Below are 144,179 nucleotides of genomic sequence, written 5' to 3'. Positions count from 1 at the left end.
GGCCCGATTACAATCAGACCGAGTTTGAAGCGAATCCGAGACGATGGATCAGAGTTTATTCCAAACTCCTGTGACCTGGGATGACCCATGACTGTTGACCATCAAACCCAGCCATGGAGACGCCGCTTCTTCCCCTCACAGTGGAACTTGATGGGTGGAAGTATTTGTTTGACTTGTTGTTTCTGTAAATCCGGCCCGTCTCTAACGACCGGCCCGGTCCCGGCGTCCACAGCTGTGCGGCGCCTGCTCCGCGGCGCATTATCGCCGGCGCTCATATTCTGCAGCAGGTGCGGGGTGAGAAGGTCTGAGCGCGGATCTGCTCGCTCCTGGTTTTTTTTTTTCTTTTTTAGATGTGTGCGTGGACGCTCGTCATTGTGTTTGAGGTCCGGGAAAGACTCCAGAAACGCTCCAGTCCGAGAGAGGGAGAGCCCATCTGTGGGTCTGCAGACGCCAAACGGAGCGCCGAGAAATCTGGAGGAAATACAGCCGCGAGATGGGAGAGAGACGAGAGAGGAACACGCTCGGAACACGCTGGAAACAGGCACGAAACACGCTCGAAACAGGCTCGAAACACGCTCGAAACACATTTCCTTAAGTAAAGTAGGCGACACATTTAAGAGCAGTTATTAGGCCCGAGCGCCATCAGGGCTGGCGAAGGGCCTCTTGTAATCGTGTAGATCCCCCAAAGTGCGCGAAGCGCATAAAAGCGCTCGCCTCCTATCAAACATGCACTAACGCACTCCTCTCGTCGTGCACGTTCCGTGCACATGTATCAGAAAACAAACATTGTAATTGGCAGTGCGCGGAGCGCACTCACCCAAAGTGCGCGGAGCGCACAGAAAAAATTAGCGCGAAGCGCTCCCCTCCTCTCAAACACTCACTAATGCACTCTACTTGTCGTGCACGTCTCGTGCACATACATATATAATGCAAAAATCAACATTGTAATTGTAAAAGTAAGGACCTCTACCATGAGGTAGGAATGCGCGAGCACTTTCCGAAAATATATAGTTTATGGCGCCCGCGTGAGTGGAAACACTGTTTTCGTGTGAGAATATTATTCTTTCTTTCTTTCTTTCTTTCTTTCCCGCCGTCGCGATTTTCACCCAGTGAACATCGACGAAAAGTCCCAGATTTTGGCCCAAAATTCGACGAAACTTTTGACTATTTCTGTAACTTTTATAACCAACACAAGTCCCATAATGTAAACAGCAATGGAGCAGAGGGTGAGTCAGTCCAAGCGCGTGTTAGCATATTAGCTTGTGTGTGTTAGCCATTTATGAAGCTGTGTTGCAGATGTCAACTCTTTATAACTGCATTGTGAAGTATCTTCACTTATTGCTGTTTATTTATATTACGGTAAAGTATGTGCGGAGAGAGGGGGCGGAGTTAACTGAATCGAAGCGTTGTGTTTTCCGGGTTTGAAAAATACCTCCAGAAAACACTTATATTTATCACAAAAATGAGTGCTCCATAATGGTAGAGGTACAATATATCATATAAATGCCTATACTTAACTTTGGAATGGATAAAATAGCAGGATATAGCTCCTTTAAACTCCATAATTCAGCAACATGTGCTTTTTCTATCTCCTCTGAGGAAAACCTGGTGAAGAAGATCTAGAGAAGTGAGGAACCAAACGTTATCCAAAGTACTTGGACAAACTAAAAGTATTTTCAACCCTAAGTTAAATTTAAAAATATGCTTCACTTTGCAGATATAGTGTGATACAAATTCATACACCACGCTCCAAATTATTATGCAAATTGTATTTCAGTATCAAAAAGGTAAAAAAAAAAAAAAGTTTAAATGAAACTCATGGATGGTGTCGTGTCTTGGGGCTCTTTGAATCACTGACATTAATTTCAGAGACCTGGGATGATTAGTTTTCAGGTTAAGCCCAGTTAAGGGAAAAACTACTGAAAAAGGATGTTCCACTTTATTATGCAGATCATCATTTTCAAGCAATAAAGGAAAGAAAAAGGGTCTTTCTGCTGATGAAAAGCGTGAAATAGTTGAATGTCTTGGTCTAGGTATGAAAACCTTCGATATTTCATGAAAGATTAAGCGTAATCATCGTACTGATAAGAGAGTTGTTTCTGCCAGACAAACACATCAGATTAGAATAACAGATGCTACAAAGCAGCAGACAGGTATTTGAAGCTGCTGGTGCCTCTGGAGTCCCCCGAACATCAAGGTGTAGGACCCTCCAGAGGCTGCAGTTGTGCATAAACCTTCTATCCGGGCCTCCCCTAAACGGTTAATTGAATGCTGATGAACAGAAACGGCTGCAGTGGCTCAGAAATACATGAGGACTCATTTTCAAACAGTCTTGTTCACTGATGAGCGCCGTGTGACCCTGGATGGTCAAATCAATGGAGTAGTGGATAGTTGGTGAATGGCCACAATGTCCCAACAAGGCTGTGACGTCAGTAAGGAGGGGGCGGAGTCATGTTTTGGGCCAGAGTCATGGGGAGAGAGCTGGTCGGCCCCATTAGGCCCTTTTAGGCTCCCTGAAGGTGTGAAAATGACCTTTGAAAAATATGTGGAGTTTCTGACTGACCACTGTCTTCTATGCTACAAAAAGAAGAGCCGTGTTTTCCCGAACAAAATCCTCTTCATCATGACAACGCACCATGTCATGCTGTAAAGAATACCTCTGCATCACTGGCTGCTATGGGCATAAAAGGAGAGAAAGTCATGATGTGGACCCCCTCCTCCCCTGACCTCAGCCCTATTGAGAACCTTTGGAGCCTTAACAAAAAAAAACTTCTATGAGGGTGGGAGGCAGTTTTCATCCAAACAGCAGCTCTGGGAGGCTATTCTGACATCCTGCAAAGAAATCCAAACAGAAACTGTCCAAAAACTCACAAGTTTATTGGATTTAAGAATTTTGAAGCTGCTCAAAGAAGGTCCTATTGAGATGTTTTTGATTTCAGTAAATATGACCTTCTAATGCTGCAAATTCAACAAATGACCATTTTCAGTTAATTACAAGCTTTAAAATGTATTGAAACGACGAGTTGCATAATAATTTGGAACAGTGGATTGAGTTTTTTACTATATTAATTTTTGAAATAAATACTGTTTTCACTGGGAGATTTTTTCAACCACATTTAAATGATCCTCGACCAGTGAAAGACTCTCATTTGAGTTGACAATTTAGGAAATCAGAGAAAAATGTCATTTACATAATAATTTGGAACGCGGTGTTCACATTTTTCTCTGTATAATGTATAAATTAAGAGCAGAGTTCTCAGTATTGTCAAAAAAATGTCATAGGAAGGGGGAGAAATCTATCTCCTCATTGAGGCCAAAAAGTTTCCCTCTGTAGGAGCCTTTTGAGGAGTCCATCACCCCCCCTGCGGTCGTTGGGGACCACCTCCAGGACCATTTTGTGGATGTAGTTAATCCTTGTTGTTATCTTTCTGCTCACACGGCTGCGTAGCGCTGCCGTTGCTACATGCTAACAGGTGTCACGTCGTCACCTGTCCCCCTCTCCATTTCCTGCCCCTCACCCCTCGCTTTGTTTTTGTCGTACTTCCAACATGGCCGCCTCCTCTCTCCTCCATCCCCCTCTCTCTCTCTTCGTCCTCTCTGTTTTTTTTTTTCCTGCCGGTGCCACATTTTGCGTTAATGAGTTTGTGTGAGGGAGAGAAAGTTGTTGACAGCCAATCAACCTCGCACTTCGGAGGCGAGCAGCAGCCAAGGAACGCCGTCATTAGCGACTTCTTTCCCAAAGATGTTTTTTGGGGTGAGATATTAATATGACTTGTCATCTGCACTTTCGCAAACATATGATTCATGGTTTACTAATGAGCCACACACTCGGAGCATAAACACTGTCAATAGTGGATCTCGGCGCGCAGGCCTGGACCTGGCTCTGGATCCAGAGTCGGCACTTTTGGAACAGCTTTAGGAGGAGAGGATTCTCAGTCCTGCGGGTTCAACGTGTAGCACGTCTTTACAGTGATTCTGAAGTGTTCTTTATACAGTTTATTTAGAGCTGCTGTTAGTTTGTTTACACCGGTGGGATCAGGGCCGGACTGGGACTGAACGAGGGCCCTGGACTCTGACGGGCCTGGCCCAAATGAGTAAACGCAGCACTTCACAATCCCTTATCAATGATTAGTCCCGGTTTAGCCCTGGTTTAGTCCTACTTTAGCACTAGGCTAGTCCTGGTTTTGTCCCGGTTTAGTCCTAGTTTAATCCTAGTTTAGTGCTTGTTTAGTCCTAGTTTAGCACTAGGCTAGTCCTGGTTTAGTCCCGGTTTAGTCCTAGTTTAGCCATAGTTTAGTCCTAGTTTAGTCCTAGTTTAGCCCTAGTTTAGCCCTAGTTTAGCCCTAGTTTAGTCCTAGTTTAGCCCTAGTTTAGTCCTAGTTTAGTCCTAGTTTAGTCCTAGTTTAGTCCTAGTTTAGTCCTAGTTTAGTCCTAGTTTAGTCCTAGTTTAGTCCTAGTTTAACCCTAGTTTAGTCCTAGTTTAGCGTTTGTTTAGTCCTAGTTTAACCCTAGTTTAGTCCTAGTTTAGTCCTAGTTTAGCACTTGTTTAGTCCTAGTTTAGTCCTAGTTTAGCCCTAGTTTAGTCCTAGTTTGGTCCTAGTTTAGCCCTAGTTTAGTCCTAGTTTAGTCCTAGTTTAGTCCTAGTTTAGCCCTAGTTTAGTCCTAGTTTGGTCCTAGTTTAGTCCTAGTTTGGTCCTAGTTTAGTCCTAGTTTAGTCCTAGTTTGGTCCTAGTTTAGCCCTAGTTTAGTCCTAGTTTGGTCCTGGTTTGGTCCTAGTTTAGTCCTAGTTTAGTCCTAGTTTGGTCCTAGTTTAGTCCTAGTTTAGTCCTAGTTTGGTCCTAGTTTAGCCATAGTTTAGTCCTAGTTTGGTCCTGGTTTGGTCCTAGTTTAGTCCTAGTTTAGTCCTAGTTTGGTCCTAGTTTAGTCCTAGTTTAGTCCTAGTTTGGTCCTAGTTTAGTCCTAGTTCTACTTTGGTCCTAGTTTAGCCCTAGTTTAGTCCTAGTTTGGTCCTAGTTTAGTCCTAGTTTGGTCCTAGTTTAGTCCTAGTTTAGTCCTAGTTTGGTCCTAGTTTAGCCCTAGTTTAGTCCTAGTTTGGTCCTGGTTTGGTCCTAGTTTAGTCCTAGTTTAGTCCTAGCTTGGTCCTAGTTTAGTCCTAGTTTAGTCCTAGTTTGGTCCTAGTTTAGCCATAGTTTAGTCCTAGTTTGGTCCTGGTTTGGTCCTAGTTTAGCCATAGTTTAGTCCTAGTTTGGTCCTAGTTTGGTCCTAGTTTAGTCCTAGTTTAGTCCTAGCTTGGTCCTAGTTTAGTCCTAGTTTGGTCCTAGTTTAGTCCTAGTTTAGTCCTAGTTTGGTCCTAGTTTAGTCCTAGTTTAGTCCTAGTTTGGTCCTAGTTTAGTACTAGTTTGGTCCTAGTTTGGTCCTAGTTTGGTCCTAGTTTAGCCATAGTTTAGTCCTAGTTTGGTCCTAGTTTAGTCCTAGTTTAGTCCTAGTTTGGTCCTAGTTTAGTCCTAGTTTAGTCCTAGTTTGGTCCTAGTTTAGCCATAGTTTAGTCCTAGTTTGGTCCTGGTTTGGTCCTAGTTTAGCCATAGTTTAGTCCTAGTTTAGCCCTAGTTTGGTCCTAGTTTAGTCCTAGTTTAGTCCTAGTTTGGTCCTAGTTTAGCCATAGTTTAGTCCTAGTTTGGTCCTGGTTTGGTCCTAGTTTAGTCCTAGTTTGGTTCTAGTTTGGTCCTAGTTTAGCCATAGTTTAGTCCTAGTTTGGTCCTAGTTTGGTCCTAGTTTAGTCCTAGTTTAGTCCTAGCTTGGTCCTAGTTTAGTCCTAGTTTGGTCCTAGTTTGGTCCTAGTTTAGTCCTAGTTTAGTCCTAGTTTGGTCCTAGTTTAGTCCTAGTTTAGTCCTAGTTTGGTCCTAGTTTAGTACTAGTTTGGTCCTAGTTTGGTCCTAGTTTAGTCCTAGTTTAGTCCTAGTTTGGTCCTAGTTTAGCCATAGTTTAGTCCTAGTTTGGTCCTAGTTTGGTCCTAGTTTAGTCCTAGTTTAGTCCTAGTTTGGTCCTAGTTTAGTCCTAGTTTAGTCCTAGTTTGGTCCTAGTTTAGCCATAGTTTAGTCCTAGTTTGGTCCTGGTTTGGTCCTGGTTTAGTCCTAGTTTAGTCCTAGTTTAGTCCTAGTTTAACCCTAGTTTAGTCCTAGTTTAGTCCTAGTTTCCCCCTAGTTTAGTCCTAGTTTAGTCCTAGTTTCCCCCTAGTTTAGTCCTAGTTTAGCCCTAGTTTAGTCCTAGTTTAGTCCTAGTTTAACCCTAGTTTAGTCCTAGTTTAGTCCTAGTTTAGTCCTAGTTTAGTCCTAGTTTCCCCCTAGTTTAGTCCTAGTTTAGCCCTGGTTTAGTCCTAGTTTAGTCCTAGTTTAGTCCTAGTTTAGTCCTGGTTTAGTCCTGGTTTAACCCTAGTTTAGCCCTAGTTTAGCGCTTGTTTAGACCTAGTTTAGTCCTAGTTTAGTCCTGGTTTAGTCCTAGTTTAGTCCTAGTTTAGTCCTGGTTTAACCATAGTTTAGTCCTAGTTTAGCGCTTGTTTAGACCTAGTTTAGTCCTGGTTTAGCCCTAGTTTAGTCCTAGTTTAGTCCTAGTTTAGTCCTTTTTTAGCCCTAGTTTAGTCCTAGTTTAGTCCTGGTTTAGCCCTAGTTTAGTCCTAGTTTAGTCCTAGTTTAGTCCTTTTTTAGCCCTAGTTTAGTCCTAGTTTAGTCCTGGTTTAGCCCTAGTTTAGTCCTAGTTTAGTCCTAGTTTAGTCCTAGTTTAGTCCTGGTTTAGCCCTAGTTTAGTCCTAGTTTAGTCCTAGTTTAGTCCTGGTTTAGCCCTAGTTTAGTCCTAGTTTAGTCCTAGTTTAGTCCTGGTTTAGCCCTAGTTTAGTCCTAGTTTAGTCCTAGTTTAGTCCTAGTTTAGTCCTGGTTTAGTCCTAGTTTAGTCCTAGTTTAGTCCTGGTTTAGCCCTAGTTTAGTCCTAGTTTAGTCCTAGTTTAGTCCTGGTTTAGCCCTAGTTTAGTCCTAGTTTAGTCCTAGTTTAGCCCTAGTTTAGTCCTAGTTTAGTCCTAGTTTAGTCCTGGTTTAGCCCTAGTTTAGCCCTAGTTTAGTCCTAGTTTAGTCCTAGTTTAGTCCTGGTTTAGCCCTAGTTTAGTCCTAGTTTAGTCCTAGTTTAGTCGTAGCTTAGCGCTTGTTTAGACGCGGCTTGTTGACAGCTCCCTCCCCCTCTCGCCGCGCGCCTCTTGTTGGCGCCTCAGCTGTTTCCCTCCGAAGGTGTGGGGCGTGCACGTGTGAGTGGGGCGTGCACGTGTGAGCGGGGCGTGCACGTGCGAGCGGGGGCGTGCACGTGCGAGCGGGGCGTGCACGTGCGAGCGGGGCGTGCACGTGCGAGCGGGGCGTGCACGTGTGAGCGGGGCGTGCACGTGTGAGCGGGGCGTGCACGTGTGAGCCGGGCGTGCACGTGGAGCAGCCGCTAATGAAGGAGGCGTGTGTCTGTCAGCACAGATTGTCGCTCTGGGCCATTTGTGGAGCTCCGCCCCCAGGATACCCCCCCCCCCCCCCCAGGTCCCCCCCCCCTCAGTGAGCGGGGTAACAAAACGGACAAACAATCGCGGCCTACAGTTAAAAACACGGGCTGTTCTGAGCTCTATTTCAGTCTCGTCGCTGCATCACAAAACCGAGACTTTCTTCACCTTTAGGCCAGAATCTCGGAGCGTTTGGACACGTGAGACACGTGAGATCTGTGTCTGTGTGAAGTCAGGCATAAAAACACAGACTCACTGAAGCAGAGACTCGGAGTAAAACCTGAGCCCGACGTGTTCCTGGAGAAAAATGATGAATGTCTTTAACAGCTGTCGTCTCACAGGTCGGTCTGACATGAAGGCCGTACAGTCGCCATCACAAAATCAAGCAAAGTGGGGATCGAAACAGGTGAGATTTCCATCCAGAGAGGAGAGAGGAGAGAGGAGAGAGGAGGAGAGAGAGGAGAGAGGAGAGAGGAGAGAGGAGAGAGAGGAGAGGAGAGAGAGGAGAGGGAGAGAGGAGGAGAGAGAGGAGAGAGGAGAGAGGAGAGAGGAGAGAGAGGAGGAGAGAGGAGGAGAGAGGAGGAGAGAGGAGAGAGGAGAGAGGAGAGAGGAGAGAGGAGAGAGGAGAGAGAGGAGAGAGGAGAGAGAGGAGGAGGAGTTAATCAGAGTGTTTCATAAAACACTAATGATCTCTGTGATTTTGATTAGAACTAAACAGTTTCCACCTCTGGAGAGCTCAGAGCCACAGCTGGAACAGAACACACTGTGGTGCAACAAATATCATGAAAAACCGTTTGGATTGTTCACACACTTTTCATAGGTTTGCAGATCTGAGTGTCATATATATATATATATATATATATATATATATATATATATATATATATATATATATATATATATATATACATATATATGTACATATACAGTTGACTGCAGTAATCAGATCATGGTGATGAACGTGTGAACAGTTGTTTCCAGGTCGGATCAGTTGAGGAGAAGCTTCTTTTGCCGTAACGACTGAGTCAGTTTGTGGAGGTTCTGATTAACCTTTAACCTTTAACCTTTAACCTTTAACCACGTGTGTGTCTGTGTGTTTTATGAAACTACACTCTCCTCTTTCTAACAGGCTCTAATCTCACAGGTGCAGCTGAGATGTGGTGCTAAAAGGCACAAAGTCATTTACAAATCTCAGTTTATCCCCAGTTTAGTCCCGGTGTAGTCCCGGTTTAGTCCCGGTTTAGTCCCTGTTTAGTCCCGGTTTATCCCCAGTTTAGTCCCGGTGTAGTCCCGGTTTAGTCCCGGTTTAGTCCCCGTGCTGAAAGTGCTTGTGTTCCCTCAGAGGAAGAATGTCCCCGGGGCTGTTCCGGCTCAGATCCAGACTCTAAAGACCAGAGAGAGCTCTGCAGGTGCACGGCTGACAGGGGTGTGAATGAGCGAGCGTGCACGAGAGCAGGGGCGTGCACGAGAGCAGGGGTGTGCACGAGAGCAGGGGCGTGCACGAGAGCAGGGGCGTGCACGAGAGCAGGGGCGTGCACGAGAGCAGGGGTGTGCACGAGAGGGGATCACACTCCACCCGTCAGCACAGCTTCACAGCTCCAGGGTCTGTTTTTAAACCAGGGCCTTTCTCTTCAATCACAATCGTTTCATCTACACATTCCTGCAGGCTTAGGAGGATTCTCACCGGAGACTAACCAGAGACTAGCCGGAGACTAACCGGAGACTAACCGGAGACTAACCGGAGACTAGCCAGAGACTAACTGGAGACTAGCCGGAGAATAATTGGACACAGTGTTTCCGTTGCAAAAGGGGTGAAACAGCGCCCCCAACGTGACGCTAGTGGTCAAAACGTGTACTGCAGCCATATTTACCATTGGGAATGAATGGGAGAGAGTTGGCATTTACCAAAACAAATGCAGGTCACCCTCTGGCGGGCCAAATTTGACCCACGGGCCCCACTTTGGGCACCTCTGATATAGACAGTGTTGGACAAGTTACTTTAAATGTGTAGTATATTCTATAGTAGTTTGTTGAGTTTTAGTTGAATTTTAGTTGAATTTTTGTTGAATTTTTGTTGAATTTTTGTTGAATTTTTGTCATGTTTTTGTTATTTTTTGTGGAATTTTTGTCATTTTTTGTTGATTTTTTGTCATATTTTTGTTGAATTTTTGTCATATTTTTGTTGAATTTTTGTCATATTTTTTGTTGAATTTTTGTCATTTTTTGTTGAATTTTTGTCATTTTTTGTTGAATTTTTGTAATTTTTTGTTGAATTTTTGTCATTTTTTGTTGAATTTTTGTTGAATTTTTGTCATGTTTTTGTTGAATTTTTGTCATGTTTTTGTTGAATTTTTTGTCATATTTTTGTTGAATTTTTGTCATATTTTTATTGAATTTTTGTCATTTTTTGTTGAATTTTTGTTGAATTTTTGTTGAATTTTTGTTGAATTTTTGTTGAATTTTTGTCATTTTTTTGTTGAATTTTTGTCATTTTTTCTTGAATTTTTGTTGAATTTTTGTTGAATTTTTGTTGAATTTTTGTTGAATTTTTGTTGAATTTTTGTTGAATTTTTGTTGAATTTTTGTCATTTTTTTGTTGAATTTTTGTCATTTTTTGTTGATTTTTTGTTGAATTTTTGTTGAATTTTTGTCATTTTTTGTTGAATTTTTGTCACATTTTTGTCACATTTTTGTCATATTTTTGTTGAATTTTTGTCATTTTTTGTTGAATTTTTGTCATTTTTTGTTGATTTTTTGTCATATTTTTGTTGAATTTTTGTCATTTTTTGTTGAATTTTTGTCACGTTTACATCCTTGTTTTCTTCTCATTTTTTGTGGCTATTTTGTAGTAGTTACAGCTTTAAAAATGTAATACGTTTTTATTATATTTAAGTTACACACACAGTTACACTACTTTGAGTTACTTCTGAGTTACTTTTGAATCGTATTGTAATGACTAATATATGACTGTGTTTTGTAGTAACATGTTATATTCCTCAGTACTTTGAAAAAAGATATATATATATATTTAGTAATTCGTTCCCCCCACACTGAACACAGAGAGAGTAACACGTGAGACTAACGGAGACAAAGGGCCGATAATCGTCGTTCTGCGGCTCCGTTTGCGATGAATGACATTATAGTTGTTTGTTTACATTATTTCTCTTTTCTGCGTCTCCTGTTTCAGCCACGAAAAGAGCGTTTGCTGGTGTGAGCGTCGCTCGTCTTCTCACCCCACTCTCGCTCTCTCGCTCTGTCTGCTTCTCCTTCTTCCTCACTTTCTCTCTCTCCTTTCCCTTTTTCCTCCCTCTCTCTACACCTCTCCCTCCCTACCACCTCTTTTTTGTATCCCTATCGCTCTTCTTTCTTCCCTCTTCCTTCCCTCTCCTGTTTTCCCTTCTCTCCTCATCTCTCTCCCTCTCTCTCTCTCCCTCTCATTTTCTCCCCCCTCTCCTCATCTCTCTCTCTCTCTCCTCTCCCTCTCTCTCTATCCTCACCTCTCCCCGTCTCCCTCTATCTCCCTCTCCTCATCTCTCGCCCTCTCTCCTCTCTCTCCCTCCTCCTCTCCCTCTCTCTCTCTCCCTCTCTCTCTCTCCATCCTCACCTCTCCCCTCTCTCTCTTTCCCTCTCTCTCTCTCCCTCCTCTCTCTCCATCCTCATCTCTCCCCTCTCTCTCTCTCCCTCTCTCTCTCTCCCTCTCTCTCTCTCCATCCTCACCTCTCTCCCTCTCTCTCTCTCCCTCTCTCTCTCTCCATCCTCACCTCTCCCCTCTCTCTCTCTCCCTCTCTCTCTCTCCCTCTCTCTCTCTCTCCATCCTCATCTCTCCCCTCTCTCTCTCTCCCTCTCTCTCTCTCCATCCTCATCTCTCCCCTCTCTCTCCATCCTCACCTCTCCTCTCTCTCCCTCCTCTCTCTCTCTCCCTCTCCCCCTCCCCCTCTCTCTCTCTCTCTCTCTCTCTCTCCATCCTCACCTCTCCCCTCTCTCTCTCTCCCTCTCTCTCTCTCCCTCCTCTCTCTCCCTCTCTCTCTCTCCATCCTCATCTCTCCCCTCTCTCTCTCTCCATCCTCACCTCTCTCTCCCTCTCTCTCTCCATCCTCACCTCTCCCCCCTCCCTCCCCCCCTCCTCCCCCCCTCCCTGGCTCGCTCATCCCCCTCACAGCCCTGTTTATCTCCCCATTAGACGCCATATTAGCCACATTAGCCAAAAGGAGACGCCGTAATGAGCGCCAGCCGCGGCGACGACAGATGGCACGCTAACGGCACCCGCTAACGGCTGCCGCTAACGGCTACGCTAACGCGGGAGCTAGCGGCGGCGGCGGCGGGGCGGGAGTCGAGATCATTACGGCGGCGATGAGGAGAGGGTTAGGGCCGCGCCGCGAACCCGGATCCCCGTATTTGGAGAATTAGCGGAGGTTAGGTCTGAACACTCGCGCCTCTGAAAACGTCTCTCCCAGAATCGCGCCCGAGCCTCGGACTCTAACTGTTTCAGCGCTAAAGCTGCAGGGGAAATGTAGAGCGATCGAGGACAAAATGTATTACACGTTTTGTTTTATTCTTTTATTCAACATTAGAACGAAAGAAAAGCCAGGTTTAAATTTGTAGTTTTGTTTTGACCGGGGGGTTTGTTTTCCTGAGATGTGACGTCATAGTTTGTGTTCAAGAAAAGAAAAGAAAAGAAAAGAAAAGAAAAGAAAAGAAAAGAAAAGAAAAGAAAAGAAAAGAAAAGAAAAGAAAAGAAAAGAAAAGAAAAGAAAAGAAAAGAAAAGAAAAGAAAAGAAAAGAAAAGATATGATAATAAAAGAAAAGAAAGAAAAGACAGAAAAGAAAAGAAAGAAAAGAAAAAAAAAGAAAAGAAAAGAAAAGAAAAGAAAAGGAAAGGGAAGGAAAGAAAAGATTTGATATGAGAAAAGACAAGAAAAAGAAACAAAAGAAAGAAAAGACAGAAAAGAAAAGAAAGAAAAGATAAGAAAAAATAAGATAATATAAGAAAAGATAAGAAAAGAAAGAAATTAAAAGAAAGAAAAGACAGAAAAGACAGAAAAGATAAGAAATATAAGATAATATAAGAAAAGATAAGAAAAGAAAAGACAGAAAAGCAAAGAAAGAAAAGATAAGAAAAATAAGATAAGATAAGAAAAGATAAGAAAAGAAAAGACAGAAAAGAAAAGAAAAATAAACATACTATAATAAATAATGTCAGTGTTAGCAGTGCAGGTTTACATCATCGTGTAAGTGTTTGATTTAAGTGACGTTCAAGTGTTTTTTTTAATGTGGGAAAGTGGGGATTTTGACGTCATCAAATAAAAACGGTCTTTAAGCGTTAAACTGAGCTAATCATTGAAATGTGTTATTGCAGGGGCGGCTCTTGGCCAATCAGAGAGCGGCTCTTCACAAAAGTATTGGTTCATATTTCCCAGGTTTGAGCAAAATAATGCAAGAGTAAGAACTGTGTGAGTCTCAAATGTCTTTAATCTCTCACCACCCGCCTAAACCAAATGCATTCTGTCCTCTTTGGCTTTTATATAGGCCTGAGTAACACCTCATTTGAAAGCTAAGACCCACAAAACTGATCTCTTTCCTCGCGTTGTTGCTGTGTTGAGTCACCTTTTGTATGTTTTCTTTATTTTTTTTCTCATTTTTGTCACATTTTTGTTGAATTTTTGTCACATTTTTGTAAAATTTCTGTCACTTTTTGGTTGAGTTTTTTGTCACTTTTTGTAGAATTTTTGTCACATTTTTGTTGAATTTTTGTTGAATTTTTGTCATATTTTTGTTGAATTTTTGTCATATTTTTGTTGAATTTTTGTCACTTTTTTGTTGATTTTTTGTTGAATTTTTGTCATATTTTTGTTGAATTTTTGTCACTTTTTTGTTGAATTTTTGTCATATTTTTGTTGAATTTTTGTTGAATTTTTGTCACTTTTTGGTTGAGTTTTTTCACTTTTTGTTGAATTTTTGTTGAATTTTTGTTGAATTTGTGTCACATTTATGTCACACTTTTGTCACACTTTTGTTACGTTTACATCCTTGCTTCCTTTCTTTTTTTGTGGCTATTTTGTTGCTTTTTCCCCAATAATCTTTCTGATTCGTGTAAAGCCAAACTGGAGAAAATGTGATCCATTCAGGTGGGAGTTAAGAGGTTAAAACTATCCAGTAAAACAATGTGAAACAGGAACCACAGATACAGTTCACAGAAAAGGCAGAAAAACCCATCTGTACCACGAGAGAGGGCGGTTGCTGCTCGTTTACACGTCGACCTGGATGGAGACGGGACAGGACGGCGGCCACAGTCGGAGCTGAGTGCAGGAGCCGCCGCACCTGTTTGGCCCCGGGGCCCACTCTGTCCACAACATCAGGACAGATGTGTCGCTCCTCCAGCAAAACAAACAGTAAAAGTTCCACACCTGGGCCTGTAAGAACCGCCACGGAACACGTTTCACTGAACTCAGAGAAGGCTGTAAACGAGGGCTGTGGGGAGTGGTCTGAGTGGATCATTAACATCAGGAAATAATTATGACCATTGAGAAGTAATGATTAAACATGTCATGATTAGGAGCAATCAGGGAACAGTCGGACTCCACTCGGCCCGGCAGCAAAACACACTCGAGGGAACGAGCCTCACGAATACAGGAGTGAACCCGGAGATCCGACCAAACAGTGCAAAAAGTGGATTCTAAGCAAGTAAAAAATGTCCTACTTTAAATTCTCTAATACTGGCCTGTATTCCATTAGCGGCCGGGTCTATCAGAGGCCGGGTCTCCGACAGAGGCCGGGTCTCCGACAGGGGCCGGGTCTCCGACAGAGGCCGGGTCTCCGACAGAGGCCGGGTCTCCGACAGAGGCCGGGTCTCTGACAGGGGCCGGGTCTCCGACAGGGGCCGGGTCTCCGACAGAGGCCGGGTCTCTGACAGGGGCCGGGTCTCTGACAGAGGCCGGGTCTCTGACAGGGGCCGGGTCTCTGACAGAGGCCGGGTCTCCGACAGAGGCCGGGTCTCCGACAGGGGCCGGGTCTCCGACAGGGGCCGGGTCTCCGACAGAGGCCGGGTCTCCGACAGGGGCCGGGTCTCCGACAGGGGCCGGGTCTCCGACAGAGGCCGGGTCTCCGACAGGGGCCGGGTCTCCGACAGAGGCCGGGTCTCCGACAGAGGCCGGGTCTCCGACAGAGGCCGGGTCTCCGACAGGGGCCGGGTCTCTCCGACAGAGGCCGGGTCTCCGACAGGGGCCGGGTCTCCGACAGAGGCCGGGTCTCTGACAGGGGCCGGGTTCGCGGCTGGTGGAGGCAAATTAAAGCCGGTCTCTAAAACAGGCCGGGGCTTTTATTAGAAACTATAGCAGTAGAAATATTCCCCATGTTTGGAATTTGTCTCATACTGGTGTAAATGAAAACTCACGTGCAGGAAGTAACAAACTGAACCCGGGCCGAGGGGGACGCTGTGGAGGAGCTGATCCCAGCGTAACTTTGACACAGATTTAGCCACTTTTCAAACCTCCTGTGACGATATTTGGAAACAGGACAACAAATGTGTGAGCATCCAGGGTTTTAATAAAGTCTCCATCGCGTCTTCAAAGCACGTCCAGCTGCTCCGTGTGCAGGTCAGTCCCACGCCTCAAAATAACTCCTCCCATCAGCGCGAGCGTCTCGTCTTCTCTCGGGTCAGTCTCATGATCGATCACAAACACAAACGCTCCGTCTAAACTCGCCTTTTACACGAGATAACAACAAATAATCCGGTCCGGTAAAAACGAAACAGAAACCTGCAGTGACACTGACGTCAAAGCTCCGCTAACAGCAACGAAACACTTCCTGTTGTCCCGACAAAATAAAAGGCGTCAATGTTCCAGCCGCTGGGAGAGGGTTTGAAATGTTCATTAATAAATTAACCTCATATTTTAGGTGCAAATGGAACAAATCTCGTTTTTCTTCGTTTTCCTGGTCGTCCGTTTTGCTCAAATAGAAATAAAGGCCTGTCTCTAATTGTGGCCTGGTTCCAATAAAGGCCTGGTCCTGATGCCCTTGAGGAAATAAAGTATTTTTATCCCATACATCTGGGGTCGGCAAGTTTACTCGGTGGAGCCGGTTTTCTTCATCGTCAAAAGACCAAGGGCCGGACCCTCCAATTGAAGCCATTGAAGTAAAGCATCCCTTTCTACATTATGCCAGTGTTTTATATCACACACACTGGGAAAATGTCCATCTTAAATTAGATAAATGACTTAAAATCGCTGGAATAAATTTGAGTCGGTTGGAACTAATCTAAGATCAGATAAAAATGCCAATGGAACGAATAGAAATCCCACTGGAAACAGACACATTAACTTTTACTGTAAAAATGTATTTAAACTTTTATTTTTAAACTAAAAGTGAAAACATGGGCTGAAAGATACATCGTTATCGTATCGAGATATGAACGTTCAAAATATAAAAGTTGAAAAAGCAAGATATAAACGATTAGGATCCTCTTTTTTACTCTTTATTCTTCTGAAAAATGCTTAGTTTTCACCAAACGCATAGTTATACATGAAGTTTTGTCCATATGGTTCAGCCCTAATAACTCCCACAACAAGCGCACTGTTGACTTTTACCATTATGGCTTTACCCAAATCCAAAAGCTTCTTGAAAAAAGTGTCAAAAAAGTGACGACAACACAGAACCAACGTGAGGAAAAAGATGACTTTAGTTGTAGGTCTTAGCTTTCAAATGAGGCGTTTGGAGTTGGCATGTTCTCCCCGTGTCTGTGTAGGATTCCTCCGGTTTCCCCTACCACTAAAACATGCACAATAGGTGAACCTTCTGAGCCTTGCCCCTAAAATCTACTTATCTCCCCGACTATCTGCCCTGAATCAAAACGCCAAACCTTTCCTGTCTTCATGAAGGATGAGTAAAAATGTGATGCTCTTTTGAAAGCTAAGACCCACAAAACTGATCTTTTTCCTCGCGTTGTTGCTGTGTCGTGTCACCTTTTGTATGTTTTTTTTTCTGTCTTTTTTTTTTTTCATTTTTGTTGAATTTTTGTCATATTTTTGTTGAGTTTTTGTCACATTTTTGTTGAATTTTTGTCACATTTTTGTTGAATTTTTGTTGAGTTTTTGTCACATTTTTGTTGAGTTTTTGTTGAATTTTTGTTGAATTTTTGTCACATTTTTGTCACATTTTTGTTGAATTTTTGTCACATTTTTGTTGATTTTTTGTTGAATTTTTGTCACATTTTTGTTGAATTTTTGTTGAATTTTTGTCACATTTTTGTCACATTTTTGTTGAATTTTTGTCACATTTTTGCTGAATTTTTGTTGAATTTTTGTTGAATTTTTGTCACATTTTTGTTTAATTTTTGTCACATTTTTGTCACATTTTTGTCACATTTTTGTCGCGTTTACATCCTTGTTTTCTTCTCATTTTTTGCGGCTATTTTGTTGCTTTTTCCCCAATAATCTTTCTGATTAGGGTAAAGCCAAACTGGAGAAAATGTGATCCGTTCAGGTGGGAGTTAAGAGGTTAAAAGTATCCAGTAAACCAGTGTGAAACAGGAACCACAGATGCCTCCCCGTGTCTGTGTAGGATTCCTCCGGTTTCCCCTACCACTAAAACATGCACAATAGGTGAACCTTCTGAGCCTTGCCCCTAAAATCTACTTATCTCCCCGACTATCTGCCCTGAATCAAAACGCCAAATCTTTCCCGTCGTCATGAAGAAAGAGTCAAAATGTGATGCTCTTTTGAACAGAGGCGTGAATAAAGTCCGGACTGAGCCTGGTCTCGGTCCCTGAAGTGAGTCTGAGGAAGAGCAGTCCTGGACCAAAGGGACGGCAGAGACGTCTGGGGTCCGGGCCAGGTCTCGAGTCCAGAGACCGGACAGATGGACACCAGTGAGCCACCAGTTTATTCCATCGGAAACACAGCCCGAGCCCGATCACGATCAGAGCAAACTCACATTCATGGAAGTAAGTCATTGTATCTCACACATACCGGGTTTTAAAACATAAGATCACATCTAGCATTAGCAGGTAATCTGGTGCTCGCAGTAACGTCTGGATCTCTCCCTCAACAACACGAGGCTTTGGGCGGTATCGATCCTTCCAATGTAACTGTAACACACGTTAAAACTGAAATATATTAAATGTCCGACTGCTCGTCCAAACTGGCAAACTGGAGGCTGGTTTTGTGGTTGAGGAAAGCTGGACAATCTAAATCCAGTTGAGTGTGTTGTGTGTTTATTAGGGCCCGACCGATATCGATTTTCAGGGTCCGATACCGATATAAAGGGGGTTGGCCTGGCCGATATAAAAGCATAGTGCTAAATCTTTAATGTAACTGCACACTGTCCTTTCAATAAACTAAACTAAACTAAACTAAAGTAAACGATTATGGGGTGTTTTGATTGGCCGATGCCGGTTTGCACCACTGATACTTTAATCCTGTGTATGAAGCTTCTAAATGTGTCAGTGTTGAACTGTGACAGCAGGGGGCGCTGTATAATTATGCTATTAGTTAAACATGTTAGTAGTTACTTGTAACGGTTCTGAAATTATACACAAAAGTTTATAAACTAAAATATGTAAACAATTTCCCCCGCGATGCCTCTCCGCCCCGAGGCCGAGGCAGTGGTGGGACGGCTCATTTTAAAGCTCTGACTGAGCCCTTTCCGATGCCGTCTCTATCACTTTCGGTCCCGGAAATATCAGCCAATAGCTGATATTGAAAATATCGTAGTATCGCCCGGCCGATATATCGATCAGGCCCTAGTGTTTATTACCAACCACTTTGTAAAACGTAAGAGCTCCTTTACAAACGCTCTTTTTGTTTGACAAACCAAACTGTTTACATAAAGTGACCGAAGCTAAGCTTTTACACGTCGACTATATAATGTAATATATCTATATAATATATCTATATAATATAATATATCTATATAACATAATATATCTATATAATATAATATATCTATATAACATAATATACCTATATAACATAATATATCTATATAATATAATATATCTATATAACATAATATACCTATATAACATAATATATCTATATAATATAATATATCTATATAACATAATATATCTATATAATATAATATATCTATACAATATAATATATCTCTATAATATATATTATAATATAATATAATATAATATATCTATATAATAAGCCGGTAGTTCATGTTCAATATTGTGGACTTTAACTATAATAAAATAAAGCTCAGTAAAGTTACTTTATTTTGCTATTGAACACATACAGGTGTCGGGCTGTTTATGTGAGTATTATTCTGTTTATGTGAGTATTATTCTGTTTATGTGAGTATTATTCTGTTTATGTGAGTATTATTCTGTTTATGTGAGTATTATTCTGTTTATGTGAGTATTATTAGTAAAACATGAGTCTCTAACGCGTTACTTTCATAATAAAGTAGTAACAAACTACTTTTCGGGAGGAGAAACGAGCTAACTTAACCTTAACCTTCTGGTTCCTCTGGGGATAGTGAGTCCCAGCTGGTCTGGGGGGGTTTTGACCCGTCCCACTGATATCCACTAAACGATGTACTTTGATTTGAGAACCTTCCCCTCTTCCCCCTGATAATCCCCTCGTACTCATACACTGCGGTTCAAAGTACCGACGCAGTACTTTGTGTGTACTTCACGCCTTCGCCCATTCACCGCTTAATCCCGCGGACAAAGGGCCGTGGCGGGGGCTTTTCAGGGGCCGCACCCCACAGCTGGGAACCCTGTGATCCGCCTGTGACTGGCCCAGAGCCGCGCTCACAAAGAGCCAGCCGCTAATTAGGGCTAAGCTAACGCGATGACTTCCTCCATGAAGTGTCCCGGGCCGAGCGGCACAGAGGGACGTGGAGAGGGGGGCGGGGCCACACGGACGTGGAGAGGGGGCGGGGCCACATGGACGTGGGAAAAACTTCAACTACTACTGCTATTACTACTACTAATTCTACTACTACTACTGCTAATTCTACTACTACTACTGCTAATTCTACTACTACTACTACTGCTAATTCTACTACTGCTAATTCTACTACTATTACTGCTAATTCTACTACTATTACTACTGCTAATTCTACTACTACTACTGCTAATTCTACTACTACTACTGCTTCGGCTAATTCTACTACTATTACTGCTAATTCTACTACTATTACTACTGCTAATTCTACTACTATTGCTACTGCTAATTCTACTACTATTACTGCTAATTCTACTACTATTACTACTGCTAATTCTACTACTACTACTGCTAATTCTACTACTACTACTGCTTCGGCTAATTCTACTACTATTACTGCTAATTCTACTACTATTACTACTGCTAATTCTACTACTACTACTGCTAATTCTACTACTACTACTGCTTCGGCTAATTCTACTACTATTACTGCTAATTCTACTACTATTACTACTGCTAATTCTACTACTATTACTGCTAATTCTACTACTATTACTACTGCTAATTCTACTACTACTACTGCTAATTCTACTACTACTACTGCTACGGCTAATTCTACTACTACTACTGCTTCGGCTAATTCTACTACTATTACTGCTAATTCTACTACTATTACTACTGCTAATTCTACTACTATTACTACTGCTAATTCTACTACTATTACTGCTAATTCTACTACTACTACTGCTTCGGCTAATTCTACTACTACTACTGCTAATTCTACTACTACTACTGCTAATTCTACTACTACTACTGCTTCAGCTAATTCTACTACTACTACTGCTAATTCTACTACTACTACTGCTAATTCTACTACTACTACTGCTAATTCTACTACTATTACTACTGCTAATTCTACTACTATTACTACTGCTAATTCTACTACTATTACTGCTAATTCTACTACTATTGCTACTGCTAATTCTACTACTACTACTGCTAATTCTACTACTACTACTGCTACGGCTAATTCTACTACTACTACTGCTTCGGCTAATTCTACTACTATTACTGCTAATTCTACTACTATTACTACTGCTAATTCTACTACTATTACTGCTAATTCTACTACTATTACTACTGCTAATTCTACTACTACTACTGCTAATTCTACTACTACTACTGCTACGGCTAATTCTACTACTACTACTGCTTCGGCTAATTCTACTACTATTACTGCTAATTCTACTACTATTACTACTGCTAATTCTACTACTATTACTACTGCTAATTCTACTACTATTACTGCTAATTCTACTACTACTACTGCTTCGGCTAATTCTACTACTACTACTGCTAATTCTACTACTACTACTGCTAATTCTACTACTACTACTGCTTCAGCTAATTCTACTACTACTACTGCTAATTCTACTACTACTACTGCTAATTCTACTACTACTACTGCTTCGGCTAATTCTACTACTACTACTGCTAATTCTACTACTACCATTGCTGCTACTGCTAATTTCACTACCACTGCTGCTAATTCTACAGTAGTAGTAGTAGTCTAATTCTACTACTATTACTATTGCTACTGCTAATTCTACTGCTAATTCTACTGCTGCTACTAGTAGTAGTAGTAGTAGTATTATCAGTAGTAGTAGTAGTAGTAGTAGTATGAGTAGAATTAGCAGTAGCAGTAGTAGTCTACTACTACTGCTACTGCTATTACTGCTACTATTAATTCTACTACTATTACTATTGCTACTGCTATTTCTCCTACTACCACTGCTGCTAATTCTACTACTACTACTACTACTACTACTACTACTACTACTACTACTACTACTACTACTACTACTACTGCTACTACTAGTAGTAGTAGTAGAAGTAGTAGTAGAATTAGCAGTATTAGTCTACTGCTACTGCTATTACTGCTACTGCTAATTCTCCTACTATCACTGCTAATTCTACTAATACCACTGCTGCTAATTCTACTACTACTAGTAGTAGTAGAATTAGCAGTAGCAGTATTAGTCTACTACTACTGCTACTGCTATTACTGCTACTGCTAATTCTACTACTATTACTATTGCTACTGCTAATTCTACTACTACCACTACTACTACTGCAGAGCTTTTGGATGAGAATGAGCGCAGTAAAGTGTCTCTGAGCTAATGCTAATATTCAGTTTCTGTTTTTCGGGTCGGACACATCGGCCTCTAAACGTTTTATAATCACGTTAATGACGGATAAACCACAGAAATTATAATTAAACAAAACATCCAAACAGGTCCGGGACACGTCTTGTTCCTGCTCAGCTCTAGCGTCGGGTCGATTGTTTTATGAATAATAACATCTCTCTCACGGATAATCACACAGCGATACGGCGAGTTTACAAATGAAATCCGAACAAAAACAACGCGGTGAATGTCGGAAGTTGCCGCTTGTTTCGAAACACACCGTTCTCTCGTTAGTTTGATTCGTAATAAGTGTGATTGTGCCCCCGTCTGAGGGCAGCGCCATCACCTCAAGTGCGGGAATAATGAGACCCCGATAATTAACTATTCGTAATCGTTATTGTGATGAGGAGCAATCAGCGAACAGCCAACAACACGTCTGCATCCAAACAAAACTTCAACGACTCCTGAGGCAATCGGTGTAATCGTTCATTTATTAATTAAAGCTATAAGTAACTCGCTTACCTTAATAAAGCCTGGTGTCTCTGGCCACAAAACCACAACTTTCCTTTCTCCGACCCAGGAGTCACCAATGCACACTAATGGAATCACGAAGATGAAGCTAACAGGCTAACGGGCAAAGCTAACTGCGGGCTAGCTCCAAATAAAATGGCCTCCGTTGTGTAACTGGATGAACAATATCCCTCTGTCCCTTTGTCTTTTCTGTCAGCGTAGGATTTACTCTCACGGACAATTAATGAGGAAAAAACGTAACATGCAGTGGTGCTTATGGCCTCTAGGGGCACCAGTTACTTACTTCTGCTTTAAATTAAGGCGAGACGCAGCTGGTGAATAGGGGAAAATAAATCAATTAAGTTTTATGTCATTTTATGTTTTCATATTGAAATAAGGCGTTTTGTGCATGTAAATCGCAAAATTGCAGATATTTTCAATAGTGGAAAAACCCAGATTAAAAGCAGGACTAAGTAACTCTTGCCCCAGAGACACGCGGCCGGAGGTCAGACGACACAACTACAAAGTCGATCATCGACCTCCTGCCTAGGGTGTCCTGGTGCCACGTGCACTTATGGACACCCTTGTGCTCGAACATGGTGTTCGTTATGGACAAACTGTGACTAGCACAGAAGTCCAATAACAGAACACCACTCGGGTTCAGATCGGGGAGGCCGTTCCTCCCAATCACTCCCTCCCAGGTCTCACTGTCGTTACCCACGTGGGCGTTGAAGTCCCCCAGTAGAACAATGGAGTCCCCAGTCGAAGCACCATCAAGTACCCCTCCCAGGGACTCCAAGAAGGCCGGGTACTCTGCACCGATGTTGGGCCCGTAGGCCGAAACAACGGTGAGAGACCTGTCCCCGACCCGGAGGCGTAGGGACGCGACCCTCTCGTCCACCGGGGTGAACTCCAACACGTGGCGGCTGAGCTGGGGGGATATGAGCAAACCCACCCCAGCCCGCCGCCTCTCCCCGCGGGCAACTCCAGAAACATGGAGAGTCCAGCCTCTCTCCAGGAGTTGGGATCCGGAACCCAAGCTGTGCGTGGAGGTGAGCCCGACTATATCTAGCCGGTATCTCTCAACCTCCCGCACAAGCTCAGGCTTCGCCCCCCCAGCGAAGTGACGTTCCATGTCCCGAACGCCAGAAGCCGTGCATGTGGACCAGGTCGTCGAGGGTTCGGGCCCCAACCCCAGGCCTGGCTCCAGGGTGGGGCCCCGGCTGCGCCATGCCGGGCGACGTCTCGGTCCTTGTTTGTGTCACGTCCATAAGAGTCTTCTGAACTGCTCTTCGTCTGACCCGTCACCTCGGACCTGTTTGCCATGGGAGACCCTACCAGGGGCATAAAGCCCCAGACAACAGAGCTCCTCGGGTCATTCGGGCTCAAACAACCCCACCACGTTAAGGTGGCAGCTCACGGGGGTACAGTCCATGTTCCAAAACCACAAAAAGCTAAATATTTTTTAAATGTTAAATTTCTGCTCTAGCTGATGTGGCCTGATGTCTGTGAAATACGACCTGAAGGATTTGTTTCTAAGTTCAAATTTGTTGTTTGTGTGGAGCGGCCATTTTAGTAAACAACTCCCGCTGTGGGAGCTTCCACACAAAAATGGGTTTGTAAGCTATACATTTTCTAAGCTCACATTTTCTCCAGTTTTACCTAAAAACATCTAAAAAGCTGGACCTCAAAGACTACAGGCCAGACTAACGCCTCGTTTGAAAGCTAAGACCTACAAAACTCACCTTCGTTTGTTTTGGACGTATTTTTGTCACGTTTTTGTTCTGTTTTAGCCGTTTAGTTTGTTCTGTCACTGGTTAAGCCACAAAAACTTGTTGAAAACTAGTTGAAAGACAATATTATTGGGGATTTACTGGCTTCATCTTTGACTGTGTTTGAATTCCAAACGCTGCCGGGCGACTTGGGGCCTGAGGCGGGGTTTGGCAGGTGGTAGCTGGAGGTGTGATCTGTGCGGCGGCGGCGGCAGAAGTCGCACTTTTCCCTCCGTCGTTTGTGGAGCATATGTGAGCGCGAGGACAGACCGCGGAGAGGAACAATGGAGCCGTGTTAGGAACCAATATGTTTGTGTGAGCGCCACCTCCACACGGCACACGCTACGGCACACGCTACGGCACACGCTAAAGCACACGCTACAGACACGGAATGTTCACACTGGATATGCAGTGCTGGAACTTTCTGCTTCTACTCATGCTCCGAACCGCTGTGAGGAACCTCCAGAGGTCCCGACGCTGAAGGAGACATGAGAGGAAGCACAGGCTCACTGACGGAGTAAACCTGGACTGGACCTGGACTAAACCTGGAGTAAACCTGGAGTAAACCTGGAGTAAACCTGGACTAAACCTGGAGTAAACCTGGACTAAACCTGGAGTAAACCTGGACTAAACCTGGAGTAAACCTGGAGTAAACCTGGAGTAAACCTGGACTAAACCTGGAGTAAACCTGGACTAAACCTGGAGTAAACCTGGACTAAACCTGGAGTAAACCTGGACTAAACCTGGAGTAAACCTGGACTAAACCTGGACTGGAACTGGAGTAAACCTGGACTAAACCTGGACTAAACCTGGAGTAAACTTGGACTGGACCTGGAGTAAACCTGGACTAAACCTGGACTAAACCTGGACTGAACCTGGACTAAACCTGGAGTAAACTTGGACTAAACCTGGAGTAAACTTGGACTAAACCTGGAGTAAACCTGGACTAAACCTGGAGTAAACCTGGACTAAACCTGGAGTAAACCTGGACTAAACCTGGAGTAAACCTGGACTAAACCTGGACTGGAACTGGAGTAAACCTGGACTAAACCTGGACTAAACCTGGAGTAAACTTGGACTGGACCTGGAGTAAACCTGGACTAAACCTGGACTAAACCTGGACTAAACCTGGACTGGAACTGGAGTAAACCTGGACTAAACCTGGACTAAACCTGGAGTAAACTTGGACTAAACCTGGAATAAACCTGGACTAAACCTGGAGTAAACTTGGACTAAACCTGGACTAAACCTGGAGTAAACCTGGACTAAACCTGGACTAAACCTGGACTAAACCTGGAGTAAACCTGGACTAAACCTGGAGTAAACTTGGACTAAACCTGGACTAAACCTGGACTAAACCTGGAGTAAACCTGGACTAAACCTGGACTAAACCTGGAGTAAACCTGGAGTAAACCTGGACTAAACCTGGAGTAAACCTGGACTAAACCTGGAGTAAACTTGGACTAAACCTAAAGTAAATTTGGACTAAACCTGGACTAAACCTGGAGTAAACCTGGACTAAACCTGGACTAAACCTGGAGTAAACCTGGACTAAACCTGGACTAAACCTGGACTAAACCTGGACTAAACCTGGACTAAACCTGGACTAAACCTGGACTAAACCTGGAGTAAACTTGGACTAAACCTGGAGTAAGCTTGGACTAAACCTGGAGTAAGCTTGGACTAAACCTGGACTAAACCTGGAGTAAACCTGGACTAAACCTGGAGTAAACTTGGACTAAACCTGGAGTAAGCTTGGACTAAACCTGGACTAAACCTGGAGTAAACCTGGACTAAACCTGGAGTAAACCTGGACTAAACCTGGAGTAAACTTGGACTAAACCTGGAGTAAACTTGGACTAAACCTGGAGTAAACTTGGACTAAACCTGGACTAAACCTGGAGTAAACCTGGACTAAACCTGGAGTAAACTTGGACTAAACCTAAAGTAAATTTGGACTAAACCTGGACTAAACCTGGAGTAAACCTGGACTGAACCTGGACTAAACCTGGACTAAACCTGGACTAAACCTGGACTAAACCTGGAGTAAACCTGGACTAAACCTGGACTAAACCTGGACTAAACCTGGACTGAACCTGGACTAAACCTGGACTAAACCTGGACTGAACCTGGACTAAACCTGGACTAAACCTGGACTAAACCTGGACTAAACCTGGAGTAAACCTGGACTAAACCTGGAGTAAACCTGGAGTAAACTTGGACTAAACCTAAAGTAAATTTGGACTAAACCTGGACTAAACCTGGAGTAAACCTGGACTGAACCTGGACTAAACCTGGACTAAACCTGGACTAAACCTGGACTAAACCTGGAGTAAACCTGGACTAAACCTGGAGTAAACTTGGACTAAACCTAAAGTAAATTTGGACTAAACCTGGAGTAAATTTGGACTAAACCTGGAGTAAACCTGGAGTAAACCTGGACTAAACCTGGACTAAACCTGGAGTAAACCTGGAGTAAACCTGGACTAAACCTGGAGTAAACCTGGACTAAACCTGGACTAAACCTGGACTAAACCTGGAGTAAACCTGGACTGAACCTGGACTAAACCTGGAGTAAACCTGGACTGAACCTGGACTAAACCTGGAGTAAACCTGGACTAAACCTGAACTAAACCTGGAGTAAACTTGGACTAAACCTAAAGTAAACTTGGACTAAACCTGGAGTAAACCTGGACTAAACCTGGACTAAACCTGGAGTAAACTTGGGGTAAACCTGGAGTAAACTTGGACTAAACCTGGACTAAACCTGGAGTAAACCTGGAGTAAACCTGGACTAAACCTGGAGTAAACTTGGACTAAACCTGGACTGGAACTGGAGTAAACCTGGAGTAAACCTGGACTAAACCTGGACTAAACCTGGAGTAAACCTGGAGTAAACCTGGACTAAACCTGGAGTAAACCTGGAGTAAACCTGGACTAAACCTGAAGTAAACCTGGAGTAAACCTGGAGTAAACCTGGACTAAACCTGGACTGGACCTGGAGTAAACCTGGAGTAAACCTGGACTAAACCTGGACTAAACCTGGAGTAAACCTGGACTAAACCTGGACTGGACCTGGAGTAAACCTGGAGTAAACCTGGAGTAAACCTGGAGTAAACCTGGACTAAACCTGGAGTAAACCTGGACTAAACCTGGACTAAACCTGGAGTAAACCTGGAGTAAACCTGGACTAAACCTGGAGTAAACCTGGACTGGACCTGGAGTAAACCTGGAGTAAACCTGGAGTAAACCTGGACTAAACCTGGAGTAAACCTGGACTAAACCTGGACTAAACCTGGACTAAACCTGGAGTAAACCTGGAGTAAACCTGGAGTAAACCTGGACTAAACCTGGAGTAAACCTGGACTAAACCGGGAGTAAACCTGGACTAAACCTGGAGTAAACCTGGAGTAAACTTGGACTAAACCTGGACTAAACCTGGAGTGAACCTGGACTGGACCTGGAGTAAACCTGGAGTAAACCTGGAGTAAACCTGGACTAAACCGGGAGTAAACCTGGACTAAACCTGGAGTAAACTTGGACTAAACCTGGACTAAACCTGAAGTAAACCTGGAGTAAACCTGGAGTAAACCTGGACTAAACCTGGAGTAAACCTGGACTAAACCTGGAGTAAACCTGGAGTAAACCTGGACTAAACCTGGAGTAAACTTGGACTAAACCTGGACTAAACCTGGAGTAAACCTGGAGTAAACCTGGACTGGACCTGGAGTAAACCTGGAGTAAACCTGGAGTAAACCTGGACTAAACCTGGAGTAAACCTGGACTAAACCTGGACTGGACCTGGAGTAAACCTGGAGTAAACCTGGACTAAACCTGGACTAAACCTGGAGTAAACCTGGACTAAGCCTGGACTGGACCTGGAGTGAACCTGGACTGGACCTGGAGTAAACCTGGAGTAAACCTGGAGTAAACCTGGACTAAACCTGGAGTAAACCTGGACTAAACCTGGAGTAAACCTGGACTAAACCTGGAGTAAACCTGGAGTAAACCTGGAGTAAACCTGGACTAAACCTGGAGTAAACCTGGAGTAAACCTGGACTGGAACTGGAGTAATCCTGGAGTAAACCTGGAGTAAACCTGGAGTAAACCTGGACTGGAACTGGAGTAATCCTGGACTAAACCTGGAGTAAACCTGGACTAAACCTGGAGTAAACCTGGAGTAAACCTGGAGTAAACCTGGAGTAAACCTGGACTAAACCTGGACTAAACCTGGACTAAACCTGGACTAAACCTGGAGTAAACCTGGAGTAAACCTGGAGTAAACCTGGACTAAACCGGGAGTAAACCTGGACTAAACCTGGACTAAACCTGGACTAAACCTGGACTAAACCTGGACTGGACCTGGAGTAAACCTGGAGTAAACCTGGAGTAAACCTGGACTAAACCGGGAGTAAACCTGGACTAAACTTGGACTAAACCTGGACTAAACCTGGAGTAAACCTGGAGTAAACCTGGAGTAAACCTGGACTAAACCGGGAGTAAACCTGGACTGGACCTGGAGTAAACCTGGAGTAAACCTGGACTAAACCTGGAGTAAACCTGGACTAAACTTGGACTAAACCTGGACTAAACCTGGACTGGACCTGGAGTAAACCTGGACTGGACCTGGAGTAAACCTGGACTAAACCTGGAGTGAACCTGGACTAAACCTGGAGTGAACCTGGACTGGACCTGGAGTAAACCTGGACTAAACCTGGAGTAAACCTGGACTAAACCTGGACTAAACCTGGACTAAACCTGGAGTGAACCTGGACTGGACCTGGAGTAAACCTGGACTAAACCTGGAGTAAACCTGGACTAAACCTGGAGTAAACCTGGACTGGACCTGGAGTAAACCTGGAGTAAACCTGGACTAAACCTGGACTAAACCTGGAGTAAACCTGGACTAAACCTGGACTGAACCCGGAGTAAACCTGGACTAAACCTGGACTAAACCTGGAGTAAACCTGGAGTAAACCTGGAGTAAACCTGGAGTAAACCTGGACTGGACCTGGACTAAACCTGGACTGAACCTGGACTAAACCTGGACTAAACCTGGACTAAACCTGGACTGAACCTGGAGTAAACCTGGACTGAACCTGGAGTAAACCTGGACTAAACCTGGACTGAACCTGGAGTAAACCTGGACTAAACCTGGACTAAACCTGGACTAAACCTGGACTAAACTTGGACTAAACCTGGACTAAACCTGGACTGAACCCGGAGTAAACCTGGACTAAACCTGGACTAAACCTGGACTAAACCCGGAGTAAACCTGGACTAAACCTGGAGTAAACCTGGACTAAACTTGGACTAAACCTGGACTAAACCTGGACTGGACCTGGAGTAAACCTGGAGTAAACCTGGAGTAAACTTGGACTAAACCTGGACTAAACCTGGACTGAACCCGGAGTAAACCTGGACTAAACCTGGACTAAACCTGGACTAAACCCGGAGTAAACCTGGACTAAACCTGGAGTAAACCTGGAGCAAACCTGGAGTAAACCTGGACTAAACTTGGACTAAACCTGGACTAAACCTGGACTGGACCTGGAGTGAACCTGGAGTAAACCTGGACTAAACCTGGAGTAAACCTGGAGCAAACCTGGAGTAAACCTGGACTAAACTTGGACTAAACCTGGACTAAACCTGGACTGGACCTGGAGTAAACCTGGACTAAACCTGGACTAAACCTGGACTGGACCTGGAGTAAACCTGGAGTAAACCTGGAGTAAACTTGGACTAAACCTGGACTAAACCTGGACTGGACCTGGAGTAAACCTGGAGTAAACCTGGAGTAAACTTGGACTAAACCTGGACTAAACCTGGACTGAACCCGGAGTAAACCTGGACTAAACCTGGACTAAACCTGGACTAAACCCGGAGTAAACCTGGACTAAACCTGGAGTAAACCTGGAGCAAACCTGGAGTAAACCTGGACTAAACTTGGACTAAACCTGGACTAAACCTGGACTGGACCTGGAGTGAACCTGGAGTAAACCTGGACTAAACCTGGAGTAAACCTGGAGCAAACCTGGAGTAAACCTGGACTAAACTTGGACTAAACCTGGACTAAACCTGGACTGGACCTGGACTAAACCTGGACTAAACCTGGACTAAACCTGGAGTGAACCTGGACTGGACCTGGAGTAAACCTGGAGTAAACCTGGAGTAAACCTGGACTAAACCTGGAGTAAACCTGGACTAAACCTGGAGTAAACCTGGACTAAACCTGGAGTAAACCTGGAGTAAACCTGGAGTAAACCTGGAGTAAACCTGGACTGGAACTGGAGTAATCCTGGAGTAAACCTGGAGTAAACCTGGAGTAAACCTGGACTGGAACTGGAGTAATCCTGGACTAAACCTGGAGTAAACCTGGACTAAACCTGGAGTAAACCTGGACTAAACCTGGAGTAAACCTGGACTAAACCCGGACTAAACCTGGAGTAAACCTGGACTAAACCTGGAGTAAACCTGGACTGGAACTGGAGTAAACCTGGACTAAACCTGGAGTAAACCTGGACTAAACCTGGACTAAACCTGGACTGGAACTGGAGTAAACCTGGACTAAACCTGGACTGGAACTGGAGTAAACCTGGACTAAACCTGGACTAAACCTGGAGTAAACTTGGACTAAACCTGGACTAAACCTGGAGTAAACCTGGACTAAACCTGGAGTAAACCTGGACTAAACCTGGACTAAACCTGGACTGGAACTGGAGTAAACCTGGACTAAACCTGGACTGGAACTGGAGTAAACCTGGACTAAACCTGGACTGGAACTGGAGTAAACCTGGACTAAACCTGGACTGGAACTGGAGTAAACCTGGACTAAACCTGGACTGGAACTGGAGTAAACCTGGAGGATCTTTTTCCTCACGTCATCAGAATTTTTTTCATCGTTTTTTTGTTGGGTATTCAACTCACTTTTGTAACTTTTTTGTCTTTTTTTTTGTGTCATTTTTTGTCACTTTTTTGTCATTTTTTCATCAATTTTTTATCACATTTTTTATCAATTTTTTGTATTTTTTTGTAATTTTTTTAGTAATTTTTTGTCACATTTTTGTAATTTTTTTGTTACATTTTGGTCATTTTTTGGTCAAATTCTTGTGACATTTTTGCCACTTTTTCATCAATTTTTCGTCACTTTTTGCCAATGTTTTCCCACTTTTTTGTCACATTTTTGTCATTTTTTTTAAATCAAATTTTTGTCATTTTTTGTCACATTTTTTGTCACTTTTTTGTAAAATTTTTTATCACATTTTGTAAATTTCTTTGTCACATTTTTTCACATTTTTGTCATTTTTTGGCAAATTTGTATCACTTTTGTGTCTTTATTTTTGTTCATTTTTTCGTCATTTTTTTATCACATTTTTGTCATTTTTTTGTCATATTTTGGTCATTTTTTTGTCATTTTTTTGTCATTTTTTGTCACATTTCCATCATTGTTTTCGTCTCAGTTTTTTTTGCTATTTCTCACCTTTTTTTCAAGAAGCTTTTTGATTAGGGTAAAGCCAAACTGGAGAAAAAACCAGCGGAAAAACAAACCAAAAGGCAAATCATTTCCTCATTTATCTGATTTGAGCAGGAGCAGGAGAGTCGGGCGGGAGGTGAAAACGTAACGATCAATACCAGAATCAAAGACCCAGAGTCACATTCACTTTGTATGATTGTAAAGTAGTGACACGTCTCCGTCCTGGTGCTGCTCGCGGAGACAGACTCGACAGCAGAAGGCCGCTCTGAATTCATGAATAAATTAAACGTCACATGGTTTTTAAAGAACAGTTTGTGGAACAATTAGGGCTCATTAACGGAGGACGCGGCGCCAAAACGCTCCGCGAGCCGCCAACACCAGAAACACTGAGAGGGACGGCGGTTCTTCAGGACAATACTGAGGCTTCCACTGATGTACTCATACACTCGTATATCACAGGCAATTACAGATACATAATGTTGGAACTAATGAACTACATTTAGAAATATCCATCGATCTGACGCTTCATACTTCATCTTTATTCAAGGGAAAATGCATAGAAAATGAATTAACACGCACATGCGATAATAAACAGTAGAAGAATAATATGTAAACTCAGCATCAACCCCCAACAAAACTGAGACGAAAACAATGATGGAAATGTGTCAAAAAAGTGACGAAAAATTGGTGAAAAAGTGGCAAAAATGTCACAAAAATGTCAGAAGAAATTGACAAAAAATGGACGAAAAAATGACAAAAATGTGATAAAAAATGTGACAAAATGTGACAAAAAATGACAAAAATTGACTAAAAATGACAAAAATGTGACGAAAAAATGACAAAAATGTGACGAAAAAATGACAAAAATGTGACGAAAAAATGACAAAAATGTGACGAAAAAATGACAAAAATGTGATAAAAAATGGACGAAAAAATAACAAAAATTAATAACTTTTTTGTCATTTTTTTGTCAAATTCTTGTCATTTTTTCATCAATTTTTTTGTCAATTTCTTGTGACATTTTTACCACTTTTTCATAAATTTTTCGTCACTTTTTTGTCAATATTTTCAAAATGTTGTAATTTTTTTTGGCAAATTTTAATCCTATTTTTTTTTTTTTTTAATTGTCACATTTTTGTCACTTTTTCGGCCATTTTTTGTTAATTTCTTGTCAATTTCTTGTGACATTTTTGCCACTTTTTAATCAATTTTTCGTCACGTTTTTGTCACATTTCCATCATTGTTTTCGTCTCAGTTTTGTTGCTATTTTCTCACCTTTTTTCCAGAAGCTTTTGGATTGGGGTAAAGCCAAACTGGAGAAAATGTGCTCGGTTCAGGCGGGAGTTAAGGCGTCTGAGATTAATGTCAGTGATTCAAACTGAGACACAAAACCATCCCTGAGTTTCATTGAAAACGATCGGCCGGATCCTCCCTGGAGTCGACCTCACCGGGGAGGCTGAGGAGGGCGATCCCGACCCTCCGATCCCCCTCCTTAACCTCTTAACTCCCACCTGAACCGAGCACAGTTTCTCCAGTTTGGCTTTACCCCAATCCAAAAGCTTCTGGAAAAAAGCTGTGAAAATAGCAACAAAACTGAGACGGAAACAATGATGGAAATGTGACAAAAAAGTGAGAAAAATGGATGAAATGTGACAAAAAATAGAAGAAAAAATGACAAAAAAGTGACAAAAAATGACGAAAAAATGATAAAAAATTGACGAGAAAAATTGACGACAAAAATGACAAAAATGTGACAAAAAATGAGAAAAATTGGACAAAAAATTACAAAAAAAGACAAAAAATGTGACAAAAAAGTGATGAAAAATGGATGAAAAAGTGGCAAAAATGTGACAAAAAAAAAAAAAAAAGGTCAAAAATGTGATAAAAATTGACAAAAAATGACAAAAATGTGACAAAAAAGTGAGAAAACACTGATGAAAAAGTGGCAAAAATGTCACAAGAAATTGACAAAAATATGACAAACATTTGATTAAAATTGGACAAAAAAAATTAAAAAAAATTGACCCAAAAAAAAAGGTGAGGAAAAAACGACAGAAAAATGACAAAAAAGTTACAAAAACGAGTTGAATACCCAACAACAAAATGATGGAAAAAAAATCTGCTGACGTGAGGAAAAAGCTCCTCTCGGTTCAGGCGGGAGTTAAGAGGTTAAAGAGGGGGGGGGAAGGACCACCACCCCGGTCCAGCCCCCGACCTCCACGCGGAGAAAAACAAAAGTCAAATCACTTCCTGGTTTGGCTGATTTTGTGTGAAGCATTTCTCAGCCGCAGAGACACTTTCTGTCACACAGCTCCGAGCGGCTCCACACTGCCCCCTTCAGACGCCCCGCGGCCACTGCCCCGCTGCAGCCCCGGCTAATTAGCCCCTCATTAGTCCCAGTGCGCGCGGGCCCCGCCCCCCCCCCCCCGTTGTCCGCGGTACTTTGTGTGTTCTTCTTGTGTCCTGGATCCCGGATTAGTTCACGCCGGACTTTGCCTGGAGGCGAGTGGGGAGCGAGCCACACTTCCTCCGCCATTCTCTCCCCAAAAAGCCCCCTCTGTCCCGGGCACAAAGGGGGAGCGAGGCCCATCTGGCACAAAACTGCGCTCATTCAGATTGAAATGTGGGGAAAGCGTAAAGACAAGGACGCGGCGCCGTTACGCAACAGGTGAAATGTGATCTGATGAGGAGGAAGCGCTTTTCAGGGGCTTCTTTCACCGGGTTCAGACGCTTTCCTGTAGTTTTCTCCCTGAACATCTCACATAAATCAAACTTACCCTTTACGAGCCTGGTTTGGTGATCCCAGGTTTAACCTCTTAACTCCCGCCTGAACGTGTTTTCTGCTGTTCTCCAAAAGTAAAAGCTTCTTCAAAACAGAGGCAAAAAACGAGAAGAAAATGAGGATGTAAACGCGACAAAGAAAGCGAAAAAGTGAACAAAAAAAGCGAGAAAAATGATAAAAGGTCGACAAAAAAATGACAAAAATCTAGCAGAAAAAAGACTAAAATCCAGTAAAAAAAAGTGACAAAAATCCAGTAAAAAAAAGTGACAAAAATTCAGAAAAAAAGTGACAAAAATCCAGCAAAAAAAGTGACAAAAATTCAGAAAAAAAAGACAAAAATTCAGAAAAAAAAGACTAAAATCCAGCAAAAAAAAAGACAAAAATCCAGTAAAAAAAGTGACAAAAATTCAACAGAAAAAAGACAAAAATCCAGCAGAAAAAAGACAAAAATCCAGAAAAAAAAGACAAAAATCCAGTAAAAAAAGACAAAAATCCAGTAAAAAAAAAGACAAAAATCCAGTAAAAAAAGTGACAAAAATTCAGAAAAAAAGTGACAAAAATTCAGAAAAAAAGTGACAAAAATCCAGCAGAAAAAAAGTGACAAAAATTCAGAAAAAAAGTGACAAAAATTCAGAAAAAAAGTGACACAAAATCCAGCAGAAAAAAGATAAAAATCCAGAAAAAAAAGACAAAAATCCAGTAAAAAAAAAGACAAAAATCCAGTAAAAAAAAAGACAAAAATCCAGTAAAAAAAAAGACAAAAATCCAGCAGAAAAAAGATAAAAATCCAGTAAAAAAAGACAAAAATCCAGTAAAAAAAGACAAAAATCCAGTAAAAAAAAAGACAAAAATCCAGTAAAAAAAAAAGATACAAATTCAGCAGAAAAAATAAACCAAAATCCAGCAGAAAAGTGACAGAAGAGCAGCAAAAAAGCAATAAAAAAGTGACAAAAACACATAAGTGAAATAAAAGGTGACGACAAAGGCCTAGAGGAGAGAATGGCGGGTGGTCAGAGGTTTATGACTAAAGAGAGTCTCATGTGTGTTTCTAATGTCAGGTCAGATACGGCTGCTCTGTGATGGTCTCAGGTCTGTGATGGGTCTGTGATAAAATATAAATCTGGGTTAGGTTATAACACCACAGCTGTTACAGAGAAGCCTGCGACGACCCTGGATGAACTGCAGAGAGACACGGCTCAGGTGGGGTAAACTGTCCACAGAACAACCTTTAGTCGTACACAGTGGCCAGAGGAAGCCATTTTTGAAAGAAAACCAGTCCTGTTTTCTGTTTGCCAGAAGCCACGGAGGCCACACTCCTCATATAATGACAGTAAAGTACTTCATCAGCAGTATAGTGGCAGTAGTTGTAGTGGTAGTAGTGGTAAAAGTAGTGAGTACACAGTGATTACTGCAGTATCATGTGTCATCACTGTCAGCTCTGGCCTCGAGTCTGAGAGAGAAGAGAAAACAAACTTCACTCAGGAAGGATTAGTACTTTACACACACTACTGCGCAGAGTACACACTGACTACTGCACAGAGTACACACACTACTGCGCAGAGTACACACACTACTGCACAGAGTACACACACTACTGCACAGAGTACACACACTACTGCACAGAGTACACACACTACTGCACAATACAAACACAGACAGGAATAACTCGAGGCCATTAACTTTACCACTGACGATGACGAGAAGAACAGCCCAGAAAAGCCTGTGGGCGGCACGGCGGCCATGTTCTCCCCGTGTCTGTTTTAGTTTCCCTGAGAACTAAAAACATGTGCAATAGCTCTGGGGCAGGAGCACAGATTCACCTTACTCTGGGGCATTAAAAAGCTTTAAAGGGATATTTCGGGATGTTTGACACAGGGCCTCATTTAGTTATCCAGAGTGTTACGTTTTTGTCACATTTTATTTTCTGTCATTTTTTTGTCACATTTTTCATCACATTTTTTGTCACATTTTTGTCATTTTTTGTCATTTTTTGGTCACATTTTTTGTCTTTTTTTTTTAATTTTTTTTATTTTTTATCACATTTTTTGTCTTGTCTTTGTCTTCATTTTGTTTTTTCATTTTTTGTCAGATTTTTGTCATTTTTTTGTCTTTTTGTCTTTTTTTGGTCAAATTTTTTGTCACATTTTTTTGTCACATTTTTTGTCTTTTTTTTTAAATTTTTCGTTACATTTTTCATCACATTTTTTGTCACATTTTTCTCTCTGTGAAGCGGGTCACACTGTTTTTAATGCAGGCTAGCTGATACCATAGACATGCACTAGCCTAGCATTAGCCTAGCGCCACGAAACTCTTCAAATATAAGAACTGCATGAATTACATCTCCAGAAATCAGCAACACTCTGGATAACTATAATGAGGCCCTATGTCAAACATCCCGAAATATCCCTTTAACCCCTTAACTCCCTGAACCGAGCACATTTTCATCAGTTTGGCTTTACCCCAATCCAAAAGCTTTTGGAAAAAGGTGAGAAAATAGCAACAAAACTGAGACGAAAACAGTAATGAAGATGTGACAAAAAAGTGAGAAAACTTAGACAAAAAACTGCCAAAAACTTGACAAAAAATTGACCCAAAAAAAAATCAAACAAAAAACGACAAAAAATTGACAAAAATGTCACAAAAAATTGACAAACAAGGACAAAAAAAAAATACAAAAAATGACCAAAAAATGACCAAAAATTGACAAAAAAGTATGAAAAAAATATGAAAAAGTGGGAAAATGTGATAAAAATTGGACAAACATTTGACAAAAATTTGACAAGAGGACAAATGTGACAAAAAAATGACCAAAAAAACTAAAAATGATGAAAAAGTGGCAAAAATGTCACAAATAATTGACAAAAAATGACGATTTTTTTTTACAAAAAATTATGAAAAAAATATTTAAAAATTGCAAAAATGTGATAAAAATTGGACAAACATTTGACAACAAAAGAACAAATGTGCCAAAAATTGACAAAAAATTAACAAAAAAGTTACAAAAATGAGTTGAAAACCCCCCAAAAAATGCTGGAAAAAAAATCTAATGACGTGAGGAAAAAGATCCATTCAGATGAGTTTTGTAGATCTGAGCTTTCAAATGAGGCGTTGACACTGGCCTACAGGATTTGGGTAAAGCTGAAATGCGGGAGTGAAGAGGTTAAATTGGAGTCACATGGGCACTAAATCAGTCACATGACACTGAAGGACGTCTGCAGTTTTACAGTGAGTCTGGCTCCTCTGTCATTACGCACTTCCTCCTCCAGCGTTTACCGTCTGAAAACCAGGAATGTGCGGAGCAAGTCGGTCCAGACGACTGCGTTTCAGCGACGAGTGACTCCCCGGAGTGACGGAAACGCCGCGGCCCTTAAACGCCTCGCGCTGACAGACGCCGCGTTCAGGGACTGACGGTAATGACAGTTTAGAGACGTGACGAAGCGTTTGTTGAGCTGCTGTTTGTAGATGATGATGTTCTTTAGGCTTCATCAAACCCGGACCTTCTGCCCCCAAACCCGAGGCCCTGGTTTCTCCTCCCCCTCTGCAGGTCGGTGGGGGGGCCTCGTTCAACTATCTCGGGGTCTTGTTCTCAGTGAGGGACGGATGGAGCGTGAGATGGATGGACGGATCGGGGCGGTCGCTGTATCGGTCTGTCGTGGTGAAGAGGGAGCTGAGTCCATCTACGTACCCGCCCTCACCTATAGGGCTGTGCAATTAATCAAAATGTGACTACGATTTCGATTACAACAGTAAACGATTACAAAATTAGCATAATCGCAAAAAATCTATTATTTATCTAATTTTTTTTTTTTCAATTTTTTGTTTTATTTTTTTATTTTTTTTGTTTAATTTATTTCTTGGCAATTTTTTTTTTTTTTCAAATTTTTTTTCTTAAATTTTTTTTTTCTTAAATTTTTTTTCATTTTTACATTTCTTTTTTTTTTACATTTTTTTGTCTTAAATTGTTTTTTTTATTTTTTTTATTTCATTTTTCAATATTATTTTTTTTTCTTCAAATTTTTTTATTATTTTTTTTCTTCAAATTTTTCCTTTTTTTTCAATTTTTTATTTTTTTTGCAAAGCAGACTTGCGTTATTTCAGGCCGCTGGGATTATTTTCCCTTGACTGGGCCGGTAATTGCCCGGTAAATGTGCCGGTAAATGGGCAGGTGTGTGACAGGTAATGACCAGGTGTGCAGAGGGGGCGGGGCCTGCTGCACCTGAGCGTGGACGGCTTCAGGAAGTGGCCCCCGGGCTTAAAACAACAGCTCCCAGACAAACACAGGAGCACAATGTGAGAAAAATGCATTTAGAACTGACAATTCCCCTCAGGAGAAACGATGGATCCGTGAATATCCACTCCACTCCTTACTGTCCATAGAGTTTGGAATATAACTGACCTGCAAAAACGACAAAAATGACAAAAACTCAACAAAAAGGTGACAAAAGAGCAACAAAAAAGTGACAAAAATCCAGCAAAAAAATGACAAAAATCCAGCAGAAAAAAAGACAAAAATCCAGCAAAAAAAGACAAAAATCCAGCAAAAAAAAGACAAAAATCCAGCAAAAAAAAAGACAAAACTCCAGCAGAAAAATTACAAAAATCCAGCAAAAAGTGACAAAAATCCAGCAAAAAAAGACAAAAATCCAGCAAAAAAAAGACAAAAATCCAGCAAAAAAAAGACAAAAATCCAGCAAAAAAATGACAAAAAATGACAAAAATCCAGCAAAAAAAGACAAAAATCCAGCAAAAAAATGACAAAAAAATGACACAAATCCAGCAAAAAAAGACAAAAATCCAACAAAAAAATGACACAAATCCAACAAAAAAATGACAAAAATCCAGCAAAAAATGACAAAAATCCAGCAAAAAAAAACCAAAAATCCAGCAAAAAAATGACAAAAAAAAGACAAAAATCCAGCAAAAAAGACAAAAATCCAGCAAAAAAGACAAAAATCCAGCAAAAAAAAGACAAAAATCCAGCAAAAAAATGACAAAAATCCAGCAAAAAAATGACAAAAATCCAGCAAAAAAATGACAAAAATCCAGCAAAAAATGACAAAAAAATGACAAAAATCCAGCAAAAAAATGACAAAAATCCAGCAAAAAAATGACACAAATCCAGCAAAAAAAAATACAAAAATCCAGCAAAAAAATGTCAAAAAAAAGACAAAAATCCAGCAAAAAAGACAAAAATCCAGCAAAAAAAAGACAAAAATCCAACAAAAAAGTGACAAAAGAACAGCAAAAAAAAGACAATGGCAAAGAGGAGAGAATGCATTTGGTTTTGGCGGGTGGTAAGAGGTTAACGCAGGCTAGCTGATACCATAGACATGCACTAGCCTTGCACTAGCCTAGCGCCACAAATCTCTTCAAACATAAGAACTGCATGGATCACGTGGGGAAATATCCTCCAATGGTTAAATGTGGGCGGCGCCGTCTTCCCTCTGGTGAGATCCTCCCCCCCCCCCCCCCGCTCTCTCAGTAAACCAGAGTGAACCAGGTGAGGCCCTCGTCCGTCGTCGCCTGAAGCCCGCCCTGTTTGATGTGGTGAGGATTCTCTTCTTCTTCTCTCTGTAAATGTTGACAGAGCTCGCGGCGGCGACAGATTCAGTAAAACAGAACGACTTTGTGTTTTCTCAGGCGGCCGAGCGCTGACGGACGCTCAAGACCAAAACTATTTCAAACTCTCTCAAAAGACAAACACCGGCACCTTCTCCTTTTTAATGTCTTCATTCACAAATACTGACATGTTAGGGATCCACACACGGAGTCTCCCCGACAACACTCTGATCCAAATATGGTCATTTTCTTCAGAGGCTGCGTTCATGTTCTAGAATTGTATTTCGTCCAGATGTTTCCCTGATCTTTATTTACAGTGACTGGAAACAACATCTTCACTCAGGATCAAGAAGATAAGAGTAAAAACACAGAGACGCACGTTTATGTGAAGAAACCAGTTGTCCAGAGTCGGTGTTTAAGCTGCTCAAGACGCTAGCATTCTACCGGTTAACATTCTACCGGTTAACATTCTACTGGCTAGCATTCTACCGGTTAGCATTCTACCGGTTAACATTCTACCGGTTAACATTCTACTGGCTAGCATTCTACCGGTTAGCATTCTACCGGTTAACATTCTACCGGTTAACATTCTACTGGCTAGCATTCTACCGGTTAGCATTCTACCGGTTAACATGCTACCTGTTAGTATTCCACCTGTTAGTATTCTACCGGCTAGCATTCTACCGGTTAGCATTCTACTGGTTAGCATTCTATCGGTTAGCATGCTACCTGTTAGTATTCCACCTGTTAGTATTCTACCGGCTAGCATTCTACCGGTTAGCATTCTACCGGTTAGCATTCTACTGGTTAGCCTGCTACCTGTTAGTATTCCACCTGTTAGTATTTCACCGGCTAGCATTCTACCGGTTAGCATTCTACTGGTTAGCATTCTATCGTTTAGCATTCTACCGGCTAGCATTCTACCGGTTAGCATGCTACCTGCTAGTATTCTACCTGTTAGCATTCTACTGGTTAGCATGCTACCTGTTAGTATTCTACCGGTTAGCATGCTACCTGTTAGTATTCTACCTGTTAGCATTCTACTGGTTAGCATGCTACCTGTTAGTATTCTACCGGTTAGCATGCTACCTGTTAGTATTCTACCGGTTAGCATTCTACCGGTTAGTATGCTACCTGTTAGCATTCTACTGGCTAGCATTGTACCGGTTAGCATGCTACCTGTTAGCATTCTACCTGTTAATATTCTACCTGTTAGCATTCTACCTGTTAATATTCTACCTGTTAGCATTCTACTGGTTAGCATTCTACCAGTTAGCATTCTACCGGTTAGCATTCTACCGGTTAGCATTCTACTGGCTAGCATGCTACCTTTTAGCATTCTACCAGTTAGCATGCTACCTGTTAGTATTCTACCTGTTAGTATTCTACCTGTTAGAATTCTACTGGTCCTGCAGTCGGTCCCACTGTCGGCCCCACTGTCAGCTAGTTAGCATTAGCGCGTTGCTAACATGTAGCATGGTGTTAGCATTCTCCATTATGTATGTATTTATAGGCTGTTAAACCACTTTGCTCTGACAGTGAGAAAAAAATGCAAAAGTATTTATGAAGTGAATATAAACATTGAAAATGAAAACTACTCATTTCAAACTGACTTGATCTCGTCAGTAAAGTGAAAAAAGAACTCGTGTTGTGAGTGAAGCGTTGCCGTGGAAACGCAGACGTCCTTATTTGGGTGTTTTGGTCCCGGTTTGGCGGCAGCTGCTGAACGGGCGAGTGCGATGCGTTCACTGACTCCCGTCTCGTTAATGACCTCCCCGCGGTGCCTTCGAGGTCGTCTCCAGGGTCCGGGACCTGAAACCCCGGGTCCCGCCGGAGTCATTAAACCATCATTACCCACAATCCCCCGGGGCGGCGCACTAAAGAGACGGTCAGACAAAGTGTCGCTTTAAAACCAGCGTGTTCTTTCCTGTCAGTTTAACCTCTTACCCCCCGCCTGAACACATTCTGTCCTCTTTGGCTTTTATATAACACCTCATTTGAAAGCTAAGACCCACAACACTGATCTTTTTCCTCGCGTTGTTGCTGTGTTGTGTCACCTTTTTTATGTTTTTTTTGTCACATTTTTGTTGAATTTTTGTCATTTTTTTGATGAATTTTTGTCACATTTTTGTTGAATTTTTATCACATTTTTGATGAATTTTTGTCACATTTTGGATGAATTTTTGTCACATTTTTGTTGAATTTTTGTCACATTTTTGTTGAATTTTTTTTCACATTTTTGTTGAATTTTTGTCATTTTTTTGTAGAATTTTTGTCATTTTTTTGTTGAATTTTTGTCACATTTTTGTTGAATTTTTGTCACATTTTTGTTGAATTTTTGTCACATTTTTGTTGAATTTTTGTCACAGGGCCCTGAGATATTATCAATCATTATTGTTTGTGCAAAATTCTGTGTAGTAACCATTGTATTTCAGCCCGGTTTTGTTCAGTTCTTATAGGATCAATTATGAGGAAACTTAGAAAGTAAAATACAGAACACTTTCTGCAGTGTTTTTGAGGGCCCCACCCTGCTCTGGGCCCTGGGTACTCAGTACTCTTTACCCCCAAAGTCCGACGCCCCTGATAATAATATATACGTTTATAACTCAGGTAAAAGATCTTGGTGTTGGAGCCACAGGAGCCGCTCCTGGCTCATTATTTAGTAATAAAGTTGTTATAAATCTTGTCATTAAATATAATAACTGAGTGTGTGTGAACCGAGCGGCTCCTGCAGCAGAGACGTCACAAACCAAACACTAGACAAACTATACATTTACAAAGACGAGGACAAAGCCTCCCCCTCACGCCCCTTTTTAAAATACTGATTTTCAACATATTTCATGTATTTCTTTGGAAAAAGGATTTTCACTGTGACGTGTTTAGTTTCTCATTTATAATCAGACTTTTACTCTTAGCTCAGCTCATTCAAAAGCCAACGGCCCCCTCTAGTGTCCGCACTGGGAACTACAGTCCCGACACTTCATGTGAACAGTTCACACCCTGGGACACGTTTTCTTTATTGACTGTTTTTCACAGAATTTGATGTTAACTGTTTTTTTAAGCTAAGAATTGTATTTCTTTTTAATTCCTGCTTTTGATATTTTTTCCGTACCCGAAAAATCTAAACCTTTTTTTTTTACCAAACTGGCATCGTTTAACGTCCCCAGCTCTGTGACCTGTGTTTGATTAATGAATAGAACTAAACCTTTAAACTGTAATTATATTCATTAATCAAACAGAATGTGCACATGAATGTGAATATTCAAACATCGAGCAGGATTAAAAACATGGTTCAAATATAGTGATGGGATTGAGACAAACCGGCTTCAGGTTAAACTTCTGTTCCCTTTGATAAATAATCAGCAGGTTTGTTTTTATCGTGACAAAAGTAAAGTTTATAAATGAAACCCAGTCGTTCCAGTTCCCTCTTTATTAGAAACCACAGCGTTCGTCTCGGCTCAGTTCAAACACTTTTTTAAATAAAACCTAAAATAAAAGATTTTTGTCGTTTTTTGCTGGATTTTTGTCACTTTTTTGTTGGATTTTTGTCACTTTTTTGTTGGATTTTTGTCATTTTTTTTGCTGGATTTTTGTTATTTTTTTGCTGGATTTTTGTCGCTTTTTGCTGAATTTTTGTCATTTTTTTGCTGAATTTTTGTCGTTTTTTGATGGATTTTCGTCACTTTTTTGCTGGATTTTTGTCGTTTTTTGCTGGATTTTTGTCACTTTTTTGCTGAATTTTTGTTATTTTTTTGCTGGATTTTCGTCGCTTTTTTGCTGATTTTTTGTCGCTTTTTTGCTGGATTTTCGTCGCATTTTTGCTGAATTTTCGTCGCTTTTTTGCTGGATTTTCGTCACTTTTTTGCTGGATTTTTGTCATTTTTTTGGCTGGATTTTTGACACTTTTTTGCTGAATTTTTGTCGTTTTTTGCTGAATTTTTGTCGCTTTATTGCTGGATTTTTGTCACTTTTTTGCTGGATTTTTGTCACTTTTTTGCTGGATTTTTGTCACTTTTTTGCTGAATTTTTGTCACTTTTTTGCTGGATTTTAGTCTTTTTTTTGCTGGATTTTTGTCATTTTTGTCAATTTACATCCTCATTTTCTTCTCGTTTTGTATCGCTTTTAGATTTGGAGAATTTAGAGAAACCATGTTCACGTGGGAGTTAAGAGGTTAAACTTCTGTTCCCTTTGATAAATAATCACCAGGTTTATTTTTAATCTTGACAAAAGTAAAGTTTATAAATGAAACACAGTCGTTCCAGTTCCCTCTTTATTAGAAACCACAGCGTTCGTCTCGGCTCAGTTCAAACACTTTTTTAAATAAAACCTAAAATAAAAGATTTTTGTCGTTTTTTGCTGGATTTTTGTCACTTTTTTGCTGGATTTTTGTCATTTTTTTGCTGGATTTTTGTCATTTTTGTCAATTTACATCCTCATTTTCTTCTCGTTTTGTATCGCTTTTTTGAAGAAGCTTTTAGATTTGGAGAATTTGAAGAAAACATGTTCAGGTGGGAGTTAAGAGGTTAAACTTCTGTTCCCTTTGATAAATAATCAGCAGGTTTGTTTTTATCGTGACAAAAGTAAAGTTTATAAATGAAACACAGTCGTCCAGTTCCCTCTTTATTAGAAACCACAGCGTTCGTCTCGGCTCAGTTCAAACACTTTTTTAAATAAAACCTAAAATAATAAAAGACTTAAACCTTATTTAACATAATACAGATGTGAAAGTCCCGACAACAAGAACACACGAGTCCAGACGACAAGCACTCGCCACCGGAGGAACCACCTCTGGCCTGATGAAGAGGATGATGAAGATGATGATGATGATGAATATCGATCAGTTTCCGTCGACTTTAAAGTGCATATGACAGGTTTTCGAAGGGGAACATCTGTTATCAGTAATACCTTGATTTCAGTGAAGCAGCGACTTAACCCCTTAACTCCCGCCTGAACCGAGCACATTTTCACATCAGTTTGGCTTTACCCCAATCCAAAAGGAAAAAAGGTGTGAAAATAGCAACAAAACTGAGACCAAAACAAAGATGAAAATGTGACAAAAAAGTGAGAAAACCTTGACAAAAAAGTGACAAAAAATGACAAAAAAAGACGAAAAAATTACAAAAAAAGACAAAAAATTAAAAAAATAAATGACACAAAAAAAGACAAAAAAATGATAAAAAATAGACGAAAAAAGACGAAAAAATTACAAAAAAAGACCAAAAATTACAAAAAAAAAATGACACAAAAAAAGACAAAAAAATGATAAAAAATAGACAAAAAAAGACAAAAAAATGACGAAAAAATGACAAAGAAATGATTAAAAAAAAATAGACAAAAAGACAAAAAAAAGACAAAAAATGACAAAAAAACAACAAAAAAACGACAAAGAAAAGACAAAAAAATGACGAAAAAATGACACAAAAAAAAGTTACAAAAATGAGTTGAACCCCCCCAAAAAAGATGGAATAAAATGTGATGACGTGAGGAAAAAGATCCATTTAGATGAGTTTTGTAGGTCTTAGCTTTCAAATGAGGCGTTACACTGGCCTACAGGATTTGGGTAAAGCTGATCTGGAGAAAATGCTCTCGGTTCATGCGGGAGTTAAGAGGTTAATGAAGTTATTTTGTTTGACAAGTTTGATTAAGTTCCTAAACATAAACTGTTTTTCGGTTTTGTTTCCATACCACCTATATTCAGCCTCCGGATTCAACATGTCGGGACGGGCGACATCGATCGATACGATACCGATACTTTTGGGGTCATTTTCCTCGATATCGATACTGGTCATTTCATATGGTGAATGTATTTCAATCAATGTACATTAGTGCCTGGGAGGGAAATCGTCATCATTGGTCCTGAAAACACACAAGTGAGGCCGCGGGGACGTTGGTGGAGGTCGGTGGAGGTCGGTTGGTGGAAGTTGGTGGCGTAAAATGGAGGTTAGTGGAGGTCGGTTGGTGGAGGTCGGTGGCGTAAAATGGAGGTTAGTGGAGGTCGGTCGGTGGCGTAAAATGGAGGTCGGTGGAGGTCGGTCGGTGGCGTAAAATGGAGGTTAGTGGAGGTCGGTCGGTGGCGTAAAATGGAGGTTAGTGGAGGTCGGTCGGTGGAGGTCGGTCGGTGGCGTAAAATGGAGGTTAGTGGAGGTCAGTCGGTGGAGGTCGGTCGGTGGCGTAAAATGGAGGTTAGTGGAGGTCGGTCGGTGGCGTAAAATGGAGGTTAGTGGAGGTCAGTCGGTGGAGGTTGGTGGCGTAAAATGGAGGTTAGTGGAGGTCGGTCGGTGGCGTAAAATGGAGGTTAGTGGAGGTCAGTCGGTGGAGGTTGGTGGCGTAAAATGGAGGTTAGTGGAGGTCGGTCGGTGGAGGTCGGTCGGTGGAGGTCGGTCGGTGGCGTAAAATGGAGGTTAGTGGAGGTCGGTCGGTGGAGGTTGGTGGCGTAAAATGGAGGTTAGTGGAGGTCGGTCGGTGGCGTAAAATGGAGGTTAGTGGAGGTCGGTTGGTGGAGGTCGGTCGGTGGCGTAAAATGGAGGTTAGTGGAGGTCGGTGGCGTAAAATGGAGGTTAGTGGAGGTCGGTTGGTGGAGGTCGGTGGCGTAAAATGGAGGTTAGTGGAGGTCGGTGGCGTAAAATGGAGGTTAGTGGAGGTCGGTCGGTGGCGTAAAATGGAGGTTAGTGGAGGTCGGTTGGTGGAGGTCGGTGGCGTAAAATGGAGGTTAGTGGAGGTCGGTCGGTGGAGGTCGGTGGCGTAAAATGGAGGTTAGTGGAGGTCGGTGGCGTAAAATGGAGGTTAGTGGAGGTCGGTCGGTGGCGTAAAATGGAGGTTAGTGGAGGTCGGTCGGTGGAGGTCGGTGGCGTAAAATGGAGGTTAGTGGAGGTCGGTCGGTGGAGGTCGGTGGCGTAAAATGGAGGTTAGTGGAGGTCGGTGGCGTAAAATGGAGGTTAGTGGAGGTCGGTCGGTGGCGTAAAATGGAGGTTAGTGGAGGTCGGTTGGTGGAGGTCGGTCGGTGGCGTAAAATGGAGGTTAGTGGAGGTCGGTGGCGTAAAATGGAGGTTAGTGGAGGTCGGTTGGTGGAGGTCGGTGGCGTAAAATGGAGGTTAGTGGAGGTCGGTGGCGTAAAATGGAGGTTAGTGGAGGTCGGTGGCGTAAAATGGAGGTTAGTGGAGGTCGGTCGGTGGAGGTCGGTGGCGTAAAATGGAGGTTAGTGGAGGTCGGTGGCGTAAAATGGAGGTTAGTGGAGGTCGGTCGGTGGCGTAAAATGGAGGTTAGTGGAGGTCGGTCGGTGGAGGTCGGTGGCGTAAAATGGAGGTTAGTGGAGGTCGGTCGGTGGAGGTCGGTGGCGTAAAATGGAGGTTAGTGGAGGTCGGTGGCGTAAAATGGAGGTTAGTGGAGGTCGGTTGGTGGAGGTCGGTCGGTGGAGGTTGGTGGCGTAAAATGGAGGTTAGTGGAGGTCGGTTGGTGGAGGTCGGTCGGTGGAGGTTGGTGGCGTAAAATGGAGGTTAGTGGAGGTCGGTTGGTGGAGGTCGGTCGGTGGAGGTCGATCAGTGGAGGTCGGTCGGTGGAGGTCGATCGGTGGAGGTCGGTCGGTGGAGGTCGGTCGGTGGAGGTCGGTCAGTGGAGGTCGGTCGGTGGAGGTCGGTCGGTGGAGGTCGGTCAGTGGAGGTCGGTCGGTGGAGGTCGATCAGTGGAGGTCGGTCGGTGGAGGTCGATCGGTGGAGGTCGGTCGGTGGAGGTCGGTCAGTGGAGGTCGATCGGTGGAGGTCGGTCAGTGGAGGTCGATCGGTGGAGGTCGGTTGGTGGAGGTCGGTCGGTGGAGGTCGGTCGGTGGAGGTCGATCAGTGGAGGTCGATCGGTGGAGGTCGGTTGGTGGAGGTCGGTTGGTGGAGGTCGGTCGGTGGAGGTCGGTCGGTGGAGGTCGATCAGTGGAGGTCGATCGGTGGAGGTCGGTTGGTGGAGGTCGGTCGGTGGAGGTCGATCAGTGGAGGTCGGTCGGTGGAGGTCGATCGGTGGAGGTCGGTTGGTGGAGGTCGGTCGGTGGAGGTCGGTCGGTGGAGGTCGGTCGGTGGAAGTCGGTCGGTGGAGGTCGGTCGGTGGAGGTCGGTCGGTCGGTGGAGGTCGGTCGGTGGAGGTCGGTCGGTGGAGGTCGGTCGGTGGAGGTCGGTCGGTGGAGGTCGGTCGGTGGAGGTCGGTCGGTGGAGGTCGGTCGGTGGAAGTCGGTCGGTGGAGGTCGGTCGGTGGAGGTCGGTCATTGGAGGTCGGTCATTGGAGGTCGGTCGGTGGAGGTCGGTCGGTGGAGGTCGGTCGGTGGAGGTCGGTCAGTGGAGGTCGATCAATGGAGGTCGGTCAATGGAGGTCGGTTAGTGGAGGTCGGTCAGTGGAGGTCGGTCAGTGGAGGTCGGTCGGTGGAGGTCGGTCAGTGGAGGTCGATCAGTGGAGGTCGGTCAGTGGAGGTCGGTTAGTGGAGGTCGATTGGTGGAGGTCGGTCAGTGGAGGTCGGTCATTGGAGGTCGGTCATTGGAGGTCGGTCGGTGGAGGTCGGTCGGTGGAGGTCGGTCATTGGAGGTCGGTCATTGGAGGTCGGTCGGTGGAGGTCGGTCGGTGGAGGTCGGTCGGTGGAGGTCGGTCAGTGGAGGTCGATCAATGGAGGTCGGTCAATGGAGGTCGGTTAGTGGAGGTCGGTCAGTGGAGGTCGGTCAGTGGAGGTCGGTCGGTGGAGGTCGGTCAGTGGAGGTCGATCAGTGGAGGTCGGTCAGTGGAGGTCGGTTAGTGGAGGTCGATTGGTGGAGGTCGGTCAGTGGAGGTCGGTCAGTGGAGGTCGGTCAGTGGAGGTCGATGGCGGTAAATGGAGGTGGGTTTGTGGGTTATTTGTAGAACGTAACCCTCACAATAAACGAGGGATCGCTGTTAAAAGACAAACTTTTGGAAAAATGGCCGAGCACTTTAGCAACAACCATAAAAACTGCAGCTAAATCCTGGAGGAGCCGATAGTTCGGGCATCGGTAAAGTAAACTAACTATCGGTAAAGTACTAGTATCGGTTCAAACAGACGAATGAGGGAAACGTTGATATTCAGAAGAAAAATGGCCACAAAGGAAAACATCTGGATTTGAAGCCAGTTGGAATAAACCGATTTCTTTTAAAGGACTGTTCTGCGATGTGGCCCAGGCCGAGCTGAAACGTTTTCGTCCAGCTCCACCTCCGAGAATCCCCAAAATGGGGGGCCGAGCTGAGCGTCAGACAAAGTCCTCTCTTTGTTGGCCGTCTCTCGCAGCTCCCCCCCGCCCCCCCGTCCCCGAGGTTCTGGTCTATCCCAGCATGCACCAGGGCGTCTGCTCCTGGTCGCACTCCAGCCGGGCGTTGAGGACCGTGCACGGCGCTCCGTTTATGCTCATCTCCTGCCGGGACTCCACCGTGTAGCGGAGGTTGGACAGGCCGCCCTCCGGGTCCACCTTAAACTGCTCCTGCACACATTTAAGGCGGGAATGGAGAGTTTACAGTTTCAAGACAATGAAACAAAGCGACAGAGAAAAGCTAAACTGTGTGGTTTAGATGTAGTACGGTTTACCCGACCACTAAAACGTGTACAATAGGTTCCCTCTGGAGACAAAGATGTGAAAGAGATGCTTAAGTTCTTAACTCCCGCCTGAACCGAGCACATTTTCTACAGTTTGGCTTTACCCCAATCCAAAAGCTTCTGGAAAAAAGGTGTGAAAAAAGAGACAGAACTGAGACGAAAACAATGATGGAAATGTGAGAAAAAAGTGAGAAAACATTGATGAAAAAGTGGCAAAAATGTTACAAGAAATTGACAAAAATGTGACAAAAATATGTGATGAAAAATTGACAAAAAATTGACAAAAATTGACAAAAAATTGACAAAAATGTGACAAAAAAAATTACGAAAAAATGACGAAAAATGTGACAAAAATATGTGATAAAAAATTGACAAATGTGAAAAAATGGACGAAAATTGACAAAAAATTTACAAAAATGACAAAAATGTGACAAAATGTGACGAAATGAGACAAAAAAATGACCAAAAATGACAAAAAATTTGACAAAAAAATGACAAAAAATGGACAAAAAAATGACAAAAATGTGACAATAAATGACAAAAAATGTCACAAGAAAATTACAAAAAATGACAAAAAATTTACAAAAATGTGACAAAATGTGACAAAAAAATGACAAAAAATGACAAGAATTTGACAAAAAATGACAAAAATTTAATAAAAATCTGACAAAAAAATTACAAAAAATGTGACAAAAAAATGACACAAAAAATGTGATAAAAATAAGACAAAAAAATTGACAAAAAATGACAAAAAAGTTACAAAAATGACAAAAATGTGACAAAATGTGACGAAATGAGACAAAAAAATGACCAAAAATGACAAAAAATTTGACAAAAAAATGACAAAAAATGGACAAAAAAATGACAAAAATGTGACAATAAATGACAAAAAATGTCACAAGAAAATTACAAAAAATGACAAAAAATTTACAAAAATGTGACAAAATGTGACAAAAAAATGACAAAAAATGACAAGAATTTGACAAAAAATGACAAAAATTTAATAAAAATCTGACAAAAAAATTACAAAAAATGTGACAAAAAAATGACACAAAAAATGTGATAAAAATAAGACAAAAAAATTGACAAAAAATGACAAAAAAGTTACAAAAATGAGTTGAATCCCCAACAAAAAAATGATGAAAAAAAAATCTGATGACGTGAGGAAAAAGATCCTCTCGGTTCAGGCGGGAGTTAAGAGGTTAATCTCAGTGGGACTTTCCTGGTTAAATAAAGGTGAAATAAAAAGATCTAATCTACTAAATAAAGTAAATCATTAAGAGAGAACAGTAAACGCTCTCTAAATCAAACATTTTTGGTCAAATGTTTGTAATTTTTTAGTCACTTTTTGTCACATTTTTTGTCAATTTTTTTTAATTTTTTTGTCACATTTTTCTTGTAATTTTTTGTCTCATTTTGGTCATTTTTTTGTCATTTTTTTCTACATTTTTTTGTCACATTTTTGTAATTTTTTGACAATTTTTTTTAATTTTTCTGTCACATTTATTTGTCATTTTTTGTCACATTTTGTTACATTTTTGTCATTTTTTTGTCGATTTTTTTGTCATTTTTTTGTAATTTTTTGTCACATTTTTTAAATTTCTTCATCAATTTTTCATCCAATTTTTGTTATTTTTTTTTATCACATTTTTGTCCTTTTTTCGTCAATTTTTTGTCAATTTCTTGCGACATTTCTTCCACCTTTTCATCAATTTTTCGTCACTTTTTTGCCAATGTTTTCTCGCTTTTTTGTCACATTTTTGTCATTTTTTGTCACATTTTCATCATTGTTTTCGTCTCAGTTTTGTTGCTATTTTCCCACCTTTTTTCCAGAAGCTTTTGGATTGGGGTAAAGCCAAACTGGAGAAAATGTGCTCGGTTCAGGTGGGAGTTAAGGGGTTAAAAAGCTATAGTTCACTAGATTAATGGGATTTAAAGATGATATATTTATTTGTGATGTTAGAAACTGCATTGATAAGAGGGAGACACAGAAACAGACTCGTTCTGTACCTGCTTCTGCGAGGCCACTCTCTTCTGGTCCCTCTTCCTCCAGCCCGGGTCGTGGATGTGCATGAAGGTCTTGTATCCCGTGGTGATCCCCGTCGGCCGGAACAACTGCCCAGAACAAGTACGTCAGAGAGGATCTGAATACGTGAATGTGAAAGGAGCCGGTGCGGGTCATCACCTGCAGATCGGCTTTCCTCAGGCGTCTGTAGAACTCGTCGTCCTCGCGGCCCCAGCCCCAGAATCTGTTGGACATCCCGTTACACTGAGGAGAGAAGAGCAGGTCACTCTGAGGAGAGAAGAGCAGGTCACACTGAGGAGAGAAGAGCAGGTCACACTGAGGAGAGAAGAGCAGGTCATACTGAGGAGAGAAGAGCAGGTCACACTGAGGAGAGAAGAGCAGGTCACACTGAGGAGAGAAGAGCAGGTCATACTGAGGAGAGAAGAGCAGGTCACACTGAGGAGAAGAGCAGGTCACACTGAGGAGAGAAGAGCAGGTCATACTGAGGAGAAGAGCAGGTCATACTGAGGAGAGAAGAGCAGGTCATACTGAGGAGAAGAGCAGGTCACACTGAGGAGAGAAGAGCAGGTCACTCTGAGGAGAGAAGAGCAGGTCATACTGAGGAGAGAAGAGCAGGTCACTCTGAGGAGAGAAGAGCAGGTCACACTGAGGAGAGAAGAGCAGGTCACACTGAGGAGAAGAGCAGGTCATACTGAGGAGAGAAGAGCAGGTCATACTGAGGAGAGAAGAGCAGGTCACTCTGAGGAGAGAAGAGCAGGTCATACTGAGGAGAGAAGAGCAGGTCACTCTGAGGAGAGAAGAGCAGGTCACACTGAGGAGAGAAGAGCAGGTCACTCTGAGGAGAGAAGAGCAGGTCATACTGAGGAGAGAAGAGCAGGTCACACTGAGGAGAGAAGAGCAGGTCACTCTGAGGAGAGAAGAGCAGGTCACACTGAGGAGAGAAGAGCAGGTCACAGTGAGGAGAGAAGAGCAGGTCACACTGAGGAGAGAAGAGCAGGTCACTCTGAGGAGAGAAGAGCAGGTCACACTGAGGAGAGAAGAGCAGGTCACACTGAGGAGGAGAGAAGAGCAGGTCAAACTGAGGAGAGAAGAGCAGGTCACACTGAGGAGAGAAGAGCAGGTCACTCTGAGGAGAGAAGAGCAGGTCACACTGAGGAGGAGAGAAGAGCAGGTCAAACTGAGGAGAGAAGAGCAGGTCACTCTGAGGAGAGAAGAGCAGGTCACACTGAGGAGAGAAGAGCAGGTCACTCTGAGGAGAGAAGAGCAGGTCAAACTGAGGAGAGAAGAGCAGGTCACACTGAGGAGAGAAGAGCAGGTCACAGTGAGGAGAGAAGAGCAGGTCATACTGAGGAGAGAAGAGCAGGTCACACTGAGGAGAGAAGAGCAGGTCACACTGAGGAGAGAAGAGCAGGTCACACTGAGGAGAGAAGAGCAGGTTACACTGAGGAGAGAAGAGCAGGTCACACTGAGGAGAGAAGAGCAGGTCACACTGAGGAGGAGAGAAGAGCAGGTCACTCTGAGGAGGAGAGAAGAGCAGGTCACACTGAGGAGAGAAGAGCAGGTCACACTGAGGAGAGAAGAGCAGGTCACTCTGAGGAGAGAAGAGCAGGTCACACTGAGGAGAGAAGAGCAGGTCACTCTGAGGAGAGAAGAGCAGGTCACACTGAGGAGAGAAGAGCAGGTCACACTGAGGAGAGAAGAGCAGGTCACACTGAGGAGAGAAGAGCAGGTTACACTGAGGAGAGAAGAGCAGGTCATACTGAGGAGAGAAGAGCAGGTCACTCTGAGGAGAGAAGAGCAGGTCACACTGAGGAGAGAAGAGCAGGTCACTCTGAGGAGAGAAGAGCAGGTCACACTGAGGAGAGAAGAGCAGGTCACACTGAGGAGAGAAGAGCAGGTCATTCTGAGGAGAGAAGAGCAGGTCACACTGAGGAGAGAAGAGCAGGTCACTCTGAGGAGAGAAGAGCAGGTCAAACTGAGGAGAGAAGAGCAGGTCAAACTGAGGAGAGAAGAGCAGGTCATTCTGAGGAGAGAAGAGCAGGTCACACTGAGGAGAGAAGAGCAGGTCACTCTGAGGAGAGAAGAGCAGGTCACTCTGAGGAGAGAAGAGCAGGTCAAACTGAGGAGAGAAGAGCAGGTCACTCTGAGGAGAGAAGAGCAGGTCAAACTGAGGAGAGAGGAGCAGGTCACTCTGAGGAGAGAAGAGCAGGTCACTCTGAGGAGAGAAGAGCAGGTCACTCTGAGGAGAGAAGAGCAGGTCAAACTGAGGAGAGAAGAGCAGGTCACTCTGAGGAGAGAAGAGCAGGTCACTCTGAGGAGAGAAGAGCAGGTCAAACTGAGGAGAGAGGAGCAGGTCACTCTGAGGAGAGAAGAGCAGGTCACACTGAGGAGACACTCTGACTCGCTCTGATGTTTGGACTTTGGTCACTGCAGGCCGTCTCTGTGGCGTTTACTTCCCCAAATCCTCAAGTATTTACAGAGTATTGTTTAGAAGCCATGGTTCTGTGAAGGGAGGACTTTTGGACACAAACCTCCACAAACTTTGTTGGTTGGGTCAAAGCAGTAATATTAGTTATTAGTTATATATTATATATCAGTATCAGTAGAAGTAGTAAAAAATATTAGTACTAGTAGTAGTAGTAGCAGTAGTAGAAACAGTAGTCGTAGTCGTCGTAGTCGTAGTACCAGTAGTAGCAGTAGTAGCAGTAGTAGCAGTAGTAGTAGAAGGAGTAGTTGTAACAGTAGTAGTAGTAGTAGTAGTAGTAGTAGTAGAAGTAGCAGCAGTAGTAGCAATAGTAGTAGTAGTAAAAGTAAAAGTAGTAGCAGAAGTAGCAATAGCAGTAGTAGTAGTAGTAGTAGTAGTAGTAGTAGTAGTAGTAGTAGTAGTAGTAGTAGTAGTAGTAGTAGTAGTAGTAGTAGTAGTAGTAGTAGTAGTAGTAGTAGTAGTAGTAGTTGGAGCCATATATGTCTTTTTAAATCCGTTTTAGCCACTGTGTGGCGCTGTGTGTCACATTATGTGATTACCTGCCCTATATAAGGGGGAAGGGAAGGTGTTGCAGTGTAGAGGTGAACAGTTTCTCGACCGTGTCTATGAGTTTATTGTCTGTGGAGAAGCTGTGTATTTGTGGATGGCTGAAGGTAATGCCAATAAAACCTCTGTGGAACACAGTATTTTTATGGACTTTGTTGGAGAAGACACGCGTCCGAGACGCCTTAAAACACTGCAATCCGAGCGGACACTGCACTGGGCATTTCGGCCGCAACAGTAGTAGTAGTAGTAGTAGCAGTAGTAGTAGCAATAGTAGCAGTAGTAGTAGTACTATTGCAGAATTCAAGAGAAGCATAATCTTTTAAGTTTTGAACATTTTAAGAAGTACTTTTTTGTTAAATTTGTTTTTAAATGTGTCAACAACCTCGCTCCCGATATCGCTGCAGGAATGATTGAAACACGTGCAGCTCACAGGATCACCACCAGGGGCGCTGTCAGGGTGCGGTTCAAGGGCCACAGATCTGGAACACTTTACCTGCTGGTCTGAAAACTTTAACTTTACTTTTAAACTCGCTCAGGTCTGTTAAACAGTGGCTCAAACTCAATCAAACTTGTGGACACAACAGAAGTTTATAATATTTTATTGCAAACCTTTTCTAAATTGTATTATTTGTAATGATTTATGTAAATGTTACTATTTTATGTCTAAGGGACCAGGTCTGCGAACTAGCTTTTATCTATACGGCCTATGAGCATGGCGTCGGTTATTGTAACAATGCTTCTTGTTCTGTCCCTATCAAATAAACATATACATAAATAAATAGTAGTAGTGGTGGTAGTAGTAGCAGTAGTAGTAGCAGTAGTAGCAGTAGCAGTAGTAGCAGTAGCAGTAGTAGCAGTAGTAGTAGCAGTAGCCGTAGCAGTAGTAATAGTACTCACCATCTTGTAGTGCCTCTTGGTGAGCAGCAGGATCCCGCCCACGTACGTCTTGTAGTGGTAAAGCGGGTGCAGTTCGGGCGACGCCACGTGGAAGGGTCCGTCGCCGGGGAAACCGTAGTCGAGGGCGTCGTTAAGGGGCAGCAGGTCCACGTCGTGCATGGCCAGGTAGTCGGTGTCGTTCCCGCTCTCCAGGAAGCCCACGTTTATCAGGGAGGCGCGGTTAAACCTGAGGACGAGACCCGAGTCAGAGAGGCGCGGTTAAACCTGAGGACGAGACCCAGGGTTAAACCTGAGGACGAGACCCGGGGTTAAACCTGAGGACGAGACCCGGGGTTAAACCTGAGGACGAGACCCAGGGGTTAAACCTGAGGACGAGACCCGGGGTTAAACCTGAGGACGAGACCCGGGGTTAAACCTGAGGACGAGACCCAGGGGTTAAACCTGAGGACGAGACCCGGGGGTTAAACCTGAGGACGAGACCCGGGGTTAAACCTGAGGACGAGACCCGGGGTTAAACCTGAGGACGAGACCCAGGGGTTAAACCTGAGGACGAGACCCGGGGTTAAACCTGAGGACGAGACCCGGGGTTAAACCTGAGGACGAGACCCAGGGGTTAAACCTGAGGACGAGACCCGGGGTTAAACCTGAGGACGAGACCCGGGGTTAAACCTGAGGACGAGACCCGGGGTTAAACCTGAGGACGAGACCCCGGGGTTAAACCTGAGGACGAGACCCGGGGTTAAACCTGAGGACTAGACCCGGGGTTAAACCTGAGGACGAGACCCGGGGTTAAACCTGAGGACGAGACCCGGGGTTAAACCTGAGGACGAGACCCGGGGTTAAACATGAGGACGAGACCCAGGGTTAAACCTGAGGACGAGACCCGGGGTTAAACCTGAGGACGAGACCCGGTGGTTAAACCTGAGGACGAGACCCGGGGGTTAAACCTGAGGACGAGACCCGGGGTTAAACCTGAGGACGAGACCCAGGGGTTAAACCTGAGGACGAGACCCGGGGTTAAACCTGAGGACGAGACCCGGGGGTTAAACCTGAGGACGAGACCCGGGGTTAAACCTGAGGACGAGACCCGGGGTTAAACCTGAGGACGAGACCCGGGTCAGAGAGGCGGGGTTAAACCTGAGGACGAGACCCGGGTCAGAGAGGCGGGGTTAAACCTGAGGACGAGACCCGGGGTTAAACCTGAGGACGACACCCGGGGTTAAACCTGAGGACGAGACCTGGGGGTTAAACCTGAGGACGAGACCCAGGGGTTAAACCTGAGGACGAGACCCGGGGTTAAACCTGAGGACGAGACCCGGTGTTAAACCTGAGGACGAGACCCAGGGGTTAAACCTGAGGACGAGACCCGGGGTTAAACCTGAGGACGAGACCAGGGGTTAAACCTGAGGACGAGACCCGGGTCAGAGAGGCGCGGTTAAACCTGAGGACGACACCCGGGGGTTAAACCTGAGGACGAGACCCAGGGGTTAAACCTGAGGACGAGACCCAGGGGTTAAACCTGAGGACGAGACCCAGGGGTTAAACCTGAGGACGAGACCCGGGGTTAAACCTGAGGACGAGACCCGGGGTTAAACCTGAGGACGAGACCCGGGGTTAAACCTGAGGACGAGACCCAGGGGTTAAACCTGAGGACGAGACCCAGGGGTTAAACCTGAGGACGAGACCCGGGGTTAAACCTGAGGACGAGACCCGGGGGTTAAACCTGAGGACGAGACCCGGGGTTAAACCTGAGGACGAGACCCGGGGTTAAACCTGAGGACGAGACCCGGGGTTAAACCTGAGGACGAGACCCGGGGTTAAACCTGAGGACGAGACCCGGGGGTTAAACCTGAGGACGAGACCCGGGGTTAAACCTGAGGACGAGACCCGGGGTTAATCCTGAGGACGACACCCAGGGGTTAAACCTGAGGACGAGACCCAGGGTTAAACCTGAGGACGAGACCCGGGGTTAAACCTGAGGACGAGACCCAGGGTTAAACCTGAGGACGAGACCCGGGGTTAAACCTGAGGACGAGACCCAGGGGTTAAACCTGAGGACGAGACCCGGGGTTAAACCTGAGGACGAGACCCGGGGTTAAACCTGAGGACGAGACCCGGGGTTAAACCTGAGGACGAGACCCGGGGTTAAACCTGAGGACGAGACCCAGGGGTTAAACCTGAGGACGAGACCCGGGGTTAAACCTGAGGACGAGACCCGGGGTTAAACCTGAGGACGACACCCGGGGTTAAACCTGAGGACGAGACCCGGGGTTAAACCTGAGGACGAGACCCGGGGTTAAACCTGAGGACGAGACCCAGGGGTTAAACCTGAGGACGAGACCCGGGGTTAAACCTGAGGACGAGACCCGGGGTTAAACCTGAGGACGAGACCCGGGGTTAATCCTGAGGACGAGACCCGGGGGTTAAACCTGAGGACGAGACCCAGGGTTAAACCTGAGGACGAGACCCGGGTCAGAGAGGCGGGGTTAAACCTGAGGACGAGACCCGGGGTTAAACCTGAGGACGAGACCCGGGGTTAAACCTGAGGACGAGACCCGGGGTTAAACCTGAGGACGAGACCCAGGGGTTAAACCTGAGGACGAGACCCAGGGGTTAAACCTGAGGACGAGACCCAGGGGTTAAACCTGAGGACGAGACCCGGGTCAGAGAGACACACTCCCAGCTGTAGTGTCCCCTCACCAAATAAGCAGACAAAAATGTGATAAAAAAAAAGAGACAAAAAATGTGATAAAAAAGAAAAAAATGTGAAGAAAAAGAGACAAAAATGTGATAAAAGAAACAAAAAATGTACGAAAAAAAATATATATGTGAAGAAAAAGAGGCAAAAATGTGAAAAAAAATATTTAAAAAAATATGAAAAAAGAGGCAAAAATGTGAAAAAAGAGACAAAACATGTGATAAAAAGAGGCAAAAATGTACGAAAAAAAAAAAATATATGTCAAGAAAAAGAGACAAAAATGTGATAAAAAAGAGACAAAAATGTGATAAAAAAGAGACAAAAATGTGATAAAAAAGAGACAAAAATGTGATAAAAAAGAGACAAAAATGTGATAAAAAAAGAGAAAAAAATGTGATAAAAAAGAGGCAAAAATGTGATAAAAAAGAGAGAAAAATGTGATAAAAAATGTACAAAAAATGTACAAAAAATATATATATATGAAGAAAAAGAGGCAAAAATGTGATGAAAAATGTTTAAAAATATGAAAAAAGAGGCAAAAAATACGAGAAAAAAAAAAGACAAAAATGTGATCCTGTAGTGTCCCTTCACCTGTAAGGCCCCCCCTCACCTGTAGCCCCCCCCTCACCTGTAGTTTCCCCCCCCTCACCTGTAGCCCCCCCCCTCACCTGTAGCCCCCCCCTCACCTGTAGCCCCCCCCCTCACCTGTAGTCCCCCCCTCACCTGTAGTTTCCCCCCCCTCACCTGTAGCCCCCCCCTCACCTGTAGCCCCCCCCCTCACCTGTAGTTTCCCCCCCCTCACCTGTAGCCCCCCCCTCACCTGTAGCCCCCCCTCCCTCACCTGTAGCCCCCCCCTCACCTGTAGCCCCCCTCCTCCTCACCTGTAGCCCCCCTCCTCCTCACCTGTAGCCCCCCCCTCACCTGTAGTGTCCCCTCACCAAATAAGCATCAAAATAGCAACAAATTGAGAAAAAAATAAGGATAAAAAAGAGACAAAAATGTGATAAAAAAGAGACAAAAATATGATAAAAAAGAGACAAAAATGTGATAAAAAAGAGACAAAAATATGATAAAAAAGAGACAAAAATATGATAAAAAAGAGACAAAAATGTGATAAAAAAGAGACAAAAATATGATAAAAAAGAGACAAAAATATGATAAAAAAAGAAAAAAAATGTGATAAAAAAAGAGGCAAAAATGTGATAAAAAAAGACAAAAATGTGATAAAAAGAGACAAAAATGTGATAAAAAGAGAAAAAAATGTGATAAAAAAAAGAGACAATAATGTGATAAAAAAAGAGAAAAAAATGTATGAAAAAAATATATATATGTGAAGAAAAAGAGACAAAAATGTGATTAAAAAAAGACAAAAATGTGATAAAAAAAAGACAAAAATGTGATAAAAAAATATTTTTAAAAATATGAAAAAAGAGGCAAAAAATACGAAAAAAAAAAAAGACAAAAATGTGATCCTGTAGTGTCTCTCACCTATAGTGTTCCTCACCTGTAGCGTTCCTCACCTGTAGCCCCCCCCTCACCTGTAGCCCCCCCCCCTCACCTGTAGCCCCCCCCCCCCTCACCTGTAGCCCCTCCCCTCACCTGTAGCCCCCCCTCACCTGTAGCCCCCCCCCCCCCCCCCTCACCTGTAGCCCCCCCCTCACCTGTAGCCCCCCCCCCTCACCTGTAGCCCCTCCCCTCACCTGTAGCCCCCCCTCACCTGTAGCCCCCCCCCCCCCCCCGCCCCTCATCTGTAGCCCCCCCCTCACCTGTAGCCCCTCCCCTCACCTGTAGCCCCCCCCTCACCTGTAGCGGTCCACCTGGTTGACGATGACGATCCGGTGCCGTATCTTCTTCTTGTTGAGGAAGCTGTGCATGAAGGGCACGAACACCAGCAGCTCCTCGAACCTCTCCCTGAAGGGCACCAGCAGGGCCAGCTTGTGGGGCCCCCAGCCGGCCGGGTCCGGGTCCTGGGGCTCCGGGACGGGCGGGCAGGGCGGGGAGGACCTCTGCCCCGCGGCGGACATGTCCCCCGAGCAGGTGAGCTGCAGCCAGAGGAGCGACGCCAGCACCAGCACCACGCACAGACCGAAGAGCTGGAAGATGCTACAGCGAGAGCAGCGCCACAGGCTCCAGGGGAACCTGCGGGACACGGAGACCGTTACCGGGGAGACGGGGGGCACGGGGACACGGCAACCACCACCCAACCACGCCCCTCAACCCAGCACAATCCCTCCAGCTTGGCGTTACCCAAATCTAAACGCTTCTGGAAATAAGCATCAAAATAGCAACAAAATGAGAAAAAAACAGAGACAAAAATTAGACAAAAAAAATGATGAAAAAATATATATATGTGAAGAAAAAGAGGCAAAAATGTTATGAAAAAAGACAAAAAATTATAAAAATTACAAAAAATATGGTAAAAAAATTATGAAAGAGAAAAGAAATATGAAGAAAAGAAATATGAAGAAAAGAAATATGAAGAAAAAAAATATGAAGAAAAAAAATATATAGAAAGAGACAAAAATGTGATGAAAATTATTTTAAAAATAATATGCAAAAAGAGGCAAAAAAAGACAAAAATGTGATGAAAAATCAACACAAATTTAAGAAAAAGACAAAAAAACTGATGAAAAAGACAAAAATTTAAGAAAGAGACAACATTTTGATGAAAAAAGATTTTTAAAAAACTGATGAAAAAGAGATACAAATTTGATGAAAATTATTTTTAAAAAATTATGCAAAAAGAGGCAAAAAAAGACAAAAATGTGATGAAAAAGACAAAAAAAATCATGAAAAAGAGACAAAAAATGTACGAAAAAAATATATATGTGAAGAAAAAGAGGCAAGAATTTCAAAGACCAAAAATTATGAAAATTAAAAAAAAAGGTTAAAAAAAATTGATGAAAGATGCAAAAAAATATGAAGAAAAAAAGTATGAAAAAGAGACAAAAATGTGATAAAAAATATTTTAAAAAATATGAAAAAAGAGGCAAAAAATACAGAAAAATAAGAGACAAAAATGTGATAAATAAAAGACCAAAAATGTACGAAAAATATATATATATGTGAAGAAAAAGAGGCAAAAAATGTATGAAAAAAGACCAAAAAATATGAAAATTACAAAAAAATGTAAAAAAAAAAAAAAATGAAAGCGGAAAAAAATATGAAAAAAAAAAGACAAAAATGTGACGAAAAATCAACAAAAATTTAAGACAAAAAAAAATCATGAAAAATCAACAAAAATGGACAAATTTAAGAAAGAGACACAATTTTGATGAACAAAGATAAAAAAAAACTGATGTAAAGAGACAAAAATGTGATGGAAATGGAGACAAAAAACTGGCCCAAAAAAAGGTAACAAATGTAACAGAAAATCCATGGACTTTAAGCTGGACTGGCGAAAATGTGCTCGGTTGAGGCGGAGGTTAAGAGGTTAATGTCCAATAAATACATCTTCAAAAAAACGCAAAAAAAAAATCAGCGCACATTTCACTTGTGAAGATTCCAAACATTCCATTAAACAGAGGAAAGCGAGAAAATACTCTAATTTACTTTGGACACAACAAGCAACTCTGCAGCCAAAAAACAAAAAACACTTCTACTTTAAGGCTTTAACCTTAAGCACATTTCCCCCAGTTCAGTTTTGCCCAAATCTAAAATCGAACTGGAGAAAATGCACTCGGTTAAGGCGGGGGTTAAGAGGTTAAAAAAAAGACAAATATTTCCTTTCTTAGGATTTGCAAACATTTCATCAAAACAGGCAACTTGTGAGGAAAAACAATCAGATAAACTTTAGCCAAAACTGCAGCTGAACAAGTTTTAGACCAACATTTTATTTTTGCTGATTTGAAATGAACAATATTATTGAATCTAACGACACGGTCAGCTCTGAAGCTTGACGTGACAGTAAAGCTTTGTTCTAAAAGTGCATAATCACATCCTAAAACACCACACAGCTGCAATAAACATGAACCCGAGTTAAAAATCTAAAGTGAAAATATGAGGGAAGTCGATATAGTTATTATTGTGACAGTCCTGCACATTATCATTAGATTCATTCACCACAAAACCATTCCTTTAACCCCTTAACTCCCACCTGAACCGAGCACATTTTCTCCAGTTTGGCTTTACCCCAATCCAAAAGCTTCTGGAAAAAAGGTGTGAAAATAGCAACAAAAAATGACAAAAATTTGGAAAAAAAAAGTACAAAAATGTGACAAAACTTTGATAAAAATTTGACAAAAAAATGATAAAACTTTGATAAAAATTTGACAAAAAATGACAAAAATGTGATAAAACTTTGATAAAAAATTGACAAAAAAATGATAAAAATTTGATAAAAATTTGACAAAAAATGACAAAAATGTGATAAAAAATGACTAAAAAATGACAAAAATATGACAAAAAATGACAAAAAATGACAAAAATATGATAAAACTTTGATAAAAAATTGACAAAAAAATGATAAAAATTTGATAAAAATTTGACAAAAAATGACAAAAATGTGACAAAAAAATGACAAAAAATATGATAAAAAATGACAAAAATATGATAAAAAATGGACAAAAAAATGACAAAAATGTGACAAAAAAATGACAAAAAATATGATAAAAAATGACAAAAATATGATAAAAAATGACAAAAAATGACAAAAATATGATAAAAAATGGACAAAAAAATGACAAAAATGTGACCAAAAAAATGACAAAAAATGACAAAAATATGATAAAAAATTGACAAAAAAATGACAAAAATGTGACAAAAAAATGACTAGATGACTAGACAAAAATGAGTTGAATACCCAACAAAAAAATGATGGGAAAAAAATCTGATGAGGAAAAAGATGCTCTCGGTTCAGGCGGGAGTTAAGAGGTTAAATCAGCTGCAAAACAAACCAACAGCAACGTCTGTGTTTTCATGCAGTTTCCCACAACAAGCTCCATTAAAGTTTACTTTTAGACTCACTTCTTGTTCACTTTAGAAATGTCACTCCTTCAAAAAGACCAACAATGGAAAACATACAGTCAGTTTAGCAAAACTCCCCTGGCTCGTCCATATGGAGGACCAGGGCTGCCAAAACAGTAAATATATAAATATATCTATGTACCTATCCCTCACTTCGTATGCAGACCGTGGGCTGGGTCGGGACGTCCTGCTCTGAGGTCATTGGTTAATCTTTGTCCAGCACAGACACACAGCTCAGTCTTTTCCAACTACAGCCATGTCAGAACAGAACAGGAAACTCTCAAACACTCTTCCATCAACAGTATTATTAACACTTATACTCAGGGCGTTTTCACACAGGCTGTGGTTAAAGCAGGTAAACAAACCTTCTGTCTGAAAAAAAAGAACAATCTATGACGGTATAAACTAAGAACCACCTTCGTTTCCATCTCAGAAGCTGCAATGAAGGAATTATACCAACAACCTGAACATCTGATACCCAATACGAATGAAAAATGAATCTCAGAACCTGTAGAATTCAACGGCTGAGTTAGTTTTAACCTCCGGAAATGTTTTGTCGATCGCCGCGGTGATCAACGGTATGCTAATGCTAACGGCAGCTAATCAAAGCTGGGACAGAAACTATGATGGAATCACCTAAAGTGATCAAATAAAATCGTCCAGTGCTGGGGCGGCCAAGTATTTATGTTTTTCCAGGATTATAGAACAGACATTGGAAATATCGGCCTTAGAAAATCCCATATCGGTCGACCTCTGCATACAGCCTCCCGAAAATGCTTGTTGAGATAATTAACCTCTTAACTCCCGCCTGAACTGAGAGGATCTTTTTCCTTATGTCAGATTTTTTTTCCATCATTTTTTTTGTTGGATATTCAACTCATTTTTGTAACTTTTGTGTCACATTTTTGTCATTTTTTATCACATTTTTGTAACAACATTTTTTGTCAATTTCTTTTGTCAAATTTTTGTCAAATTTGTATCACATTTCAATGTCAATTTTTTTTCATTGTTTTGTAATTTTTTTTAATCCATTTTTTGTCATTTTTTTGCTATAATTTGGTCATTTTTTGTCACATTTTTGTTATTTTTTTCGTCAATTTCTTGTAACATTTTTGCCACTTTTTCATAAATTTTTCGTCACATTTTGTGTCTTTTTTTCATTTTTTTGTCAATTTTTTGTCAAACTTTTATCACATTTTTGTAATTTTTTTTGTCAAATTTTGTCAAATTTTTGTCATTTTTTGTCTATATTTTTGTCATGTTTTTGTCACATTTTTGTTATTTTTTTGTCAATTTTTTGTCAATTTCTTGTGACATTTTTGCCACTTTTTCATCAATTTTTCGTCACTTCGTCATTTTTTTATCATTTTTTTGTCACATTTCCATCATTGTTTTCGTCTCAGTTTTGTTGCTATTTTCACAGCTTTTTCCCAGAAGCTTTTGGATTGGGGTAAAGCCAAACTGGAGAAGATGTGCTCGGTTCAGGTGGGAGTTAAGGGGTTAAACCATTACTCGGACTCACTAAACAACACGGCAACATTTCCGACCCATTACAATAAAACCAGATCAATGTTCACATCACATGACGCAGCATCTCTGTTCACAAAAACACCGTCAAAGTCACACAACATTGCAGAAAATGGACTCAAACTGGACTAAAAACACACACAACCGATCACAGACCACACGGGAAACAGAAAATTCACCCACAAAGAGGAATCCGACAACTCCATCGCTTTCCTGGACCCAAAACCACATCACCGAGAGGACGGGAGCAAACGCATGGAGACACACAGGAGACCCGCACACACGGACCTGTGTCTGGCCTGGACTTCGGATCATCCAGCAGCTCAAACACACACGGGACAGGGAGGAGGAGGCTCACATGCAAGAGCCACTCACACACCGTCAGTATCCACGATGGGGGAGAGACGAGGGGACAAAACGCCTCATTTGAAAGCTAAGATCCTAGGGCCTCATTTCCTCGTTATCCAGAGCGTTGCTGATTTCTGGAGATATATTTTTTTGTAATTCATGCAGTTCTTATGTTTGAAGAGTTTCGTGGCGCTAGGCTAGTGCAACACCAGACTAACCATATACATGTCTGTGTCCATAGAGTTTGGAATATAACTGACTAGGGCTGAAACAACTAATCGATTAATCGACAACTAATCGATTATTGAAATAGTCGACAACTGTTTTAGTAATCGATTAATCGTTTTCTGGTTCACAAAGACTCAAATAGAGACAAAAATTACAAGAAAATGTAGTATTTTTGATGAAAACCTACGTTGTTTTTATAGTTAGGGTCTGTAGTGTTTTGTACACTGTAAATTTCTTGAATATCCGTCTGTGTCTCATCCAATCAGAAGCAGAATTAGCCTCCAACAAACACGCACTTTAAGTTTACTCCATTAATATGTCCTCAAGCTGTGCCACTTTAGCGTTATGTGATACATTTAAAAAAAAAAAAAAACATTTTCCTTTTTCACAGCCAATTCACAGCCAAGCGATTAATCGATTAATCGTAAAGATAGTCGTCAGATTAATCGATTACAAAATAATCGTTAGTTGCAGCCCTATAACTGACCTGCATCACATGAATGATCGCATTTTGAGGGACTATTTTCTAGCAGATCACTCCGCCGCCGCGTAGCTTATACAACCACGAAGCTGATGCTGCTCAGATATAAGTTATTTTAAATGCAAAATGGTTAAAATTACTCTATGGACACAGACGTTTATATGGTTAGTCTGGTGTTATAAGTGAATTTTAATGCAGGCTAGCTGATACCATAGAAATGCACTAGCGCCACAAAGCTCTTCAAATATAAGAACTGCATGAACTACAAAAAAAAATCCAGAAATCAGCAACACTCTGGAGAACTGGGAAATGAGGCCCTATGTCAAACATCCTGAAATATCCCTTTAAATCGCTCAATCCTGGCGATTTGGTTCACATTTCTGAACGAGAATGAGCTCAGTTTTGAGTTCGCTTTTTCAGACTCACTGCTGCAGTGCTTTTACACCACCAGATGGCGACGGTGAGCCGACCAACACAGTGTGATACAGTGTGTGTGACACACACTTTGAGGTTTCATTAACCCATCACTATCCGACCCACCCCATGGTTTGCAAAATGTGAGAAACATATAAACAAATACATACAGTGGGAACCATATGTTTACATACACTTTAGAAAAAGACACATTAGCATTTTTTCCCCCTCACTGTCAGAAATGAAACCAGAATTAACTTTTTTTTTTAGGTCAATTATATAGTAGTATTTTTAAAAAGATTTTTGATCGAGTTAACCTCTTACCACCCGCCTAAACCGAATGCATGCTGTCCTCTTTTGGCTGTGTAACACCTCATTTGAAAGCTAAGACCCACAAAAATGATCTTTTTCCTCGCGTTGTTGCTGTGTTGTGTCACCTTTTTATGTTTTTTTTGGTCACATTTTGGGAGTTGAGTTTGTCACTTTTTGGTTGAGTTTTTGTCACTTTTTTTTTGTCAAATTTTTGTTCTGTTTTTTTCAAATTTTTGTGGAATTTTTGTTCAGTTTTTGTCACTTTTTGTTCAGTTTTTGTCACTTTTTGTTCAGTTTTTGTCACTTTTTGTTCAGTTTTTGTCACATTTTTGTTCAGTTTTTGTCACTTTTTGTTGAATTTTTGTTCAGTTTTTGTCACATTTTTGTTCAGTTTTTGTCACATTTTTGTTCAGTTTTTGTCACATTTTTGTTCAGTTTGTGTCACTTTTTTGTTCAGTTTTTGTCACATTTTTGTTCAGTTTTTGTCACATTTTTGTTCAGTTTGTGTCACTTTTTTGTTGAATTTTTGTTCAGTTTTTGTCATACTTTGTTGCGTTTACATCCTTGTTTTCTTCTCATTTTTGTAGCTATTTTGGTGTTTTTTTTCCCCAAGAATCTTTCTGATTAGGGTAAAGCCAAACTGGAGAAAATGTGCTCAGTTCAGGTGGGAGTTAAGAGGTTAATTCTGGTTTCATTTCTGACAGTGAAAAAAATCTGTTTCCTGTAAGTACAGCTCCCACTGTACACACACACGTATACTATGTAAACATACAAACTTATTACATAAAATGCATCTTTCTCTCTTTGTTTTGGCAGCCCTGGTAATTCATATGTCCAAATAACTGTAACAACAATTAAGTACAAGTTCTGTATGAATCCTTACCGCTTCTCTTCTTTGAAATACAGCACCGGTTTTCTTCTGGACGAGTACATCATCTTTGTGAGAGTAGATCGGAGTGTAACAGTCTAGACCTGGCCTTTTTACGCTTCAAAGGCATTTAAATTGTCCTAATTGTCCATAATGAAACATATGTTTAACACAAATCTAGCCTCCGTGTGAACTAAATCCTCCGCAGGCAAAAGCGGCGCGTTTATAAGACATGTGTGTGTGGTAGAAGTTTAAAACAAAAAGCGAAAATCCATGTTTGTGGCGGTTTCTTGGTCCTTTCGTTCCTCGCGATGGCTACTGTACACGTAGCATGTAGCGGTTAGCAAAGCGCACGTCTGCCGCTACAAACACACCTTTAGAGGGTTAATTATGAGTCGTTTTAACGCGACATCCACCTCCGATGAACCCCCGCCCCCGTGGCCATTGTGTCGATGTCAGATTACGCCAGGGACAGAAGAATTCAACGAAAAAAAGACGCGTTTTGAAGGAAAATATCAGAACACAAGCCGATTGTATCGCGGTCCGACGAAGAAATACAACCGAGTGGAGCGACGCAAATGACGACAAAGGTTCCTACCGTCGTTTTTAAAATAAACATAACTTCGAATCACATAAATAAAATAATAATAATAATAATAATAATAATAATAATAATAATAATAATAATAATAATAATAATAATAATAATAATAATAATTATTATTATTATTATTATTTAGACAGGGTCACAAACACGTATTTTAAGGGTTTGCTCGCTGTTTCTCCAGGCTTTGTTTAAATGTGAACCGATCACATTTTCTCCAGTTTGGCTTATAGACCGGGAGCCAGACCCGCTCCTCAGGCACATTTTTGCTACCTTTTCCAAACTAGTATCTTTCAATAGAGTATATCCTGGGTCATTACCAGTGGGGACCCGCCCATTGCAACTCGGCCCCGTTCGGCTGTGGGACCCCAAAAAAACACTTTAACGGGACAGGCTTCAAACTGAACTTTGTGATTCTATCCAAAGTAGTGCTGTGGTCACATACAGAGTCACAGATGAATGAAATTTAGAACAAAGAAAGCTGACAGGATGAGGAACAAAGGAATATGACAGTGTTGGGATTTAGCTTTTTCTTTTTCCATATATTAAACTATATATCTGCAAAAATGAAAAATAAATGTCATATAGATAAGAAAAGCGCTTCACAAATGAGTGCATTATTGTCTTTTGTGTTTTTTTTTTACCTTTTCAAATGTAAATAGAAAACTGCCCCAACTCATTAGCTTCACATTAAGCCCAAGATGAGCTCAGTACCTCTAACGGATCAGCAGCTATAACAGAAAATGTGTCCATGTTCCCTCAGAGCTGTGGATCCTCATGCATTTGTCCATATAGGCCTGTGAGAACATTCCATGGTGAAGTTACAGCTTTTAGGACAACAGTTCAACTTCACCTTTTTGGATTTGCTTTAAACTTGGCACAGTTGATGTTGATATACTAAATATTCTGTGAATAAATTTTGAGCTGCATATCTTTTTTAATGTATGAGTTTTAGGGGTTTTCAAAGGGGGGTAGGGTTAAAATCAGGCCTTGATGCAATTAACAAGTTACACTAACTTTAGAGACTTTGGAAGTTTGTGACAAACTGTTGGGAATTGTATTACTTATTTCTACTTTTCAAAATATCTTTGACAATCAATACCGACTATGTTGCCAGTGTCATCTCTAAATAAGATACACAATGGTTTAACACAGGGTACTTTTTTTAAGGTGTAAAAGACTTATTTTTCTTGAATCAAATACAAATACAGTTGTTTCTGTTCATGTGACTTAATACGAGGTTACAACAAAACTATTTTGCTATATTATGGGGTCAATATCCTTTAAGTAAACAGTGTACGTTTAAGTCTTCAGGATTCGTTATTAACCGGTAACTCTCAAACAACTTAATGCTCTTGAAATCGCCCTCGGCTGATAAAAGGTTGGTATGGTTTAACGCTATAACAAAAATACATGTGATATCATTCATATTTGATAACACCTCAGTAACTGTGGACTGTTTCTAAACATTAATCCCATTTCTACCCTCGACAGTGGCTCAGATGAGTCGTGATTGTGAGGTTGGCGGTTAGAATCCAAGCTCCCGAGGGTGCAAACTGCCATTGTGACCTTGGGCAAGAAACTTAACCCACATTGTCCATGTATACATGTAGTGTGCAAGTGAGAAGTGCTGGTCGGATTGGTCAAAACACATACTGGCAGCCTTGCTTCCATAGCCACAGCTCCCAGGGCACCTGTGGCTACAACAGTAGCTTATCACCGCTAAGTACTGGAGACTCAAGCGTTGGTGGCATTGGTATTTTCCCGTCATTTCAATTTGAGCTTGTCCAATCCACTTTAAATCCAATCAAAGCCCATCTATACATCATGTCTAAGTGAGTGTGAGTTGGTGGTCTAGATGTATGCAGCCACGCTTCTGTCAGTCTGCCCCAGGACAAACTGGCTGCATTGCAGCTGGTATGACATGAACGAAAATCCCCATTCCTTTTGAGAAGTGACCACTTCTCAACCTTGTGACCTTATGGATTTGTGTAAAGCGGAACTGGAGAAAATGCACTCAGTTAAGGCAGAGTTTAACAACCTTTAAAGCAGCACTAAGTAACTTGTTTACCTTCATAAATCCTCGCCGTAGTCCCTCTGGGGGTAGTACAAGTGTTTATGGGATGATTGGAAGGTCTTTCATCTCCCCCTGGTGTCTCTGCCCAGAAAACTATGATTGCAACTTCCCTGCTTCCGAGTCAGGACTCACCAACACATAATGGAATCACGAAGAAGAAGCTAACAGGCTAACTGCGGGCTAGCGCCACTTAAACAGTATTTACAGCCAAGTTTGAGTGAAAATAACTATCTCTATTGTGTAACTGGATGAACAATATCCCTCTGTCTTTTCTGTCAGCGTAGGATTTACTCTCACGGACAATTAATGAGTAAAAAAAACACAACTTGCTACGACACCTGCAGTGATGCTTACGGCCTCTAAGGGCATGAGTTACTTAGATACAAATAGGGATCAGTCGTGTATGTTGTGAACAAGTTTGTCAAGCTTAAACTCTTAACTATCCTTCTGGGTGTGTTCAGTAAACAATACAAGTTTGCGTAGGCTGTGTAAATAATTTCTAAGAACTACCTTCAGAAAACAGTATAGAATTTCAACTTAATTAAAACACGTATTACACAAAAATAAGTTCCTATTTGTACTTAAACACATCTTGTTCCAACACCTATAAAAGAAAGCACCATTTCAGTTTTTTTTTTTTCTTTTCAACTTTAATTTAAAACAAACCTTGGCTTCAGTCACAGTTTGATAAAAAACCTGACGTTACAAACCGCTCACCTTCAAACGTATTATTTCCGAGTGCAAATTTTCACACAATCTCTACAAAAATAACCCCAGTTTTCTTTACATACGTCCCACAAACTAAAACAAAAAATCGCGCCCCACCAAAAAAAGACATTCCATAAAGTAAAACAATCAAAATGAGACAAACTTTGAGGACCGAGTGACGAGGATTTACTCGTAGATCAACATTTGAACGATAAGGAAACACAAAAACAGGCCGATGGAAGCGAAATGACGAGGATTGTGTAAGAACTTTATTTGTTAAGTAGAAAATGATAAAAACATCCACGTTCACGTCACCAGGTCCTGGAGGCGAGACGCTTGCGGGTGAAGCTACAACAGGGGTTTCTCAAATGCCAGGATCCGTCCGCCCGATTCCTCCTCCGTGTCCGAAGCGGAATCGCTGCCGTCGTTTCTGAGCGCAGCAGGAACAGCGTCTCAGGCTACGTTCAGACTGCAGGGCCTTCAACGCTCAGACTTCTGTGCCAGGTCGTTCGTGTAACTCGACCCGTGTGATCGGGACACGCCTCCAATGTGTCGCGCAGTAAACGGGGATTAAAACAGCGGATCTGGCAATGCTAAGGTAAGCTAACGGAAGCTAACGGAAGCTAACGGAGCTTTAAGGAGGAAGAGTTACGCCGGGCTCACGTTAAATCTGGTTACGGTCCGGTTCAGCCTCCGAAAGTCATTAAAACTTTCACTGCTCCGCGAAGTCCGGGTCTGGTTACTGAGGTCGCCCGGCAGTAGGGCTGTGCAATTAATCGAAATTCGATTACGATTTCGATTACAACAGTAAACGATTACAAAATTAGCATAATCGCAAAAAATCGCTTAGAATATTTTTTTTCAATATTTTTTTTTTTAAATGTTTTTATTTATTTATTTTTTAATGTATTTTTTTCAAATTTTTAATTTTGGGATTTTTGTCACTTTTTCTGCTGGATTTTTGTCTTTTTTTTGATGGATTTTTGTCATTTTTCTGCTGGATTTTTGTCTTTTTTTTTGATGGATTTTTGTCATTTTTTTGATGGATTTTTGTCACTTTTTTGATGTTTTTTTTTTTAAAGGCAACAAATAATCGTTTGAATAATCGTTATTTCAATTATGACAAAAATAATCGTGATTATTATTTTTCAATAATCGAGCAGCCCTACCCGGCAGCAACGGAAAGAATCCGCAAGAACTCCGTTTTTGCCGGAGCTCCAGCGGATCAAGCTGACGGAAAAACACGAGCCAAACAGGAAGTCGGGTCTCATGAGACAAGAAGATCCGGTGTATTTCAAAATAAAATCTGTCTGCTTACGACTTATCTGGACTCGTTTACCACCTGTACACGGGCGTAACATCGGAAATGTGAACATTTCTCCGTTACTGGTGACACAGGGGCACGAGTGTGTGAAAGCCTCCAGTGAGAGTCGTCGTTCTGGCAAACACGGCTTTTGAGTTTGCCTTGTGTATGAAATGCGCGGTATAAATAAAGTTTCCTTGCCTTTACAAAAACTACCAATACTCAGGGCTACTTATCACGTGAACCCTGGTGCACTTCTGTTCTCGCGAGTGCCGTTCCTGTGCCTGGTGTAGTGTCTGGCGCCAGAGCTGGTGGAGCCACAGTGTCAGCCGGACTCACTGTGAGTGGTAGTTTGGGGCAAACCCGGACTGGATCAGGACCGAACCCGGACCGTGGTTAATGTGAGCCGAGGGTTAGTGTTCTGGACTAAGGACTTCTGTGGAGCAGAGGCAGCGATGTCTTTAAAGGAATAGGCCACCGTTTTTACATACTAAAATATGTTCTTACCTCACTTTAGACGTGTTAATATATCCCCGTCTGGTCTTTGTCCGCGCGCTCTGTCACGCATACGCAGCCTCTCCCACATGTCACATAGCTCCAAAAAAGCTCACGATAGAAGCTACCAAGCTCTTCCACGTGTTCCCTATTTAAATAAAGTTACGTGAAGTGTTTTCATGCGAAGTATATTTACACAGAAATGTAGCATGTCGATTTTATAAGCAAATAAAAAGGGGGACTATATTGTGAGGCGTAATGATACGAGGAGTAAAACGTCCGTGTAGTAACTCCTAAAGGTTATTGACGGAAGTGAGCGGGGAAGTCTTTAGGAGTTACTACGCGGACGTTTTACTCCTCGTATCATTACGCCTCACAATATAGTCCCCCTTTTTATCTGCTTATAAAATTGACATGTTACATTTCTGTGTAAATATACTTCGCATGAAAACACTTCACGTAACTTTATTTAAATAGGGAACACGTGGAAGAGCTTGGTAGCTTCTATCGTGAGCTTTTTCGGAGCTATGTGACATGTGGGAGAGGCTGCGTATGTGTGAGCGCACGGACAAAGACCAGACGGGGATATATTAACTCGGCTAAAGTGAGGTAAGAACATATCTTACTATGTAAAAACGGTGGCCTATTCCTTTAAAGACCGTTCACACCATCGCGATCATCTCCGGTGGCAGGTTTTGGTCGATGTCAGGAGGCGCGTGTTGGAATCGGTGAAGGCGATCGGCCGAGTGTCACCGGCTGGATGTTAGAAGGAGCTTTTCTGCTGTGTTTTTGAGTTGTTAAACCCTCTAAATGTGGGTTAAACAACACATTCCTCTCACTAATTTGACAAAAACGTGCAGTGCACTGTTTTATCAACTCGGCAAAATCAAACTCTGAACGGAGTGACTTCAGCCTGCGGTCTGAGCGGAGCCTGAAGGAGCTTCTCAAGGCGTCTTCACAGAGGAAGGAAGTGAGGAAAGGAAGCAGGAAGCGGTTTTGGCAAAGGGCCCGAGTGAGCGGCCGCATGCAGCAGGTCATGTGATTAAAACATCCATACGTACGACAAGAGCCATTGGGCGTCGTCGAGCGGCGGAGGGAGCGAGCGGTTTGGGTGAAACGGACCACCACAAGGAGGCGCCGCCACGATGAAGATTCCTCCAGCGTGCTTCAGACGCCACAGATCCTGGCAATCGAGAAACACCTGTTTGATTTGATCATTTTTGGATCAGTCCTTTCCCGTTTCTCTTCACAGCGTCCAATCTTAATCAGGGGATTTATCTTATACTTAATAAGTCTTTTCAGTGGTTTCAACCACAACAAAAGTAGTTCTTGCAGATTTTGTTTCAGTAAAAACGACTTTATTCAAACGCAAACATGACCAAAATCCACTGATGGAATCGTTTTGTGTCCAACATGTCAAGAAAATAAAAACATGGCTCGATCCATTAATGCCAGTTTCAACCCTCGCCGCATCCACCGCTGCAATGTGGGAATGCAACCATCCCAGTCCGGCAAAATGGAGTCTCAGAGGGCGGCGTTAATGCCATTTCACCAAATACTAATATAGGCCAAAAATCTGTGGATTTATCACTTCTAAGACTTGAAGGTGTTTGATTTAACCGAGCAGTGAAACATGGAGGCTTCAAACTCGACAAATCGGGCAATTTTTTTAGAAGAAATTGTAAAATTTGACAGAAAATTTCCGCAATACCTGCAGTTAAAGATGCTTTGAACCATAAGTTTTGTATTTTTATTCATTTCATGGCATAAAAGATCAAGCAATGTTCTTATTTTCAAACATATTGAGACGATATTTCACCAAACGTGCCTAATTTCCTTTAATAAATACATACTTATGTCGTTTCACCCGCAGCGTCTCGCCGTAAACGCCGAACCCCAAAGCTCCCAAAGCTCCCGCCCCCGTGTCCAAACTGCATTCACGTGTTATGAATATATTAAAAATAGAAAAACAGACTCCAGCGGCCCAGTAACATTTACAGCGAACAGAAATCGGGGAATCTGCCGAGTGGACGAAGACTTCATTTCGAGCAGTTTCGTCTCGTGGTTTTTCGACGACTGCTGCTCCGGAACTGCGTCATTTCGAAGCGGAACTCAGTGACTTTCGAGGAGGGGGCGTGGTCTGAAACGTGCCGGCTGCTGCTGCTGCTGTCGTGTCCCTGGGCAAGACACTTCACCCCAAAAAAAACGCAAAGCGGAATCACGGGAGACGGAGGCGTCCGGAGATAAACTCGGTCCAGTCGACGATCTTTTGAAAACCTCTGCGACGGAAGTGGTTCAGCGCTTCATGAATTCTCAAATCCGCCATCTCTAGTCTTCCACGGTTTCTTCCACCACTAAAAACACGTACAATAGGATCCCCCTTTGTGTTTATGTGCGGTTTTAAATGTGTTTTAGTGAATGAAAAGAAGGATGATGGGAAAGGAGGGAGAAGTGTCGCGCCCAAAGGCACAGCGTCAGCCTGGGATCGGCGGCACGTACGAGTTCCTGAGTTCGGCTTCAAAATGAAAAAGGAAAAGGGAGAGAGAGAGACTGGGTCCGGTTCACACCAGTTTCTTGGCCTCGAAGAAGGACTTGAGGTGCCGCATTTGCCAGATGCCGATGGCGACGAGGATGAGCGTCTGGACGATGGACCACCACAGGACGCGCTGGTTGGTGCTCTCGCTCGTCTGACGGAAGCGCTCCTCGCGGTACTGCGGAGAGAACGAACGGGGAAGAGAGTCTTCAGTTCAGGAGCGACACGTTAAAACGGCATTAAACATCTAACCGGGCGCGTTCTCTCCAGTCGAGCAGCTTTACCCAGATCTAAAAGCTTGGAGACAACGTGTGACAGAGGTCAGAGCTGAGACTGTAGTATTTCCTGTTGACAGTCGCTAACCGGTAGCATGCTAACATCTTGGGAAGCTTAAAGAGGGGGTGTTCTGCTTTTGTCAGTCCCATAGCACCAGTCTATATCACACTACAATGATGACAAACCTTCTGTTGGTCTGTGAATGCAGTAAATTAGAATAACTGCCTTGTATAAAATGTCTCTCTCAAAATGGCTGTAGTGAATTTTTTTTTTCATTTTATTTTTATTTATTTATTTTATCTTTAGCCTCTTTGCTGGGCATATTTATTGTTGAATTTATTTTTATTTTTTTGTATAATTTTTTATCACTTTTTTGTCAATTTTTGTGCCATATTTGGCCAATTTTTTGTCACATTTTTATCTGTTTTTTTTGTCATTCTTCCGTAAATTTTTTGTCACTTTATTGTCATTTTTTGTAAATGTTTTGTCACTTTTTGTCATTTTGTCGTCATTTTTATGTCATTTGTTGGGTCATTTTTTGTAAATTTTTAGTGACATTTTTGGCACTTTTTCATATTTTTTTGTCATTTTTCGTCAATTTTTTGTCACATTTTCATCATTGTTTTCGTCTCAGCTTTGTTGCTATTTTCACAGCTTTTTTCCAGAAGCTTTTGGATTGGGGTAAAGCTGGAGAAAATGTGCTCGGTTCAGGCGGGAGTAAAGGGGTTAAAGGAGTCAAAGAAGTTAAAGTAGTTAAAGTAAAGTACCCTTACTTTATTAATTTTTTGTCACTTTATGGTCATTTTTTGTAAATGTTTTGTCACTTTTTGTCATAATTTTTTTTGTCATTTTTTATGTCATTTTTTGTAAAATTTTTATCACATTTTTGTCAATTTTTGTGCCATTTTTTGTCCATTTTTTAGTGACATTTTTGGCACTTTTTCGTCAAATTTTTGTACATTTTTTCGTCACATTTTTGTCAAAGTTTACTCACTTTTTTGTCACATTTTCATCCTTGTTTTCGTCTCAGTTTTGTTGCTATGTTCACAACTTTTATCCAGAAGCTTTTGGATTGGGGTAAAGCTGGAGAAAATGTGCTCGGTTCAGGTGGGAGTTAAGGGGTTAAAGGAGTCAAAGAAGTTAAAGTAGTTAAAGAAAAGCACCCTTACTTTATTAATTTTTTGTCGCTTTATGGTCATTTTTGTCATTTTTTGTATAATTTTTATCACATTTTTGTCAATTTTTGTACATTTTTCGTCACATTTTTGTCATTTTTCGTCAAAGAAGTTAAAGTAGATAAAGTAGTTAAAGTAGATAAAGTAGATGAAGTAGTTAAAGTAAAGTAGTTAAAGTAGATAAAGTAGTTAAAGTAGATAAAGTAGATGAAGTAGTTAAAGAAGTTAAAGTAGATAAAGTAGATATAGTTAAAGTAGTTAAAGTAGTTCAAGTAGATGAAGTAGTTAAAGTAAAGTAGTTAAAGTAGTTAAAGTAAAGTACCCTCTGGTAGTTCTGCTCCTTCTGGACCTGGTCCACCTGCTCCACCAGCTGTCGGACCCTGAGCTGCAGCTCCGTCAGTTTGTCTTTGGCTGCGATCTCGGCGTAGTTATTGGCGTGTTCTCCCACCTGGATGTCCAAATGCACTCTCTGAAGCACAAAAACACGAGTCACGTAACATCACGACACGGTTACAAAGACACAGACGGATCAGAGCGCAGCACGGACCAGCATTCCTCCGGCGAACAGCGCGAACTTGGAGGAGTTGGAGTGCAGGCAGATCTGGTGCTCCCCGGGCGTGTGGGACGTGAAAGTGAAGCGTCCCTCTGAGCCGTACTGACGAGACAGGATCACCTGCAAACACAAACACACGCCGTTCATGAGCGCGCGGCTAAAATGGGAGTCAGTCTTTTATTTCTGACTAAAACTGTGATATATACGACCCCCGAGCATCAAACCAGCTCAGTCTTCGAATGCTTTTAAATCTCTTTTAACCTCTTAACTCCCGCCTGAACCGAGAGGATCTTTTTCCTCACGTCAAATTTTTTTTCCATCATTTTTTTGTTGGGTATTCAACTCATTTTTGTAACTCATTTTTTTGTCAAATATTTATCACATTTTTGTAATTTTTTTGTCAATTTCTTGTGACATTTTTGCCACTCTTTCATCAATTTTTTGTCACTTTTTTGTCAATGTTTTCTCACTTTTTTGTCACATTTGTTAATTTTTTTGTCACATTTTTTTCATCAATTTTTCGTCACTTTTGTCAAATTTTTCATCAATTTTTTGTCAGTTTTTTGTCACTTTGTTTTTTGTTTTTTATCACATTTTACTCATTTTTCCATCAATTTTTTGTCAATGTTTTCTCACTATTTTGTTACTTTTGTTAATTTTTTTGTCACAATTTTTCCTCATTTTTTAATCACATTTTTGTCACTTTTTTGTTATTTTTTCATCCATTTTTTCTCACTTTTGTCAAATTTTTCATCCATTTTTTGTCACTTTGTCACTTTTTTTTTGTTTTTTTTTAAATCACATTTTTATCACACTTTTCCATCAATTTTTTGTCAATGTTTTCTCACTTTTTTGTCACATTTGTCATTTTTTTGTCACATTTTTGTCTGTTTTGTAAGTTTTTCGTCAATTTCTTTAGACATTTTTGCCACTTTTTCATCCATTTTTCGTCACTTTTTTCTCACTTTTTTGTCACATTTCCATCATTGTTTTCGTCTCAGTTTTTGGATTGGGGTAAAGCCAAACTGGAGAAAATGTGCTCGGTTCAGGTGGGAGTTAAGGGGTTAAAAGACCCACAACACAAGCAGGATTTTCTTTGGTGGCTCTTATTGTTTCCAATTTAATTATGTTTCAACCTCTTCATCCCCACCTGAACTGCAGCAAAAAATGTGACAAAAAAGTGACAGAAATCCAGCAAAAATATGACAAAAATCCAGCCAAAAAGTGACAAAAATCCAGCAAAAAAAAAGACAAAAATCCAGCAAAAAAAAAAGACAAAAATCCAGCAAAAAAAAGACAAAAATACAGCAAAAAAAGACAAAAATACAGCAAAAAAAGACAAAAATCCAGCCAAAAAAATGACAAAAATCCAGCAAAAAAAAGACAAAAATCCAGCAAAAAAATGGCAAAAATCCAGCAAAAAAAGACAAAAATCCAGCAAAAAAATGACAAAAATCCAGCAAAAAAAGACAAAAATCCAGCAAAAAAAGACAAAAATCCAGCAAAAAAAGACAAAAATCCAGCAAAAAAATGACAAAAATCCAGCAAAAAAATGACAAAAATCCAGCAAAAAAATGACAAAAATCCACCAAAAAAATGACAAAAATCCAGCAAAAAAAAAAGACCAAAAAAATGTGACAAAAATGCATAAAAAAAATAACAAAAAAAGCAACAAAAGTGCCATTAAAAAGTGACAAAAACACATAAGGGAAATAAAAAGTGACTCCAATAACAAAGAGGAGAGAATGCATTTGGTTTTGGCGGGTGGCAAGAGGTTAAATAACAAAAACGACATACCTTATCGTCGGGATCTTTAACCTCCACAAACATCCCCAGGCCCTGAGTGGCGGGCAGGTACTCCTCCTTCTGCCGGTCGTACAGCTGAGTGCGGTAGTTTCCTGCAGAACGAGCACAGTGTGAGGATGAACCTCCGTCTGTTTGCTTTCATCAAACAAACCAGCCGAGCGGGTTTGCAGCAAATATGACCACAGTGAAGAGAAAACATGGCCGTCTTCAGGAACTGTTTGTCATAACGGGATCTCGGAGATGTTCCACTAAACCGTTACAGTCAAGTTATTTAATCCTTCATCGAAATGTGTCACAACAAAGATATTAACTTAGAAAACCAGGACCAAAACAGGATGAAGAACAAAGTGAGAAAAGACACGACTCAACTAAACTCTTCTGTTTAGCTTTAGGCTGTGTTTGTTTAATTTCTTTTGCATTTGTGTCACTTTGCGAAACCACCAAGAAAATTTCTTCAACGACAAAGGGCAGAAAAAACACTTTCCCCATATTTAAATTCTTTTTATCCCATATTCTTTTCCCCTTAAAATTTTCCCAATTTTTTTATCTGTTTTTTCCAAAAAAATTTCCCCAATTTTGCCCAAAATATTCAATTTTCTCCCACATATTTTACCCAATTTCCCCCCAACAATTGAAAAAAAAAAAATAATAATCAAAATTTCATCCAAAATTTTTTATCTGTTTTTCCCAATTTTAATTGTATTATACTTTATTTATATATACATATTACTTTATTTGTTTCAACTTGTCTTTCACTGTCGTCTTATAAATGTTGAAGACCGACATCATCAAAACTTCAATATAAAAATGTAATATCTTTTCAGTTCCTGCTTTCGATACTTTTATTTTTTGGATACCAGTGGTACCTAACCCTTTTTATTCGATTCAATACTCGTATCGTTTAATATTAAAGCAGTACTAAGTAACTCTTCCCCCTAGAGGCCATTAGTGCAACTGCAGGTGTCGTAGCAAGTTACGATTTTTTAACTTATTAATTGTCTTGTAGAGTAAATACTACGCTGACAGGAAAGGTGAAGGGAGAGAGGGTTACTGTGCATCCAATTATACAACGGAAATATATTTTTTCACTCAAACGTGGCAGTAAATACTATTTAAAGGAATAGGCCACCGTTTTTACATACTAAGATATGTTCTTAGCTCACTTTAGTCGAGTTAATATATCCCCGTCTGGTCTTTGTCCGTGCGCTCTGCCAGGCAAACGGAGCACATACGCAGCCTCTCCCACATGTCACATAGCTCCGAAAAAGCTCACGATAGAAGCTACCAAGCTCTTCCACGTGTTCCCTATTTAAATAAAGTTACGTGAAGTGTTTTCATGCGAAGTATATTTACACAGAAATGTAACATGTCGATTTTATAAGCAGATAAAAAGGGGGACTATATTGTGAGGCGTAATGATACGAGGAGCAAAACGTCCGCGCAGTAACTCCTAAAGACTTCCCCGCTCACTTCCGTCAATAACCTTTAGGAGTTACTGCGCGGACGCTGTGCTCCTGTATCATTACGCCTCACAATATAGTCCCCCTTTTTATCTGCTTATAAAATCGACATGTTACATTTCTGTGTAAATATACTTCGCATGAAAACACTTCACGTAACTTTATTTAAATAGGGAACACGTGGAAGAGCTTGGTAGCTTCTATCGTGAGCTTTTTCGGAGCTATGTGACATGTGGGAGAGGCTGCGTATGTGTGAGCGCACGGACAAAGACCAGACGGGGATATATTAACACGTCTAAAGTGAGGTAAGAGCATATCTTAGTATGTAAAAACGGTGGCCTATTCCTTTAAAGTGACGTTAGCTCGCAGTTAGCTTTGCCCGTTAGCATGTTAGCTTCTTCTTCGTGATTCCATTAGTGTGTATTGGTGACTCCGGTCCGGTGACAGTCAAGTTGCAAACATGGTTTTCTGTCCAGAGACACAGGGGGCGATGAAAGACCCTCCGATCATCCCATAAACACTTGTATCACCCCCACAGGGACGACGGAGAGGATTTATTAAGGTAAACACGTTACTTAGTTCTGCTTTAAGTCGCCCACTACACTTATATTTAAATCAGTTTCCTCCGAAGAGAAAACGCATCTTTAAATGTGACTTGATCAGGCGGGGTTTCTACAGGCGGCAGGAAGTCACACTGAATGATGTCGCTTTAATGCAGACTTTACTTTTAACGCCACATTTGTAAACATGATCGAACTAAGTGGATGCAAAGGGAAACTGTTGTGAAACAAGTGTAAAATTCAGTGAAAACTGCAGCAGAATTTGTACAAATGTTTTGGACCAACGTCTCCAGTGAGAATAATTGAGTTCTGTTTCTAAGGAAAGATTTTTTTTTATTTTTTTTTTATTTAATGCTTTTAACCTCTTAACCCCAGTCTTAATCAAGAGCATTTTCAACAGTTCAGCTTTACCCAAATACACAAAACTCATCCATCCATCCATTTTCTTCCTCTTTATCCGGGGCCGGGTCGCGGGGGCAGCTTCTCAGCAGAGATGCCCAAACTTCCCGGTCCACACACACCTCCTCCAGCTGTTCTGACCCCGAGGCCACACCTCCTCCAGCTGTTCTGACCCCGAGGCCACACCTCCTCCAGCTGTTCTGACCCCGAGGCCACACCTCCTCCAGCTGTTCTGACCCCGAGGCGACACCAGGCCAGCTCGGAGACATAGTCCCACCACCGTGTCCTGGGTCCACGAGGCCTCTTCCCACTAGGACATGCCTGGAACACCTCCCGCGGGAGGCGACCAGGAGGTATCCGGAACAGATGCCCGAGCCACCTCAGCTGCTCCTTTCAACCTGAAGGAGCAGTGACTCTACTCCGAGCTCCTCAGCCCCAGCCACTTTGTGAAGGAAACTCATTTCGGCCGCTTGTATTCGCGATCTCGTCCTTTCGGTCATTACCCAAATCTCATGACCATAGGTGAGGGCGGGAACGTAGATCGACTCAGCTCCCTCTTCACCACGACAGACCGATACAGCGACTGCATCACTGCTGACGCCGCACCGATCCGTCTGTCCATCTCACGCTCCATCCGTCCCCCACTCCAGAACAAACTCATCTAAACAGATACATTTCCTCGTGCTGTTGCCACATTTTCACTGCTTTTCGTCACTATTCTCTTGAATTTGTCACTTTTTCCGTTGCCTTTTTGTTGCATTTTCATCCAAGTTTCCGTCTCATTTCTGTTGCCATTTCACACTTTTATCAATAAGTTTTTTAGATTTGGGTGAAGAAGCAAAACTAGACAAAATGTGCTCGGTTCCGGTGGGGGTTAAGAGGTTTATGAGCTTTAACTATGCCTTAATTTGGCATAATTCATTTAATGACTTTATATGCTTTTCAACCCTGTTTCACCGAGACAGAAATCACATTTGAGTCAAGCTTTGGGTGCGACTTGGACAGAGCTGGGGCGGCAACTAACGATTATTCTGTAATCGATTAATCTATCGACTATTTTTACGATTAATCGATCAGTCGCTTGGCTATGAATGGTGTAGGAAAATTGTATTTTTTCTGTTTTTTTATCACATAAAGCTAAAGTGGATCCGCTTGAGGACGTGTTGATGGAGTAAACGTAAAGCAGGGGTGTCCAAACTTTTTTCATGTGGGGCCACGTAGGGCTGTGCAATTAATCGAAATTCGATTACGATTTCGATTACAACAGTAAACAATTACAAAATTTGCATAATCGCAAAAAATCAATTATTATTTTTTTTTTTCAATGTTTTTTTTTTTTCAATTTTTTTTTCAAATGTTTAATTTTTGGATTTTTGTCACTTTTCTGCTGGATTTTTGTCTTTTTTTAAAATGGATTTTTGTCTTTTTTTGCTGGATTGTTGTCACTTTTTTTGCTGGATTTTTGTCTTTTTATGCTGGATTTTTGTCACGTTATTGATGGATTTTTGTCTTTTTTTGCTGGATTTTTGTCTTTTTTTGCTGGATTTTTGTCACGTTATTGATGGATTTTTGTCTTTTTTTTGCTGGATTTTTGTCATTTTTTTGCTGGATTTTTGTCTTTTTTTTGCTGGATTTTTGTCTTTTTTTTAAATGGATTTTTGTATTTTTTTGCTGGATTTTTGTCACTTTATTGATAGATTTTTGTCATTTTTTTGATGGATTTTTGTCACTTTTTTGCTGGATTTTTGTCTTTTTTTGCTGGATTTTTGTCTTTTTATGCTGGATTTTTGTCACGTTATTGATGGATTTTTGTCTTTTTTTGCTGGATTTTTGTCTTTTTTTTTGCTGGATTTTTGTCTTTTTTTTAAATGGATTTTTGTCTTTTTTTGCTGGATTTTTGTCTTTTTTTGCTGGATTTTTGTCTTTTTTTGCTGGATTTTTGTCTTTTTTTGCTGGATTTTTGTCTTTTTTTTAATGATTTTTTTGTCTTTTTTTTGCTGGATTTTTGTCTTTTTTTTTTAAAGGCAACAAATAATCGTTTGAATAATCGTGATTTCAATTATGACAAAAATAATCGTGATTATTATTTTTTCAATAATCGAGCAGCCCTAGGGCCACGTATAGAGTTCGGGAATGTGACGTCATATCGCTAAGCCTTATGGGATTAGCAGCCATTGTAAATTAATGGAGATTTTAAAAGTTAAAATACTGGAGTTATTGTTCACAGTAAAACACTTGGAGACCACAGTGTGTTTGATGTATTTACCAGCAGTATCTCAGCAGCTAACGGAGTCGTTCCACGGCTTTTTTCTCCACTTTTTATACTGTTTTTAGCTAATGTTAGTCTATGGAAATGCATGCTAACAGCTGCAAAGATGGCGGATCTCCATGGTAACTGTGGACATTCCCGAACTCTATAGGAGCGTACACGGGTTAAAGGGCCATGGGTTCGGTGGTTAGTTCCGCGAAACCTTCCACTAGCAGAGGTTTAAATTGTGCCTCATGCCTTAATTTATGCTTAAAACCTTAATGCCAGCTCTGTATTACAGTAAAATGCTAGTTGTTCGGTTAGAATTGTGTAGAATTATTACATATTAAATAAAAATGACCATCTCTGATAATGTGAACCGATTCAGCAAGAAGCCTGAGGGCCACCAAAAATTGGGCTGAGGGCCACATTTGGCCCGCGGGCCGCACTTTGGACACACCTGACGTAGAGTAAATGTTTGTTGGAGGCTCTTGGTGCTAATTCTGTTTCTGATCGGATGAGACACAAACAGGTATTCATGAAATTTACAATGTACAAAGTGAACTACAGACATTTGCTATAAAAACAAAGTAGGTTTTCATAGGGCTGTGCAATTAATCGAAATTCGATTACGATTTCGATTACAACAGTAAACGATTACAAAATTAGCATAATCGCAAAAAATCGATTATAATTTTTAATGTTTTTCTTTTTTAATGTTTTTTTTCAAATTTGTAATTTTTGGATTTTTGTCACTTTTTTGCTGGATTTTTGTCATTTTTTTTGATGGATTTTTGTCACTTTTTTTGATGGATTTTTGTCTTTTTTCTGCTGGATTTTTGTCTTTTTTCTGCTGGATTTTTGTCACTTTTATGCTAAATTTTTGTCTTTTTTTGCTGGATTTTTGTCACTTTTTCGCTGGATTTTTGTCTTTTTTTTTTTGATGGATTTTTGTCACTTTTTTGCTGGATTTTTGTCACTTTTATGCTGGATTTTTGTCACTTTTTTGCTGGATTTTTGTCTTTTTTTTAATGTTTTTTTTTAAAGGCAACAAATAATCGTTTGAATAATCGTGATTTCAATTATGACAAAAATAATCTTGATTATTATTTTTTCAATAATCGAGCAGCCCTAGGTTTTCATCAAAAATACTACATTTTAATGTAATGTTTGCTCTATTTGAGTCTGTGTGAACCAGAAAACGATTAATCGATTACTAAAATACTTGTTGACTATTTCAATAATCGATTAGTCGTTAGTTGTTTCAGCCCTAGTCAGAGCCACAGGAAGGTGACGTCCCATTTTACACAATCCCACGTCATTATTCCTAATTCAAGGGCAACAAAAGCTCCTCAATCTTTTACAAGTTTAATATTGTCTTAAGCGTCTACTACTCTAAGAATATTTGAAGTAATAGGGAGATTACTGTGGCAATAAAGTAGTAGAGCATTCAAATTAAAAGATGGCAGGTGTCTTTAACAATCTGGCCAACTGTAGAAACACGTACGTTTATAATCAAACCTCATCATTTCCGAGGATTAAAAGGTTTGTAAATTCATAAATCAGCCAGTTATCCCTAATAAGATTGAAGAGCAAGTTTAATTCACATCATGCGTGTCTAAAATGCGTCTTTTTAGTCACGTCCGGGTTTAACTTTTCAAGATTAGCCTGTCGCTGGAGCTAGCCACTTAGCATTAGCATTGCCCTCGCCGTCATTTTTCACGCCATCTTCACTCACCGATGATCATGGTCTCGTCGGGAATCTCTTCGATGAAGCACTTCTTCTCCGTCTCGCCGATGTGGAAGTACAGAGGCGACGCGAAGCCGTAGAAAAGGTTGAGGAGCAGCAGGGACACGGCGCAGGGCTTCATCCTGACGGCAGCCATCTTCCTCCTGCCGGGGGTGACGGGACACTGAGCATGCGCCGCGCCCGCAGTGCCACGTAAACCCTCCGGTGCGTGTCGGCCAATCAGAGCGCGGCTGAGGCATGGCGGGAAATGTAGTGTAATAAGAGACGTTACGACGAGAGCGTTCCGAAATAAAATTAAATAATACATATACATATATTTTTTTAATAATCTTACTACTACTACTACTACTACTACTACTACTACTACTACTACTACTAAAACAATAAATAAAAAATAAATAAATAAAAATAAAAATAAAAATAATAATGATAATACTACTACTACTACTACTACTACTACTACTACTACTACTACTACTACTACTACTACTAAAAAAATAAATAAAAAATAAATAAAAAATAAATAAAAAATAAAAAAATAAATAAAAATAAAAATAAAAATAAAAATAAAAATAAAAATAAAAATAAAAATAAAAATAATAATAATAACAATAATAATAATAATAAAAGAACTTTTAGCCCATTTCTCTTCAAACTATTAATAATTTAACAATTATTAAATTATTTTTTACACACTAAAAGAAGTCATTGAATTTACTGTCAGTAAATACTGTTGCGTCATACTATAATCACATGAATAATTAACTACAATCTAATTAAATATATCAAAATAATCAAACTTTAAAAAATGGTAAAAACTCATCGTGCGAGTTGTCTCAGCTGCTGTCTCGTCGAGTGTCACCAGAGGGCGCAGCGTGTCCCGTGCACGTATTGCCGCGCCCTGACAGCGGTAGAAGAAGAAAGCGAAGCGGTTTCCATGGCAATCCAACATGGCGCCGGGTGAGTCCGTAGGTCTCCGATTTTCACCAAAATGTCGCTCATAAATGCTTTTAATTATGTTTTTCTGTAGGTCTATCGTCTTTAACACTTACTGAAAGACTCGGTATGGTATTTAGAGCGGTTACATATAGTTAGTAAACTATTATATTATCGTAGTAGTCAATTATATAGTAAAGTCGGTTAAAATACACGATCTGCTAGCTTGAAATCAATGAGGAATGAGTAAAGAGAGGACATGTTTTTTATTCATATGTTTCATGATCGCTGTTTTATGGTCTGATTTTTGCAAAGAAAAGATACACAATATGTTCACATTTTACAACAGAAAAGTGGCAAAGCTATTATATATTAGCGGTTTAAAGTTTAGTTTAAGCAACATTAAAACACAAGCTTACTAAATATTTACACTGGTGACCTAACGTGCATGAGCTGATTAACCTAACTCTAAAAGCTTCTTGACTGGAGCGTGCAGACTATAGGCCAGAGTAACACCTCATTTGAAAGCTAAGACCTACAAAACTGATAGACCTTTTTTTCTTCAAATTTGTGATGTTTTTTGACTATTTTTTGTTGTGTTTTTGTTGCTTTCTTCATCACTTCTTCCTTTGCTTTTGATGCTTTCTTAAACGTGCTTCCATCAGGCTTGTGCCACTTTTTCTGGCATGTTTTTTCCCCGTTATCGTCTCTGTTTTTGTAGTTTTTTTGTCGTGTATTTGTCGTTTTTCGTCGCGTTCTCCATCGCTTCTCTCCCACTATTCTCATCGTGTTTTGGTCACTTTACAGCCGTGTTTTTGTCTCTTTTTACTGTACTATTGTTGCTTTTCTGGCCTGTTTTTGTCGCTCTTTTGTTGTTGTTGTTTGTTGCTTTTGTTGTGAGAGGTTAACTGTTTTATTTTGTATTTATTTTGTGCAGGAAGCCAACCTATTGTATCCTTCTCAGCCTCTCCTCTGTGTCTCCATACTTGTACGTTGAGTCTTCTTCCTCTGTGAGTGTTTCCTCCTGAACCGTCTCCTCCAGCTCTCGTCGGTGCCGCTCCAGATCCTCTTCTACTTAAACAAATGGTATTTTGCCGCGTTCTACCTGGCAGAAATCCTCATGTTCATCTACAAAGGTCAGTCCTGTCGTTTCGCTCGTTCTGGGACTTGTGTAGCTGCACTTTTGCTGTAAATGGTGAACTCTGTGAGACGATCTCCCGTCTGAGGATTTGTTGACTTTATAAATGTTTTTCTTCTTTCTGTGGCGCAGGCATTTTGCTCCCGTACCCGACGAATAATCTAATCCTGGATCTGGTTTTGCTGGCGCTTTTCTTCGCTCTGGAAAATCTCAGAATCTTCTATGGTAAAGTTGTTATTTTTCATGTATTTGTTTGTTTGAGCAACTTAGAAATAACGTTAATGCTTAACCCGAGAATCTATCACTCAAACTCAGAACACCGTCACTAACGCCGGGTGATAAAACATCCGATAAAAAGAACTTAATCAAAATCTATCACAACATGACGATACATGACACATGTGAGTCTTTTATATTAACCTCTTAACTCCCGCCTGAACCGAGAGGATCTTTTTCCTCACGTCTTCAGATTTTTTTTCCATCATTTTTTTGTTGGGTATTCAACTCATTTTTGTAACGTTTTCGTCATTTTTGGTCACATTTTTTTGTCGATTTTTTAATACATTTTCTATCATTTTTTGGTCAAATTTGTATCACATTTTTGTCATTTTTTTGTCATTTTGTGTATTTTTTTTTGTCATTTTTTGTCACATTTTTGTCATTTTTTGTCATTTTTTGTCATTTTTTTGTCACATTTTTTCGTCACATTTTTTTGTCATTTTTCTAAATCAAATTTTTGTAGTTTTTTGTCATTTTTGCGTCAATTTTTTTTCACATTTTTGTCCAATTTTTGTATTTTCTTGTCACATTTTGTAATTTTTTTTGTCACATTTTTTCATCAATTTTTTTTCGCTTTTTCTTCACATCTTCATCATTGTTTTCGTCTCAGTTTTGTTGCTATTTTCTCACCTTTTTTCCAGAAGCTTTTGGATTGGGGTAAAGCCAAACTGGAGAAAATGTGCTCGGTTCAGGCGGGAGTTAAGGGGTTAAACTGCGTCATGTCTAATAACATGAAAGAAAAGCATCATGAGAGGACCAGATAAAAATGATCCAAAATGACTGGAAAATTTGGAATTTGGGAAGAAAAAATTCCTAAAAAATTAAATCATGAAGATGTAAAGTAGCTTTGTAAAGTTGACAGTGTTTTGTGTTGTTCTAGGCCAGGCCTACTCAATAGGCGGCCCACGGGCCAGCTCCGCCCGCCCGCCAACCAATTAAACCTGGCCCGCGCCTCATTTTCCATAAGTGTATCTATTTTTTGGCATTATCCGGGCCGCGTTCGCGGCGCATTCGCGCCAGAATCGCGCTACTTTTCGTAGCAGTGCCTGCAGCCTAGCTAGCGTCTCTCCTACAGCGCGGCTCGAATGAAAACATGGCTCTTTAAAACGGTGTAAACTGAGTGAACAGGAGCTGATCGTTGGACGGACTGACAGGTTTTCTAAACCGAAGCACAAGGACAGTGTGCAGCGGGTTTTTGGACTTTTGTTTGGATTATCCCGTGCAGAAGCAGCGCTCTTCCCCCCCCGCGGCCGATGACCACATGTTTCCCTGTCGTCTTCATCGTTACAAAGGGCTTGACCAGCGACTGTCAGGTCAGAAACAGCAGCTCAGCTGTGGATGTTTGAAAAGTGGACGATGTGAGTTTTGGATAAGTGTTCTGCACCTGCAGCGCATGTTTAACCGGTCAGCGCTAAACCTGCTCTCTGGGCTCTAACTTAACTAAATAACATCTGAATCATGAATCTGACCTTTCTCCCCCGCCTTCATTCGTCTTTGTGTGAAAAGTACAAGCGCAGAGATGCTCTTTGTGAAGTGAACAGGCCAAAGAGAGGCTGAATATGTGGAGGAGCTTCTTTCACTTTGATCATAAAGCTGGAGGTCTTTCAGAACAGCGGCTCAGGGGTTTGGTCAGCGCATGTCCCTCAGCTGAGGAGCTGAGGCTGAGCAGGAGTTACTCATGTTGTTTGAGATGAGCTGGTCTCATATGTAACTCTCTTATTCTGTATCAGGCCTTTGCTCTGGTTTATGGGATTTAGTCCTGCCTTAGCCCTGATAGATCATGTTTTGCCCTGGTTTAATCCCTAGTTTATTATTATATTTTTTTTGTTGAATTTTTGTCACATTTTTGTCACATTTTTGTTGAATTTTTGTCACATTTTTGTCACATTTTTGAAAGTGGGATTGAAGATGAACGACTGCTCAGACATAAGACAAACTGCTCAGTGCCCGGTCTGTGTCCGGTCTCTGTCCCTGCAGGAGAGAAGGGGAACCTGTGTGAGCGCCCCCTGTCTTCCGGCCTGTCCGTGTTCACGCTGCTGCCGTGCGCCGCTCTGGCCGTTTACTACCTGCTGCTCCAGACCTTCGTGCTGCGGCTGGAGTTCGTCCTCGGCGCCGTCCTCCTCTGCTTCCACGGCGCCGAGCTCATCCTGGGCGTCGTCACACTGTCCATGTTCACCAGGTATACGGCCCCCGGGCTCACAGCTCACAGCGCCCCCCGGTGGCCCCAGAGAAGACGATCTGTGCAGGGTTAGCAGAGTGTAGGGAAAGCTTCATCTCCTGAACCGAGCACATTTCCTCCAGTTTGGCTTTACCCAAATTTGAACGTTTGCTGGAAAAAAAAATGACGAGGATGAAAACAAAACAAAAGTATGGAAGCCCGTTTCCGCCATGTTAAAAAATGAAAGCGCAGCAGGAAGTCGAAATTACGAGGCTTAAAGTCGTAATTTTGTGTTTTCGAGTTTCAATCTAGAAATTACTACTTTTAAACTCACACTACGAGTTTAAAATTTCGAAATTCCGAGTTTAAATCTCTTATTTTTGAACATGGCGGAAACGGGCTTCCATACAAAAGAGCGACAAAACCAGGAGAAAAAATAAAGGGAGGTGGGGTCAGGTGAGGGAGGAGGGTGAGAGTGAGGGAGGGTGAGGGTGAGGGAGGAGGAGGAGGGTGAGAGTGAGGGAGGGTGAGGGTGAGGGAGGAGGAGGAGGGTGAGAGTGAGGGAGGGTGAGGGAGGAGGAAGAGGGAGAGTGAGGGAGGAGGAGGGAGGGTGAGGGTGAGGGAGGAGGAGGAGGGTGAGAGTGAGGGAGGGTGAGGGAGGAGGAGGGAGGGTGAGGGTGAGGGAGGAGGAGGAGGGAGAGTGAGGGTGAGGGAGGAGGAGGAGGGAGAGTGAGGGAGGAGGAGGGAGGGTGAGGGTGAGGGAGGAGGAGGAGGGTGAGAGAGGAGGAGGAGGGAGAGGGAGGAGGAGGAGGAAGAGGGTGAGGGAGGAGGGTGAGGGAGAGTGAGGGAGGGTGAGAGAGGAGGAGGAGGAAGAGGGTGAGGGAGGAGGGTGAGGGAGAGGGAGGAGGAGGAGGGTGAGGGAGGAGGAGGAGGGTGAGGGAGGACGGTGAGGGTGAGGGAGGAGGAGGAGGGTGAGGGAGGAGGAGGAGGGTGAGGGAGGAGGAGGAGGGTGAGGGAGAGGGAGGAGGGTGAGGGAGGAGGGTGAGGGAGGACGGTGAGGGTGAGGGAGGAGGGTGAGGGAGGAGGGTGAGGGAGGACGGTGAGGGTGAGGGAGGAGGAGGAGGGTGAGGGAGGACGGTGAGGGTGAGGGAGGAGGAGGAGGGTGAGGGAGGACGGTGAGGGAGAGGGAGGAGGGTGAGGGAGAGGGAGGAGGGTGAGGGAGGAGGGTGAGGGAGGACGGTGAGGGTGAGGGAGGAGGAGGAGGGTGAGGGAGGAGGGTGAGGGAGAGGGAGGAGGAGGGAGAGGGAGGAGGGTGAGGGAGAGGGAGGAGGAGGGAGAGGGAGGAGGGTGAGGGAGGAGGAGGGAGAGGGAGGAGGGTGAGGGTGAGGGAGGAGGGTGAGGGAGAGGGAGGAGGAGGGAGAGGGAGGAGGGAGAGGGAGGAGGGTGAGGGAGGAGGAGGAGGGTGAGGGAGGAGGAGGAGGGAGAGGGAGGAGGGTGAGGGTGAGGGAGGAGGAGGGAGAGGGAGGAGGGTGAGGGTGAGGGAGGAGGGTGAGGGAGAGGGAGGAGGAGGGAGAGGGAGGAGGGAGAGGGAGGAGGGTGAGGGAGGAGGAGGAGGGTGAGGGAGGAGGAGGAGGGAGAGGGAGGAGGGTGAGGGTGAGGGAGGAGGGTGAGGGAGGAGGGTGAGGGAGGAGGGAGGAGGGTGAGGGAGGACGGTGAGGGTGAGAGTGAGGGAGGGGGGAGCGGTTTCATAAAGGCCCCGGTTGTTGTGTTTACGGAGCTGATGTTTTTTCTGTTTTCCTCCAGGTCCAGAGTTTACTGAAAACCACCAGGAGCCACAGAGAAACATCAGCCTTTGTAAATATATCATGGAAATGCTTTGACTTTTATACATCTTTTTGTTTTTGTATTAAAAATGTTTTTTTTATGGAACGTTTCCCGTTGTGTCCGTATCACTCTGTTTGATGATGAAAAACTTGATCCCGGATCGACATGTGATCGTTCAACTTGTTAAAGGGATATTTCAGGAAAAGACAAAAATCCATCAAAATAAAGACAAAAATCCATCAAAAAAGCGACAAAAATCCAGCAAAAAAAGTGACAAAAATCCAGCAAAAAAGCAATAAAAAATCCAGCAAAAAAAAGACAAAAATCCAGCAAAAAAGCGACAAAAATCCAGCAAAAAAAGCGACAAAAATCCAGCAAAAAAGCGACAAAAATCCAGCAAAAAAGCGACAAAAATCCAGCAAAAAAGCGACAAAAATCCAGCAAAAAAGACAAAAATCCAACAAAAAAGCGACAAAAATCCAGCAAAAAAGCGACAAAAATCCAGCAAAAAAGCGACAAAAATCCAGCAAAAAAGACAAAAATCCAACAAAAAAGCGACAAAAATCCAGCAAAAAAGCGACAAAAATCCAGCAAAAAAGCGACAAAAATCCAGCAAAAAAGACAAAAATCCAACAAAAAAGGGACAAAAATCCAGTAAAAAAAGACAAAAATCCAGCAAAAAAGCAAAACAAAAAAACAGCAAAAAAGCGACAAAAATCCAGTAAAAAAAGACAAAAATCCAGCAAAAAAGCAAAACAAAGAAACAGCAAAAAAGCGACAAAAATCCAAAAAAAAGTGACAAAAATCCATCAAAAAAGCAACAAAAAAAATCCAGTAAAAAAAGACAAAAATCCATCTAAAAAGTTAGAAAAATCCAGCAAAAAAGCGATTTTTTTTTTTTTTTAAATCACTAAAGCATGAATAAAACCACAGATACGTTTGTAAAAATAAGCAGAGACGGTGCTTTTAAAATATGTCATTAAAAGTTTATTTAAACGTTTAAAAGGAGCAAAACAGGTTAAACAGATATTTATCTATAGGATTAAATATTGAAGAGAAAATGGCCAATATATTAAAAGTACAAATTCAAATAAAACCTTGCACCAAATCTGAAACACAGTAAGAAATAGAACAAAACAAATCAGAAAGTGCCCCCACAAACACACACTATAAGAAAAACCCCAAGTGCAAAACCAAAAAAACAGGCGAAGTCCAAGCTCAGCCAAGGGGAGCTGGATCTCCAGACTGAAAGGGACGTCTGCACATTACTGGTGCAGAGCGAAAACAGGGTTTCTAAAAGCTACAAAACAAGAGACAGGCTAAAGTCAACCTTCAACAAACTGAAACCCGTCCTTCTGTGGACCCACCACCTGCAGGAGGAGCCATGAGGGGCTGGTGGAAGTGGAAGAAGATGGATGTTAAGAAATGAAGAGTCATTTAAAGATCCAAATGACTCGAGCTGAAAATCCCGTCTCTAATATCGACTGGCCCAAGTCGAGACAGAAACAGAAACTCCTCCCACTAAACGCTCCTCGAGGAAACACAGATTTGACGTTAATGGACGGTTTTCTCAAAGGACTTCAGGATCGTGGATGAACTGGTCCCGCTGCAAAAAGAAAATAACAAACAGTGATTTATGAGTGAATGATCATGAGGTGAACGTTCTTATTGTAATAATGGACTTACTTTTCCAGAACTGAAGTTTCGCGACACTTTTTGCAGATGATCGACCGGATCTAAACAGAAAAGTGTTGTTTTAAACGTCATAAACGTTTCAGTCAGAACGAGACCGAGGTGGAGGAAGTAACTCTGAAAGCAGGTCTCAAGTCAAGTCCAGGTTTTTGATTCTCGCCGTTAGCTCTGAGATAAAACCTCGTTTCCTGCGTCAGCGACCGAGCTCTTCCACGTTTCCCTTTTTACATACAGTTACGTCAGTCGTTACTCGACTCCACGTCTAGTTATGCAAAGTTAAACATGTGGATTTTCTCAGCGGATAAAAAGAGGAACTACATTGTGAGGCGTAGTGACACCTCAGGAGCACTTCAACTGTAGGAGTGAAGATATAATCACATGGATACAGACGGCATCTCTGGAATCGCCCATATATGGTCATTTTTGAAAACAAGGGGGAAAACAACTTTGAAAAAATGTATATTTTCTCTAATTATTCAAAAACTACTTCAACAAATGCAGAAATATGAATATAGTTTCTACTAAATACAGAAACAAAGACATGGGGAGGAGCAAAGTGGTTCAACAGCCCATAAACACATAAATAACGGAGAATGCTAACTTGATGCTACATGTTAACATCGGGCTAATGCTAACGGTTAGCTAGCGCTTGCTACAACTGCCGTTTTTTCACTTCTACTGAACAATCTGCTGTGAGAAAACATCCATATGGGCCCGATTTACACTTGACTTTATTTGTGTGATAAATAAGTTCATATTCCACCAGAAAATGGCAAAAAAGAGGGAAAAATTGTGTTTCTCTAAAGATTCTATTTTCCCCCTCGGCGAGGCCACGCCCCCTTCTATGACGAGATGCCGTCTGTATCTATGGCAGCTCACCGACACTTAGGTAATGTCTAGAGAGGACACCTGGGGAGACGCATTTTCTGTTTGTGACTTTACACCTGCTGAACCGATTCAATCCAACGGGTGACAGATGTTGAACCACAAACATCTGTATAACGTCACATCAGACGCGTCGGGTCGTTCAACAAACGCAGCGATATTAGCGATGGTCGGCTTAGCGTCACGCAGTATCTAATCAGTTACCAGTGGAGACAAAACAGCTGCTAAATGATGGTACCTGTGAGTCGTACAGGGGTCCAAACACGAGGATCCACAGGCCCTGAGCAAACGACACACACCGTTAAGTATAATATTACATTCTGTAAAACAAATAAAGTCATGAAGATAATAAAAGACTGAAGCTTTCAATTAAAGGTTCATTCTTTTCACATATCTAGGCCACGCTCTAACCCGCAGCATGAACCTGTTTCAAAGCTCAGCTGAACGAACCATCAGCTCACTGGAAACACTGGACTTTTCTCTGTGTGAAATTCAGTTTATTCACTTTTTCCTCCCTCTGTATTTAGTGCTTTTCTGGACACTCAAAGACACTTTACACAACATTAATGCATCCATACTTGGTGGTGGTGAGCTACTATTGTAGCCACATCTGCCCTGGGGTAGACTAGCGTAAGTGAGAGTGATGTGGCCATACCGCTTTCGCTCTGCCCGATCCCGTCAGACCTTGGAATATGACCAAGTATGGTCTGAGCCATCGGCCCCTCTGACCAAAACCAACCATAACAGACGTAATTACTCAGTTACATTTACTCAAGTACAGACCGTGTCCAAACAAGGTGAATATCATGGAAAACTTAATAATTCCATTCAAAACGTTAAACTTCCATAGATTATGGATTCAGGGCCCACAACTTGAACGATTTAGAGTATTTAGTTGTTTATTTGTACATAATTTGGTCTTCCAGCTCATAAAACCCACGAAAACAGGACAAGAAAACTGTGAAGAAATCACCAATTATACTTTTCATCAAAATATGGTGCTTTCAAAGTCATACGTCAATCTTCAATACTTTGTAGGGAATCCCTACAAAGTATTGAAGATTGGCACTGAGGCCTCAGCCTGTGGCACTGAGGCCTCAGCCTGTGGCACTGAGGCATCAGCCTGTGGCACTGAGGCATCAGCCTGTGGCACTGAGGCTTCAGCCTGTGGCACTGAGGCCTCAGCCTGTGGCACTGAGGCATCAGCCTGTGGCACTGAGGCTTCAGCCTGTGGCACTGAGGCATCAGCCTGTGGCATTGAGGCCTCAGCCTGTGGCATTGAGGCTTCAGCCTGTGGCATTGAGGCATCAGCCTGTGGCATTGAGGCCTCAGCCTGTGGCACTGAGGCATCAGCCTGTGGCACTGAGGCCTCAGCCTGTGGCATTGAGGCTTCAGCCTGTGGCATTGAGGCATCAGCCTGTGGCATTGAGGCCTCAGCCTGTGGCATTGAGGCTTCAGCCTGTGGCACTGAGGCATCAGCCTGTGGCATTGAGGCTTCAGCCTGTGGCATTGAGGCCTCAGCCTGTGGCACTGAGGCATCAGCCTGTGGCACTGAGGCATCAGCCTGTGGCACTGAGGCATCAGCCTGTGGCACTGAGGCATCAGCCTGTGGCACTGAGGCATCAGCCTGTGGCACTGAGGCTTCAGCCTATGGCACTGAGGCCTCAGCCTGTGGCACTGAGGCTTCAGCCTGTGGCATTGAGGCTTCAGCCTGTGGCACTGAGGCTTCAGCCTGTGGCACTGAGGCATCAGCCTGTGGCATTGAGGCTTCAGCCTGTGGCACTGAGGCTTCAGCCTATGGCACTGAGGCCTCAGCCTGTGGCACTGAGGCTTCAGCCTGTGGCACTGAGGCATCAGCCTGTGGCATTGAGGCTTCAGCCTGTGGCACTGAGGCTTCAGCCTATGGCACTGAGGCCTCAGCCTGTGGCACTGAGGCTTCAGCCTGTGGCACTGAGGCCTCAACCTGTGGCACTGAGGCATCAGCCTGTGGCACTGAGGCCTCAGCCTGTGGCACTGAGGCATCAGCCTGTGGCACTGAGGCCTCAGCCTGTGGCATTGAGGCTTCAGCCTGTGGCATTGAGGCATCAGCCTGTGGCATTGAGGCTTCAGCCTGTGGCACTGAGGCATCAGCCTGTGGCACTGAGGCCTCAGCCTGTGGCACTGAGGCTTCAGCCTGTGGCATTGAGGCCTCAGCCTGTGGCACTGAGGCCTCAGCCTGTGGCATTCAGCTCTTCTGCTGGTGCATCTTCTCCTGCCACATTTACCCTTCCACTAGACTTTCCACTGATCTGCTTGGACACAGCACTCTGTGAACAGCCTCCTTAGCTCCTATGGAGGGTCTCAGTGATGCTCTTCAGTCTGCAGTCTTCCCCATATTGATCCTATCTGAGACAATTGAACCAAAGTGAAGCAATTTCATGACACCTGGAAAAACCTGTGCAGGTGCTTTGAGTTTAGCAGATGAGTCGTGTGACACTCACAAGTTTGGGCTGATTTCTTCACAGTATGCTATTTTTTTGAAATCCTGTTTTCGTGGGTTATGTGAGCTGGAAGCCCAAAACACTCAGACTTCCTGGTGTTTCCCAAACGGTCTCCCATCCAAGAACTAACCAGGCCCTTCCTGCTTAGCTTCTAAAGGTCAGCACTCACTACACGACTTTATTGCCCGATTTCGCTCCAATTCTCAGTCGTGCCGAGTCTTTTCGAGTCGCGTCTAGTCCAAGGCAGTCACACAGAGTCGGGTCGTGGGGGGTCGTGTAGTGTGGGGGGGTCGTGTAGTGTGGGGGGGTCGTGTTGTGTGGGGGGGTCGTGTAGTGTGGGGGGGTCGTGTTGTGTGGGGGGGTCGTGTTGTGTGGGGGGGTCGTGTAGTGTGGGGGGGTCGTGTAGTGTGGGGGGGTCGTGTAGTGTGGGAGGGGTCACGACTGGACTGACGTTTGAATCGTGTAGTGTGGGCGGCACAAAGACGCGACTAGACTCCAGTCGTAGGAAATCAAACATGTTTGATCTTTAAGCCCGATTTTGGACGCACGGGAGAAACGTGGGTGATTTCACCGTCCCAAATGTGAATGACAGAGTGATATAAAGACAGAAAAACACCGCCGCGCCTCCTTTTTTCACTTCTCTGTTAAACCATCGGCACAAACAACTCATTTCATGGGCACAGCCCCACACACGAAACAGCACAACTTTATATCACCAAAAGTTCACGACAACCACCTTTTCCAGCTACATTTCAACCACGAACAGAGTTTAGCGGCACTTACTGATTTTGGAGACCACCTGTTGAACTTCACCTCGCCGCTAACGGCAGCTAGCCTCTCTCCGCTTTCTCCTCTGTCTCCTCTGTCCTTTTCTTACTAAATCCCCTGAAATACGTCCCGCTTCTTCATGTCGCCAACTTTTATCTCCATTTGACAGAACTACAGCCAAGTGGAAGCTTCGTAGTAGCAGTAAGCTAACGCTGCGGTGTTGTGACATTGTTGACACCGTTGACCAATTGGGACACGTTTTCCCACGCTCACAAACACAGGCCTATCTTTGCGGATTTGGGATCAGTTTTTGAAGCCGTAGAGACGACAGACGCGCTGTGTTATAAAACATCAGCTGTTTGTCAGAATCGTGTCGTGTGGACCCCCCATTCTATATAAAATCGTTTATGACTAGAAAAGTGCTGATCTTAAATCTGAAGGATCAGGCAGAGCTAAGGCGGGACGGCCATAATCTGGTACAGTAGCACCAGCGAACCTGTGCACCAGGACTGGTCACTTTACGTACCTGGAGTGGTTGGATGATGCTAATGGCTGTGTGTATTCCATCATTAGAGGGGTTAAATAACACTCCAAGGGCCAGTCCACGAGTCACTCCGAACAGAAGGAAGGAGATCAGGAGAAACACCAGCCTCACCACCAGATTCCTGCGCTCATCAGAATCTGTGTTTGCTGCCCTGGCACTGCGTCTGATGTTTAACAGAACCACGATCATGAGCACTGCATCAATCAGGGCTATAGCTAGAACTGGCACCACCAAGGACAGAATTGTCTTTGACGGTTTCCAGCCCAACAAACATAAGCCATGTGTAACGCTTAATTAATGTGTAATAAGGTTAGGACTTGTATTGCAACGGACGGAATATGACTGAACAGAAAAACCAGGTTCGTTATAGGAGCTTGGGGGAAATGATGAACACGATGCACAGAAATAAGATTTGAAGTGACGTATATTCAAGCAAAAGAAAAATAGTAACACACAATAACAAATAAATATAAATAAGGCCTTGTTTAAAGTGCACAACAACGACAATAAGGGGGGGAAAAAATAACAAAAAAACCCTTATGACCTTTGGTCAAATAGTCTGGTTTTAGTTCTTGTTTTTAGAGTTCAGTTCATACGTTTTTCTTCCAAAACGCACTATTTAGTTTGGTTTACAATCCTTTTATCCAAACGCAAAGTTCAGAGTACGATCCTTGTTCAAGAAAGTTCAGAGTTCAAAAAAGGAAGAAAAATAGAAAAAAGTAATAATCCAACAAAAAGTGTCCAGCGGAGGCAACAGAAGAGGAATGATAAGTTCCTACCAGTGTTGGTTCGTTTCAGCTCGCCACCTCTAGCAGAGGAATTCCTGGGGCAGGGCGCTCAGAAAAAAAAAACCTGACCTGAAAACAAGATCAGGAAAAAAACATAAGTTCACCATAAAACTCAGTGAGTAATTTGGTTACTAGTAACATTCAGTGAATTCATTAATACTGAAGCCAAGTATAACTTAAAAATAAATGTAAACATCAAAATAGTTGCGCAACACAATCAAAACAATCAGAAGCTTCATTCATTGTATGAGCTAACGAAACCCTATGCATTTCAATGGGCCGTTAGCATTCTGGTAGCATGTGCAAACATGCATATTACATCTAAACAAAGAGAGGTATCGGCAAACGGCCAATATAGCACACAGTAGTGAGTGTCTACCGTAAGTAGGTGTAGTGACACCGCTGTAGTTGAGGGCCCAACAAAAATATAAACACTCAAAGACAGCGGTGTTAGAGGAACGGCTACCGCGAACACGGAAGTAGCGACTTTCAATTAAGTTACTATTTTGGTAACAACTTTCGTACATTTGGCAAAGTGCTACGACGCAAAACAGGTTCTGGTAACTCACCGTCGACTTTCGGGATGATTTCTTAGGGTTTACGAAGGTTTGGGACGGTTCCTTTGGTGGTTGGTATCGTGCAGCAGTGCGTAGTCGGTCACAGCGGGAGCAGTGGGGCTGACTCGGAAGTGATGACCGTCAGGCACTTTTATGATAGCGCCACTTGTGGCGGAGGGCTGCGGTTACATCATGGCCTTAGGAGACGTGGGTTACAGGGTCCCCCCCTGACCTCATGTACGTCCCTGTACATGGCTGGACGGGAAACATCACGATGGATGGCCAGAGATAAGAGGGCCCCTATCATCCAGTATGGCAAGGGAGAAAACCTTGCCCAGGCCATCATAGAGCGACTGCATACTTTTCAGCAGCGGACGACCCAATTTGCCATACTGCAGTCTCTCAGGAGGACGTCTGGCTCGTGTTGAGCTTCTTATGGATTGGTCAGCGCCAGAGGCAGGTATATCAGGATCGGAATCGGGAGGTAAGTTGGCTTCAGGACCAGGTAAGTTAGTGTCTGGTGCATCATCAGAGGAATTAGTTTCAGAAGAATCTTCAGCCGGTACGTCAGGTGTAAGTTCTGAGTTAGCAGCTTCGGATTCTGAGTGCTCTTGAGGTTCAAGTAGTATAGACGATCTAGTTTCGGTTACTGGTTCAAGTGCTGTGGTAAGTGGCACAGAAGGCGAATCCGGTGGTGGTTCTGAGCTGTCTTCAGCAGCATCCAATTGTGGTCTTGGAATGTCCACAGTTGTGATCAGACGGACAGGCTCAGAGGTAAGTGGTTCATACCAGTTGGTGGAAAAAATCTCATCATCGGACAGCAGTTCGTCTTCTGGATCTGTTGCAGGTAAGGGGTGTTTGGCAGGTCTTTTGGCAGGTACTGGCTGAACTTGAGATTTGGCAGGTAGGTACCCGCAGGGTAGGAGTAGATCTCGGTGGAGAGTTCTCAGCGGCTTGTCGGCATGCTCACGTCTGACAGTGTACACAGGTAAGTTGTCTGCTTTCTTGACCACCACGTAGATATCAGATTCCCATTTGTCAGCGATCTTGTGCTTCCCTCTCAGTCTGACGTTTCGGACGAGTACACGATCTCCCACTTCCAGCTCTGAAGCAGTGACATTGCGATCAAAACGGGTTTTGTTCTTCAGCATGCTTTTCTCTGCATTTTCAGACGCTAATTGGTAGCTCTTCTCCAAGTGTGACCGTAACTTCTGGACATAGTCAGAGTGGTTCAAGCTGGGTTTACATACAGGGAGGCCGAAAACTAGATCAATTGGGAGTCTAGGCTGGCGACCAAACATCAGCTCGTATGGTGAGAATCCAGTGGTGTCATTTCGCGTGCAATTATATGCGTGTACAAGCGGTTTGACAAAGTCCTTCCAATGTGACTTTTCTTGTTCAGCGAGTGTTCCGAGCATGTTCAGCAGGGTCCGGTTGAATCTCTCAACCGGGTTTCCTCGAGGATGATACGGAGTGGTTCTGATCTTGTGGATTCCTGCCAGTGCACAGAGTTCTTTTATTGTTCTTGATTCGAAATCAGGGCCTTGGTCACTGTGGATCTTCTGGGGAATGCCATAGTGCACGAAAAAGTTCTCCCACAGACATTTGGCAACAGTTCTTGCTTTTTGATTCGGAGTGGGTATGGCAACGGCATACTTAGTAAAGTGATCCGTGATGACCAAGATGTCTTTCGTTTTGCTCTTGTCAGGTTCCAAGGTCAGAAAGTCAATACAGACAAGCTCAAGTGGATGTGAAGTTCGGATGTTCACCAGCGGCGCAGCTTTCTCAGGTAATGCTTTTCGTTTTATGCATCTTTCACACGTCTTCACCTTGGTCTGCACATCGTTGGCCATCCGTGGCCAGAAGAAACGATTCCGGACCAGATCCAAGGTGCGTTCGATGCCCATATGGCCCATTTGGTTGTGTAAACTTGTCAGCACATCTGCGCGACATTCCAATGGTAGCACTAGTTGATATTGGAGCTGGGGCCCAAGCTGCCTTCTCCTTACGAGGATGTTGTTCTGGAGCTCCAAGCGGTTTAAATCTCGCAGGAGGAGTGGCAACTCTGGCAATTCTTCTCTCAAGGAGGGTGGAGGTGATTCACCAGTCTCCAGCTGTGCTATCACGTGTCTCAGGACTGGGTCAGCGCGTTGCTTGTCAGCGATGTCGGATGGGCTCAGCTGAGGGACCACCGAAGATGCAAACTGCTCGTCAGCAGTGTAGCTATCCGGCAGACTGTCAGCGGACATGGACAACGAATGGACGAGTGCATGGTCGGGAGTAGAATCGAGAGCACTACATACCAATTGTCGGTCTGAAAGAGCTTGAACTGTATGTTGGTCAATGGATATGACGTTGGGACTTTCGAGATGTTGCTCAGTGAACCGGAGAATTCTTTCCTTTTCTTTCTGTGACATCAGGTCGGGTAAGAGTTCACCATGAGGTCTGCGTGACAGGCCATCTGCATCTGCGTTCTGCTTGCCAGCCCGGTAAGTGATCTTGAAGGTGTATGTGGAGAGAGCAGACAACCAGCGGTAGCTTGTAGCGTCAAGTTTGGCTGAAGTGAGGAGGTAAGTCAACGGATTACTGTCGGTCATGATGGTAAACTCCGTCCCGTACAAATAGTCGTCAAACTTCTCGGTGACGGCCCATTTTAAGGCGAGAAACTCCAGCTTGTGCGCTGGGTATCTTGACTCACTTTTCGACAGTCCTCTACTGGCGTAAGCAATGACTCTCTTCTGCCCTTCCTGTTCTTGATATAATACAGCACCTAGCCCAATGGAACTGGCATCGGTGTGTAATAGGTAGGGCTTTTGTGGATTGGCAAAGGCAAGCACTGGGGCAGAGGTAAGCTTCTCTTTTATGGCCTCGAATGCTGCCTGGCAGGCAGATGTCCAGCGACCACCAAATGGCTCTTTGGGGTTGAGGTATTGTTCGGGTTTGACCAAAGGCTTCAATTTCTTCTGGGTTGGCGGATATCCAGAGGTAAGTATGTGGAGGGGCTTCACGATGTTGGAGTAGCCTTGCACAAATCTCCGGTAGTATCCAGAAAATCCAAGAAATGATCGGAGTTCTTTTAGAGTTTTCGGGATAGGCCAGGTTCTCAGGGCTTCAATCTTGGCAGGGTCCGTTTCCACACCATTCTTCGACACGATGTGTCCCAGGTAGCGTACGGAGGTCTGGAAAAAGGAACATTTCTCAACGGACAATTTTAGCCCGAACTCCTTGAGGCGATTTAGCACTTTCATCAGTCGCACCTCATGTTCCTCCAACGTAGGGGAAAAAATAATGAGGTCATCGATAAATACCAGTACCTCCTTCAAGTTCATCTCCCCGACACATTTTTCCATCAACCTCTGGAACGTGGACGGTGCGTTAGTGACCCCTTGGGGCATCCGATTGAATTCCCAAAATCCAAGTGGGCACACAAAGGCGGTTTTGCATTTATCCTGCTCCTCCATTTCTATTTGGTAATATCCGGACTTCAGGTCCAGGACTGAAAACCACTGAGAACCGGTCAATGCAGCGAATGCGTCCTCCAGCTTAGGAAGAGCATATGCGTCCCGTATCGTCTGTAGGTTGAGCCGTCGGTAGTCAATACAGAGCCTGACACTGCCGTTCTTCTTCCTTACAACCACAATTGGCGAGGCGAAAGGTGAGTCGGACTCTTTGATTACCCCGGAATCAAACAACTCCTGAAGATGTTTCCTGACGGCATCCAGGTCTTGTGGATGTATGGGTCGAGGTCTCTGTTTGAATGGTGTTGGATCGAGGAGCTTTATCTGATGCTTAACCCTGTCTGTTTTTCCAAAGTCCATATCATGTTTTGCGAAGACTTCTGGAATAGTATTAAGTTTTGCGATTATTCTGTTCTTCCACTCAACCGTGAGAGGAGAATTCTCAAAATTGTAGTCGAACAATGGCTCTGGGGAGGTGGACGGAGTAGAGTTTGCAGTTGTATGCGCAGCACAGGACACCGACTGGAAAGCACTTATTTCTGCAAGCATGGCTCGAGGGGGTAGGATTACATCATGGTCTGACTCGTTTTTCACAGGAACGGGCAAGAACACCCGTTGAGGCCCACGGAAATCAACGAGACAAGACTGTACCATCAATCCTCCAGGTAAGTGGAATGAGGACGGATGTTCAAGCATAACTGCTCTTTCTGCTTGCAGGGAGTGTTCAATTGCGATGCCTTCCAGGAGGATAGTCTCTCCAGCAGGAATGACTTGCGGACTTGTGCTGTGCAGTCTGACAATTCCATGATGTCCTTCACTGCCCATTTTGTGTCGGTGCTCTAGGATTTTCATGACAGCACGATACCCATACGGAACAGGATGGAAATCAGGACTGTGTTCACTTGACAGAGCATATACAATATCAAGAGTGTTTGTTCCAACCAGAACGGAAGGCTGGTGAGTCTTGATGTTGGGCACCACCAAAGCCAACGTGGCTACATCTATCGGAGTCCCAAGGAAGTCTGGAGGAAACGTGACGTCAAGATTTATGTAGCCCAGATAAGGAACAACTTGGCCGTTTGCCCCTTCAACTTCAAGAAGGTCGTCCAGAGGTTTGAGTTCATGGTCTGATAGATGAGCATAATAGAATGATTCTGGAATGGTGGTGACTTGTGAACCCGTGTCCAACAGACAGTTGATCGGTGTTCCCTTGATGATGATTTGAGCAGTGCATTTGGTACCGATGAGTCCTCGTGGCAGTGTATTGAAGTGGTGGTGGGACCTTTGTGTAGGACACTGTGATGTTGCTGCAGCCTCTGCTTGTCCCGCAGAAGAGGCTGAATCTAGTTTGACTGTTTCTGATTATCATTTCCATCCCACTGTCCTTGTCTCTGTTGTAGTTGAAGTTTCTTTTGTTGCACCAGGCCTGGATTTGCTGGTTGGCTGCAGTTAGTAGCAATATGGCCATCCTCACCACATTTGAAGCAAAAACCGGCTCTGGGTCTTGTGTTCTGCCCCTTGTTGCCTGATGACTGCGGTGTAGAAGGCTTTTTGCGGCTGGGTACATTGGCAGAGGTACGTGTCGTCTGTGCGAGCAGTGTTGTCATTTGCTGTTGCAGCTTCTGTACTTGCTGTTTCAGTTCATCCATGGAAGATGTACCCGTGTCATTATGGCAGCAGGAACAGGATTGGGCATGGAGTGATGCACGCTGTTTGGAAGAACCAATATGTTTCTTCATTAGGCTCTCCTTAGCCAACTGTCGGTCCTCTTCAGTCCTTAGGAGGAGGAGCAACGCTGCAAATGCCGGTGGATTCTCCCGTTTCTGTTCCAACTGCAGCTTTGTGATAATGTCATTATCCCAGCACCCTCTACAGAACTGTCTCAACAGGTGCTTGTCGATATCTGCTGCTGCGACTCCGCCTCTCTTCACGACTGTATTTATTGTCAACAACAGACGCTGAAGATAACTGGAGGGCTTTTCACCGGGATCCTGCAGCGTGTTTAGGAACTGGGCAAACAGCTCCTCTCCATCTTGGACTGTGGAATATGCTGAGTCCAACACTTGTATGTACACCGATGGTAAGGTGTCTGGCTTCAGACCCTTCACAACATCAGCAGCAGGGGACAGCAGACTTTCGATGATCTTTCTGGTGACATGGACAGGAGGTAAGTTTACATCAGCCAGCAATAGTTCAAGGTGAGACCTCCATGTTTCATAATCAGTTTCATTTGTGGGTTTGGGTATTTTTCCGGAGAATGGACGAAGTCTCAAGTTAGGCATTGAGTGAGATGTGAGCTCATCTGCTCTCACGATATGCTCCACGACGACTCTCTGTATGTCAGGTGGATTGAGATCAGCGTGAGAGAGTGAAAATCTCTGTGATGGATGCTGTGGTCTCTGATGTTCAGGTGGATTGAGATCAGCGTGAGAGAGTGAAAATCTCTGTGATGGATGCTGTGGTCTCTGATGTTCAGGTGGAAGATTTGTGGGTGCATGCTGTGACAGGGCTGGTGGTGCAGTTGCTCCAGCTGGCGGCCCCTGCTGGCCAGGCAGGGGTGCTGCTTGATCCACAGTTTGCATTGAATCTTCCTCTTGTTCATTAGCACCACTAGGTGGCTCTACATCCAAGGACGTCATGTGCTTGTTTATTTGGGACAGTACATTTTGTAGCACACACTCCAATGGCTGTCCACTCCTCCGTGCGAAATGTTTTAGTTCATTCATGTAATCAGGGGGATCTGCCTTTGCTCCAGCTGTGACCGTGCTTTCAACTTGGGGTAGCGTAACGCAAAATATTAATTCAGGGTCGCGCTCTGAAACATGCGTGTACGGCAATATTTTTTTCAGCTCTGTAATAGCCGAATTAGTTGAGTATTCGACGACCAGGTTTTTAAAGTATGGGCTTTCTTCGTCACTAACGGTTATTTTCTTGTAACGACCGTATTTCTTTAGAACAGTAAAGATTTCATCATCTTTCCCGGTGTGAGTAACACCAGAAACTATGACGCTTTTCAAAACATCTACCCCAGATTTTTCGAAAAACTCCATGATCGCGCAGGACAAGAACGTTCTCTAAATCAATGTGCAGTGTTCAAACAATAATTCCTTCACACACCAAGCTCCTGGCTAGCTCGCCACGTGTAACGCTTAATTAATGTGTAATAAGGTTAGGACTTGTATTGCAACGGACGGAATATGACTGAACAGAAAAACCAGGTTCGTTATAGGAGCTTGGGGGAAATGATGAACACGATGCACAGAAATAAGATTTGAAGTGACGTATATTCAAGCAAAAGAAAAATAGTAACACACAATAACAAATAAATATAAATAAGGCCTTGTTTAAAGTGCACAACAACGACAATAAGGGGGGGAAAAAATAACAAAAAAACCCTTATGACCTTTGGTCAAATAGTCTGGTTTTAGTTCTTGTTTTTAGAGTTCAGTTCATACGTTTTTCTTCCAAAACGCACTATTTAGTTTGGTTTACAATCCTTTTATCCAAACGCAAAGTTCAGAGTACGATCCTTGTTCAAGAAAGTTCAGAGTTCAAAAAAGGAAGAAAAATAGAAAAAAGTAATAATCCAACAAAAAGTGTCCAGCGGAGGCAACAGAAGAGGAATGATAAGTTCCTACCAGTGTTGGTTCGTTTCAGCTCGCCACCTCTAGCAGAGGAATTCCTGGGGCAGGGCGCTCAGAAAAAAAAAACCTGACCTGAAAACAAGATCAGGAAAAAAACATAAGTTCACCATAAAACTCAGTGAGTAATTTGGTTACTAGTAACATTCAGTGAATTCATTAATACTGAAGCCAAGTATAACTTAAAAATAAATGTAAACATCAAAATAGTTGCGCAACACAATCAAAACAATCAGAAGCTTCATTCATTGTATGAGCTAACGAAACCCTATGCATTTCAATGGGCCGTTAGCATTCTGGTAGCATGTGCAAACATGCATATTACATCTAAACAAAGAGAGGTATCGGCAAACGGCCAATATAGCACACAGTAGTGAGTGTCTACCGTAAGTAGGTGTAGTGACACCGCTGTAGTTGAGGGCCCAACAAAAATATAAACACTCAAAGACAGCGGTGTTAGAGGAACGGCTACCGCGAACACGGAAGTAGCGACTTTCAATTAAGTTACTATTTTGGTAACAACTTTCGTACATTTGGCAAAGTGCTACGACGCAAAACAGGTTCTGGTAACTCACCGTCGACTTTCGGGATGATTTCTTAGGGTTTACGAAGGTTTGGGACGGTTCCTTTGGTGGTTGGTATCGTGCAGCAGTGCGTAGTCGGTCACAGCGGGAGCAGTGGGGCTGACTCGGAAGTGATGACCGTCAGGCACTTTTATGATAGCGCCACTTGTGGCGGAGGGCTGCGGTTACATCATGGCCTTAGGAGACGTGGGTTACACATGGTATGCGACATAGCTGTGGTTTGCAGCTGTGGAGGCCACAGTGATGGCCACTATCAGCAGTGGAGCTCCATATCCCAAAAGGAAACCGATGGCAAACATCTTAGCGTTGGACATGTTTGAGAAGACGAATGAGGTTCTGTAGAAGAGCAGCAGACATGAGACCAGCATCCAGAAGAACAGGGAGAGGTCAAAGAACTGCCAGAAAAAGGTCAACCAGAAACATTTCCAATAAGCTTTGAGCTTAAGATACAAGTTGAAGAAGACGAGGGTATCTTCCACCAGCAGACAAATGGAGGTGTTGATGATGGTCACGTGTCTCATCAAAGCTGTGGAGTTTGTAGTGATGGATTTCCAAACACAGCCTTCAATAATGAGGCAAATGAGAATGAAAAATACATTCACCCATGCTCCGAAATAAATAGGGATGACTTTAAAAGACTGAGGTGCATAAAAGACGCCCAGAACTGAGACGGTGCTGAGGCCGCTGCAGTTGCATCTCACAGTGTCACTGGTAATGGCAGAAACGAAGCATCGGTCGTCGCTCCATTCGTAGTTGCTCAATTCATAGAGGCTCAATTCATGGTCACTCTCTTCCTGGACGACCCATCCGTCTTCGCCCCAATCGTAGCTAGCCCAGTTGGGGCAAATTACGGGGTCGATCGGTATGTTGAGGCTCGGTTTGTTGAGGCTCCATTCGGTGAGGTTCCATTCGGTGAGGCTCCATTCGTTGAGGCTCGATTCGTTGAGGCTCAATCCGTTGAGGCTCGATTCGTTGAGGCTCAATCCATTGAGGCTCGATTAGTTGAGGCTCGATCCGTTGAGGCTTGATCCGTTGAGGCTCAATCCGTTGTGGCTCGATTTGTCGTGGCTCCTGCCTCTAACGCCGCCCGACAGCTTCGGGTCCCACAGCACACATTTATGATGCGTGTAACTGCCGATGTCTTTCTTCTTGAAGATCACGGACGCGTTTAGGTCCTGAAGTTGGCCCACTCTGACCAGAAGCACGTCGGCGTTGATGGTAGCGTTGGGAAAATGAGGGTCTTCCTCATGGGTCAGGAGAGCGCCCAGAGTGGAGACGGTCAGCGTGGTGATGAAGGCCTGGACCTGGTTCGTTGGGATTTCTAAAGAAACACTCGGGGTCAGATCTGCTTTGTAAGAACCATTGAACCTGCTCCCGTTAAGCTGGATCCGTGGAGTGGATATGGAGAACTCTCCTTCTACAGATGTTAACAGGCTCTCCAGTGCCCCCAGCAGTCCTGAGTAGGCGTCACGGCTCATGTTTAGGCTCAGAGTAGACCACGAGTCGAATGCATCCTCAGAAACAAGGACGTCCACTGTGTTCAGGAGATTCTGTGGAGACAGGTTATTTTCTGATTTACAATGACCCAAATCAGTGCAGTTTTGGGATTGATCATTTGTGACATTCACGTGAACATTTCGAGTGATTGTACTTGATCTTACAGTCGACCCTCACGTACCTTCATGACCGGCTCAGTGACCACAGCACGGACAGCAGCTGTTGCTTTAAGGATGTCAATGATCGCCAGGATGGTGGGAGCTGAACTCTGAACCTCCTCTTGATGAGATTCAACACTTTGAGAGAGATTTTGTACAAACGCCAACAGTTCCTCACTGTCCAAGTCCTGGCATTAGAAACAAATAAAATATTAAAGCCGTGCGCGGCGATAAAAGCCCGACCGTCCCTGCTCTCTCTCGCCTCTGCCTCACACCCAACCTGGCCTCACTCTTGCGCCGGCACGAACAGGGAAAGCATTATAAAAGTGTCAAACATGGACCTGATGAGGGCGAGGATTCTTTAAATGCAAGGGCCGAAATTAGGTCCCAGCACCCACTGGAGGAGAGGGGTTATATCCCTGTTTTTTATGGAGGTGGAACCATAGGCGGTGATTCATGTTCTTCCCAGTAAGTGCAGAATCCAAAAGAAAAAGAATAAAAAAGTGTCAAGGTTGGGATTGATCCAGCAACCTTACAGACCTTAACCCAGCACTCTACCAATGAAGCTACACAGGCTGAGTGAACATCATAGCGGATATTGCATTAACCTTATGAAAGACCGCAGCGTTGTGTATTTGCAAAAAACAGGATTACAGTTTGGGCAATAATATATTAAATCATTTTGTAATTAGAGTGAATTCCCCTGGCCGGCCAAAGATTTGTCGGTCGATATGTGAAGCAATATTGTCGTGCGACCCATATAGCACGAGGAACACACAGAGAGGTGGACTGGAAACAACCGCACTGAACTTCCTGTGATTGTACAGTCCAGAAAAAGCTGAATTTGCAGCGAAAAAAGTCCAAATTAAACCTTATTTCCCTGACAGAGGGTTAGTATAAGTCCGTACGAGTCTGAAACTGTGGCTTTTGTGAATAAAAGGGGAAATTTGGAACTCTGACAGAGTCCAACATGCTGCCAGGCCAAGAACTGGCTATTTTCACGGAGGATGGGCGGCCACTTACAAGCCACTTACAAGCCAGTTAAAAGCCAACTTAAAGGAATTGTTGGCGATAGCGGCTGCGTGTGCACACCCCTAGGTCCAGGTGGGGAATGTGCACATGCACCGGATTGGGTCCGTTCCAATCCGACAAAGTCTGTGAAAGACATGAGGCTTTGAAATTTGCTGAAAATGGCCTCTCAGTTGTGGCCTTGTCATGACCACGCCCAATTATTTAAAAAAATGTAAATGATGATTTTGAAAGCCACATGGGTTTGGGACATGTTGGCAAAATTAGAACTCGCGGAGCACTAAGTTTTGACCCCTGTTGCTTGTGTATTGGTTCATGTTCATGAATTCTTGCGTTTTCATCTCCCATTATCGATATTAATTAGTCCCTCGTGGGACACTGCGTGTCCGTTGCTCGGGCCTAATTATGAAGGTCCAGGCCCTTAATGCCCCTCACATCCTATTTGCCAATATATTTATACATTAACATTTTAGACGTAATGTATGTGAAGAAGTGCATGTTGGGAGTTGTCAGGTGACTCGCCTCCTGCCCCTCGTCGTCAGTGCAGTTTGGAAATAGCTTCTGTTTTCCATTGAAAGGATTTACAAGTTTTTGCATTTTTGGGACTTCTATTCGGACTCTACACCTCCCTAACTCTGTGGTGAGTTTTACCCATAGATATAAGATAGAAGAGAAAACCTGTGTCCCATTCAGCCCCATTCATAGTAATGATCCCGAGTGGTCTGTGAATTTAACAAGGCTGCTCAGCCTCCTCATACGAAGCCTCCACAGAGCTCCAGAGCCTGTCAATCATAGACTTACACTTTCTAGAGCTGATGTACAAAAACCAGCGTGGTTAAAAATGTGACACCCAGCCCAGCGTTGTCACATGGGTCATAGGGATTTTTAGAAAAAATAAAACTCTTTGGAGCCAGGCTTTTAGCAGTGCTCGGGAGGTGTAAAGTCACCATTGGGATCCTGTTTACCAAGTGTCTTGTGGAGTCGCCCCTGACCACCAGGGGGTGGTATTACAACAAGGTCAGCTCCCCGCCATGAGGACCAAAGAGAAGGACTTTCCTCGCCCATTGGTTTTACCCTTTCATCACTTAAATCTACAGTTGCTTTAGTGAAGTTTATTTGTGTCGCAGTTGCGAGAGGAACCTCTTTAACTGAACACACATTTTAAACTTGCTTTGTCATTTTACAAACGACCAGATTAAAGTGGTGAGTGCTCTGAGGCGTTAGCTGGAATTCAGCAGAAACAACCTGCAGCTTTTGTCCTCGGTTTTGTAGCTTATACTGTTTTAGTTCAAGGATTTATGGTTTTACTCATGGCCTCGACTATTGCATTGAATATGACGGATTTTTCGAGAGCCGGTCTTGGTCCAAAAGTCCTGGGCCGACTTTTGCTGCAGCTTATTCAAAGTGCAGAAGTAAATTAACACAGCGCCAAAGGAGACAAAACAAACAACTCAAGTAAAACACAGATCCTCAATAAATGTATAAGTACTGTACTTCAGTGTTATTACAGCGCCCTCTACTGACCTGTGCTTGGATCAGCAGGTGGCAGATCTGAGGTGTGACGTTGTCGGCGCAGTGGGGCACTAAGAACACATGAATGAGCTGTGGGTTGTGGAAAAGACAACGATACAGTAGCAAGACTTACTGACTATAAAAACATCTCTAAAAACATTTTGTGTTATTTATCATTTGTTCTGTTGTTCATGCTGTGTGTGGCTCTCACATCAACCTGTATTTCATCAGTTTCTGTTGTCATACCGGTGAACACCAGAAGATGGCAGTAATGGCACATGAGAGAGACTGTTTAACTGACTGTTTAATGAACACAGTTCTTTTCAGCGGCACTGCCCCGGGTGGGGGTCTCACTTAGGGGGGAGGGGGGTCTAACGTGAGCTTTATTTATTCAAACTCTGCTACATTCTTGAGTTCAGTGTGAGCTGTCGTCATCGGAGAAACATATTTGCAAATTTGAATTGTTTTAACAACTTGGACTTTAACTGCAACATGAAACATATAACAGATAGCTTAGATAAATAATAAACTATACAACTTAAAACTGCAAGACTATGAGAGCATTTGTAAGGAGATTAAATTTAAACTATGATAAAGAAAACAAACTACAAGTGACTCCATCCAACCTTTCCGGTACTTTGGAGTTACCTGACGCAGTGTTTGTGCCTGTAGTCTTCACTGCAGTACTTCCAGAGGTCGTAGTATCCGTAGCACCAGATTCAGTAGAAGTGGACATCACCTCTGGTCGTAGATTCTTGTTCAAAAGTGAAATAAAAGAGTTTAGCTTTTAGTTGCAGTTCGCGCAGGGCCGGTCCTGCCATTTTGCGTCGTCATGACGACAACAGCCTGTTCACCTCATTCAGCCACGCCCACATTAGTGATGCAAGCACTTCAGTCTCGGTCTGTGGTTTCGCTCGGGATAATTTCATATATATATGTTTGGGGCGGGGCTTTAACACGTTCATTTAGATTCATTAATTACAAAGATTTCATGGGTTAATTTTTTTTAGGCAATTAATCACATTTCCTAAGCTGGGACAAAAGTATAACAGTAAATAATGAAGTAAACAGTATATAACAAAACATGTTAAAGTCAGTGTTAGCAGTGCAGGTTTACATCATAGTGCAAGTGGTTATAAAGTGATTTAAATACAGGGATTATTGCATGTTTTCTACAAGGGGGTTATTGCACATGTTCCTTTACACTCCTGTTGTACCGTCTGACAGCAGTGGGATCAAGACCTTTGCTGCAGAAACACTTTCACGTCTGTTTGTCTCCTTCACTTCACTCTCTTCACGGGACTGTGGCTCAAACAGGGGCTTAAGAAAAGCACATCGACTCTGAAGAATGTCTGACACAAGAGCCACCTTGTTTTATGAGACGATAGAGCCGAGACATTAGGGGCATTTCTACAGGAACAGACCGGAGCTTTTGAGGGTGTTTCTACAGCTAAAAGTGAAGCGCTCTGCTCCCAAAGGGGGTCCAAACCCCTCCAGCCCCGGACTCTTTAGCCCCGGACTCTTTAGCCCCGGACCCTTTAGTCCCGGACTCTTTAGCCCCGGACTCTTTAGCCCTGGACTCTTTAGCCCCGGATACTTTAGCCCCGGACTCTTTAGCCCTGGACTCTTTAGCCCCGGATACTTTAGCCCCGGACTCTTTAGCCCCGGATACTTTAGGCCTGGACTCTTTAGGCCTGGACTCTTTAGGCCTGGACTCTTTAGCCCCGGACTCTTTAGCCCTGGACTCTTTAGGCCTGGACTCTTTAGCCCCGTACTCTTTAGCCCCGGACTCTTTAGGCCCGGACTCTTTAGGCCTGGACTCTTTAGCCCCGGACTCTTTAGCCCCGGACTCTTTAGCCCCGGACTCTTTAGGCCCGGACTCTTTAGGCCCGGACTCTTTAGCCCCGGACTCTTTAGGCCCGGACTCTTTAGGCCCGGACTCTTTAGGCCCGGACTCTTTAGCCCCGGACTCTTTAGGCCCGGACTCTTTAGGCCCGGACTCTTTAGGCCCGGACTCTTTAGGCCCGGACTCTTTAGCCCCGGACTCTTTAGCCCCGGACTCTTTAGCCCCTTTTCGCATCCAGATCCTTTTTGCTGCAGCTTTTGAACCAGGGCCATAACACTTGCATATTCAAAGTTATTTTTAATGTTTTCATTTTATTGTAAGTTTATTTATTTATTTGAGCATGTTGCTCTAAAGGATCGGGCAGAAGCAAGAAGCTTTTGCGTTTCTACCCCCAACTCAATATGATCAAACATTTCATTTCACAAAAGTATAATCAATGTAAAAGGAACAAAAACAACCATGAGGAACAAGAGCAAACAGGATGAAGTGCACAGTCTGGTCATGGTTGGCAAGATGGCATTTTCATAAAGGAAGATTTCATCTGACATGACATGTGTGTCAGTTACTATAGGCCACGCCTTCCCCAAACAAGTACTAATTACAACAATAAAAACAAAGTGATCTTTCTCCTCATCATTGTGGCCCCTCCCTGCACAGCCTAAAGGCCTCATTTTGATGCAAAAATATGAAATAAAATAATACATAATAAGCCTATTCTTTTTGGGCATAATTGTGTTTTCTTATATTTTTTTGATCCCTTTGAACCTGGTGCTTGAAAACCCAACTGCTCAAATACTGTAAAGGAATAAAGTAAAGACTCAGCAGTGCTGGTTTAGGTTTAGAAGAAACAAATAAAGATGATTTTAGAGCCTCTTATTTTTAGTTTTGGAAAACATTTACATATCATCTTTCCTCTTGCTGTTCCCGAATGTAATTTTCAATGCAAAATTGTACATTTTGCATATTGTTGTTTTGCTGCAGGGCCTCAGTCACATTAGGCTGTGTTTTTAATTTAGACGATGCAAAACGTTCGCCTTGTTCACGTCGCTAGTTTGTGAACATGAGGCCGATTGACAAGAATAAAGAGTGTTTTGAAGCAGAACAGAGATGGTGGTTCTGCAGGAGCTTCTCTTTTCCTCTCTCTGAGCTGCTGCAGGACCGAGGGCCGTGCATTGAAAACACATGAACTAACCAGGTTCATTTAGGATTGGACTGATTAAAACAGGCTGATGAAGCTTATTAGAGCAGAGCCAATAAGGACCAGGGGAAGCTTTAGATACACAAAATATAATACAATACAATAAAAAGTCTGGAGCCAAAGGGGCTCAAGCTGCTTCTCCTTTTTATTTCTATTATAAAATAAAGACATTTGTTTCCTGCTGTGATGTGAACAGCAGCAGCAGAGCAATAAAAAAAGGACCCGGTTACGGACACTTAAAGATCATTCTCACCTGTGAAGCGACGCCGTTCGTTTCCAAAATCCAGATGACGAGGAGGAAAAGGAAGATCCTCCAAACTGCCATCTCTTTAGAAGGACGATTGATTGAAGTCACTGTAAACCTGGAATTGTGTTTCATAGTGAGGAGTGACTGACAGGACTTCCTTCAAAGCGCAGTCCGACTGTAAACTCTGACTCAGACCTGGATCTGCAGCTTCTGTCACCAGGAAATGTAAATGTGTATTACATTAAATATGGGGTCGGACCTGCTGCAGCCAATCACGTTCTATGATCCAGCTTTCCAACATGGCTGACAGGTGCTGTGGCTCAGCCTCGGGGAGTTTGAAGCCGTAAGTTTGCCAACAGTAGCAACTAGCCACATCCATTCATTTCCAATGGGCGGTTAGCATCGGGTTTGAACCCGTTCTCTCCAATATTTCTGAACCAATTTAAATGATTTTTATGTCGAGTCTTTACCCTGTGTTTGTAAAAATGTAGTGTTAATGCTGGGCTCTGCAGAGTTAGTGCTGGGCTCTGTAGTGTTAATGCTGGGCTCTGTAGTGTTAATGCTGGGCTCTGTAGTGTTAATGGCAAGGCAAGGCAAGGCAACTTTATTTATACCGCGCATTTCGTACACAAGGCAACTCAATGCGCCTTACAAAAGAAAATATGCGAAATTACAATCAGGTTAAGTTAAGGCAAAGCACATATATAAAAACATCAAGACATGGGAAACACACAGTACACCTGGGCAGGCGCTGGAATTTTTTGTTGGGTAGGGGAGGGGCACCCGCCTGTCGACTGGAGGGCGGGGGTGTGGGTGTTGAAGAAAGGTGGTGAACACAGACGCAGAGGGATTTGGGGCGTGGTTAGGGAGGGGATGTGTGTGCAGTTATTTGCATAGTCCTTGAAATGAATGTTGTGAGTGAATGTTTGTAAATATAGTCGCAGAAGCATCAGTCCGTATCTGGTTTAGCTCCGTGACTTGACCTTGAGTGGGGAAAGCTGACGGTGTAGGAGAGATAAGAGGTCCAGCTGCTTCAATCTCCTCTCAGGAGGAAAAGAATTATTCCAGTATTAGTTCATCAATTTATAATAAATTTGCTTTTTTATTTTTTCTTGGTCTCAGCATAAGTTCAGTTCTCAAGAGCAGGTAGTTCCTTCACAGTTCATCCCTTTTCCTGCCAAGATGTCGCCCTCCTTTTGTCCGTCTCCACAGCGAGCTGCCAGGTCGTGCAGAACAGTCCATCACTGTGCATTACTTTCCTGTATAAGTCCATCACTTGGTTACTCCCCGCTCCAAAGTGCTCGTTCATTTCAAGCGACAGCAGCGGGGTCCGATTGCAAGTTGTCAACTTTCCGACTTTTCGATAAACCGGGGCAAAGCCAAGTCCGTACCCTGTTATCAAGAGTCCAAATAAGTGAATATCTTTGATGTCTCCGACCGACAGGACCGCTAGGCAAACGATCCACTTACTCCACACGTCCACCGTAGCTGTGAAAGTCCAGTCAGGGAAGACGACCTCCTCCGTGGTCTCACTTTGGGAAAAAACCTTATCAATTGCGCTGAGATTCCAGTTAATCAATTCCATAGTTTAGCGGTTCGGGAGGACAGAGAGCAGGTGGTCAAAGAGAAACAAAAGTCAGACAAAGACACTCGCAGAAGCTGGAAAAAAAGCACGAAAGCCGGGAGCAGTTAGAAAACGCGTCTGCACTCGACAGAGACAGGAAGTAAAGTAAATCCAAAACACCTGCAAAGGGTCCCTGAGACTTTAAATGTTCTCAGTGGTTCAGTAGAATTCTCCATCATGGGTTCAGATGCTGACCTGACAGATGTGCAGAAAACCATCACTGACAAAAGCCTCGACGGGTCAGAGCAAAAGTGTGGAAGAAAAAGGAGCACAAGCCTCTGGGATGAGCTCAGTCTGGAGAGGACTGTCAGGAAAAGGCCATTCAAAAGTGTGGGGGGACCTTCACGAGGAGTGACTGAGGCTGGAGTCAGAGTATCAAGAGCCTCAAATACAGTGTGGGGAAGCTGGTCAATGTGGTCGAGTAAGAGGCAGACTCAACTATTCCCATTTGTTTCCCATTTATTCACCGTGGTTAAATCATAATATACATGAAAAGACAGAACTGTGAAAAGGCTCAACAGAATCAAACACAACTCATGTACAGATACACTGATGGTTCCTCACTGACTGACTGTAGGACACTTTTCTGAACCTCCCCCAGCAGGTAGACACTCCCCCATTAGGTAGACCCTCTCCCATTAGGTAAACCCTCCCCCATTAGGTAGACCCTCCCCCAGCAGGTAGACCCTCCCCCAACAGGTAGACCCTCCCCCATTAGGTAGACCCTCCCCCAACAGGTAGACCATCCCCCATTAGTTAGACCCTCCCCCAACAGGTAGACCCTCCCCCATTAGATAGACCCTCCTCCAACAGGTAGACCCTCCCCCATTAGATAGACCCTCCCCCAACAGGTAGACCATCCCCCATTAGATAGACCCTCCTCCAACAGGTAGACCATCCCCCATTAGTTAGACCCTCCCCCAACAGGTAGACCCTCCCCCATTAGATAGACCCTCCCCCATTAGATAGACCCTCCTCCAACAGGTAGACCCTCCCCCATTAGGTAGACCCTCCCCCATTAGGTAGACCCTCCTCCAACAGGTAGACCATCCCCCATTAGTTAGACCCTCCCCCAACAGGTAGACCCTCCCCCATTAGGTAGACCCTCCCCCAGCAGGTAGACACTCCCCCATTAGATAGACCCTCCCCCATTAGGTAGACCCTCCCCCATTAGGTAGACCCTCCCCCAGCAGGAAGACCCTCCCCCATTAGGTAGACCCTCCCCCAGCAGGTAGACCCTCCCCCATTAGTTAGACCCTCCCCCAACAGGTAGACCCTCCCCCATTAGGTAGACCCTCCCCCAGCAGGTAGACCCTCCCCCAATAGGTAGGGTTTAAGCTCCTCTTAAACAGTATTTACAGCCAAGTTACATACATACTACATACATTAGTATATATAGTATTATTTTCTATTTGTCTCAGTATTTATGAATATTTCTTTTCTGTTTAGGTTTGTTAAACCATTGACATAGCAGGAAACAACAACATGTTTAAACTGAAATGTGTTCATTACAATACAATAAAAACAGCAATAGAAAAAAAATAAAAATAAATTTTTCGTCACTTTTTTGTCAAGGTTTTCTCACCTTTTGTCACATTTCCATCATTGTTTTCGTCTCAGTTTTGTTACTATTTTCACACCTTTTTTCCAGAAGCTTTTGGATTGGGGTAAAGCCAAACTGGAGAAAATGTGCTCGGTTCAGGTGGGAGTTAAACTAAACGCTCCTCCATGAAGATACAGATCTGACGTTAGTGGATGGTTTTCTCGAAGAACTTCAGGATAACTGGATCTGACTACAAACAGAAAACAACAAATAGTCATTGAAATGATCGTGAGGTGAACGTTCTTATTGTAATAATGGACTTACTCTTCCTGAACTGGAGTTTTGCGACACTTTTTGCAGATGATCGACCGGATCTAAACAGAAAAGTATTGTATTAAACGTCATAAATGTTTCAGTCAGAACGAGACCGAGGTGGAGGAAGTCACTGAAAGCAGGTCTTAAGTCAAGTCCAAGTCGTGAAGATCCAAGTCCCAGACGATCGGTCACTGGGTCAAGTCATCTCACATCACACATGTCAGAGTTTGGCCTCATTTTCATCTTTTTTTCAAATATGATATAATCAGTGGTTAAAGTGGACTTTGGGAGGTGGTGGAAGACGCTTCAGTCACTAAGGCGTGGAACACCTCAGGAGCACTTAAAGTGCGCACAGAGACTTCTGTAGTGAAGATGTCATCACATGGCTGGTTGCTAGGCAACGCTCAGGGGGCGTCAGTCACGTGGACGTAGGCGGTGAACGCCGTAGTTTTCAAAGACATGACCTAAGCTCAGCCACACTTAGGTCATGTCCAGAGAGACACTTGAGGAGCCGTGTTTTCCACTGACCGTTTGGTGAGTTTGTGACTTTACACCTGCTGAACCGTGTGCACGATTCAATCACACTAAACCACAAACATCTGTTATAACATCTGTTATAACATCTGTAATAACATCTGTAATAACATCTGTTATAACATCTGTTATAACATCTGTAATAACATCTGTTATAGCGTCACATCAGCAAACGCAGCGTGTCATCTGAGTCTAATCAGTAACCATGGAGACAGTGGACTGAGAGAAAAGTGCGCTCTGTCTGTACTCAATCAATCAATCAATCAATCAATCAATCAATCAAACTTTATTTATAAAGCGCTTTTCATACCGAAAGGTCTCACAAAGTGCTTTACAGATACAACATTTAAAACAACACGCCTGCACAACCTCCCATATATATATTTTATATATTAGGATTAAATAAAGAGATTAGTCAGTTAAAAGCTAAATTAAAAACATTCCGGTTCTCTGCAGCCCTGAGCTCCTCAGAGATAAGAAGGACCAAGACCATTAACACATTTAAAAACCATTAAAAGAACTTTAAAGTCGATCCTGAAACACACGGGAGGCAATGCAGGCATTGTAAAACCGGTGTAATGTGGTCCCGCCTCCTGGTCTTGGTCAGGACACGAGCTGCTGTAAACCTGAGATCCTCTTTTTGTCTCTCTCTCTGAGCCTCAGGGCCGATGATTAACATTTCAGTTTTGTCCTGGTTAAGCTGGAGAAAGTTTTCTGCCATCCAGGATCTGATTCTAAAATGCAGTTAAAAAGTGCATCTGTTGGCCTGGTGTCATCAGGAGACATGGAGATGTATAACTGTGTATCATCAGCATCACTGTGAAAGTCGACCCCGTGTCTCCTGATGACATCACCAAGAGGAGCATATACAGGTTAAAAAGCACTGGCCTAAAATCGACCCCTGGGGCTCACCACATGTAATTCCATGCACCTTAGAGGAGCAGGTATCCGCACTCACCATGAACGTCCTGTCTGTGAGGGAGGAAGTAAACCATTTGTGTTCAGCACCGGAGAGGCCGATGTGTTTTAAACGAGTTAAAAGAATAGTGTGGTCGACTGTATCAAAGGCTCAGATCCAGGAGAACCAACACTGTGACCTTCTGTGAGTCAGAGTTTCATCTAAAGTCATTTAAAATCTTTAAGAGGGCGGTCTCGGTGCTGTGGTTTACCCTGAAGCCGGACTGGAATTTCTCAGGGACATTTTGTGAAGTAATAAAATCATTAAGTTGGATAAAGACAAGTTTTTCAGAATATTTGATAATTTATCGTTATTTTGCATTTGGTTCTGATCATTTGTAAATGCAATAATGGCATCACACTAATAAAAAGAGTTGCTGCCCTGTGGGGCGGCCCGGTGGCACAGCGGTTAGAGCTTGTGGGGCCTTTCTGTGTGGAGTTTGCATGTTCTCCCGTGTCTGCGTAGGTTTTCTCCTGGTACTCTGATTTCCCCAACCACTAAAACATGTACAATAGGCCAGGATGAATGAGAGTGTGTTTGAGAGTGCACATGGGGGACGACGGATGGAAATGTCTTTTTTTCCATTATTAAAGTCGATAAAGAGCTGATTAATGATCGTACCTTTGAGTCGTACAAGGGTCCAAACACGAGGATCATCAGGCCCTGAGATAACGACACATGAGGATATTATTACATTCATTAAAACAAATAAAGTCATGAATATAATAAAAGACTGAAGCTTTCAAGCTTGATTCAGAATCTGCAGTGGAGGAGCAGCGGCTCTACTCAGAGCGACTCAAGAGCCTGATCTTCGAATGTAAATTGGCTCCTCTGTGCGATGGTTCAGAGAGTGAATCACAGCTCCATTCTTACTTTAATCTTTGTCCCAGTCTCACTGTACGATCTCTGATCTGCAGCTTTAAGCTACGACTTATGGTTTTCTACACGACTGATCTGACCACATTGTGCATCAGGCTTTAGTGCTTCTGAACCGTCATGTTCAGACTATTGAGATATAAGCCAGACCAGCTCCATTTAAAGCTTCATTCTTTTTCTTTTGGCGCTGATTCTGCTTCTGATTGGACGAGACAAAGACGTATATTTATGAAATTTACAACGTACAAAACACTACAGACCCAAAGTTTAAAAAAAAAGTAGGTTTTCATCAAAATAACATATTTGTCACGTCATTTTTGCTCTATTTGAGCCTGTGTTTACTCAAACAATCGATTGTTTCAGTGTGCGTCAGTGAAAGTCGCTCAGTTACTCAAACTACTCAATTACCATTTTATTTATGTACTGTTTTACTTTTACTTGAGTAATTGTTTACTTGTAGTAAAATTCATTCAAAGTAATGTTACTCTTACTTGAATAAATATTTTGTTAACTCTACCCACATCCACTCAGACTTCCTGAAGTTTCCCAAACGGTCTCCCATCCAAGAACTAACCAGGCCCTTCCTGCTGAGCTTCTGGATCTGACGGGTCAGGCAGAGCAAAGGCAGGACGGCCATAATCTGGTACAGTAGCACCAGAGAACCTGTGCACCACGAGGACTGGTCACTTTACGTACCTGGAGTGAATTGATGACTTGAAAGGCTACGAACATTCTAAAGTTGTTGGAGTCAGATAAATCCCCCAGGGGGAGTCCACGACTCGCTCCGAACAGAAGGAAGGAGATCAGGAGAAACACCAGCCTCACCACCAGATTCCTGCGCTCATCAGCATCTGCGTTTGCTGCTCTGGCACTGCGTCTGATGTTAAACACAACCACGATCATGAGCACTGCGTTAACCAGAGAAATAGTTAGAACTGGCACCACCAAGGACAGCATTGTCTCTGTCGTTCTCCAGTCCAACAAACAAAGGCCTTCGTATGACATGGCATCGCTGTACTTTGGTGCTGTGGAGGCCACAGTGATGGCCACTATCAGCAGTGGAGCTCCATATCCCAAACCGAAACCAATGGCAAACATCTTAGCTTTGGACATGTTTGAGAAGACGAATGAGGTTCTGTAGATGAGCAGCAGACATGAGACCAGCATCCAGAAGAACAGGGAGAGGTCAAAGAGATGCCGGAAAAATGTCACCCAGAAACATTTCCAACTATCTGACAATATGGCAAAAAAGGCAAAGTTGCCAAAGAAGGGGAGAGTATCTACCACCAGCAGACAAATGGAGGTGTTGACGATGGTCACGTGTCTCATCAGAGCTGTGGAGTTTGTAGTGATGGATTTCCAAACACATCTTTCAATAATGAGGCAAATGAGAATGAAAAGTACATTAATAAATGCTCCACTATATATGAACTCAGGTTCAAAAAACACACGATAGGAGGTGTCCAAAACTGAGAAGGTGCCGAGGCGGCTGCAGTTACATCTCACAGTGTCATTAATACGTTCAGAAACGAAGCATCCGTCGTGGCTCCAGCCTCTGACGCCGCCCCACAGCTCCGGGTCCCACAGCACACATTTATGCCTCGTTTTCCTGGAGACGTCTTTCTTCTTGAAGATCACGGACACGTTTAGGTCCTGAAATTGGCCCACTCTGACCAGAAGCACGTCGGCGTTGATGGTAGCGTTGGGAAAATGAGGGTCTTCCTCATGGGTCAGGAGAGCGCCCAGAGTGGAGACGGTCAGCGTGGTGATGAAGGCCTGGACCTGGTTCATTGGGATTTCTAAAGAAACACTCGGGGTCAGATCTGCTTTGTAAGATCCATTGAACCTGCTCCTGTTGAGCTGGATCCGTGGAGTGGAGATGGAGAACTCTCCTACTACAGATGTTAACAGGTTCTCCAGCGCCCCCAGCAGTCCTGAGCAGGCGTCACGGCTCATTTTTAGGCTCAGAGTAGACCACGAGTCGAATGCATCCTCAGAAACAAGGACATCCACTGTGTTCAGGAGATTCTGTGGAGACAGGTTATTTTCTGATTTACAATGACCCAAATCAGTAGTTTTGGGATTGATCATTTATGACGTTCACATGAACATTTCGAGTGATTGTACTTGATCTTACAGTTGACCCTCACGTACCTTCATGACGGGCTCAGTGACCACAGCGCCGACAGCAGCCGTTGCTTTAAGGATGTCAATGATCGCCAAGATGGTGGGAGCTGAACTCTGAACTTCCTCTTGATGAGATTCAACACTTTGACTGAGTTTTTGAACAAACGCCGACAGTTCCTCACGGTCCAAGTCCTGGCATTATAAACAAATAAAATATTAAAGCCGCGCGGCGATAAAGGCCTTGCCCCTGGCCCACTCCCCCTTGGCGACCGTCCCCGCTCTCTCTCGCCTCTGCCTCACACCCAACCTGGCCTCACTCTTGCGCCGGCAAGAAAAGAGAAAGCATTATAAAAGAGTCAAACATGGACCTGATGAGGGCGAGGATTCTCTAAATTCACAGGCCGAAATTAGGTCCCAGCACCCACTGGAGGAGAGGGGTTATTTCCCCGTTTTTAATGGGGGTGGAACCATAGGCGGTGATTCATGTTCTTCCCAGTAAGTGCAGAATCCAAAAGAAAAAGAAAACAAAAAGTGTCAAGGTTGGGATTGATCCTGCAACCTTACAGACCTTAACCCAGCACTCTACCAATGAAGCTACACAGGCTGAGTGAACAACATAGCGGATTTTGCATTAATCTTATGAAAGACCGCAGTTGTGTATTTGCAAAAAACAGGATTACAGTTTGGGCAATAATATATTAAATCATTTTGTAATTAGAGTGAATTCCCCTGGCCGGCCAAATATTTGTCGGTCGATATGTGAAACAATATTGTCGTGCGACCCACATACCACGATGAACACACAGAGAGGCGGACTGAACCTTCTTTCGCTGACAGAGGGTTAGTATAAGTCTGTACGAGTCTAAAACTGTGGCTTTTATGAATAAAGGGGGAAGTTTGGAACCCTGACAGAGTTCAACATGCTGCCGGGTAAAGAACTCTGGCTATTTTCACGGAGGATGGGCGGGCCACTTACAAGCCACTTAAAAGGCATTTTTGGCGATAGCGGCTGCGTGTGCACACCCTTAGGTCCAGGTGGGGAATGTGCACACGTATCGGATTGGGTCCGTTCCAATCCAACAAAGTCTGTGAAAGATATGAAGCTTTGAAATTTGCTGAAAATGGCCTCTCAGTTGTGGCCTTGTCATGACCACACCAATAATTAAAAAAAATGTAAATGATGATTTTGAAAGCCACATGGGTTTGGGACATGTTGGCAAATATAGAGCTTGCGGAGCACTAAGTTTTGACCCCTGTTGCTTGTGTATCGGTTCATGTTTGCTACGTGAATTCTTGCGTTTTCGTCTCCCGTTATCGATATTAATTAGTCCCTCGCGGGACACTGCGTGTCTGTTACTCGGGCCTAATTATGAAAAACTCCTAAGGCCCTTAATGCCCCTCACATCCTATTTGCCAATATATTTATTCATTAACATTTTAGACGTAATGTATGTGAAGAAGTTCATGTTGGGAGTTGTCAGGTGACTCGCCTCCTGCCCCTCGTCGTCAGCGCAGTTTGGAAATAGCTTCTTTCAGCAGAAACAACCTGCAGCTTTTGTCCTTGGTTTTGTAGCTTATACTGTTTTAGTTCAAGGATTTATGGTTTTACTCATGGCCTTGACTATTGCATTGAATATGACGGATTTTTCGAGAGCCGGTCTTGGCCTAAAAGTCCAGGGCCGACTTTTGCTGCAGCTGATTCAAAGCGCAGAAGTAAATGAACACAGCGCCACCTGCTGCTCTGGAGCTTTTAAAGGAGACAAAACAAACAACTCAAGTAAAACACAGATCCTCAATTAATGTATAAGCACTGCACTTCAGTGTTATTACAGCGCCCTCTACTGACCTGTGCTTGGATCAGCAGGTTGAAGATCTGAGGTGTGATGTTGTCGGTGCAGCGGGACACTAAGAACACATGAATGAGCTGTGGGTTGTGGAAAAGACAACGATACAGTAGCAGGACTTACTGACTATAAAAACATCTCTAAAAAACATTTTGTGTTATTTATCATTTGTTCTGTTGTTCATGCTGTGTGTGGCTCTCACATCAACCTGTATTTCATCAGTTTCTGTTGTCATACCAGTGAACACCAGAAGATGGCAGTGATGGCACATGAGAGCGACTTTTTTTAATGAACACAGTACTTTTCAGCGGCACTGCCTGGGTGGGGTCTCACTTAGGGGGGTTTAGCTCAGGAGGGCAAGAGGCTGCGTTCTAGAATTGTATTTCAGTCGGAGCAGGTGCCGATACAGCTCTACGGGAAAGAAACAGTTTTTGAAAGAAATGTCCAAATGTTTCCCTGATCATTATTCGACAGTGACTGGATTCACAAACCTGAAAAAATAGAAGCAACGCACACCAGAAGAACCCTCAGAGGTGCAGATGTTGAGGAACATCTTCATAAATCAAAAAACAGCATCGCACACTTAACCCCTTAACTCCCACCTGAACCGAGCACATTATCTCCAGTTTTGCTTTACCCCAATCCAAAAGCTTCTGGAAAACAGGTGAGAAAATAGCAACAAAACTGAGACGAAAACAATGATGAAGATGTGACAAAAAAGTGAGAAAACTTCGACAATAACTGACAAAACATTGACGAAACATTTAGAAAAAATGATGAAAAAGTGGCAAAAATGTAAAAATTTGACAACAAAAGGACAAATGTGACAACAAGTGACAATACATTTACAAAACAGTTTCAAAAATGAGTTGAAAACCCCCCAAAAAATGATGGAAAATGATCTGATGAAATGAGGAAAAAGATCCCTTTAGATGAGTTTTGTAGATCTTAGCTTTCAAATGAGGTTTTACACTGGCCTACAGCATTTGGGTAAAGCTGACCTGGAGAAAATGCTCTCGGTTCAGGCGCGAGTTAAGAGGTTAAGTAGCCGATTTTGAATGAGGATGATGACGTTTCGGCATGTATCATCCTGATTAAAAATCACAAACCTGCCACATTATACTTGTTCTTCTGACCAACATCACACTCATGTTCATGTGAAAGCACTACAGGGCAGATGTGCTGCGTTCAGGTGCTCCTCTGGAACTGCGGAAAACCTTTTCCCCAGTTGGGAAATGCCCATGAACGCTCGCTCAGCTGGAGAAAAGGAACTCAAACTGAGCTTCTTGACTTGACCTGACGAGGAAATCAGCTGATTTGTTCTTTAATCGTCTAATGTGAGTTTTTTAGTTAAAACGCTGCTACATTCTTCAGTTTAGTGTGAGCCGTCGTCATCGGAGACACATTTGTGAAAGAAATGGCCGACATTAATGTAAAGAAAGTGTACGTTATCATTTATCAAATTAACAACACAAAGTTTATCTTTGGAGAAGTGAATTGGAAAGATTAGCTGAAGTTAATCAGAGATAAAAGACAATGACGTCACATCTCGGGAAAACGAGCTCCCAGTTCACATGAACGCAGCAAAAGCCATTTCCTTTTGTTATGACATCATATGCTCTAAAAGCCAAAGCTCATTTGAAAATAACTGTTATACATGTTTTGGGCTTGGTCAACTGTTTGGGAAACACAGCTCATAGAATTTGATATAGTTCTGCCCCACATGTTTTACCCAGACTCTTACAGGTCGTTAGGTCCCAGGGCAGGTGTGGCCAAAGCCCTGGTTCTTCTGTGGTCGTCTCCTGCTCCTCAAACGCTCCGACTCCACAGGCGTCTGTCAGAATCACAATCAGAATTGTTTTAGTGGCCATTGTTAGTGAACAGGTTCACAACATAAAACATACAACACATGACTTAGATACAGTAAATCATAAACTATAAAACTTCAAACTATAAGACTATATAGGGATGTGTAAGGAGATTAAATGTAAACTATGATAAAGACAACTAACCTGCAAGTGCCCCCTCCAACCCTTCTGGTACTTTGGAGTTACCGGACACAGTGTTTGTTCCTCTAGTATTCACTGCAGAAGTGAACATCACCGGTGTCGTCTCTGCAGTTTGTAGATTCTCTTTGATTTGATGCTGAAAGAAAAAGAGGTTGTGGTTTAGGTTTTAGCTACAGTTAGTGCCGGTGTATATATAAACCCTGTCCCCACTGCTGATCTGCATAGGTCTGAACCCCCTAAGCCAGATAATCAACAAGACTGGCTATGGATACCGACTCAGGAACGGGGCCACCATCAGTCACCTCCTCTACATGGATGACATTTAGCTGTACGCTAAGAATGAGCGAGACATTGACTCACTGATCCAGACCACCCGGATATACAGTGCAGACACTGGGATGTCATTCGGACTAGAGAAGTGTGGTCGGATGGTGACTCAGAGAGGGAAGGTACAGCTACGCCCTGCCAGTAATCAGATCCCCTGCAGGAATAATAAGCTGCCAAAGGATGAGATACAGACCACAGATGTTAAGACGCAAAAGCTCCTAACCATGCACGGAGGGTTCCACCCCAAATCCAGCACCCTGAGACTGTTCGCTAGCCGTAAGGAAGGAGGCCGAGGACTAGTGAGTGTGAGAGCCACTATCCAGGACGAAACATCCAAGATCCATATGTATATCAAGGACAAGGCTCCAACAGGTGACGTGCTCAGTGAATGTCTCAGACAATGGGGAACAGAAGATGAGGTGCTGGAGGTCCCGTCATGGGAGGACAAGCCCCTACACAGCATGTACCACCCAAACATAACTGAAGTGGCGGATATTCAGAAATCCACCAATGGCTAGACAGAGCCGGACTAAAGGACAGCACAGAGGCTCATCATGGCTGCAGAGGAGCCTTGAGCACCAGAGCCACAGAGGCCCAGATCTATCACACCAGACAAGACCCAGGTGTAGACTGTGCAAAGAGGCCAATGAGACAATCCAGCTTTACAGAACTGCAGGGTGTAAGGTGCTGCAGGTGTAAGAACATAACTGCAGGTGTAAGAACATAACTGCAGGGTGTAAGATGCTGCAGGGAAAGTTTACATGGAGCGCCATAACCAAGTGGCTGGTATAGTGTACAGGAACATCTGTGCAGAGTATGGCTGGAAACCCCAAGGACAAAGTGGGAAACACCTCCAAAGGTGGTGGAGAACGACCGAGCCAAGATCCTGTGGGACGTCCAGATACAGACGGACAGAATGGTAATGAACCAACCGGACATTGTGGTGGTGACAAAGAGCAGAGGAGCCGCTGTGGTCGACATAGCAACACCAAGACTTCAACATCAGGAAAAAGGAACACGAGAAACTAGAGAAATACCAGGGGCTCAGAGAAGAGCTGGAGAAAACCTGGAGGGTGAAGCATCAGTGGTGCCTGTGGTCGTTGGGGAACTCGGGGCAGTGACCCCCAAACTGCAAAAGTTTATTTATAATTACTTTGTAATTAATTAATATTAATTAAGCATAATTTATTGAGGGGTTGTATATGTTTTTAAAGGTATATTTTTGATGCTTCTTTGTATTTTCCTACATTTGAACATATTTGTGCAGATGTGAGGCCTGTGATCATTTCAAACACAGCAGTTTGATTTGCTCCCCGGCTCAGAGCTGGGGACATTTTTTTGGGTGCACTTAACTTTTTTGTTCCATAAGCCTCAGGATCTTTTAAAAAATGAAGAAAATGATCAGGACGTCATGACAGAAAATGACACTGAACTCCACCTCCATGTTCCTTCAACCAAAACCATGGGGTTCTGCTGCACCAAGGCTTTGGAACAGCCGCCCCGTGGAGTCGAGAGAAAAAAAAAAAAACTGGACTTTTTTAAAGCTAAATTGAAAACTTTCCTTTGTAAGAAAGCTTATAGTTGTTGATGTTTTTTAATGTGTGTGTTTTCTTGAAGCATTCTGAGATTCTCTGAATGAAAAGTGTTACAAATAAAATTACTATATTGTTATTTCAAAGAAAATTCCAAGACAGTGGCAGAAAATACAGAAAAACAAATAGTTGTAGAGAACAAGGAAGGAGCACCAGACGAACTACATCTGTTTAAGAAGCATTAAATATTTACTCAACGAAACAAACATTTTTACGTAGGAATACAGATACTTCATTATAACTTTACTCCAGCTGAAGGAAAAAGTACTGTGTGATAAAACGACTCTTAGAAGTACAATTTCTTCAAAACTTACTCAAATACATGTACATCTACTCCAAACCCCTCCAGACCCGGACTCTTTAGCCCCGGACTCTTTAGCCCCGGACTCTTTAGTCCTGGACTCTTTAGACCTGAACTCTTTAGCCCCGGACTCTTTAGTCCCGGACTCTTTAGCCCCGGACTCTTTAGCCCTGGACTCTTCAGCCCCGGACTCTTTAGGCCCGGAATCTTTAGCCCTGGACTCTTCAGCCCCGGACTCTTTAGGCCTGGACTCTTTAGGCCTGGACTCTTTAGCCCCGGACTCTTTAGGCCTGGACTCTTTAGGCCTGGACTCTTCAGCCCCAGACTCTTTAGGCCTGGACTCTTTAGGCCTGGACTCTTTAGCCCCGGACTCTTTAGGCCTGGACTCTTTAGGCCTGGACTCTTCAGCCCCAGACTCTTTAGCCCCGGACTCTTTAGGCCTGGACTCTTTAGGCCTGGACTCTTCAGCCCCGGACTCTTTAGGCCTGGACTCTTTAGGCCTGGACTCTTTAGCCCCGGACTCTTTAGGCCTGGACTCTTTAGGCCTGGACTCCTTTAGGCCTGGACTCTTTAGGCCCGGACTCTTTAGGCCTGGACTCTTTAGCCCTGGACTCTTTAGCCCCGGACTCTTTAGCCCCGGACTCTTTAGCCCCGGACTCTTTAGCCCCGGACTCTTTAGCCCCGGACTCTTTAGGCCCGGACTCTTTAGGCCTGGACTCTTTAGGCCCGGACTCTTTAGGCCTGGACTCTTTAGCCCTGGACTCTTTAGCCCTGGACTCTTTAGCCCTGGACTCTTTAGGCCTGGACTCTTTAGGCCTGGACTCTTTAGGCCTGGACTCTTTAGGCCTGGACTCTTTAGGCCTGGACTCTTTAGCCCTGGACTCTTTAGGCCCGGACTCTTTAGGCCCGGACTCTTTAGGCCTGGACTCTTTAGCCCTGGACTCTTTAGGCCCGGACTCTTTAGGCCTGGACTCTTTAGGCCTGGACTCTTTAGCTCTGGACTCTTTAGGCCTGGACTCTTTAGGCCTGGACTCTTTAGGCCCGGACTCTTTAGCCCTGGACTCTTTAGGCCTGGACTCTTTAGCCCTGGACTCTTTAGGCCCGGACTCTTTAGGCCCGGACTCTTTAGGCCCGGACTCTTTAGGCCCGGACTCTTTAGGCCCGGACTCTTTAGGCCCGGACTCTTTAGCCCTGGACTCTTTAGGCCTGGACTCTTTAGGCCTGGACTCTTTAGCCCTGGACTCTTTAGGCCCGGACTCTTTAGCCCTGGACTCTTTAGGCCCGGACTCTTTAGGCCCGGACTCTTTAGGCCCGGACTCTTTAGCCCCGGACTCTTTAGCCCCGGACTCTTTAGCCCCGGACTCTTTAGCCCCGGACTCTTTAGCCCTGGACTCTTTAGCTCCTTTTTGGTGCAGCTTTTGAACCAGGGCCAGAACACCTGCATATTCAAAGTTCTGTTTAATTTTTTAATTTTATTGTAATGTTATTTATTTATTTGAGCATGTTGCTCTAAAGGATCGGGCCGAAGCAAGAAGCTTTTGTGCGCCGACCCCCAACTCAATATGATCAAACATTTCATTTCACAAAAGTATAATCAATGTAAAAGGAACAAAAACAACCATGAGGAACAAGAGCAAACAGGATGAAGTGCACAGTCTGGTCATGTTTGGCAAGATGGCATTTTCATGAAGGAAGATTTCATCTGACATGACATGTGTGTCAGTTACTATAGGCCACGCCTTCCCCAGACAAGCACTAATTACAACAATAATAACAAAGTGATCTTTCTCCTCATCATTGTGGCCCCTCCCTGCACAGCCTAAAGGCCTCATTTTGATGGGAAAATATGAAATAAAATAATACATAATAAGCCTATTCTTTTTGGGCATAATTGTGTTTTCTTATATTTTTTTGATCCCTTTGAACCTGGTGCTTGAAAACCCAACTGCTCAAATACTGTAAAGTAATAAAGTAAAGACTCAGCAGTGCTGGTTTAGGTTTAGAAGAAACAAATAAAGATGATTTTAGAGCCTCTTATTCTTAGTTTTGGAAAACATTTACATATCATCTTTCCTCTTGCTGTTCCCGAATGTAATTTTAAATGCAAAATTGTACATTTTGCATATTGTTGTTTTGCTACAGGGCCTCAGTCACATTAGGCTGTGTTTTAATTTTAGATGATGCAAAACAGTCGCCTTGTTCACGTCGTTAGTTTGTGAACATGAGGCCGATTGACAAGAATAAAGAGTGTTTTGAAGCAGAACAGAGATGGTGGTTCTGCAGGAGCTTCTCTTTTCCTCTCTCTGAGCTGCTGCAGGACCGAGGGCCGTGCATTGAAAACACATGAACTAACCAGGTTCATTTAGGATTGGACTGATTCAAACAGGCTGATGAAGCTCATTAGAGCAGAACCAATAAGGACCAGGGGAAGCTTTAGATACACAAAATATAATACAATACAATAAAAAGTCTGGAGCCAAAGGGGCTCAAGCTGCTTTTCCTTTTTATTTCTTTTATAAAATAAAGACATTTGTTTCCTGCTGTGATGTGAACAGCAGCAGCAGAGCAATAAAAAAAGGACCCGGTTACGGACACTTAAAGATAATTCTCACCTGTGAAGCGACGCCGTTCGTTTCCAAAATCCAGATGACGAGGAGGAAAAGGAAGATCCTCCAAACTGCCATCTCTTTAGAAGGACGATTGATTGAAGTCACTGTAAACCTGGAATTGTGTTTCATAGTGAGGAATGACTGACAGGACTTCCTTCAAAGCGCAGTCCGACTGTAAACTCTGACTCAGACCTGGATCTGCAGCTTCTGTCACCAGGAAATGTAAATGTGTATTACATTAAATATGGGGTCGGACCTGCTGCAGCCAATCACGTTCTATGATCCAGCTTTCCAACATGGCTGACAGGTGCTGTGGCTCAGCCTCGGGGAGTTTGAAGCCGTAAGTTTAAACATCTCCTTTTCCTTCATACATGACCCTTCACCCTCCTCGCCTCCAGTGTCTCCGTACATTGGTGTATGAATGAGTGAATGAGTGAGCGGGAGATCATCTACCATTGACTTCAGAATGGTTTCAGAAGAATAAAAGAAGCGTTCTGGACCAGTCAAAGTCCTGACCTAAACCTGAGGGAGATGCTGCGGCACTGACTTAAAGACAGACATCACCCTGATCGTTGTGAGTGTCTGATCTGCAGCTGCAGGAAACCTCTGGATTTGTTGTTATTATTCTTTATTTATACAGGTGGTCTCTTGAGACTGTCCACACGAAGTCAAGCTGAGGACCAAACACAAAGATATTTCCTCAGTCCAGTGTATCGTCCATACAGCCTGGCGTTTTGGGCGTCTCTAAACCAACATTTAACAAACCGGGTCCCAGAGGAAAGATCTGAAAACGCCGTTTACGTGACTCCGTTATTACAACGTCTAAAACGATGACATCACAGCTCCAGAGTCTGTGATCCATAATCTACTGACCGTATAATGAGTTTTCCTCATGGATCTGTGATGGTTTGACTCCGCCCCTCTTTGCTCCACTGCAGGCCTGTGTTAGCGTCACAGCGCCTCACACAGGCCTGGAGGATGAATTAAAGACCTGAGTCGACCCATGTGGGCGCCATAGACTGTAAAAAAAAATGGACGTCTTATGCTCACTCCTCCCCGTTTACGAGATTGACCACGGCCGTGGGGCAATTCATGGCGGATTTACAGGCTCCCCCTCCCCAGCTCTGACGAAGCATGTTCCTAAAAAGGACATACGGGCAGGATTTTCACCGTAGACTCGGCCCTTGCGTGACGTGTAGCTCGCGCTGCTCCAATGCTAACAGTCCGACCCTCATTAAGTACGAGATTTCAAAAAATCATATTACGAAAACCAGCCTGGTTTCATATATTGTTATTAACCCAGCGTTATCTCAGGAGGAATATCTAGCCTAGTCTAGTGTTGAAACAATTGAAACCAGGCTTTAAAGTAGTTTTTAACGTGTCTAAACTCCAATGCTTTTCAATGGGGGCCTAGCGGCGATATGGAGGTACTGCAGCAAAGGCGGAGCAATGGCGGCCCCCACGTTTGTGGTCAAAAAGCAGGGCAGCCAGCGGCCATTGGTGGGCGCTCACGTTTACTGAGCTGCTTCAGGCTCACAGAGGAAGTTCATGAAAATATAAGTGTTTTGTCTTTGTGTGAATTTAGCCTCAGTGTCTCATTTGGAACCAGCATGATTATAAACCTGCGCTGCTACTTATTATTTACTGTTTATACTTTTTGTCCCCACAAAGTCCTTGGTTCTCATTGAACACAAGATATCACTGTTTAATTGTTTTTTCCTCACATTTCTTGCCTATTTTTCAAACCGTGAGTGTTTCTAAGAGCTGAATGTAACACGTATATTTCTCCACTGTGAGATCACATGACTGTTCTGTTCCTGCCAGCATACAGGCCTCTGGTTAAAGTCACTAAACCAGTTCGGAAACAGACTCAAGTGTGGATTAAAGACTCTTTAGAGGAACTTCAAGGGACTGGATGCAAGTTGGCCATTTTTATACTCACTGCTGCCACCTCAGGTCTTATGTGTAACTGCAGTCTCTATATTAACCTCTTCCCACCCGCCTAAACCAAATGCATTCTGTTCTCTTTGGCTTTTATATAGGCCTGTGTAACACCGCATTTGAAAGCTAAGACCCACAAAACTGATCCTTTTCCTTGTGTTGTTGCTATGTTGTGTCACCTTTTGTAAGTTTTTTTTCTTCTCTTTTTTTTCCATTTTTGTCACAGTTTTTGTTGAATTTCTGTAGAATTTTTGTTGAACTTTTGTCACATTTTTGTTTAATTTTCGTCACATTATTGTTTAATTTTTGTCACATTTTTGTTGCATTTTTGTCGCATTTTTGTCACAGTTTTGTTTAATTTTAGTCCCATTTTCATTGAATTTTTGTCATATTTTCATTGAATTTTTGTCACATTTTCTTTGAATTTTTGTCACATTTTTGTCACATTTTTGCGTTTACATCCTTGTTTTCTTCTCATTTTTTGTGGCTATTTTGGAGCTTTTTTCCCCAAGAAGCTTTTTGATTATAGGGTAAAGCCAAACTGGGGAAAATGCAAACCGTTCAGGTGGGAGTTAAGAGGTTAAGCTCGTGCATGACGGCACTTCAGACCCGAATTAACACCTTTCTGAGTGACAGTGCAGGATTTTAGAGGCAGTTGTGGTGAACAGGTCTGAGCTCCTTCTACACATTAGGACATGGAGGAACATGTTGAGGGAGGAAAATACTTCATTTTTAAATTTTTCAACTGTCTTTAGCCCCTTAAAGGACTGCTTTCACACAACTGATTGGGATTTGAGAGCATCCTGACCAGCTCCATCACTGTGGCACGGCGCCTCCTTAAAATTTGATTAATTGCCCAGCCCTACACCAATATACGCAGACACTGGAGGCGAGGAGGGTGAAGGGTCTTGTATGAAGGAAAAGGAGAAGTTTAAACGTACGGCTTCAAACTCCCCGAGGCTGAGCCACAGCACCTGTCGGCCATGTTGGAAAGCTGGATCATAGAACGTGATTGGCTGCAGCAGGTCCGACCCCATATTTAATGTAATACACATTTACATTTCCTGGTGACAGAAGCTGCAGATCCAGGTCTGAGTCAGAGTTTACAGTCGGACTGCGCTTTGAAGGAAGTCCTGTCAGTCATTCCTCACTATGAAACACAATTCGAGCTTTACAGTGACTTCAATCAATCGTCCTTCTAAAGAGATGGCAGTTTGGAGGATCTTCCTTTTCCTCCTCGTCATCTGGATTTTGGAAAGATTATTGGTTCTGCTCTAATGAGCTTCATCAGCCTGTTTGAATCAGTCCAATCCTAAATGAACCTGGTTAGTTCATGTGTTTTCAATGCACGGCCCTCGGTCCTGCAGCAGCTCAGAGAGAGGAAAAGAGAAGCTCCTGCAGAACCACCATCTCTGTTCTGCTTCAAAACACTCTTTATTCTTGTCAATCGGCCTCATGTTCACAAACTAACGCCGTGAACAAGGCGACTGTTTTGCATCATCTAAAAATAAAAACACAGCCTAATGTGACTGAGGCCCTGCAGCAAAACAACAATATGCAAAATGTACAATTTTGCATTTAAAATTACATTCGGGAACAGCAAGAGGAAAGATGATATGTAAATGTTTTCCAAAACTAAGAATAAGAGGCTCTAAAATCATCTTTATTTGTTTCTTCTAAACCTAAACCAGCACTGCTGAGTCTTTACTTTATTCCTTTACAGTATTTGAGCAGTTGGGTTTTCAAGCACCAGGTTCAAAGTGATCAAAAAAATATAAGAAAACACAATTATGCCCAAAAAGAATAGGCTTATTATGTTTTATTTTATTTCATATTTTTGCATCAAAAAGAGGCCTTTAGGCTGTGCAGGGAGGGGCCACAATGATGAGGAGAAAGATCACTTTGTTATTATTGTTGTAATTAGTACTTGTTTGGGGAAGGCGTGGCCTATAGTAACTGACACACATGTCATGTCAGATGAAATCTTCCTTTATGAAAATGCCATCTTGCCAAACATGACCAGACTGTGCACTTCATCCTGTTTGCTCTTGTTCCTCATGGTTGTTTTTGTTCCTTTACATTGATTATACTTTTGTGAAATGAAATGTTTGATCATATTGAGTTGGGGGTAGAAGCGCAAAAGCTTCTTGCTTCGGCCCAGTCCTTTAGAGCAACATGCTCAAATAAATAAATAAAATTACAATGAAATTAAGTAATTAAAAATAACTTTGAATATGCAAGTGTTCTGGCCCTGGTTCAAAAGCTGCAGCAAAAAGGAGCTAAAGAGTCCGGGGCCAAAGAGTCCGGGGCTAAAGAGTCCGGGGCTAAAGAGTCCGGGGCCAAAGAGTCCGGGGCTAAAGAGTCCGGAGCTAAAGAGTCCGGGGCTAAAAAGTCCGGGGCCAAAGAGTCCGGGGCTAAAGAGTCCGGGGCTAAAGAGTCCGGGGCCAAAGAGTCCGGGGCTAAAAAGTCCGGGGTTAAAGAGTCCGGGGCTAAAGAGTCCGGGGTTAAAGAGTCCGGGGCTAAAGAGTCCGGGGCTAAAGAGTCCGGGGCCAAAGAGTCCGGGGCCAAAGAGTCCGGGGCTAAAAAGTCCGGGGTTAAAGAGTCCGGGGCTAAAGAGTCCGGGGTTAAAGAGTCCGGGGCTAAAGAGTCCGGGGCTAAAGAGTCCGGGGCCAAAGAGTCCGGGGCCAAAGAGTCCGGGGCTAAAGAGTCCGGGGTTAAAGAGTCCGGGGCTAAAGAGTCCGGGGCTAAAGAGTCCGGGGCTAAAGAGTCCGGGCCTATAGAGTCCGGGGCTAAAGAGTCCGGGGTTAAAGAGTCCGGGGCTAAAGAGTCCGGGGCCAAAGAGTCCGGGGCTAAAAAGTCCGGGGCTAAAGAGTCCGGGGCTAAAGAGTCCGGAGCTAAAGAGTCCGGGGCTAAAAAGTCCGGGGCTAAAGAGTCCAGGGCTAAAGAGTCCAGGCCTAAAGAGTCCATGGCTAAGAGTCCATGGCTAAGAGTCCGGGGCTAAAGAGTCCAGGCCTAAAGAGTCCAGGGCTAAAGAGTCCAAGGCTAAAGAGTCCGGGGCTAAAGAGTCCGGGGCTAAAGATTCCAAGGCTAAAGAGTCCGGGGCTAAAGAGTCCGGGGCTAAAGAGTCCAAGGCTAAAGAGTCCAGGGCTAAAGAGTCCGGGGCTGGAGGGGTTTGGAGTAGATGTACATGTATTTGAGTAACTTATGAAGAAATTATGCTTCTAAGAGTCGTTTTATCACACAGTACTTTTTCCTTCAGCTGGAGTAAAATTATAATGAAGTATCTGTATTCCTACGTAAAAATGCTTGTTTCGTTGAGTAAATATTTAATGCTTTTTAAACAGATGTAGTTCGTCTGCTGCTCCTTCCTTGTTCTCTACAACTATTTGTTTTTCTGTATTTTCTGCCACTGTCTTGGACTTTTCTTTGAAATAATAATATAATGATTTTATTTGTAACACTTTTCATTCAGAGAATCTCACAATGCTTCAAGAAAACACACACATGAAAAAACATCAACAACTATAAGCTTTCTTAAAAAGGCTGTTCCAAAGCCTTGGTGCAGCAGAACAAAAGGTTCTGTCCCACATGGTTCGGCGCTTGGTTGAAGGAACATGGAGGTGGAGTTCAGTGTCATTTTCTGTCATGGCGTCCTGATCATTTTCTTCATTTCTTAAAAGATCCTGAGGCTTATGGAACAAAAAAGTTAAGTGCACCCAAAAAAATGTCCCCAGCTCTGAGCCGGAGAACAAATCAAACTGCTGTGTTTGAAATGATCACAGGCCTCACATCTGCACAAATATGTTCAAATGTAGGAAAATACAAAGAAGCATCAAAAATATACCTTTAAAAACATATACAACCCCTCAATAAATTATGCTTAATTAATGTTAATTAATTACAAAGTAATTATAAATAAACTTTTACAGTTTGGGGGTCACTGCCCCGAGTTCCCCAACGACCACGGGCACCACTGATGCTTCACCCTCCAGGTTTCCTCCAGCTCTTCTCTGAGCCCCTGGTATTTCTCTAGTTTCTCGTGTTCCTTTTTCCTGATGTTGAAGTCTTGGTGTTGCTATGTCGACCACAGCGGCTCCTCTGCTCTTTGTCACCACCACAATGTCCGGTTGGTTCATTACCTTCTGTCCGTCTGTATCTGGAAGTCGGTAATTCTCGACCACCTTTGGAGGTGTTTCCCACTTTGACCTTGGGGTTTCCAGCCCATACTCTGCACAGATGTTCCTGTACACTATACCAGCCACTTGGTTATGGCGCTCCATGTAAGCTTTCCCTGCAGCATCTTACACCTGCAGTTCTGTAAAGCTGGATTGTCTCATTGGCCTCTTTGCACAGTCTACACCTGGGGTCTTCTCTGGTGTGGTAGATCTGGGCCTCTATTGCTCTGGTGCTCAAGGCTCCTGTGCAGCCATGATGAGCCTCTGTGCTGTCCTTTAGTCCGGCTCTGTCTAGCCATTGGTGGATTTCTGAATATCCGCCACTTCAGTTATGTTTGGGTGGTACCTGCCGTGTAGGGGCTTGTCCTCCCATGACGGGACCTCCAGCACCTCATCTTCTGTTCCCCATTGTCTGAGACATTCACTAAGCACGTCATCTGTCGGAGCCTTGTCCTTGATGTACTTATGGATCTTGGATGTTTCATCCTGGATAGTGGCTCTCACACTCACTAGTCCTCGGCCTCCTTCCTTAGAGCCCTACACCAACACTACAGAGCCCAGCATTAACACTACAGAGCCCAGCATTAACTCTACAGAGCCCAGCATTAACACTACAGAGCCCAGCACCAACACTACAGAGCCCAGCATTAACACTACAGAGCCCAGCATTAACACTACAGAGCCCAGCATTAACACTACAGAGCCCAGCACCAACACTACAGAGCCCAGCATTAACACTACAGAGCCCAGCACTAACACTACAGAGCCCAGCACCAACACTACAGAGCCCAGCATTAACACTACAGAGCCCAGCACCAACACTACAGAGCCCAGCATTAACACTACAGAGCCCAGCACTAACACTACATTTTTACAAACACAGGGTAAAGACTCGACATAAATATCATTTAAATTGGTTCAGAAATATTGGAGAGAACGGGTTAAAACCCGGTGCTAACCGCCCATTGGAAATGAATGGATGTGGCTAGTTGCTACTGTTGGCAAACGTACGGCTTCAAACTCCCCGAGGCTGAGCCACAGCACCTGTCAGCCATGTTGGAAAGCTGGATCATAGAACGTGATTGGCTGCAGCAGGTCCGACCCCATATTTAATGTAATACACATTTACATTTCCTGGTGACAGAAGCTGCAGATCCAGGTCTGAGTCAGAGTTTACAGTCGGACTGCGCTTTGAAGGAAGTCCTGTCAGTCACTCCTCACTATGAAACACAATTCCAGGTTTACAGTGACTTCAATCAATCGTCCTTCTAAAGAGATGGCAGTTTGGAGGATCTTCCTTTTCCTCCTCGTCCTCTGGATTTTGGAAACGAACGGCGTCGCTTCACAGGTGAGAATTATCTTTAAGTGTCCGTAACCGGGTCCTTTTTTTATTGCTCTGCTGCTGCTGTTCACATCACAGCAGGAAACAAATGTCTTTATTTTATAATAGAAATAAAAAGGAGAAGCAGCTTGAGCCCCTTTGGCTCCAGACTTTTTATTGTATTGTATTATATTTTGTGCATCTAAAGCTTCCCCTGGTCCTTATTGGTTCTGCTCTAATGAGCTTCATCAGCCTGTTTGAATCAGTCCAATCCTAAATGAACCTGGTTAGTTCATGTGTTTTCAATGCACGGCCCTCGGTCCTGCAGCAGCTCAGAGAGAGGAAAAGAGAAGCTCCTGCAGAACCACCATCTCTGTTCTGCTTCAAAACACTCTTTATTCTTGTCAATCGACCTCATGTTCACAAACTAACGCCGTGAACAAGGCGACCGTTTTGCATCATCTAAAAATTAAAACACAGCCTAATGTGACTGAGGCCCTGCAGCAAAACAACAATATGCAAAATGTACAATTTTGCATTTAAAATTACATTCGGGAACAGCAAGAGGAAAGATGATATGTAAATGTTTTCCAAAACTAAAAATAAGAGGCTCTAAAATCATGTTTATTTGTTTCTTCTAAACCTAAACCAGCACTGCTGAGTCTTTACTTTATTCCTTTACAGTATTTGAGCAGTTGGGTTTTCAAGCACCAGGTTCAAAGTGATCAAAAAAATATAAGAAAACACATTTATGCCCAAAAAGAATAGGCTTATTATGTATTATTTTAATTCATATTTTCGCATCAAAATGAGGCCTTTAGGCTGTGCAGGGAGGGGCCACAATGATGAGGAGAAAGATCACTTTGTTATTATTGTTGTAATTAGTGCTTGTTTGGGGAAGGCGTGGCCTATAGTAACTGACACACATGTCATGCGTGGGATATTTCACAGGAAATATTAAAACTCTAAATTTACATAAGATCTGACTCCATAAGATCATTTTAAACACAGTTAAACAGTTAAATTTAAAGTATTAAAGTATCAAAAAGGTCTCGCCAGCGTGTTTGTTGATCCCAAGGTTCGAGGAGAAACCAACAGAATTCAGTAGCTTTAGTCAAAGAAGATTTATTCCCTATAACAATTACAATTTCTAAACACAGGTTATCTGAATGCTAAAGTCCCGCACAATATACACGGTGCTCGAACGGGGACGTCCCAGGAAACGGCACCGTCTAACTGCGCTCTTACAAATATATATCAGGAAAAATGTGACGTTCACGAAGAGATAGGAGATGAGTTGAGCTTGGGCCAAGGTCATGAAGGATTTCTCTCAGTAGTTTTCCACTACAAGTGTCTTCCTGATGCCTTATTTGGAGTTATTTTTCACAGCACTGGTGAGGGCACCTGGACGTCTCCATAAGTTTGAGCAAAAGAATGAAAGAGCAAGAAATGGGGTATTGTTACAGCGATGTGCGTGTGAAAAGATTGGTTTCAACTGAAACTTAAAGCACATAGATTAAACTCATAAAAAACATTCAATAGCATTATAAAATATAACATTCACTAAAAATCATCAATTTCCCGCAGATGAAATCTTCCTTTATGAAAATGCCATCTTGCCAACCATGACCAGACTGTGCACTTCATCCTGTTTGCTCTTGTTCCTCATGGTTGTTTTTGTTCCTTTTACATTGATTATACTTTTGTGAAATGAAATGTTTGATCATATTGAGTTGGGGGTAGAAGCGCAAAAGCTTCTTGCTTCGGCCCGATCCTTTAGAGCAACATGCTCAAATAAATAAATAAACTTAAAATTAAATTAAAAAATAACTTGCAAGTGTTATGGCCCTGGTTCAAAAGCTGCAGCAAAAAGGAGCTAAAGAGTCCAGGGCCTAAAGAGTCCGGGGCTAAAGAGTCCAGGCCTAAAGAGTCCAGGCCTAAAGAATCCAGGCCTAAAGAATCCAGGCCTAAAGAGTCCGGGGCTAAAGAGTCCAGGCCTAAAGAGTCCAGGCCTAAAGAATCCAGGCCTAAAGAATCCAGGCCTAAAGAGTCCGGGGCTAAAGAGTCCAGGGCCTAAATAATCCAGGCCTAAAGAATCCAGGCCTAAAGAGTCCAGGCCTAAAGAATTCCAGGCCTAAAGAGTCCGGGGCTACAGAGTCTGAGACTAAAGAGTCAGAGACTAAAGAGTCCGGGACTAAAGAGTCCAGGCCTAAAGAATCCAGGCCTAAAGAATCCAGGCCTAAAGAATCCAGGCCTAAAGAATCCAGGCCTAAAGAATCCAGGCCTAAAGAATCCAGGCCTAAAGAGTCCGGGGCTAAAGAGTCCAGGGCCTAAAGAGTCCGAGAATAAAGAGTCCGAGACAAAAGAGTCCGAGGCTAAAGAGTCCGGGGCTAAAGAGTCCGGGGCTAAAGAGTCCGGGGCTAAAGAGTCCGGGCCTAAAGAATCCAGGCCTAAAGAATCCAGGCCTAAAGAGTCCGGGGCTAAAGAGTCCAGGGCCTAAATAATCCAGGCCTAAAGAATCCAGGCCTAAAGAGTCCAGGCCTAAAGAATCCAGGCCTAAAGAGTCCGGGGCTACAGAGTCTGAGACTAAAGAGTCAGAGACTAAAGAGTCCGGGACTAAAGAGTCCAGGCCTAAAGAATCCAGGCCTAACGAATCGAGGCCTAAAGAGTCCAGGCCTAAAGAATCCAGGCCTAAAGAGTCCGGGGCTACAGAGTCTGAGACTAAAGAGTCAGAGACTAAAGAGTCCGGGACTAAAGAGTCCAGGCCTAAAGAATCCAGGCCTAAAGAATCCAGGCCTAAAGAATCCAGGCCTAAAGAATCCAGGCCTAAAGAATCCAGGCCTAAAGAATCCAGGCCTAAAGAGTCCGGGGCTAAAGAGTCCGAGAATAAAGAGTCCGAGACAAAAGAGTCCGAGGCTAAAGAGTCCGGGGCTAAAGAGTCCGGGGCTAAAGAGTCCGGGGCTAAACAGTCCGGGGCTAAAGAGTCCGAGACTAAAGAGTCCGGGGCTAAAGAGTCCGAGAATAAAGAGTCCGAGACAAAAGAGTCCGAGGCTAAAGATTCCGGGGCTAAAGAGTCCGGGGCTAAAGAGTCCGGGGCTAAAGAGTCCGGGGCTAAAGAGTCCGAGGCTAAAGAGTCCGGGGCTAAAGAGTCCGGGGCTAAAGGGTCCGGGGCTAAAGGGTCCGGGGCTAAAGGGTCCGGGGCTAAAGGGTCCGGGGCTAAAGAGTCCGGGGCTAAAGAGTCCAAGGCTAAAGAGTCCGGGGCTAAAGAGTCCAGGGCTAAAGACTCCGGGGCTGGAGGGGTTTGGACCCCCTTTGGGAGCAGAGCGCTTCACTTTTAGCTGTAGAAACACCCTCAAAAGCTCCGGTCTGTTCCTGTGGAAATGCCCCTAATGTCTCCGCTCTATCGTCTCATAAAACAAGGTGACTCTTGTGTCAGACATTCTTCAGAGTCGATGTGCTTTTCTTAAGCCCCTGTTTGAGCCACAGCCCCGTGAAGAGAGTGAAGTGAAGGAGACAAACAGACATGAAAGTGTTTCTGCAGAAAAGGCCTTGATCCCACGGCTGTCAGACGGTACAACAGGAGTGTAAAGGAACATGTGCAATAACCCCCTTGCAGAAAACATGCAATAATCCCTGTATTTAAATCACTTTATAACCACTTGCACTATGATGTAAACCTGCACTGCTAACACTGACTTTAACATGTTTTGTAATAGACTGTTTACTTCATTATTTACTGTTTTACTTTTGTCACAGCTTAGGAAATGTGATTAATTTCCTTAAAAAAATCGACCCAATAAAATCTTTGTACTTAATGAATCTAGATGAACCCGCCCCTAACATATATATATGACATTAAACCACAAACCGAGACTGAAGCGCCTGCATCACTAATGTGGGCGTGGCTGAATGAGGTGAACAGGCTGTTGTCGTCATGACGACGCAAAATGGCAGGACCGGCCCTGAGTTACTGCAACTTAAAGCTAAACTCTTTTATTTCACTTTAGAACAAGAAACTACGACCAGAGGTGATGTTCAATTCTACTGAGTCTGGTACTTCGGACACTACGACCACAGCCTCTGGAAGTACTGCAGTGGATACTATGACCACAGCCTCTGAAAGTACTATGGATACTACGACCTTAGCCTCTGGAAGTACTATGGATACTACGACCACAGCCTCTGGAAGTACTACAGTGAAGACTACAGGCACAACCACTGCGTCACGTAACTCCAAAATACCGGAAAGGTTGGATGGAGGTTGGATGGAAGGTTGGATGCCCTCATAGTCTTACAGTTTTAAGTTCAATAGTTTATTATTTACTAAGTTATCTGTTATATGTTTTATGTTGCAGTTAGAATCCAAGTTGTTAAAACAATTCTGATTCTAACAGACGCCTGTGGTGATTCCTGTCGAGTCGGAGCGTTTGAGGAGGAGCCGACGACAACAGAAGATCCACGGCTTCGGCCTCGACTGTCCGAGGACCTGCTGACCTGTAAGAGTCTGGGTAAAACATGGGGGGCAGGTCTATATCCAATTCTATAGAGCTGTAGTCCCCAAACAGTCCAAGCCCAAAACATATATAACAGTTATTTTCAAATTTTCAAATATGTTTCTCCGATGACGACTGCTCACACTGAACTCAGGAATGTAGCAGAGTTTCAACAAATAAAGCACACATTAGACCCCCCTCCCCCCTAAGTGAGACCCCCACCCGGGGCAGTGCCGCTGAAAAGTACTGTGTTCATTAAAAACAGTCTCTCTCATGTGCCATCACTGCCATCTTCTGGTGTTTACTGGTATGACAACAGAAACTGATGAAATACAGGTTGATGTGAGAGCCACACACAGCATGAACAACAGAACAAATGATAAATAACACAAAATGTTTTTAGAGATGTTTTTATAGTCAGTAAGTCCTGCTACTGTATCGTTGTCTTTTCCACAACCCACAGCTCATTCATGTGTTCTTAGTGTCCCGCTGCACCGAAAAGGTCTTACCTCAGATCTTCAACCTGCTGATCCAAGCACAGGTCAGTAGAGGGCGCTGTAATAACACTGAAGTACAGTACTTACACATTCATTGAGGATCTGTGTTTTACTTGAGTTGTGTTTGTTTTGTCTCCTTAAACCTGTTCAGGACCGTCGTCCCTGGGACTGATTCCAGTTCCATTTACTTGCATACAGTATTAAGGCAAATTATTTTGCGACCAATATAGACACATGTGGCAAAGATTTATAAACAGGCACTTCTCACCAAAACATCTATTCCAGTCATGGAACACCATCACACAAATCAAAGCATTAATTAAGGACAGAAAAATTTAAAAAACATGAAAATCAAGCATTAAAATTAAGCATTTCTTATCCATATTAAATTATTTGTGGTCCAATCATAGGTTGGCTGATTTTTTTGGTCCAAAATACTCAAGTATAATATAATTCAACAAAAATTTCAATAAAATACTTGTTTTGGAAAATTTGGCTCATTATTTTCAATTTTCATGACCTAAAAATACTCCACAAATGAGAAAATCTTCTTGTAAACAAACTTTTTTGCAATTCCAGTTCTGTTCCCGTAATCCTAATGACTATTCTCTTCAAAATGAGCCGTTTCCCAAAGAAATCCATTGATATTTGTGCTGGCAGTGCTCAGTGTTAGCCACATGTTAGCCACATGTTAGCCACATGTTAGCCGCATCTTAGCCGCATGTTAGCCACATTAGCATTTAGGCACAAACTTGTCTAAAATGTCCACAGGGCCATTGATTTCCCAGGTGACAGTGGTGCATCTGAGTAGAGGTTCATTGTCTCTGTCCAACAATATGCCATAGTCCAGATCCACAGTGAATG

The 144,179-nt window shown here is 43.1% G+C and overlaps 3 protein-coding genes across 3 annotated transcripts; 1 reads left to right on the top strand and 2 right to left on the bottom strand.

The window, feature by feature from the left end:
* Positions 1 to 48,997: 48,997 nt before the first annotated feature.
* b4galt7 (xylosylprotein beta 1,4-galactosyltransferase, polypeptide 7 (galactosyltransferase I)) lies at positions 48,998 to 67,601 on the bottom strand. The gene is made up of 6 exons (XM_079582336.1): positions 67,079 to 67,601; positions 59,724 to 60,059; positions 55,223 to 55,448; positions 51,454 to 51,537; positions 51,279 to 51,383; positions 48,998 to 49,155 (listed from the first exon to the last, which is right to left on the bottom strand). The coding sequence occupies exons 1-6, from the start codon at positions 67,129 to 67,131 to the stop codon at positions 49,000 to 49,002; spliced, it is 960 nt and encodes a 319-aa protein (XP_079438462.1). The 5' UTR covers positions 67,132 to 67,601; the 3' UTR covers positions 48,998 to 48,999.
* A 5,557-nt stretch (positions 67,602 to 73,158) lies between these two features.
* On the bottom strand, positions 73,159 to 85,157 carry tmed9 (transmembrane p24 trafficking protein 9). Its single transcript, XM_079582342.1, has 6 exons — positions 84,999 to 85,157; positions 78,585 to 78,685; positions 76,782 to 76,907; positions 76,557 to 76,703; positions 74,818 to 74,961; positions 73,159 to 73,433 (listed from the first exon to the last, which is right to left on the bottom strand). The coding sequence occupies exons 1-6, from the start codon at positions 85,144 to 85,146 to the stop codon at positions 73,293 to 73,295; spliced, it is 807 nt and encodes a 268-aa protein (XP_079438468.1). The 5' UTR covers positions 85,147 to 85,157; the 3' UTR covers positions 73,159 to 73,292.
* An 803-nt stretch (positions 85,158 to 85,960) lies between these two features.
* tmem216 (transmembrane protein 216) lies at positions 85,961 to 91,418 on the top strand (the record flags this gene model as incomplete). The annotated part of the gene is made up of 5 exons (XM_079582442.1): positions 85,961 to 85,970; positions 86,945 to 87,082; positions 87,217 to 87,309; positions 89,341 to 89,542; positions 91,325 to 91,418. The coding sequence occupies 5 exons, from the start codon at positions 85,961 to 85,963 to the stop codon at positions 91,338 to 91,340; spliced, it is 459 nt and encodes a 152-aa protein (XP_079438568.1). The 3' UTR covers positions 91,341 to 91,418.
* Positions 91,419 to 144,179: the final 52,761 nt, after the last annotated feature.

This window comes from Gobius niger, assembly GCF_951799975.1.
Source record: "Gobius niger genome assembly, chromosome: 24".
Lineage (NCBI taxonomy): Eukaryota > Metazoa > Chordata > Actinopteri > Gobiiformes > Gobiidae > Gobius > Gobius niger.
Note: the sequence above shows the minus strand (reverse complement) of the source record. Positions and strands in the feature narration are given on the sequence as shown.

Bases quoted from the DNA above. Each gene is read 5' to 3' on its own strand.
- b4galt7 (XM_079582336.1), bottom strand. From the start codon at position 67,131: ATGATGTACTCGTCCAGAAGAAAACCGGTGCTGTATTTCAAAGAAGAG. The intron at 51,384-51,453 runs GTGATGACCCGC...TGTTCTGGGCAG, and splicing joins TGAGGAAAGCCGATCTGCAG to TTGTTCCGGCCGACGGGGAT. The intron at 49,156-51,278 runs GTACAGAACGAG...AAATGTGTGCAG, and splicing joins GAGTGGCCTCGCAGAAGCAG to GAGCAGTTTAAGGTGGACCC.
- tmed9 (XM_079582342.1), bottom strand. From the start codon at position 85,146: ATGGCTGCCGTCAGGATGAAGCCCTGCGCCGTGTCCCTGCTGCTCCTC. The intron at 76,704-76,781 runs GTCCGTGCTGCG...TTTGTGCTTCAG, and splicing joins TGTTCGCCGGAGGAATGCTG to AGAGTGCATTTGGACATCCA. The intron at 73,434-74,817 runs GTGTGAACCGGA...CTCGATTGCCAG, and splicing joins TCTTCGAGGCCAAGAAACTG to GATCTGTGGCGTCTGAAGCA.